Source organism: Epinephelus fuscoguttatus, linkage group LG5 (genome assembly GCF_011397635.1).
Source record: "Epinephelus fuscoguttatus linkage group LG5, E.fuscoguttatus.final_Chr_v1".
In the NCBI taxonomy this organism is placed as follows: domain Eukaryota; kingdom Metazoa; phylum Chordata; class Actinopteri; order Perciformes; family Serranidae; genus Epinephelus; species Epinephelus fuscoguttatus.
The window spans coordinates 8,031,474-8,171,734 of NC_064756.1; the positions used below are offsets into that span (position 1 = coordinate 8,031,474).

General features: G+C 42.2%; 3 protein-coding genes across 3 annotated transcripts; all 3 read left to right on the top strand.

Moving 5' to 3' along the window:
- The first annotated feature begins 25,380 nt into the window (after positions 1–25,380).
- Positions 25,381–27,430, top strand: foxl2a (forkhead box L2a). The gene has a single exon (XM_049575512.1). It carries the CDS (start codon positions 25,657–25,659, stop codon positions 26,575–26,577), a length of 921 nt encoding a protein of 306 aa, XP_049431469.1. The 5' UTR covers positions 25,381–25,656; the 3' UTR covers positions 26,578–27,430.
- Positions 27,431–38,334: 10,904 nt separating this feature from the next.
- Positions 38,335–107,826, top strand: pik3cb (phosphatidylinositol-4,5-bisphosphate 3-kinase, catalytic subunit beta). The gene is made up of 24 exons (XM_049575477.1): positions 38,335–38,595; positions 53,733–53,812; positions 73,369–73,564; positions 75,824–76,052; positions 79,363–79,592; positions 83,419–83,598; positions 86,026–86,193; positions 89,620–89,709; positions 90,012–90,266; positions 90,427–90,523; positions 90,635–90,765; positions 91,927–91,977; positions 92,912–93,100; positions 95,153–95,274; positions 95,741–95,884; positions 96,026–96,125; positions 96,588–96,784; positions 97,996–98,105; positions 98,282–98,360; positions 100,465–100,632; positions 100,768–100,891; positions 100,999–101,144; positions 105,237–105,369; positions 106,019–107,826. The coding sequence occupies exons 3-24, from the start codon at positions 73,406–73,408 to the stop codon at positions 106,154–106,156; spliced, it is 3,240 nt and encodes a 1,079-aa protein (XP_049431434.1). The 5' UTR covers positions 38,335–38,595; positions 53,733–53,812; positions 73,369–73,405; the 3' UTR covers positions 106,157–107,826.
- An 8,451-nt stretch (positions 107,827–116,277) lies between these two features.
- On the top strand, positions 116,278–133,849 carry LOC125888243 (period circadian protein homolog 2-like). The gene is made up of 22 exons (XM_049575476.1): positions 116,278–116,429; positions 120,835–121,405; positions 122,709–122,801; positions 122,943–123,097; positions 123,226–123,347; positions 123,496–123,697; positions 124,737–124,788; positions 125,132–125,274; positions 125,568–125,646; positions 125,774–125,880; positions 126,661–126,814; positions 126,933–127,041; positions 127,128–127,407; positions 127,578–127,731; positions 127,823–127,959; positions 128,102–128,308; positions 128,419–128,664; positions 128,788–129,914; positions 130,020–130,236; positions 130,403–130,634; positions 130,771–130,921; positions 131,023–133,849. Exons 2-22 carry the CDS (start codon positions 120,951–120,953, stop codon positions 131,176–131,178), a joined length of 4,578 nt encoding a protein of 1,525 aa, XP_049431433.1. The 5' UTR covers positions 116,278–116,429; positions 120,835–120,950; the 3' UTR covers positions 131,179–133,849.
- The last annotated feature ends 6,412 nt before the right edge of the window (positions 133,850–140,261 follow it).

Consider the following 140,261-nt stretch of genomic DNA (forward strand, 5'->3'; position numbering starts at 1 on the left):
CCAGGCATATTTTAGGATGACTCAGGGGCAGTTTGACAACCTGCTGTCTATCGTCAGGCCGTATAGCTATGGGTATCCAGCAACTGCTACCACCAGTTTCTCCTTCATTGTTTACCAACTGTAAACTTGTTGTTGTGACCACCACAGAAGGCCTGTCTCTCAAATCATCTGACTCAACAATGGCAAAAAAGGATTATGTAAAAACTGATGATGTGGAGTAGAAGTTTTTCCAACTTGAGGAATTCAGAGTGCAGAAATGCCAGGTGTGTAGTGAGGCAAAAACAGCAAGCAAAAAGCATCCTACCAATTAAAAACAATTACAAAAAGCGTTTGTGATCAGGGCCTTCGATCGGTGATGTGCCATTTGCTTTGTGATCATTTGAATACTTATAATTAATAATTAAACATTTGTTTAGTAATACACACAAAATCCCCACTTTAAAACATCAAATGGTAAAGGCCCTAAAGTTTTCTTGTCCAAGTTTGGTTTTGATAGCTTCACTATATTAATATTGTGTTTACATGGTGCATACTGTTAAACAAGATTGTGTTTAACCAAATCATCACAAACTAAGTGAAATACAGTACAGAAAACATGGGGAAATGCAGAAATACTGGTCAATCTTTGGAAGTAAAATGGGTTGGGAAAACATGTATTTTAGGGCTCAGTTGGGGCCCACATCTTATTATTGCCCCAGGGCCCCCTAGCAGGCTGGATTGGCCCTTTCGGCACTTGAAATAGTACTGAAACTACCCATGCCTTATAGGTATTATTTTGCCAAACCTAAATTTAATTACAGCAGAATGTGTCTGTAGTTTTACTCTGTTCTGAACAACTGACCTCACATTAAATTAGATTGTCTGTTTGCCTGTTTTTTTAAACATGCTCTCATTTTTAGTTGCTGCTTTTCTGCACCTCTATGATGCTCCCCATGTGTTTCTGCCTTGTCTCTGATTGTGTTTTGCTGTGTATTGTTATTTATTTATTGTTATTCAGTATCACTATCAAGCTTAATCCTTCACCGTTGGATGTTTTTTTTCCTCTGCCTTTACTCTTCTGCACTCCCACTCTCGTTAAAGAGGTGAACTCCCCCCCTGCCGTCCTTGTACGTAAGATTTTGCTCTGAAATGACCTGACTGCCGAAATGAAGGACGACTGAAATCGTACGTGTAAATCTGTGTGTGTGTTTTTGTATGAATGAACTCCATCCATCTAAGAGGCGTACTGTTTTCATAACACTCTCTACAACACCGTCCCAGCAGTGTGTCAAAGGCAACCCATTCTCCAAGCATCCTTCATAGCTAGATGTGTTTCTGTTGATGATCTATCAAACTCATCTCTACTCATCCGCACATGAAGGCAGACACAATGCAAATTGATTGGAACTGCAAATTTATCTTCTCTATCCTATTACTTCTGAAATGTCTTTTAAACACTCTATAGTGCTGTCATAATATTGGTGTTACATCTGTCATAACATGCAGCTGCGTATTATGCCTACGGCCTCTCTCTCTTTTTTTTTTAAAGCACAGATTACCGTGGCAATCATTCCTTCAACATTTATGCGTCTGAAAAAACAATATGTCTTGTTGCAAGTCAAGCTTCAAGCATTGCATTCAGAGTGTGTATTTAATAAAATAAAGCACGATAAGTACATTCAGGTGTCAGATAGTCTAAAAGTGTTAAGTAGGGTTAGAGTTATGGAAACAATTGTATTGACTTGTTACATAATGGGAAGATAAGACATTTGTTTTATTCTTTTAAACCATTAATGCAAGACATAAATGGTGTCATTCAAAATGCAAGATAACATTTTGCTTATTGTACAAAAGTCAAACTATTATTCATAAAACTGGATAACTTCCACTTCTTTGAAGTTAGCTCTCTCCTCTTCAACGAGTGACATTTTCGTCATTGTTTTAGTAACTCTTCACATATTCACCTATCTGAAGCCGCAGTGATCTTTAATGTAGGGCGGAAATTTGCAGAGCAGACAGCAGCAGCAGACCAAGGCTTTGCCCTTGAGGAGCATTAGGAGAACAGTCGGTTCCTCTCTGACCTGACAATCTCAGTCACACCGCTGCTACACCAGGACACATCGACATGTGTCCTGGTCCATCGACGATGGCCTTCGCTGAGGAATGTTGTGCCTTAACTCCTGAGCAACGGCATCTTGGGAAAATATTCGTGACTCTAATAATACTTTTTCTGGACATAACAAAAATGGCAGCAAGGGATAAAATCTAGAGTTTGATACACAAGTTGTAAGCAACATGATTGGGAACAGACTAATGTAAATTCATTGTAAATTGTGTTTATGTGAGCCCAACTCAGTTTTCCTTAACAGCTGTGGACACAGATGAGAGTTACGGGACGATGGGAAAAGATAAGCCTGAAAGTAGCAGAAGCATAGTGGCCGTTTCAACATACCAAAGTTCTTAAGCCACTTAGTTTGTAAGGTGTCTCAGTTTTGACTTGTTGTGTTCCTTTTCTGAGACACAAGGCAGGAAAAAGTTGAATGAGATTTACTGAGAATATATAAAAAAAAAAAAAAAGAAAACGTCAGTCCAAGTCCTTCCAAAATTACATCTTGTACGGTCCACGACCGACTCGATATCCTATTTCTATATATTCTCACCATATTACCCTATTATTATACTTAAACGCTGCATAACGCAGTCAAAAACATATTACGATCCAAACCAACACAAACTTCATGTCATCTTTTACGCAAACTGGCTTACGGCACCATATACAGAAACTGTTGTGTAAACTTAAATATCATCAGAACCTCTATGATATGTTATACCAACACAGACATCTTTACCAAATATAATATGTGCTTAAGCAGCTCTTAGAATAAGTAAAGAAGAGTCATTAAAGCTGTTCTGTATCAACATTTTTATATTAACAATGGTGAAAATGACTGTGTGTAATGTAAAGGGGCTTGCTTGTAACCCATTGAGAGTCAGCTCTACAGGGCGTTTCAGCATCTTTTGGCTTATTGTTTTGTTTTTTTACAACCCTCACCCATGACTAAGCTCTTATAAACCAACACAGCTGCCTGTCCAGTGCTAAACAGCAGACAGACAATGTTAGCAACTAGCTAGTGAAAGTAATGGAGCAGCAAAGTACCAGGTATTTTGCCAAGGCCCAGACACACCGAACATCAAAGAACAAGTGGTGACGAAGGTTGACTGAGTCTCGGGCAAGAAGTAGCACTGCACAAAATGCAAAGACTACAGTCAGTGGTCAACTAGCATGTACTTTGTGCACCTGCAAGAGAGGAAATAACTCTTACACCACGAGGCGGCAGTGGTCTGTATTCATCATTACACAAGGGAAACCGGAAGACTGACAGGAAGGATTTAAGACGCTAGTTAGCAAGTTAGCACATTAACAACAGAACCTAATGTTGAAGGAACGAATAATATTTACCATGTTCTCGGGTATATAAACGTAAACAAATTCCGAAACATTTTAAGGGCTCAATGGCTAAAAAAATAATCTTACCTCATATAACGAGCTTGTTTTGATCGCACACCCTTCTTGACTTTAGTTTTGTTTACTTTCCTCACTTCCGTTTCTCTTCTTGTGCACTGAGCTGAACTGCCAATCAGAGGGATATCAGTTATCATTGGTATCCGTAGTCTCCAACACCAATACAATGTGCTGAAATGGCTGCAAAAAAAGCAAACAAGGGTCAACTCTTGCTAATGGTGTCTAACGCATTGCAAAAACTAGGGCAACGGACACCCAACAACAGCTTGACATTGACCAATGGCCCACCGTCAGCTTAGTGTGTCAGGGCATTAAGGAGATGGTAAAAAGAGAAAAAGAAGAGTGAATACTGTATGTATTTGTCAGGTGGCCAGAAATATAAGCTTTAATGAATGCTAACGTGCTCAATATCTACTAGATGTGTAGATGATCACACATTTGTTAAATCACCTTCAGAAGTTAAAATTATGTCTGTGTTGTAGTTTGTTCCACTTTCCTGAAACAACTACTAACTGATAATGGAGCAAGGGTTCTTTGAATTGCTTATAAGTACAGTTTTATTTGTAGTAGCAGGATATGTTTGCCTTTTCAAGAGTCACTACCGTCTCAATTTAAAGCAGGTTGTGTCAGCAACTAATTCCCTGTAACTGGATAGTGCAGCAACACTCGTACATCAAGTGCTACCTACACATGCTAGTTATAAATGACTGTGACATTGTATGTATTTAATGAACCTAAATGGCCCTAAGGCAGCTGCAAAGGCAGACTGATGTCTGAGTGCCACAGAAAGGTTTAGAGTCGACCACATTTTTCCTCTGAAGGTTTTCTAAGTTTGATGAATAGGACTTCAGACAGACGTTCCGTGTCACTGAGGCTTTTGTACACTCAAACAGCAAAGTCCTACTACTCAAACGCCTGGCTTCCTTCCCCAGAAATTCTTTGATAGAGTCACAGTGCTGATGTGAATGTGTGCCTGCCTGTCCATAAGCCCAAAGCACACACTTTCACGTGTATGTGTCCACAAACATCTGAAATTTGCAATTGCATGGATATCTTTACATGACTGTAACCTTTTTCCTCCATTTTTTTTCATGACACCGTGAACTGGAATTGAGAGGGGGGGTGTATCAAGAGGACGCAAAAAAGAGATTGACAAAGAGGCAAAGAAAGGAAGGGTAAAGGAGAGGTTAGCTGGGAGGCAGACATAGGAAGGAGGAAGTTCATCCACCTGTGTCTGATTTACAGCAGTCGGATATAATCTCCCTGACCAGAGAGAGATACAACTCTTTTTTCAGATCGATATGCTCAAACAGGACTACATAGAATGAGGCCTGTTCTTGATATCCGACTACAGATATGAGACAAAGGAGCTAATAGCGTCGCAGTATAAGAAACGTATGGCTGCACCACTTAGAGATCAAAGAGGTGAGAATTCAGATGTTCCAGATTTGTTTTGTTTATTTAAAAGATAAAATATATTGCTGGATAATTTAGGTGAAGAAAAATGGTGAAGTAATCAAAACTGTCAAGATGCCTGAGGTTTAAAATTAAAAATTTAAACTCATTTAAATCCAATGTAAACCTTCAAGAAACTACCTTCAGAAGAGAGGTCAAAGGTCAGGTTCAGATACAGACTAGTGCCCTGGGAGTTAACATGGACTTTTCGGCAAACAACCATTTCTTGTGTGCCAGTACATTTTAAGATAAGTAGGCTGTCCTCATGCACTGTTTGTACATATACGTACAAAAAATAATGCACCATAATTCGAATTTAACCCACGTAATCAGAAACGCTGTGATTACATGACCAATGCAGTGTCATCAGTAAAGAAGGAAGCAGCATCAAGACTGATAGTCTGTGTGGGTCCATGTCATTGGTCCGACAGACCCATTGGTCCGACATCCCATTAGTACGACGGTCCGCGGTGCTGAACGGCTCACGGTGGGCGTATTTCTGCCTTGATGGTACACCGCGACCGGGTCTGGGTCAGCTGGGAAAGGCTTGCGGCGGAGCAGGCTCACGGCTTATGTGTTTGCCACTTTCTTTTTCATTTTAACCCACACCATGATCTTTTCCTGACCCTAACCAAGTGGTATGGGGGCCTAAACCTAACCAGACCTTAACCACAGGGCATCATGATGATTTCGGAACAACGGGACTTCGGAACAATGGGTATAATATGGTCGGAACAATGGGATGTCGGACCAATGGGCAGTTCCCAGTCTTTGTAGGGGTCAGGTTGGGATGGTGGATGGGACCAACATAGGACTTTACCCCAGGAGACCTGTGAACCGTGTAAAACCAAGTAAACTTTGAGATATTTTAAGATACGTCGTCACCATGTTTTTTTCCTAAACCTAACCTACATAACTTCTTATAGCCTCTGTAACATTATGTTTAGTACATCATTTGTGGGGTGCAAATTATTTAGATATCATACAAACTGTCGTATGAGGTTATGTTGCAACTAGATAATGCAGTAGATGCAATGGCAACATGTATCTTTGTCCCTTCTTCAGACACGTTACCTCCTGGAAAACATGAGGTCAGTCACTGGGTGCTACTCTTGGACCAACTTTCAAGGGTGCAGAGACAGGTTGCGCCTGATGTTGCTAAGCGACTATATCAAGCACTATAGCAAAACCTGCTTGCCAGAAATCCTGAGTTCAGAGCAGATCTTCTTCCAGAGCTTGTGTGTACTTATATTTTCTGTCGGACGGACATAAAAAAGCTCTGGCTAACGATCAACTTCTGCTCCATATTTACCTTACCTTAGATCAATATTTACAAAAGAGATTAAAGATATCTGCCAGCTGTGATTGGTTGTTCCTCGTCACATGCAATGTGGTGTGTGTTGCTGTGCTCCAAAAACTTGGTAGCAACGTAATTGGCAAAGTAATTAAGAGATGAGTTTGATGCTGGGCTCGTGGTGTACGGTCATTTTTAAATGTTGGTGCATTAGCCAATAATAAATGGCAACAAACAACTGGTCATGTTATCAAAACTTTCACTTGTCCTTCATGTCTTTTGCAAGATAGATAAATGAATTAATTATGGTTAAGATACATCTCTAGGATGTACTGGGATGCATCATCAGTGATGTTCCTGGGGTCATAAGGGGTTCGGGTCTTTCAACATCAGACACCCTCACCCAGGGGATCCAGCCAGGGTTGATCAAGTCCTGGATTGCATCCCAGCAACAGAAATCCACAGGCTTGCCCTCTTAATCCAAAGTCACCAAATGGCTTTCTCTGCGGTCTCAGTGATGGTTTGAACGCCCCTCCTCATTGCAGCTCCGGCTACTCCTAGCCCTGCCAGCACTTTACAGATTGTTGTAGATGCTTAATTAGCCTCTGCTTTGTTAAATTAGCTAAATTTAACACAGGACACTTTAACCACGAATTGCTTGAAGTTCAAGTGGCAAATTTGCATGCTGCACATAAATCTTGCTATGTTTAGTCCAGAATAAAAGAGTAGTAAACAGACACTGATGTATAACTGTCACCTATTAATACTTTTATGATTAGAGTTTTGTTTTTGACAAACAAAGATCCTTCTCTAGTTGTACTTTTAAAGGCCTCCTAACTCAAGCAGCCACACTCCATCTCCAGCAGCTATCTCTATGCACGGAAGAGCTAATCAGTAATTAGTGATTAGCTATGTCGTGCCACCATCGTAACCCCACCACAGTGACATTTCCTGGCGGCCCGGGCTCTGCTGATGGACACCCTCCGGTTCTTTCACTGTTGCATATCCCTCTCAAAGAATCTAATGAAGCAAATATGGCCACCTATTACGTCGTCCGCACAGCCTCCTCTTCCCTCGCTCTTTTCTCTAATCATGGGCAAAAAAAACAGCCCTCAGCTCTCGGAACAAAGGGCGGTGTTTGTTTTTTTGCGGGCCTTTTACTCCAGGCGTGTTCCTCCGTGTGCGCGTGCTGGCCTTTGATGTATAACACACCAACGTTCGCCTCTGCCACCCTGCCTACTAAACTATCCGGGCCCTCGACAAAAGCGTGCAGAGAGGAGGGAAGAAGGGAGGAATACAAAGGAGAAGAGATGTGTTTTCTTTCCTTCTCAATCACGAATAAACTATTTACAATTGTGCGTTTCAGCCAGGAGGCTTTCATTTAGCTCGACACAGATCTGAGCTAATCAGCTGACGTGACAATGAACTTTTCAACTGAAGCACCAAGAGCAGATCTGATGTGGGCCGTTGCTAAATATAGCTCAAACTAGCTCGACTTGTAATGACGATCATGTTTTTTTTTCTTTCCGCCTAGCCTGGCTGTTGATCACAAGCAAACTGTACTCTCTGAAGCTTTTTTTTTTTAACTTTGCTTGACCCTGATTTTATGATGTCTCTTCTGAATACTCATTTGCTTTTGTTTTATTTGTCTAGACAGACTCTGAGTCACAGAAAAGCAGATAATTTCTGTCCAAAAATACATACTCCGTTAAGGCAAACAATGCTCGGACTCGCTCATGCTGATTGTCCGATAGGAGGGAGTCCCCTCGTAGAGACAAACTGACAGATGATAAAGAGACAGAGGCTGATAAGGTGGTGTGACATGATGAGTCCCCCCAAACACACACACATCTTCATCGTCTGCTGGATGTTACACTTGAGCTAACCTGGAGAATGCCTGCATTTCATGTGTGTGTGTCTGCGCGCTAAGAGGAGAAGGTGTGAAAAGTCTGACTTCTAATTCACCTCCCTCTGCATGGGGGTTAATTCTTCCTTTCCATCCGGCTTACTTAGGGTTTAAGAGGAGGGGGGTCTGAGGTGGCAACAGATGCATAAATGTACCTGAGTGTTATTGGAAGAAGGACCTTTCTCACACTGAAATGTCTCACTGAAGCTCTGGCTGTCACACACCCGCAGCCTCAAATTTGGTAATTGTTTAATCACTCTGAGCATGACCCCTACTTCCTCATCTGAGCACACATTTCTGATATAAAGATTACAATTTCTCCTCTCAGCTTGCTAAGCTCTGTGTTTTTGCAGACTCTTAAACAGGCGGGAGCTGTTTGGAGTTACACATCTTCAAAACAAACAAAACAGACTGTTATCAGGCCGGGATCAGTCAGTTAGACAGTCAGCTAAAGCTCTCTGTGAAGCTATTTATTCTCTGCTGTGGTCCACAAGGGGGCAACGTTTGTAGGCCACATGTGTGACATCATTTTGAGCTGTGCCCTAAATTCATGCTACAGACTAGGTCCAGCAGCTTTAGAGGCTGAAAAGACAAAATGATGGAGACTCATAACAGTCACTATGCTTACCAAAAAAACACTGAGTGTAATGTTGATGTACACTGTAGTCCTACAGCAGCTGCTCACAGCTGAACAAAAATTCTAATAAAGAAAGGAAGGATGTTGGTGGTGACACAGCTCCAGCAAAAAATACTATTAAATCTTCATAAAAACAATAAATAAAATAAAATAAATTTGCTCGACATCCATCAGTGCATATAGGATCATCTTTTGTGATAGTTTTTTCATTAATTGCAAAAACAGTTAACTATCACAGTGTTTACTGCCCTGTGAAAACCACATATACGCAACATGTCAACTCTTCATGAACTATGACTGTGATATTGTATTTTTCACATAATCTCATGGACTTTTACAGTGCCAGACTTTTTCACATTTGGCACTCGATCTGGGCAAGTTCCCTGTAGCTTCCACCATCCCCCCAAAAATAATTATTATATTGAATATTTATGGTATTTATTATAAAAAAAAGTTAATTTGAAATCGAAACAAAGAAAAAAATGTAGCTAACAAACATAATAATATTTATTAAACACAAAACACGGTGTTAGTATTTTTTTATTTTATTTCATTTATTTATTTCATTTTATTTCATTTTTATTTTATTTTATGTTATTTTATTATTTTATTTTATTTTATTTTATTTATTGTATTGTATTTTATTGTATTTTTATTTCTTTTTTTTCTTTTTTTTTTTTTGCTCCCTGGAAGGCCTTTGCGTTTTTATTTTCTCTAAATGTAATGCTTTCCACATACGCTCCACTCTACCACTCCCATCGATGCTATAGCATTGTCTCTAAGGATCCCGATCCAGGATCCAGGTGGGGGTGGCACCCTAAGTGGCCACATATGTCGCCTGTAGGAAGATCCGCCTCTGGATTTTTAAATTGTTTATTTAGCCTGAGAAGTAGAAAAATATCCTTGACTGATAAAGGAACATTTAATCTTCAGTTTTTTGACAATTTCCAAATTTTAGAAAAGCTTATTTTAGGGGACACCGGAAGACCATCGTGTTCCATGACTGCCACAAGATTTGGAAAATAAAATTCCACTTGCAATGGTTACACATCACTTCATTCCTATGACTCCACCAAGCAAAACAGTTACTAACAGCTACTGGCAAGATGCACATTGTACTAAAACACAGAAATGCGGAAATTTTGAATGATGTCTTGTACGTTCCTTCAGTTATGTCCAACATCACAACAAGTGAAGCAAGTTACTCCACAAAATAGATCTCACAAATCACAAATAAAACTGTCAATTTACAGGAGTATTGAAATGTTACACAGCTTTGGTGATAGTTTACCTGACACTGTAAAGACTCTGAGCAAAGTGACCAACGAAGACGAAAAGAAGAAAAAAGGAAAGGGTGAAGAAGACAAATTCTGGAGCTACCTCTTCTTGGTTATTTACAGTATAATGTCTCCATAACCTCCTTAAGATGCTTTATCGTTACACTTGATGAGTTCCCCTCACTCCTCAAACTCCCTCCATCTCCCCTCGCAGGTAGCCAGCCCTGGTAATACCATACACGCCCTGCAAAGGCTCATAATTGCCAAGTGCTATTAGATGGCCAAATGGGATTATTTCTTCAAAAGAAACATTAGCTGCTTTTAGGAAGGAGTGTGAGGGATTGGGGCTCGCTGCTCCCCCTAATCTGGCAGGAGACCCCCACAGTCACACTCCACCTGGCTCCCATTACCCCTCCACAAATCCCTAATCCCTCCGTTTGTTTTCCCGGATGAGACCAAGAAGAATGGAGGAGAGAGAAAGCGGAGGAGGAAAGGGAAGGCAGGAGTTGGGGTCATGGGTGATGGTGATAACAGTGATTTGACAGTTATTTGCCATAGCTGATTAACAGCTGCTTAATCTTTGTGCTAATGAAACATAAATTCTGCCCCCATTTATATTTAGAGGGAAGAAATGTGTGTGTTTCTCTATGTGTGTGTGTGTGTGTGTGTGTGTGTGTGTGTGTGTATGTATGTGTGTGGGGCTGGCCTCAGCGGCCTCCTCTCTTTAATAAAAGTATTGTTTGTGTTTCTCCTGATTGGGAACACATTGGGCCCGGGTCGGGCCCTGCCGGGGCTGGGGTCCGGGGTCTGGGGCAGACCGGGGGTCCTGTTCTCCGGGGGTCTCTCCTCTGGTCCTTCCTCTTCTCTCCTCAGAAGTCCCGTCTGCTCGGGGGGCCACGAGGGGCGGCGGGGTCGCCCCTGAGAAGTGTCCCGCCGCGGGATGACCCCGCGCTGCCTCTATCAGGGGGTAACCTTAGTTCTCTCCTAACGGACCCCCTCCCCTTCCCGCAGGGATGTAATACACACACACACACATGCTAGTCACCAAACAGCCACACAGGGTGATGAAATACACGTGCGCACACAAAATTCACATACCCAGCCATTGTTCTCTTTGTACCAGACTGTGAAGTATACACACACACATTCACACCCCTTTGCTTGCCCGGTCTCTTAGACAACTTGCACACACACACACACACGCATTACCAAAGACACCATCATGCAGGTCGAGCCCAGCTCTGCCTGTGTGGCTTCAGCTTTGTTGTCTTGACGACACCCTGTGTTTGAGATCTCCACATCTGATAGTGTTAACATGATCAAATTCAAGCTGTTAGAGCCATGTAGCTGATGGAGAGACAAAGACAGAAAGTGAGATTGAAAAGAAAAAAGTAGGAATAAGAAATCAGACATGGCCAAAGCAATCAAAACAAAGTGCTGGGATGGCAAACAAGAAAGCATGGGATGAGAAAATGATTAGAAATTGAAGTCAAGAGATGAAGAAAGAAACCATGGCCCACCACACCTCCACGCAGCATGAATAACGAACACATGGACTCTATATTAGCTCATGGAGTTAACAGGCAGCAGCGGCGCTCTGACATGAGCTCATGTGTTTGGACAGATCTGCTGAAGGTTTAAGACCAGTACCGAAGTCTTATCTGATCCAGAGATAAAGTCTCTCACTAAGAATGAGAGGAAAACACACACAGAGGCAGCCAGTGTGAATGAGTGGTCAGAGGAGGGAGAAAAATGGGGCTCATGTACGACAGAGAGGGAGAGAAGGAGGAAGAGAAAGAGCGGGCCTGGCCCTGGATGGAGACTCAAAGAGCATAAGTGTGTCCTGGGAGACCCCCGGCCACAGAGTCTACACTGGGTGTGTATTGGTGATGATGTCAGTGTGAAAGACAAAAGCGCGGACAGATATGGGAACAAAAGTCACCACGGACCTCAGCATGTGTGTGTGTATACTCTATGTGTGTGCATATGTTATTTTAAATCACCAAATTTTATGAATGGATGTGACATCTGTGTTTGTGTGCGTGTGCGTGTGCGTGTGTGTGTGTGTGGTGCTGAATTACACACATGGGTGCATGCACACTGAATATTAAACTGTAAAATCTTATTTCTCTAATGAAAAGCATCGGCCCATGTTATTAGGGTGAAACAACCTCCTTTGTTTGCAATGCATTTTGCCTTTTAGTAGTTGCTCTTTGTTAACTGACATGTACAGTGCTGAACCTAGGACACTTGATGCCCGAGGCAAGCTTCCCCGTTCAGTGCTGACACTCACACGGAAACTTAAAGCTCCTTCAGAACATCCATTTTGATCAACATTTGAGCTCGTTTCACTTTTATTTTTAACTATTTCCAGTGTTTTAGTTGCAAAGTTCCGTTCCAGCTCCAGTCAGCGCTCGTACTCAAACTGAAACTTCAACTCCTTTCACTAGCTGTACAGTCTGTACACTGCCACTTCAGCTTCTTTCGGTATTTTTTCCTTTAGTCTCATGTTCCTCATGCCCTTTCACCCCTCCTGTGGCAGCTTCTAGAAGTTTTTGAAAGTCATTATTTAAAGCAGAGCATGATACTAATATCAAGAATATTAAACTTGATTTAAGAAATGTCTTCGATTGTTTCCCCCAGTTGTTTTACCAAAAAATATTTACACTGTTTTGTCAATTTGTCATTTAAAAAAAACACACTCAGAATAACATTGCATGATGTGTCTATTGCCCTGCAGCTCTTGGTGCTAGCTGCAGTTTCTCCAGGCAGAAAAGGCAAAAAAAGACATCAATAAATACAGTGGCTCAACCATCTCACATCAATTACATTTGACTTTTTGCACATCTGCATTGCTGTGCATGATTGTAGCATTAGATCTGTACACAGCGCACATCAGAACCAGATCTGAATGGCCAGTGCTTGCCAAGGCTTTGGTGCCCAGCATGATGTTGCTTCCTGCAGGAAGAGGGAGAGCAGAGGAAAAGCAAAACAGGACATCTTCAGATCTGTCAGGGGAGCAAGCCGCTCTCCTCTTCTCTGCCCTTGGGGGGAAATCACACCAAAGGAAGCGCTCTCTCTCCCTCCTCTTTTATCCCCCCTTTTCTGCCCTCGTCCTGCTCTGCTCTCCCTGGGACGTGTTCTCCCTTCTAATACTCCTCTTTTCCTCCATGACACTGAATCGAGCAGTGATGGATGTCACCTTGCGTGATCGGAAATTTGGACAGCCACCTGTTTCACACAGCTGTAAATCGCCATTACTGCATATAAAATTATATGTCACAACATAATAAATGGCACTTTTGCTCACTTAAAAAGGCAATATATAGCATTTTAACACCAGTACAATACTGTCAGTCACAGTTGTTTTCTTGGTAAGCAATATGATTATAGGTAGAGTTTTAAATGTTTTAAATAATTTTTTTCTTTTAAAATCTTTAATAAATATTCACAGTAAAAAAGAAAAAAATATCAAATCTTTATTCCTTCCTTTATTCCTATTAAGTAGTACCCTTTCTCACACATTTACAAAGGATTTTATTTCATGTTAAACTTAATTTTTATTTTATTTTTTTTTTCGAATTTTATTATTAATTCTATTTTATTCTATTTTTAGTTATATTTCTTATTGTACTTCTTGTTGTAAAGACTCCATCGGCATGGATATTATATTGACTTAACAACCCACTCTACCTGCAAGCACTATATCTGACTTCAATGGACCAGAAAAAGTTGAATGAACATCGGTGTGTAAAATATGTTGATATTTCTACTGTTTTTTCAAAAAAAAAAAAAGAAAAGTCTTTTTTAACAACATGGTATCTCCCATATGAGTAGAATTAAGGGTTGTGTGGGGGATGCAAGGGGTGTGTCCCTGTCAATATTTAAAACTTGTGCATTTGTCCTCCCCAATAAAAATATGAAAGTAGCAGAGGACTTTTCTTTTGACAAAGTTAAAGACATTTACTTCATAAATTACAACCCTTTATTGGTCCGCTGGCAACTAATATAAAATCTACAGCGAGGACTTTCTGCATCACTTTTGATTCTTAATTAAACTTTGAACCATGTGTCAATAATGTCATTAAATCCTGCTACTTCCATCTGAGAAATAATATCAGAATCAAATCAGCTGTGTCTTTTCCTGACCTAGAAAAGCGTATTCATGCTTTTGTATTCTCGCACCTCAACTACTGTAACGCACTGTTTACATGCCTCAGTAAATCTTCAGTAATTGTATTTTAACTGGGACAAATTGGAGGTCACATATCACCCCAGTTCTCGCCTCCTTCCACTGGTTGCCAGTTAACTTCAGAATTGATTTCAAGATTCTTTTAATAACTTTTAAAGCTCAACATGGTTTAGCGCAGAGTTATATAGCTGACGACCTATGCTCCAAGTCGTGACCTTAGATCCTCAGGTCTACCCTCACTAGTCGTCCCCGAGGCACTGGAAATCTCCACCTGCGGAGATCAGGCTGGCTAGCACATTAGCTGTTTTTAAATCATTGCTTAAAACATATTTTTATATGAAAGCTCTCCCTTTTAACGCCTGATTTGTACTTTTTAATTTGTAACTTTTGCGTTTCATTTCCTTGGTATTGCTTTGTTGTCTTATTTCTGTGCACTCTGTGAAGCACTTTGTACCCTTGTTTAGATAAGTGCTATACAATATATTATTAATATAAACTCATGCAGAACATTTTCAAATTGATGCAGAAAAATTAAACATTAATTATGTGTCTGATGCTCAAAATTTCTGGCAGAGGACCCCCACACCCCCCGTTTTATATTTGTCCCCCCAACAGTGAAACCAAACCCACGCCCTTGGTGCCTCCAGTGGGTATAGATATGTTGGAATGCTAATCTTAGATTGATCAACATTCCTATTAGCCACATCTGTATTTTCCAGCAGTTATTAGGTGTTTATGACTTGTCCAAGTGGAGCCAGAGGAGATTCGGCTGCGTTCCAGTTGGAAACAGTAACCCTAAACTCTCGTCTCATCCTCTGCTCCCGGCTAGCCCACTCTCAAATCATCGTCAAGGTTACCACAGCCACTGTATGTGCTGTTTGTGTGTGTGAGTGTGTGTGCATGTTTTTGTAAATGTGAGTGATTTTGTCTCTCCGTGCATGTGCTCCATTGCCTGGTTTTCCTGTTTGTTATTGCGGTCATGACGGAGGCAGGAGAGCTGGAATTGGGGAGGTTTGTGTGGTGTGCTTTGTGTAGGCGGATCCGACGGAGAGTGACACTCCGTTGGCCGAGCACAACGTGTTTTAGTGGTGCGTGTGGTTTCGAGATCTCATCTTTAAACTATATTCACTGGATCTGTTTGAAGTCAGTGGCGGTGGCCTCGAAACATCATCTCTCAGCGTTTGCAACAAACGTGTTGAAAGAAAATGATGGCCAAATTCAAAATGAAGTGCCATGGAGTGTCTTTAATTGATTCAAAGTAACTTTTTGGTATATTTTCCAATCGTTTAGTTTTTATGTGATAATTTATTACAGTGAAAACCATATTTCTTCCATTAATTTAGCTTTTCCAACACCTCCGTCACCAAGTCATAAAGTCAAAACCATATACTAATATACTCTAAAATACTAAAATAAAAATATGTTTTACACTGTGTCCTTATGTCTGTAATACTGCACTCTGTTTCTATGCAACTACTTTTTTCTTGCTTGAGTTTTACCAACATACACACATGTTCTGTGGCAGCACATGAAGCTGTAATGCATGGCAGCCACCTCTTACATCAGCTTCTGTTGCACCAATCAGCGAGATTGTCATTAGTCAAAGTAGCATAGCATAGACCCCAAGCTATAATGCTTAATGAGTAATGAGGAGATGGAGAGATAAAGGAGTAACACAAGAACAATATAGAATGCTGATGAAAGAGAGAGAGAAAAAAAAGTAGAAAGACCATAACGAACAGCTGGTGTTCAGTGGAGACTGCCTGGCTCTTTCCATGTGGCGATTAGATAAAATCTTTTACCTTATTCACTGAAACCCACATACGCTCTGCTCTATTGTACACGGGTAAGCTGGCATGTTAGGGAAAGGAAGAATAACCTTGCCTGGTTGCCGTAACAACACTATGGTTCAAACAGAGGCTGCAGGGTGTGTGAGAAAGAGAAACAGAAAGAGCAACAAGTGTGCCAAGTGTTTCTTGTATCCTGGCTGAAGGGTTCGAGAATGGGCTTGAATTGGTAAAATAAAAACACGATCAAAGGGGCAGTTCACCCCAAAATCAAAAATACATTTTTTTCCTTTTACCTGTAGTGCTATTTATCAATCTAGAGTGTTGGAGATATCAGCCGTAGAGATGTCTGCCTTCTCTCCAATATACTGGAACTAGATGGCACTTGGCTAATGCACCAAAACATCAAAAAAATCTCAACAGCAATGTCTCTTTCCAGATTCACAACCAGGTTACTCAAGATATTCCACAGACCCTTTCTTTCTGCCAAACTACACCCAACAACCAGGGGTGTAGTGCTACCTGGGCGCACCTGAACAATGCTCCATCACCTTTATTTATGCGAGTAAATAAGAAACAGAGTATCTGTCTTTCACATAATCCGGTTAAAATGCATATACATTTTTTCAAGCACCCCTGCAAGTTAAGAAAGTGTTCACCTAACTGCTAACTCACCTAGCACCACTTAGCTAGGTCACATTATGGCTCAGCCGAGAAGGACGAGCCTCACATCCATGAGTAGATGCACATTGCCTTCTGTGCAGGGATACAGTTGGCGGGTGTAGTTTGGTAGAGAGAAAATAGTTCCTACATGAAACTGCTCACAACAAGGCCTGTGGATTATCTTGAGTAATTGGGTCATGATTTCTGGAATGAGACAAAATGATCCAAAATGTTCCAAGTGCAACTGTCAACTGTAGGAACAGTGGTTATGAGCCACAACTAAATGGTGTATGCATCATAGGTGTGCTCCAGCACATAAACAAATACCACTTACCCCCTTGCTAGTTAAGAAAGTGCTCAACTAACTGCTAGCTCACCTGGCACCAATTAGCTAGCTCATGTTATGGCTCAGCCGAGGACAGATGAGGACGAGCCTCTTGTCCATGAGCAGATGCATGCTTCCTTCTGCGCAGTAATCACAACAAGGTCTGTGGATTATCTTGACCAGGTCATGATTTCTGGAAAGAGACAAGCCCAGTGCCATCTAATTCATCCTGGTCTCACTCCGAAGTCGTCGCAATCCGGCGCTTGGGCAGTGACGTGAGGCAACAGACACTGATGTAAAAAGCTGTCCTTTAACTTTGGCATGATACGCAGCTGGTTGCTGTTATATTTTGATGGCGCTCAACGGCATCAGGGGGAAGCGTAGTGGGACAAGAATGACAGTTAAGGAGTTGAAAGTCCATGGTGGGCGGGTGGGAGCGGTGGTGGATGGGTCCAACAAACACCAACCAACAAACACTGACTTCACCTGGGAGAGCGGTGTTCATATCCTGTAAGATTATAAAGCCAAACCCTAACCCTAAACCTAACGACGTGCGTTCATTGTTGAAGGCAAAAAAAAAGTTAATTTGCATTGTTGTACTGTGTGTTTATTTTGAAAGAGACAGTATGTAAACTGTAAATTTCCTGTGAAAATGGACGTTAATTTTAACCAAAGACAATGCATTTAACAGGAATAACACAGTGTCCTAGAACGTCAACAACGGATGCACCCAGGGTACCTTTGACATCATATCTGTACATGGAAAGTCCAAGACCAAATGTCGATATGTGACGAGGTCGGAATGAGAATGTGTTGTGTAATTCCTTTACGTTCAAGTAAAGACTAACATCTCTGCAACCGATATCTCCAACACTCGACAACTCACACCAAAACAATCTAGACTGATAAAATATGTATTTTTGATTTATGGGTGAACTGTCCCTTTAATGATTATGTTAGTATTCATGATTAAAACGTTTTGAGTGCAACTTTAAAACAAATAGTTAAGATGACATAAAACTACGAATAAGTGGAAGAAGGCATAAAAGTGGCTATTATAATGGACTTGTCATTGGAAAGGGCCACACTGACAGGTAACACATCACCATGTCTGGTATCCTTCCTCACCAGGCTGACACACAGACCACCAAAGCAGAGTGCCACCCCTAGCACAGTACACGCAGTACATCTCTGCTGTTCTGCACCATTAACACACACTGTTCTCACATGCAGCTCAACTGTAAAGGTCGCTCTATTCACCTCTGATTCCACTCAATCTTTCAACTGCAAAATCCCCTGCCTCTATAAAGGAAGTGTGAGAAGAAGACGATGTACGATGCGCACACATCCGCGTTCATACAGCTAGTCATGCACATGCTAGAGAAAATGAGAGTGTGGTTAACAAGCCGGTGTTTGAAGGTTCTCCTCCCACTCCTTGTCAGTCTCACGCTTTGATCTGTCTTCAGGGTGTCAGCTGGCAGCCATGTTTGTTTGCCCAGCGAGGTAGGCTACCTGTGTAATTACCTCTAACGAAGTGACTTGTTTTGATTTGGCCTGAAATCTAATCCCCAGCCGGGATGAAGATGTGGAAATGGGTTTGAGGTTACTTGGGGATTTTGAAGTGTGAGCTGGGCTGTGGCTGTGACTAGTTAAGCTGTTTCAGGGGCCTGTGAGGAAGTTTATATTGTGAGGTAGGAAAATTTCGGCGTTGTGTTAGCTGGGCTTGTTCCTGCTCCTTTCTTCACATCCACCAAGAGCTTTGATAATCACCACCTCACCTTCTTTTTCTCACTTCCCTCCCCTTAACCCGCCGCTCGCATAAATATACAGTATATGCACACACACTTGTTGACTCAAACGCTCTCCCTCAGCTCAAACACACATACTGTACACACATACTTGCGCTCCTGTGAATCATTTAAGCCCTGGCAGCGGTTCAAGAAAACCTCAAAGAGAATGTTGTTGGCAGGAGGCTGCAGCACTTCACCTCTCCGTAAAGGTTAGGGAGAACACAATGTGGCTCTCCTCTGCTCCTCACCTCCCTCCTCACATTGACTTATCCATTGCAATTCCTCTGTGCTCCCTACTCCTACCTGTATCTCATCTAACACAGCCCATGCTCATTTGTTTTGTTAATGCAACTGTAGTCTACATCATCACATCCACATATAATCACATGCTGCTCATGGGCGGATTATGAGCAATGGGCCCCTCGGCACAGATACACAAAAGGTCCCACCACCTTTGCGACAAATGTATTTATAATTTTATGTCACTTTATAATTATTTTTGTGGTTTTGTATCTCTTTGTGTAATTTTTTATGTGGTTATTTTGTCTCTTTGAGATCATTTTGTGTTTTGTTTTTGTCAGAAATTCATCCATGATGCTCCTATGTTTCTGTTTTTCACTTAATGCAAAAGTATTCAAGCAGTTTTGTCCAATTTCAAGCCTTGTATTGTTTTTTTTCCCTACAAGGAATAATAAAAACTTATTTAAAGTAAAATATGCTGCCTAAAGATGTTATTTTGTTGCTGTGTAATTGAAATTCTCAGAGATTCAGACTTTAAAATCAGAGGAATTATCTGTGATGTCATACATGAGAATAATTCAGAAACTGGAGCTATTCCTGTGAAACCAAATTTGGTGTGTCTTTGCTTTTATGATGGACTATATTCCATGTCACAGGAGTGACTGTGGGAGGCCATAGAGCTTCCCATACACTTCCTGCAGCCGATAAGAAACGTAAACACGCTGGGCCACCAAAAAAAAAACATGTCACCCTCAGCACTGGAGCTAATGAAGGGGCGATGGTAGCAGGAGAGAGGTGAGGGGGTGTACTCTCACACAATGATGTGTGTGTTTGAAGGAGAGGGGATGGACTGTACAAAGTAAGGAAGTGTCCCTCACACACCACCCGCCGAGCACCCGCCTTAATAAGACCTTTTTTTTTTCCTTATAGGATCACATGTACACACACACCTCGACCAAGTGTGCATAAGCATTTGTGTTTATGTCCATGTGTGCCGTCCCAGAACTGTAATCCATGCGGGCGGGGATGTAAAGGAGATGGGTTGAATCTGGTGGTCAGTGTTTATTTGCTCTGTCTCTCTTCTTTCTGAGAGGAACAAGAGCCACGTTGGAGACGCCGCATGAGGGCTGAGGGTACATCCTTCTTCTTCCTCTTTCACCTCACCCCTCTATCCCTCCATCCTCCCGTGTCCTATCTCTTCCCTGCGCCTCATAAAGATTCCATTGAGGAGAGGCAATGTCTTGTTGATGTTTAATCACGCAGGCACGCCAGATGCAAATGAACCAGAGACCAACCAGAGAGATCAAACTGGGACAACCAGTGAGAGACGTCTCTTCCCACAGCCTGTCCAGGGCAGATGCACCAATGCTAATGGACTCAAGATGAAACGATTGAGCAATTATTTGAACACTTTCACATGTGATCAATTTGTAATCATCTCTGCCTGTCTTCATGCTACAAGTGTAGCACACATATGAGGGAAATTATATTTCAAGAGCATTACTGAATTCTCCACACAATATTTGCCACCTTAATTTTATAAATGTATTGATATTATATATTGTTTGATGACCATAATCCTTTCATGAAGCTATTGACTGGGGTTCCAATTCATGATCCTAAATAATGTTTTGCAATACCTCCCGCTGAGAGGATAACATTTAGTTGATTAACATTTAATTCTAGAATAAAATAATCAATACCTTTGGTCTCAAAAAACACTATTATTCGGCTATATTAGAGGGTGTGTGTATGTATTGGTAAGTCAGACTTGTCTCTTTTTAAAAAATCTTCTTTGGCTTATTCTATAAATTTACATGGCTGGTTTTACATTACATTATTATTATGAAAGTGGGGAATGTGCACACCTCCCAAACAGTGTTTTTTAATAATAATCATAATTAGTGAATTAGTTGTTGTCTATTAGTATAATGGTAGTGCTAAGGAAAAAAATATATATAAAAAATAATATAAAATAAAATAGCCTAAGACAAAATAAAATATAATAATAACATTGATGATATTATTATTATTAATAATAATAACAATAATAATAATAATAATAATAATAATAATAATAATAATAATAATTTGTGAGTAAAATGCATTTGATCACAGCTGTTTTTGTTGCTATAACAACAAGTTGTTGTTAGAAAAAAGCCATTGTCATGATTGAGATTACACTATTTTATTGTATGGGATGGCATTGCATTATTCATTAATATTATTAATAATAATAATAACAATAATAATAATAATAACAATAGTAATAATAATAATAATAATAATAATAATAATAACAATAATAATGATGATAATAATAATGATAAATTAAAAATATAAATTGCCGCCTTCCCTCCAGTTTTAATCTCTGGCCCTACCTCGTCCTACCGGAGCCTGCCTGCAGCCTCTCCAGCCCGGGTGCTTGTTCTCCGGTCCCGACCTGACCCGTCGGATCCGTCCGCCGCATTCCACCCGCACGCGCTATCATAAACATCCTAGTCCCAGACCTGCGAGGGCAGGAAGTGCGCGAGGACAGGAATTCCACTCTTTCAAATTACATTACGGCCCGTCGCTATGATGGCTCTTCACTTTGTTGTACCACACGCACACCACGCGCTGGGAGGTTCACTGCGGCCTGTACAGCAGAAGCACAGACACGTCTTATATATTAAACTTATATTGTTTCACATGTAGAGGCCTGTGGTAAATAAACTGTCCATACATGCGGAGTGAAGGCAGATATATTTATTCTCAGATGTGTGTGCGCGTGTGTGGCGGCCTGTTGCATCTTTTTATTGGGGCCGTTTATTGGAGACGTGTTGACAGACTTTCACAGAATGTATATTTATCTAAGTGGGAAACACGGACTATTTTCTGTCTGTGATAGTCTCCTCTGTCACTAGAGAGCATGCCGCTGTCTCACTCATCTCATGCAGTATGCAAAATACACTTTAAGCGTGAGCAACAGTGCATTTAAACAGATTACGCAAACCTCTTAAGATTTAACTCAGTCTTTGAAATAAATAAATAAATAACACCCTAATAATAATTCCCCCTTCTAGCATTTTGATCACACAGGCCTATAAAAAATAATCTTTCTAGGAGCCCTAATGGCTCATAAAAACACTTACCCATAGGTTTTCCTTTTCATGTCAGTGGCAAAGGTGTCCATGCAAATTTGATTAGTTAAAATATTTTAGAAATTACCGGAATTTTGAGAAACAGTGTCAAAAATAAACTTAAAGTGCAGAGCAAATTTGCATCAATAAACCCTATCATACAGAGCAAATTATATGTTGCTATCAGTGCGCATACGTTCCTTTGATGTTGATATTTTTCAATTTCATTTACTGATCTATTTGTTTATATGTTTGTTTACAGCCTATTAAAGTCCCCGCCTGTACGAAAGCAGTCCATACTATCAAATTAACATTCCTCAGCGCCTCAGTGAAGCCTTCAACCAGTTCATGTTTCAGGCTCCTTGTTTTGTTTACGGATTGTCGACATGCAAGTTTGCAGCTTTGTTGTGACGTGACGCGCGTGACCGCGGCGGCTCAGACCCGGGGAGGTTACAGGTGATGGAGGAGGGGGAGGAAAGCAAAACATCTCAGGACCAAAAACCTGAAGGGACAAATGTCAGTTGTCGAGTCAGACCTTTTGAGATAAAAACAAAAATAGTTACAGTACGGTGGTGCTCGTTGCTGGCTCAGGTAAAATATTAAGATGTAGGCCAATTTTGTGAAGAGGGGACAAGTGCAATTAAAATAAGTATTTTTAGCCACTACAAAATGCCTGGGAAAATACGCTGACAGACCAAAACTTCACCTACAAGATGGCACTGTATGTTAAATGGAAATTTCTGGCTACATCTTAGCATTTATCATCTTAGCCTGAAGCCAGAGAGCCTTTTATGGACGTGGTGCTTTTAGAGTGACGCACAGGGACCACTATGTTGTCTTTGGAGGAGCTGAGGGAGTCCTCTGCAAAGTAAGAAGTAGCTTAATTTCACTTTCTTGCAATTGGGGGGAATTATTGTTATATTGTATGGCTGGGCAATATAAAGATATTATATCATTACTGAAATATGAGACTATATATCATCTTAGATTTTGGATATAATATGGTGATACGGTGTTTTTTCCCCTCGTTTTAAAGGCCGCATTACAGACCAGTGATGTAAATTTATCAAATTACCAGACTTTGTTTGTTTGTTTTCACGCTTGCCCAATTAGTCATTATATTCATATTGTTTGTGATTATTGATCAAAAACCCCATTGTTAATATAAGAAAAAAGCAACAATAGTCAACCCTACAACTTTTTTTTTGCATCAGAGAAAGTATTTGGTTAGAAATATTGTTATGTTCAATATTGTCTACCAGTTCTAATATAGGCTAAATGAAGTGCTTTTGAGGATATTTAATTATATATACTGTGTATCCAGATATAGCCTAAAATATTTTGATATAATTTTAAGGACATATCACTCAGCCCTGATATATTTATGACAGTTTGTCGATTAAAATGTGAATAAATGCACCTATATTGGAGGCTATATGATGACAATCTGACTTTCTTTCTCTATTCATCTTCCTGTTTTTACATATCTTTAAAAAGATGTTGACGCAAATGCTAAAATAATCTTATAAACAGACTACTTTGAGTCGCTGTGAAAGGTCTTCCCTCACGCGTTTGTTGGGTGATTCCTACTTCTGTGTTTGTTTGAGTGCAGGAGCAGGGAAGAGGAGAAGACCACAGACTTTCTCTGCAACAATAAAAGAAGACTAAACAACTCCCGAGATCATGAGGTAAACCTAAACACATTGCGGGCAGGACTAAGGGGGTCTACTTTGTGGTTTTGCTTTATTTTTGACAAACACGCAAACCATTTCAACAGGCTGGATTTCTGTTGAATTGTGTGTCTCATAAGGGAACAGTAAATTCCGCTTTCTAACTCTAAAATTCATAAAAACAAAAAGGAAAGTTTTTAGTTTAACAAACTGTCTGTTCTTATATAATACAGTCATTTTACGCGCTGGTGTCCTCTGGCATAAACACGCATTAACGCAACATTTATTATTATTGTTAGTAGTTCAAATATTTCTAAATAATGTTATTGATCTGCAGTTTGATAGCTGGGTTTATCTCTCCTTGTGTCATCTGATAGCCGCATTAATTAACATATTGAATGATGTCATGTTTTAACTAAGCCAAATGCTTACAACGCGGAGGCATAACAGTGGTGTTGAGATTAACGGGAAATGCTCTCCGTCTTAAACATGTGAAAAAGACATTGAAACAAGAAATAACACCGCGCTGTAACGCTTCTAACTGTGAGTCTGTGGTAATTGCACGATGAGAGATGGTTGGCTCTCACCGCGGTTCAGCTGCTGCGGCACAGGCTGCAGACTGGGTGCAGGGTGATGACACACATGCCAATGCTGCTCCACCTGCACTGACTCCCAGAGCACGGAAATACACTCCCAGAGAAAGCCGAGGGGACCCTCATGGGTGGCCAAAAGAAATGTATACCTCTCCTTGCACTTCCCTCTCTATGTGAACTAATTAAGCAGCAGCAGTGTCTGTCCAGATTTTCTTAGAGATGTGTTTGGAAATGTGTCTCATATGAGAAGGTGAAAAGCCTCCATTTGGCAGAGTTCAGTTTAATATTGTGTTATAGTTTGACTAAAGTTGTTTGGAACGAATTTTGTTGAAACAAGTCCAGGCAAGAAAATACACGTGGAAAGGTGCTGCATTTTATATTTAATATACGTGGAAAATAATATTGCGCCCCTAAAATGTAGCACTGGAAGTAAATTTAAAGATGTGTATTGATCTATGGATAACTGTCCCAAATATTTTATTTTTGGCGACACTGTGCACGAAAAAACACAAATTAATCCCGCCATCCATTTTGTTTTTCTGTTTTTATCTTTTTTGATTGTTTGTTTTGCCTTCCAAAAAAGCAACACAAAAATGTCTGATACTTTTATGCAACTAAATTTAGAGACACATGCTGAAACTTTACATTTATGTCCATTTTCTAACATTTGATACTTCTCTGTGTATTTATCATTTTTAATGCAAATGTATGTTAAATGTCCATAATTTGCCTTTTTTGCCCCGAGTGCGACAAAAACAAATTTCAACACGTGAAGAGGAGCCGATTATTTTTTCATTCACTGTAACCACCGGAGGCGGAACTCAAAATACGCACAAATCAGGACGCACAACGTCGCTCCATGGAAAGCATTGGAGCAAAAGCAGCCTGTCAGTGGACCTGAGGGGAAAAAAAGGAGGAAAGGGCTGGGCTTACAGAGTCACAAACCACAACTTGGGTTGCGCCTCCATCAGAAACCAGTTTAGAAAAATCTCCGTTGAAGAGAGAGGAAGGTCTGGTGCATGTCACCCACTGAGCCGCAAAATAAAGTTTCCTCTGCGCGCAGTTTGGAGGGCAGATTTCAATGCGCGGTGCAGCCTGAGGTCCTGCAACACATCATTTTTCTCATCGACTGCACCAGCGCTTTTTTAAAAGAGGTTTGCTTTACGACATTTGGACTGGACTTGTTTTGTTTTGGTGTGCGCAATGATGGCCACTTACCAAAACCCGGAGGATGACGCAATGGCCTTAATGATCCACGACACCAACACGACCAAGGAGAAAGAGCGACCCAAAGAGGAGTCGGTCCAGGAGAAAGTCCCGGAGAAGCCGGACCCGTCCCAGAAACCACCGTACTCCTATGTCGCTCTCATCGCCATGGCCATCCGGGAGAGCTCCGAGAAGCGCCTCACTCTGTCCGGTATTTACCAGTATATCATCAGCAAGTTTCCCTTCTATGAGAAAAATAAGAAAGGTTGGCAGAACAGTATCAGACACAACCTGAGTCTCAACGAATGCTTCATTAAGGTTCCGCGGGAGGGCGGCGGGGAGAGGAAGGGGAATTACTGGACACTCGACCCAGCCTGCGAGGACATGTTTGAGAAGGGGAACTACAGGAGGCGCCGCAGGATGAAGCGGCCGTTTAGACCTCCACCGACGCACTTCCAGCCGGGGAAATCCTTGTTCGGAGGAGACGGCTATGGCTACCTGTCCCCACCCAAGTACCTGCAGTCTAGCTTCATGAACAACTCGTGGTCGCTAGGCCAGCCGCCCACTCCGATGTCCTACACGTCCTGTCAGATGGCCAGCGGCAACGTGAGTCCAGTGAACATGAAGGGGCTGTCAGCCCCGTCATCTTATAACCCCTACTCCCGAGTGCAGAGCATGGCGCTCCCCAGCATGGTGAACTCTTACAACGGCATGAGTCACCATCACCACCCAGCGCATCCTCACCATAGCCAGCAGCTGAGCCCGGCCACCGCGGCACCACCGCCGGTCTCCAGCAGCAACGGAGCGGGCCTTCAGTTCGCCTGCTCCCGCCAGCCCGCGGAGCTCTCGATGATGCACTGCTCTTACTGGGAACACGAGACCAAACACTCGGCGTTACACACGAGGATTGATATTTAAAGTTTACCAAAATGGTCTGTGTTAAATGAGGACTCTGAGAGTGAGAGTTAATTCCTGTGATTTCAAAACAGAACCAAGAGTATTTTTTTGAAGAGACTATTCTGACGAGCTGTGTGGGTCCAGCTGACACCCGTAGATGCCGATTGGGGAGGTATGCGCGAGTTGATGTTGAGAAAGTTTTACAAAATGGAATCTGGAGGTAAAGAAGTCATCAGGACACATCAGGTAGCACAACCTCTGGGAGCCATTTCATGCGCCTGTATTACACTTGGACTGATGACCATAACTCGGTATTGTAGTCATAATTGTGCCTATGAAAAGCTTTTCATTTTCACGGGGATAGACACTGCTGACATTGCTTCAGCTGTGTTATTGCTGTGCGTAATGGTTTCTCTCAACTTTACGCACGACTCCTGCTAACTCTTGCCAAATGAAACGTGAACATAAGATGCCCTAATTAAGTCAGTGCTTGAATATGTAATTGAATCAGAGCTCAATTTGGCCCTCTGAGTAACTTGCACTGAGCGAGGCCTGCATGGTGAAACCTCCCCTCCTGTCATAGTTGTGATCTTTGTAGGTGAACGTGTGGGTAGAGATCCATCACACTGCCAACAATACAATTCAGGGTTTTTCATATTTTTATTGATCCCACACATGTATGTATGATTTCATTTCCAATATGACGCCAGCCAGTGCCAGGTTTTGTTAATCTGTCTGATTATTATTATTTTTTTATAAACGTGATTAGCTATATTGTTTCATTCATGTTGGGGCCATGTTTCATTTTAATTAGCACTTTTCCCTCTTTTCTAGGTTTGTGAATTTCTTAATAAACTTGTATTTCTTAAAGTAACACAGTGGTCGTGACGTAATCTGTTTTATGCTTTAGGCTGTGGTAACCACTGTTGGCTCGAATCAAACAGCAACCAAAAGCAACAACTCTTGAGGATAAAGCAACGTAAAATTATTTTATTGTTAACATAGGGTAGTTTTATAGTTTATTTAGGGATTTTAAAGATATAATAATGTTAGGTAAATCACTGTGCAGTGTTGTGAGGTTTGGATCTGCACTTACTGCACTGTACACCGCGTAACATGTTTCATATTCAGGCGTCATGTCTGGCCTTTATATAAATATTGACATATATGTAATTAATTTCTAACCATTTAATATAATTTATGCTAATCTATTAAGGACAATTTTATTCCAGTAGTGACACAAAAATACAGAACTTCTAATGTACAGTACGAATTAAAAAATAATAATAAGAAGAATAAAAATACAAATTATAATAATAATGTACATTAACACTCATAGATTTGATGTCTGGCTATTTTTATGTGTTCTGTGTAAATGTCTTTAGGCTGTTACTGCAAAAGTGCTCTGCAAAAAACATGCATTGCGCATCATTAATATTTCCTCTTAGGTCACTTTACGGTAATTTTATTTTTCATTTAATATTGAATATAATTTGTATTTAATATAATTAACAAATGATCACGTTTCAGAGAAAAAAAAATGGCGATGCATGACGCTAACCGTCCAAATGTAGGCTATATTATTTTATTCGATTTTTATTTATTTTATTTCTTAGACTTTTTTGACGGCTCAAGTCAAAGCACAACAAAAGCACCAAAACACAGATGTGATCAAATGCAAAATGTTCCTCTCCCTATTTTGGATGTGTGATCATGAACAAGAATTTAAGAGGTTGCCATATATATATATTTTTTTTCTTTACTAAATGTGCTCTTACAGTTCCCTAAATAACAACAGCACTAACAAAACAATAATAATATTTAATTCTAATGACAATGATAATAATCTGTGCTTTTATGACAGAGCTGGCAGTATTTCTAGACTACTTTTGTTTTGACGTCGTTTAACTGTGAGGGCTGCCAACAAGAAAAACAACAATATTAATGCAGTTAACTTGTCGACTAAATAAAACAGAATCATGTAGGAAAAAACATCAACAAAGACAGGAAGTGTAATAAAAGAAAAGCGGCCTCAGATGCGCTCATAACCTTTGATAACGTTACAAAACGTGACATCACACATTAAGAGGAATCCACTCATCCCACGCGGATCTATCAAAGAGTCATTTGCTAAAATATTGACGTCCTGCCAGAGACTCATCTCTGGAGGAGCAAAGTATAAATTCAGTCAGACAGCTCCTCCTTCTTTGTTGTGTTTCAGTGTGAGACTGTTGAATTACGTCGACGCGTCCCAGAAGAGGGAGAGACATGTTGACGAGTGATCTCAGCCCCGTCCCTCCTTTAATCACTATCATATCATCACAGCTATGCGATATTAGTGCCATATGGCTCTGACTTTTACACTTTACGCGCTGCATCGACAGGTTTACTGTTGTGACAGCTCACCACAGCTATCGTGCGCACTCACTTATTGTTTTAAAAGCTGACCAATTACAGAGTATGGCTTTGTAACATCTAATAGCTCACAGTATATTAGATTGTGGGATCCCCCCTTTCAGAGGTCAGACGCATTTGGCGCCGGAGGTAAAGCTGAAGTCCAGTAAAGTCCAGGGTCTCCCAACATGACTGAGGAGCGCCAGGAGGTGCAGCCACACTCACCTTGATCCACCCTGTGGGCTGTCAAACACGGGCCCATCATCCAAAAGCAACCCAAAAAAAAGGGTACACACCCCTGCATACCAACAACCTGATTAAAGGACATATTTGTAGCAGTGGTAGAGTACTGAGGACATAGGGTTATTTTTAGAATCCCATTAACCCTTGTAGCTACTGCTGCCATTAGCATAAGGACATGATTGTTGGTTAATTAATTAGGGTGCGGCTGTGTTCCAAATAGTGAATGGGTTTATTGGACAAAAAGGTTTTTCAAATTGTGATATTTGCATACATATAAACCTGCAGATTATTGGGACTTTTTAAAAGTGTATTATCTTTTAAACGCATTGACTTACATGCAAATAAATGGGGCAACATTGGTGCAACCGGCGCAACAATATTTGGGATTTTATTATAAGGGAACACATAAAAACGCGCATATATTTATCAAAATTACAAATTAACGCAGCACTAATTAACAAAGCGTTTTTAATACCCTTTTTTTAATATGCTAGCTATTTTTTTCTGTGTGTGTGTGTGTGTGTGTGTGTGTGTGTGTGTGTGTGTGTGTGTAACTTGCCTCCAAACTTGTTGACCCAGTTTAATGTAGCCAAATTAATTCATTTCTTTAAGTAGTTTAATATATTTTAAAAAGGCGAAAAGGTCACAAAGTTCAAATGGCTGTTTCAGCAAAAAATAAAACACTCGTGATGCACTTTTAAATGACTCATTACAGTTTTTTCTTTCAAAAATAAAATAAAATAAAATAATAAAATTAACTGTTGCTGAAATCCAAATATATTTGTGTAACTTTATATCAACTGATCAATTTTATTAACTTTATATTAACTGGTCATATCATCAGACTCCATTACCTGTTCGCAAATTCTGCATGAAACCATAATCACACCTAAATAGTTCCATTATGAGCTGAACAGTCGACATATGTATAAACTAGGCGCCTTCCTCTGTGTCTCCAGCAGCCTTTCGTCGGTATGAACGAGCACAAACAAGTTCTGCGCGCCTGATAAGTCTGAGTGAATCTGCAGTAATAGAAAACATGAAATGAAAAATGCCATCAGCTGCGGGACTGATCAACAGTCTCGGTCCCAGCCGGAGCAACACTGACACTTGTCCATCCTCCCGAGTGCACAGGGAGCTGAGCTGTAGTGTACATTCTCTGCTTCCTCACATTAATGTTTTGTAAACAATAAGGAGATAAGGGCGCGTTTGAAAGGCAAGTGTATCCTAAACACTCCTCCAAAAATAATAAATACGAGTGTTTTACGCGAATTTATGTTTCGACGAGTGTAACTAACCTTTACATAAACTATGACCCGGGGATGGAGACCGTGGTTTTAATGCTAGGCGGTAAAACATCAGCTAACACAACAATTTGATTTTTTATTTTTGTCTTTTTATTTTGTTTTATTTTATTTTAACAAAAAGAAAAGGCTCGTCTTATTTGTAATTTTATAAATACATGCTTTTTATAATTAGCATATGCCCACCGGATATCACAGATGTGCCTATACATAATTCGTGATGGCAGATTTTTGCACTTTATTTGTTATAACTTTCCTTTTAGTTTGTCGGGAAAATGGAGGCTGTGAGTACAGCCCCATAACAACACATGCGTTCACACGCACACACACACACACACACACGCGCGCACGCATGGATACACACACATATACTTTTCTTCTGTTAAACTTTTAGACCTCTCTCTTCTGCAAAAGTAAAAATAAAAGTAAAACTGAACGTATATCTGTGTGGACTCGGCAGGTGTGCACTTGCGCAGAGAGGTTGGCAGTTCAGCCGCTCGGCTTGGAACAATGGGCCTGCATACAGGATGTCTCAGGGGCTGACAGAGATAAGGCCAGCCGAGGTTCATGGCTCCAACAGGCCTGCTTTAAAATCTTTTACACTCATGATAAAGTCAGCAGATGCACGCTGAGTCAGCCTGGATGTTGTTTCATTTATGAAATGTTGTGTACCTCGGGGGATTTGAATATTTAGGCCACTACTGACAAAATTAAACAGCTGATTAAATTATTAAATTAGTTTCTACATGTAAAATATCTGAATTGTGCCACTGGAAACACACTGTAAAAATGAGCTGTTGGCATATATATCTGCGTGATGCAGCTGGAAACATTTAGAGTTATTATGGTTATTGTGAGCTACAAAAATATAAACATATGTGGAAATTATGAGCTAATTTCTCATGTATTAATATAGGAATATATTAATAACCTAATATCTAATTGTGGTATTAAAGATCATGCAACATAACAGCAACAGCTGCAGCTCCTGCCACACTTACTAACATGCAATATGTGTGTGAGTGTTGGAGAAAGCTGTGCAGGTGATGGACAAATGTTTCTGCTAATTCTCGGTTATTTCTGCACGAGGTGAAAAGGTTTAGCTCAACGTGCGCTTTTGCTTTTATTCGTCTTTTCCGCTGAGCGCGCGCTGAATAACCGTGATTGTATCCTTTGTTGTGCTCTCAGAGATGACAGATTATAATCAACAAGACGAATGAGGTCAACTCATTGTAGGAGGAACACATTTGACCCTCGCTTCGTCTTCGTCTCACACACACACACACACACACACGCGCGCGCATAGAGACACAGGAGCGTACCTGGACTCGTTCCGGGTATGACAGCTTGCATGCTCCACGGGGCACCGGCGATGCGACCCGGCCGGTCAAGTCACACGCAGGTTGCATTTTTCCCAATGCCTGCACACAATTGAATTCCTGGCATTCTCGCTAATGTTTGAGATTGAGGAGCACCAGTTTCCACCTAGCAGCGGCGCACATCACCCCAGCCCCATTGAAAAGGAGAGTGGGGGTCACCACTGTTTGGTATACATCTGCTCCAAACAGGAAAATATGCAAAGATTTGATTCGCAGAAAATCCGGCAATTGTTCAGATCAGCACGCGCTTTTTTTCTCCTTTCTCTCCTGCTGAAGCAGAAATACTACAAGTTTCATTCTGTGCTGCAGATCTGATATATTCCTACAACATGACTCAATATAGAGTTGTTTATTTTCACAGCGCGTCCTCTGGTGCATCTCCAACACAATCAAACCTGTCACAGTGATCTACGTGATGTTTTCAGTGGCTGCTGATGTCTATCTTAATGACAGTCCTCGCGAGACAATAGACAACATGCAATAATTCTTTAATTTGCCAAAATAATTACAATAGCGTGTGTTGATACGCGGCCACAGTTTATAAATAGGAACCGTGCGTTTGTTCACTGGAGCGCTGGTCAACAGAGGTTCATCGAATGTCTAGAAATACCGAGTCTATAAATACACACCAGTGTCATCTATTCAAGGAAAAGATGGTCTGTCATCTATTCACAGAGAAAAATCATCACGCACTGTCCTCTGTTTACCCTCCAAGCCTGCGCCGGGCCGCTCAAATGTCACATAGGCGCTAAACAGTGCGTCCAAATGAGGAGGACTCTGACTCTGACCTTCAGAGGAGAGGCTGATGAAGAGGCTTTGTGGATACAGTCACACTGCAAGTAATTATTGATGTGTCTTCTTGCACTCTCTGGATCAGGAGAATAAACTTCACCCAGAAAGTCTCACTAACAAAACAGGTTTTCATAATAGCATATCACCTCCGAGCTATATGTGCCAACAGACCTGTTTGAACAGACATTTGGCTGCTGTTAATTTCTGCCGTGGATGTGGCGGAACCGGCCGGCTTCTTCTGTAAAGGGGGGAAATGCGATAAAATGTTTCCGCTCTCTTGATTATGAGCTGCAAATTGCTTTGTCGGGATTGAAATGGCAGGTCTTTTTCCCATCGCGCACTGATGGAGTCTATTTTTAAAAGCCCCTTTCCTCTCTCGCCCCCCTAAAAACTTCCGCAGGGGCTGGCAACAAGAAGCTATTAGGATAACTCCTCTCCTGTTAACATTCCAATTAATCAAAGATGAAACCAAATTCCCACAGGGATCATTAAGGGTCGGCACCTGTTCTCCTGGTACTGTAGGCTATATAATAAACCAGTGCAGCTCCTTGGTCAGACTTTTGGCTGACCTCTGGGGACAGCGCGAGACATATAATCACTGCAGGCCAGTTGTGCATCTGCCTACTATCAGCAATAGAAATATGAGCTCATGCGGATATGCCAGACACTGAGATTATTTCACAACCAAAACAATTTCAAAATGCCCTCTTATTTACGGTATCAAGATTTCCTTATACTCCACAAGCGCATGAGAGGTAGCACACACACTGATTACGCATTTAATATCTCTTCATAATATGTGTAATGCATTGTTATTTTATAGGCTTATAAATCATAAGGGTTGTGAAATAAGTCGCTCTCTCTATTGGCTGTAACATACACATCCAAAACAGGAAGTTGGCCCAAGGCCCTGACCCTCGCCCCGCCTTCATGTCCACGCCAAACCCAGTCCCAGGTCACATCTCAGACACTGCAATCCAATTTCAGCCATATTGCTTTCAAGCAATTACATACCTCTTGGCAAGGCCTCACAATTAAACAAATGATGATATTTTGATATCCATAATTATATGCATTCACATGAGGTGCCCTTTCAAGTTCAATGTGCTTTTTATTACACGCTTATCATCTGTGAAGAGATTATGCACAGTGTGGGTTTGGACCGAGTTAGGGTACATTTAATCGAATAAGAGGAGCAGTAATGGAAGCATGCTGGACTCAGGGCGACGCTGCATAGGCTGCTCCCTTTGAGCCCGGCTTATGTGAAGCAAATTTCACACAATGAGAACGTTATGAGGGGGAACTCTGAGGGAGAGCCTTTAACCCCGGCCCACCAGTGGGTCAAGCACATGGCATATGACATAGTCCAACTTTATTGTCACTGATGAGGTGCAGCACACATACCTGTGGCGTGAGGAGATTATCTAAATGTATTCAACTCTGATAAAACTACTTGACAGCATGGGTCTGGTTATGACATGATCTCATGATCCTGTAACGTCTCGGGACCAGCTGCGTACATGGCACTGTACCCAGGCAAGTATCCACGTGCAGTCAAGAGACCAAATACCATCATTCAGCGTTCATTGGAAGCAGTCACACTGGGAACATAATTTCTAACAGAAGTCACCCAAATGTGCTCACTGTGAAGGAGAAGGCATTGAAACTGACTCACCCTGTATAACAGTGTGGTGTGTAGGTCTCTGCTGCCCCCTCGTGGCGTAACTCTCCCTCTTGTTCACTGATGAGACCGAATTATGTAATCCTAAAAGAGAGACACGTTCAATTCGTAGGGGTCATCGTAGACTAAGAACTATGTTGAAAATGCCATGTTCAGCTTGTCTGTTAAAAGACTATGAAGTCAACTGCTATCTTGAGTAGAATTTGTTCACTGGGCGATGATTCCTGTATTCCACCTTTTTTACTATAAAGCTTTATATATTTTATTTTATTTTATTTTATCTTATTTCAATTTATTTTATTTTGTATTTTATTTTATTTTATTTTATTTCAATTTATTTTATTTTATATTATTTTATTTTTAACTTATTCAATTTTATTTTATTTTGTATTATTTTATTTTATTTTATTTTATTTCATGGGGACAGTGCACAGCTACTTAGCTGCACCAGTTTTCTATAAGCTAATTTTCATGTAGTCCTGGACAGGAAACAGAAAATAACTTCTCTGCCAAAAGACAATATTATTGAGAAAAAATATACAATTACAAAATATAACATATTCATGACACAACAGCTTCAGCAATAACAACAGCAAGACAACACAACATCAACAATACAACTACAACATTAAGATAAAACAAGATTTCATAATGTTAGATCGAGTGTTAGAGTTCATGTGTGATGCGTACATGACTGGGTTGATTTTAGCCATGATTGCATCTTAAATTTAAAACCAGCAAAGCTGTTGCACCATCTTATCTCACTTGCGTTCCAATAGTTTGTAGCTCTAACAGAGAAGACTGATCCACAAGACTCATTAGATCTGTGCTGCACTGCACAGTCGCCTCTGTTGGTCGTCCTAGGTGTCCTCCCATTGTGTGAGCACAGTTGTGTGAACTCTTTTTACCCTCATTATGCACTGTAATACTGCTTGGGCTGCAACATGCCCCCTTTATCTCTGTAAGATTTTCCTAATTTAAAAGGCATTTTTGAGAATGACTAACTTTGCTTAAAAAAACGCAAATCATCTGATTCTCTCTTTAGAGAATATCAACTTTTATCAATTTTTAATGTGAACATAAACCAGACTTGTGTATTCATGTATAAATATGTACATCTCAGTCATGACTTGACGAGCGTCTTCCTCAGACATTTGACTTTTCTTAATCAATGTTCATTGAAATACTGAGGAGCATCTCTTTGGAACAACATTCTCCCATCTCTACAATCATCATCTGCATTATCATGATTCAAAAACCATCTGAAAAGGAATTATTTTTGTTAATTGTACATCTTTAACAATTTTGTACTACTTCTTCGTCTGGAACTCTTATCCAGTTATGCAATCTCCATTTCTATCTTTTTTCTTGTATGACTGTTGTTATTTAATAGGGGAGGTATCTTTAAAAGCCATTTTTGGCTTCTAACCTCTCCTGCACAATGTTTTAACTTTTAATTTGCTTTTCTTGTATTTTCTATGCATGCAGGTGCAAATAAACTAAACTAAACTAAACTAAAACACAGTCTGCAACAGTTTGGACTCTAATGTGGCCATTTTACAACTTGACTACTGTGCTGGAATAAATGTACTTTAAATATTATTTAAAATCAATCACATGATATTATGTATAACAAGATAAATACCCCTCAAAACATGCCACAGATACATACAACTGCCTTGAAATAACCTTTGTAATAAACTGTCAGTGTGTGGAACAGTGTGATTGGGAGCAGTCTCTGAGTAGGCCTATATCCTGTAGGAGCAGATGTGTCCACCATTTTAGTTGACCAACATAAGACCCTGGATGTTAACATGGTTTTGGCTACACATGGTTCATACTTGTCAAACCTTTCCCAACCAAAAGTAGAATTCCTACAAGATTCAGCCCTGTATTATAAAGTATGACAGCATTACTGTGTATTTGTAGGCTAGATGAACAATAAACCATTTGAACACCAGAGGGCAGCAGAGCTCATCCTTTACTGCCAACATGCTCTGAACAAGCTTGTACACATGACACAAGACATAAAAGTTATAAATATCAAACTGGAGCGTTACCTGATGATGGAGTGTCGTGGATTAACTCGGTGGTTAAGGGATAAATACAATATTCATACATGTAAAACAGATGTAGCCTAGCGTGTATTTTCGGCTCATGTGGGCTACACGCCGACAGTGAATTGCACATTTCGCTCGCCTGAAAGATTCATTTTGGGTTTCCTGGAGGTTTAAAAATATTGTGTTTCCGGGTGAAATCACTGCCCAGAAGTTTTGTACCGGCGGTATGTGGTTGCTGGAAGAAAGCCGGCTGCCCTCCATGCCTCAACCTGAGAACTGCACCACACAGAGTCAAACCAGAGGACAGGAAGTGTGGCCTTCACAATAAAAGACTCATAGGGTCACTATGGAGCAGCAGGCATGGTTTGAGCTATCTTGAGCTATTTATTACTGTCAGCAGAGACCTGAAATAAGAATGATATAGTTATCATAGTTATAAAAAGCTGTACTTTAATACATCTGTCAAATATGTGCTTCATAAGGCCGAGCCAACAGTTCCACAGGGTTGCAGTGGCCGACTAAGGATGGTTGATACCAAACTTGTAGACAGTTGTTTTTGTCATAGACCTACAGAAGATGTAGGGTTAGATTCAGCAAAATAAACCTGTGTATGGCAAGATGCTGGAGTTGTATGCTGAATTGTGCAGTGTTATGTTGGCTTCATGAGCAGTGGAATGCAAAACATCATCACTGAGAGATACAGTCGAGCAAAACAAGATAAGAACAAGCATAGTTTTTGGCTTAATACTGTGGTGGTAAGCTGTATCATGATGAATTGTACAATGTTTTTAAAGTGTAGCCAAGCCAGAACAGGATGTTTTTTGCTTGTGTACAATGACAAGAGGTCAGGGGCCAGTCACAGCAGCCCTGAGCATGTACACAGGGGCATATTTAAGATTTGATGACACTGGGGACTTAGCCCAGACCTCTGTGGGGCTTGTTTTTTTTTTTAGGATTTTGGCTTTTTACCTTTATTAGAAAGGACAGTCTAAGTGTAAAAGGAGAAGAGAGGGAGGATGACGCACAGCAAAGAGCCACAGGCTGCAGCAGGGACATTGCCTTTAAATATGGGACGCCTGCTCTACCCACTAAGTCACAGAGCGCCCACACTAGCTCTAATCTGATGCTTTTTATGCACCCCAGCACCTTATGCACACTAAGAGTGCAGAAATGATTCCAAGTGTGAATCAATTTATTTTTATTGTTAATTAGAAAATGGTTCAGGGCCTACCTGGCATCCTATCAGGGGCCAGATTCAGCCTGTGGGCTGTAAGTTGACTATCACTAGTGTGTTCGTGGCTAAAATATCACCACTAGGATTTTGAAATAAGATAAGATAAGATAAACTTATTTGCCATTTGTACATGGGAATTCTTGTGCAAAAACACTCAGTCAAATCAGAAACAGTCAGGTAATAATTAGTAAAAGATAAAGTGCACACAACAAGGTTTTAAAAGTATAAAAAGTATAATAGATACAAGAATACAAGGACACAAACTCCACCTGCAGAGCATTCAGAAAGGTATTTCACATTATGGGTGTTGCACATTTGCACATTTCATTGCACATGAACTATGGTAGGTAGGTAAGGATTTCATTTTATCTCTTTTTTTTGCATGATTTTAATGTTGCATATTTTAGATTAAAGTAAATAAAACCAAAGCTGGACAATTGAGTGTCAGTAGAGCAACTCCAAACAGTGTAATCTGATTACACTTCATTGCAAATCGTTTATAGCAGCCTGCAGACTTCTTTGTCCAAAGTTTTTAGAATAAAACAAATTCATTTTAAGGGTGGATTTCCCCTTTAATCAAAACTCAGCAGGTTGAGTCTCACTTTCAGATGTCTGTCCCTAGTGAGGCTTTATTTTGAACTCCGTGAGCGGAGGTGCTGTCTCTGTGCAGCTCCTCAGCCTTGACGGTGCCGGCGGAGGAGGCAGAGCTGGCGGAGGAAAAAGCAGTGGTGGTGACAAACCTCCTGAAACAAACAGGAAGCGAGACCGCGCTCCTGTGTCCACCTGCGAGCTCTGAGCTCTGCGTCCACACACAGCCGGGGCCGTGGCTCGTGTATCACACACACTTGAAGCTACTCTGATCTGAAGATCTACCAGATATATTAACTTTCAGCTGTTGGGTCGGCTGGCACATTTTTATTTTCAACGACCTCACACCTAAAAGTGACTAAAGGTAAGTCTCCACTTGTCTTCACTTTTTATGGGTTAGATTTCAGCTCAGTGCTTTCCACTTGCCGAGTGAGGACGTCACGCCAAACTCCATTTATCAATCTGCCAATTTAATGTCGCATTGCTTATTCTAACCATTAAAATAATCACTTTGCCTCTAAGGACATAACTTAATAACTTCTGCCTATCTGTGGCATCCACATTTAGAAACCAGAAAACTAGTTTATAAGACATTATTTGGATAAATTAATCTAGTGGGATTGTTGTATCGGTCAAAGCAACGCACACTAAAATGAGCTGTGATGGGCGGCGGTGAGAAACACAGCTTATTGTTGCAGTTTTCTGAATATGAAGAGTTGATCCAGGGTGGAAGTGTGCGCCGAATAAAGCAGGAATACATGTGGATTTGTTGAGGATTGAAAATTGTTCAGAAAGTTGTTGACTTAAGCATCCAACCGAGATAACAACAAACTTCATACATTTTGAAACAGAGTTTGGTGAGTGCAGCTCCAAACGAGAACAGTGTAGCGTTCCTGAGTGATTATACCTCTGCTTGAATTGGGACTAGGTTGTTGCCTTTTTGGATATGAGAGTGTGTGTTAGACGTTCCCATTTGGACAATGACAGAAGCACTTTTAGATCATAGGTCCTCCAAACCTGGACTTTGGTGCAGTTTTTATGAGTCACCACTTGTGAAAAAGGAGTTCAAGTGAAAGACTTCTACCTGTAGTTTGGTAGTCTGCATGAGATCAACCTTTATTATATTTCTTATTCTGGTATAGGTCCTCTTAATCCTCTTCCCCTAATAAATAAACCCAAAGTAGTCTAAGGGATCACTTGGCCACACCACGTACTCTAAACTGTGTCACTGATGACAGCTGTGCATGTTAGATTATTGAGAAACAGACCGACAACAGAGCTAAATAAAGAGGATATGAAACTCCGGAGAGTGATTCATTCAGTCAGCTTTTCTGCCATGTCTATATCAGCCTTTTGGTTTTATTTCATTCAAAGGCAGAAGTCAGGCTAAATATCTTAGGTAGCTGTTTCGTTAAATGCTTCTCCTGATGTCGTGGAAGTCGAGCTGATTCGTAAGAACAGTTATGGGTAAATCTGACGTAGTTCGAGCACAGAATTTGTCCCAACCAGTCATCTTTAAATGTTTTTTGGGACCTTATAATGGGCAGTAATATTCCTGACAGATTTATAGGAAGCCTTGTTTACGTAGTTGACTAATAATGGGTGACTTGACAGTTCAGCTGCTTCTTTAGAATTGTCGTAACCTGGATTCAGGTTTTGGCATGTCAAGCACCACAGCCATCATTTTCTCAGCAAACGTACTGGACCGGTGCCAACTGTATTGCACGTTTGATCCCTGTATGTGAGAAAATTGTGACTGTGACTGGTTCGGCGTGTGCTCGCTTGTTTGTGTTCGGGCAAGCGAAAGTCCTTACACATTCTCAGGCTGAGTTTTCCTGAAAGGGCTCAGGCGAAGTCAACAGAGAAGGATTTATGAGTCAGTTTGGATTGAGCTCAGGCTGTGTCAGAGGAGGTAGTCACTAGGTCTGTGCTGAGAATGTCAGGGATAATATAAGAGATGCAGGTTTGTGTGTATACATGTACAACCTCATGTGCATGTACAGTATGTCTTCAGGACCTAGCCTAAGGGATGAGCATAGTGGTGATGATGCGAGAGATTTTCCAAACAGCAGATACAGAGATTGGAGGCAATGTTGCAAATTTATGAGCATTGTGTTTATAGCATTTAACTCTCGAAATTACCCGAAAACAGGAGCTCCATCTGGTTATATCATCTTAATTTAATTTCCAGAAGATGTACTTAAGTATTCGTCGAACTTTATCTCTATATCCTAGCCTAGCTCCAAGTGACAGGCGCAGCTGTGCATTCTCTGCCATGCGAGACTCAATCTGACATTTCACGTTTGATTATTCACAAACCCAAAACACACACACAAACACACATGACCTTAAAGATGATTTGACTGTTCAGCTGCTGTCATCTCCAGAGGTATTTGTCACAGTGATGCAGGTGTTTAAAGGCGTCCTGACAGCAGTTCACCCACGTTTCCACCTGTGCTCTCCCACACAGATGATCATTAAAACCCAGATGGATGCTTTCAGAGAGAGAATCAGAGAGCCACGTAACATGTTACAAAAGCAGAGAAGAGTTTCCTAACAGAGTTACCCAACTGTTGCTGGTATTTTTGCCCTGGCACACCGCTCGACCACTTTGTGACATATTGTTTCCCAGCTGACGCGTTCAAATGTGTTATTTCGATCAGGCAGTGGTCGTGGCTGCCCTGTGCTGGGCGGGGTGTGCTGTCAGGCCCCCTCTGAGGTAAAGTTAGAGAACACTGATAAGACCAGCTGACGTCACTCCACAGACATCAGCCAACAATGCAGCTATTTACTCCAAGCCAGATTTAGTCCCAAAGCAGGCCTCCCGAGAAACCGGGTACAAATGAAAGCAGAATTCTAAATAAGTCTCCCACACACAAAAAAAGAGAAGTTTTGCAACTGTGATGACGTCCATGTCCTGTATCAGCGGCTGTACAGAGTTGAACAGAGCTGTAAAGTGAGGTCATCTTCTATATGAGGCTTCTGATTTTGTTTTGTAGTTTAGGAGCTACTTGGATGATACAGGGTGTTTGGAAGAGAGAGGTGAACTGTGTCTGGTCTCTGGGACTGACAGCATGGTGACACAGCTGAGAGCAAGGAGGCCTGTTGCCAATACAGCCACACTTCCTGTGGTGTGTTTGGTGTCAGTAATCAGAGCAATAATACATGATATTGGTGCATGTATCCCTGACTGTGCTCCAAGACTCTTGGCATATTGCAGCATGGTTAAACAAAATGTACAGTGTAGTATTTGGACAGCGATATATTTTTCATAGTTTTGGCTCTGCTCCAACATATCGGATTTCAAATGAAACAACGACTGTGAGGAGAAAACGCTGACTTTCAACTTTAAGGGAGTTCAAGTTCATACTGGGTGAAGCTTGCGGGAAAGCTTAAAGTCAACACTTTGATTTTTTAGTCATCTCAAGTCAATATGGCGGAGTACACTTACGTAATGCCTACAGACTGTGCTGCATAGACAAGTAAAGATACTGAAATAATAATAGTAAGGCTAAGTGTTCAGGATTTAAATCCAAGTACAGGATAAGAAAGGAAATGAGATAAGGTGGTTGTCTGAAGGCTTAATGTTGAGGTTAATTAGCAGCAGTGTCAGGCAGATGTGTCTGTGTGTATCGAGCCAGTCGTCCTTCACCATCTGATTTTTGCCCAAGTATACTCCGTACCTTTTTGAGTTTCCGTCTCCTTGATTTCCTGCTATGTTCGAATTTTACCGCAGCTCTGAAAAGCAGCATTATTGGACTGCATAGAGGCTGTGCAGTGGATTAGCCTTGGAGAAAGGCTTGGGAAACACCTGCATATTTTTAAGAGACCCACTATTGCAGCATGAATTTCATATTCTATTCTCAGTGTCTTTGGAGTGAAATACCTGCGTGTGTGTGTGTTGCAACTGTCACTCATTATTTTCACTGTCCCCATTATCATCTCCCTTTTCTCCCGTCCCTGCACCTCTCTCCCACCTCATTCTCTCACACTCATTCACACTTCCTGCTGTTACACTTTGAAAGTAATCACCCCTCATTACAGTGAAAGGCTTGCGTAACATCCTCTCGAAGAGTAGTATGAAAGGGAGTTAGTTGACGTGTGTGTGTATGTGTGTGTGTGTGTGTGTGTGTGTGTGTGTGCGCGTGCGCGCGCAAGCTGGCTTTCACAATTTGTCTGCTAGCTTGCATGACAACAATTGTCTTTTCTGAGCCCCACTATCTCATCTACCGCCAGCGCTGACTGAGGACAGGGGACATTCAGTATTCACTTAAACTATGTGTGAACTGTACCTTACTGCTATACATAGAATGGAAATTGCCATAGCAAGAACTGTGAGTGACTGTGTGAGGTGAGAGCAGCCTGCTGGAATTCTTCACTTTGCTGCACAGCAGGCTGAGACCTGCCAAGGAATGCGGGGAAGACAGCAGGAGAGGGATAGAGAGAGACATGATAAACAGAGAGAGAGAGAGATACCAGAGAAGGTACAGTGAAATAAAACAGAGTGAGAGATCTTAAATGAGGTGTTTGAAGTGAGTCCACAAGGTAACATAAGAAATTAACGGCTCCTTTTATTTCAGTCTAGGTGATTCATTTGCTCACAGAGCAGAAACATGTTGAATTTGACTATAAAAGCAGCTATGAGCATGTTTATACCTGGTAATAAAGTGCATTTCGGTGATCCAAACACAAGTGGACAGCCGAGACACTTGGCTGTGTACACCTGTGTCTATAATGCATCTCCAGCTGACTGCTTATGTGCGGATTTCGTTACTGCCTGCGTCATCACTTCCACTGGAAATTCAAAGGGCCCTGCGCATGTTTATTGCATCCATACTTTCATTACCTGCTTGCTAGTGATGATGGCAGTTGTGCCAGTACAGCTGGAGATATCACTGTCAGCATAATCTAACATGTCTCCTCCCACAGGGCAAAGTGATGGACCGTCGCTTAACCCTTAGTCCAACTCGTTGAAAAATGGGCAAGTTATAGAGCGCACACTGTCACCAAAACTGGTGACTGGTCGTCCACCAGTCAGAAGATCAGCTGTTCAATCCCTGGCTCCTCCAGTCCACATGTCGAAGTATCCTTGGGCAAGATACTGAACCCCAATGGCTCCAGATGGCTGCTCCATTGGTGTTTGAGTGCATGTAAATGGTTACTGAGTAGCAGGTGGTGCTGTGTATAGTAGCCTTGGCCCCCAGTGTGTGACTGTGTGTGAATGGGTGAATGTGACGTAGTGTAAAAGTGCGTTGAGTGGTCACAAGACTAGAAAAACGCTGCACAAGTGCAGTCCATTTACCATTTGATGATGTAGTCCTTTCTGGGGATGCATCGGGACACACTACAAAAGATATGTGGTCAAACGCGTCCCAGACCACCTCTGAAAGTGGTTTGAGTCGCAATGCGTCTTGGTGGTCGTTCACACATGTACATGTAGGTATAAACTGGCTCTCTGATACATCTAATGCAGATGTGGTCAGAGACATATTCAGCCACATTAACTCTACAGTCTAAATGCACCACAGCATCCTTCCGTTCACCAAAGGCAAGTTAATGTTGCGGTACAAGCAAACGCACTCTCGCTTTCTGCTCACCAATTGTGAACGTAATTCGAAGAAAACACTCTCCAGTTACCAAGTGGGAACAACATCTAGCATCTACAGTCACTAATGCATGCAGGAAGTGCGGACTCCCTCAACATGTGAGACACAGACTCATGTTTCTTTATGGCATGTTGTTGTTGTTGTGGTGTCTTTCACTTGCATTGAGCAGCTCTTCTGTCAGAAACTCAAACCCAGAAGACAAACTATAAATAGGACTGCGGAGGAAACAATAGTGTACATTCGGTGTCTTCCTGCATTAAAAAGGTTGCTGTCCAGCTGTCAGCTCCCAGTTGTGGCCCGTAACCATAGAAATGGAATCCTATTTCTATCTCCAACATGTCCATTTCTTGACTCAGTGTGTAATTGAGAAAGTCAGGGGAAATGAGTTAGAAAGTCATTCTGCCAGTGAGTCAATCAGCGAAGATGATATTTAGATTTACAGTTGATCAAATATCAGAGAAGCGTGTTCTGCAAGGTGCATGTTCAGTTAAGACAACAGAGACTTATTCTGTGCCTAAAACAATGTTTGCACTTTCCTAATGCTCTCTTTGTGAGGGGACAATGCTGACCACTAGACCACCGTGCCACCTGGCTAGACACTGCCTGTATTCGCACATCTGAGAGACATATCTGTGTCATGTGTAGCACCACCATGTCAACAGCCTTTACATTTTTTATTGGTTAATAGAATTAAAACATTGTGAATCCCAACTCTTATAATGAGGCTTCATATTATACACAGAATCCACAGGCTGTTTGTCATCATGGTTTATATTTTTAGCACAGCTAATGAGAGGAGCATCAATATTGTGTGTCTGTTATCACATTTCAAGTTGCTATTGATAGCCGAGATGCTGATTTCTGATATTGATTTGTCATTTGAGACCACACACTGTCTGGGAATTTGGACATGATAGTGAAGCTAAAATGTTGTGTCTGTCCTGTCCTGAAATTTGATTACATTTCATATAGAGGGGAAGTATTTAAATGTGATTCAGCTAAATTTTCTGTCGACATCTGTTAGTGCCACATGTCAAAGTGTCTTGAATGTGCAAACATTTAGGGTGTAGTAAAGTTATAAAGGCTTAGTGTCTTGTCTTGTTGCAGTGACGCAAAGGCGGTTAACTTTCACTGAAAAGCATCAGCCTGCATGACAATTCTGTTAAAACCCACTGAAACTTTTGTTGAAACTGCAGTGGAGACAAATGTGCAGCAAAGGCCAACACATGTTTTTGTCAACATTTATATCCTTGTTTCGTAATGCATAACAATAATTGTGAAATCATTTTGTAACAGGTGTAACTTACTTAACCTACTTAAGGCCAGAGCCATTTGAAAATAATGTCACAACTAAAGGTTTGCGGTCTGATGCGTAGGGTTTTTCCTTTAACCACTGCACCTTCATTCAGATATTATTTCTGTCCCTTGTGGCAGGAGCTATGACTAAATGGAAAGTGCTGATTTAAACACACAACAGATGTTCCAAGTAAAGTGTTACTAGTAATAGTAAAAGTTTGCTTAAAGTGATTCTGTATCCGAGCCGAGATGCACTTTAAAAAGAAAGAGCATGATGAGAAGAAGCCTTCTGGCTAATGAATGAACACAAAGAAAAAAGTTTTAGTGATGCATTTATCATTTAGATTATTCTCAACATGTCAAACACTTGATAACAAAAGAACCAGGTATCTGTGGTACGACACCTGCGGTCGCAGCGGTTGTCCGTTGTCTCCTCGCAGATACAGTAGCAGTAGTGACCACAGCAGCCCGAGATGCACAGATAACGTCGGATTCTGCTGTCACCCCGAGGGGCCCCTGCCTCCACTCTGTAACCTGATAGGGCAAAAACCTCAGCTTCACATCTCTATGGCAACACTTCCTCCCAGCACAAGTCCCTGTCTGCAACAGCTGATGACGCACGCACACTCTGTCCCACACACATTCTGTTGAGAGCACGCGCCGAGCCTTGTGATATCTTAATATGCATAAAGCCCTATGGTTAAATGTGCATGTTGCATCCATACGGAGCTGCGCTCGCAGGCTGCCATCTTGCCAACATTCCTCCACCCACGTATCCACACATTGCTGGAAGCTGGGTACATTTTATTTATATGGACATGTTGCTGTTTAAAGTGCGCAAGATGGCTGGGATGGGATGCAGTACAGTGAGCGTTTGGAAGAAGAATAGCACGTAATTAAACTTTGCATGTCACACAAAGTATGGAAACAAATGAGGACAAAATAGATTTAGAGAAAGTTGCAGTCTTATTTGGCTTCAGCTGCGCAAAATTGCAAAAGTTTGTCCTCATAATGTTATTGCCTCATTAAGTCCCCACGTCTGGACAGTGTTAAGAGTTTATCTCTCTCACTTCTGTTTTCCCTTCCTCCTATAAAACTATATGTCATGACCGATCATTGTGTGTCAGTGTTGTAATTACGGCTTTGTCTTGAGTTGTGCCGGCGTGTCTTCTGAGTGATCAGCAGTGTTGTCCTCCAAGCTGAGGCAGACCTTTGCTCAGTCAGGCAGCCGGGAGGTAACTGATTTACAGCGTCCGAGAGGAACTTTTGAGAATGCACACAGAGACACACTCACACTCCACCCACGTAAGGGCAGCCTCACAATAGCACCTAAAAATAGAGATTGAAGCCGGTGCTAAATAAAGGGAGACAAGGGGAAGAAGTGGGTAAAGGCCAGGGGCAGACACAGACACCTCACAGACATGAATTGATTGAAAGTCTTCATGTGAAACGCTCGGAGCTTCCCTTTGATGAGAGTGAAACCCGCCTGTGTGTGTGTGTGTGTGTGTGTGTGTGTGTGTGTGTGTGTGTGTGTGTGTGTGTGTGCGCTTCTCATGTTTCTCTGCGACGCAGGGTTATAAACATCCCACTGAGCTAATGAGTGGGTGTGTATTGTTTTTGGAAATGGACGGACAGTGCTCTTTTGTTTACGGTGAGGCAGTGATGACGCATGGTCAAATGTAATGGCCCTTCAGACCACACTTGGTTCGGGGAGTGCGTGCATGAAATGTGTGTACTGGTGCATTCCTCTCGCATTCCTTCTGCATGTTTTGAGCTCATTACCTAAATTGTCTTCATTTGAGAATTTCCAGAGAATTAAAACTTGCTTGGGATCCATCACAGTGAACGTACATGTCTCATTTGTTGTTTACAGTTTGTTGACATCTTGCTACATCGTCAATTTATTTTATTTCATCACACAGGTTCTCCTTTTATTGTATCCACATTAATTTATTCTTACACATACTGTTCATGCATTCATATTTAAGGCATCTGTAACATGATGCACACATTTGTACATATTCCTTATTCTTATTTTTATATTTATATATATTATAGTGATATATTGTGGCATAATACACATCTTATTTTCCATTTTCTCAGAGTTCTCTATGCTCATATATAAGAGCAACTGTAACTAGGGCTGACCCGAATGCTTCAAGGCTTCCAAGCTTCAATCGTTGCCATGGTAAGCGATGTCCAAATCAGTGTTCAAATGCTGGGTTTCTTTTTTTTTTTTTTTCTCTGGAGGAAATTGAAAGGAGGTGGGGAGTGCCAGACACGAATGAGGCCACTGTCCTCAGCATGGTCACAGACCCTCGCTTCAAACAATTAAATTAGCTTCCTGTCAAGGAAAAGGAGCAGGTGAGACAATATGGGGCCCGGCCCACAGCGGTCTGAGTTAATAAGATCAATGATCAATGGATCAATGAAGTTTCCTGATTCTGATCTGTATCTCACACTGTATTTGGATATGTTTAAGCCCCTGCGGTTAAAGCATTGTTGAATACAGTAAGAGGAAAAGTGTGCGGTCTCAGGACAGGGAGTGCCCTTCAGATTTGGTTAATTATGCAACCCTTCAGGGCAAGACAAACCACCTGTTTACAACAAGAACTCTCTCCTGCCCTTCATGGCCTGAAGGTTGGAAGAAAATTACGGATGTTTATGAGACTGGTGAGGAGCGAAAGCAGGCTCCCCCCAGTGACTGACCAACATGACCAGGGCAATGAGAACTGGAGGGCATATTGGCAGACGAGGTGAGAGCGAGTGAGGGACTTTTTAGGATTGTGCATTCCTCACATTCCTGTACCAGAGGATGGGCGGAGGGGAGGAAGGGCGTGTGAGTGTGTGGTCAGAGAAAGTTATATCAAAGTGAGATTCTCATTGTGGTTTTTTGTACAATGATAAGAGGGACAGCATTTCCGGGAGGGGAGACTCTGAGAAAACTTTTCTGTGTGCGTGTGTCAGTGTTTAGTCATTTAGTCCTCCAGGACAGAACAGAATGTGCGTAATAGCCTGATTCCTTTTTTGCGTAAGAAACCACACTAGATCCACATATAACGTCACCATCCACTACTCTGTGCATTGTCCTGGAAACTGTTTTCTCAGTACTGTTAGCCCTCAGAAATAACTTTAGTGTCGTGAATGGCTGTAGTTGCTCACAAACTTGGTGCAGTGGTCATCACCTGCTGCCTGGTCGTTACTCTGAAAATGGAGCTAACGTTACCAAATGGGATTTCACCACTTACACCAAAAATCCAACAACTTTTATTGCACATAATCATTTCTTGCAAATATAGAACAGACCAGAAATGTCCAATAATCTATTCATTGCAACACCTGTGCCAATAACACACTGTATAAATGAAGTGCTTTGCACAATTGGAGCAGCTGTGGCTCAGAGGAGGAAGATTGGTGGTTCGATTCTGGCTCCTCCAGTCTGTATGTCCAAGTATCCTTGGGCAAGATACTGAACCCCAAATTGCTTCCAATAGCTGTTCCATTGATGTATGAGTGCATGTGAATGGTTACTGGGTAGCAGGTGGCAGCATGTACGGTAGCCTTGGCCACCAGTGTGTGAATGTGTGTGTGAATGGGTGAATGTTATACGTAGTGTAAAAGTGCTTTGAGTGGTCGGAAGACTACAGTGCTATACAAGTGCAGTCCATTCCCCATTTACCATCATAAGATGCCCTTAAAGACAATAGAGACTCCTGGAGTGCTAATATTTTTGTAGTGTAAAGCTGCTTTCACACTGTTGCGCAATAACTGCCCCGACAGCTGCCTACCTGCAAGAGGGCTCCCCCAAAAGGTGGAGTGCTTTTAAAAGCAGCTGCAGCAGCTGTGATGCCAGGCATATGCTCCGGTGAACACTGGCAGAAATGAAAGCTAGCTTGCAACTGCGTACTGGAGCAAGACAATTGAAATCACTGATATCGCTGAAGATTTCTTCATATTTGGACAGTTTACCAGTCGTCTGAAGCTTTGTGTAAATGTTATCCCAGGCCCAGTTTTTCTTCTGGTTGCCCTTAGAAGTTCTGACACCAAAATTATCAGCTCCTCTATCTTGTCTTTCTCATTCAGCGATATTTGTTCGTCTAAAGCCACGTGGCAACCGTCAGAAGTTCAACACGGTGAAATCAGCGCAGCAGAGCAAAATCTCTGCGCATGCACACAGGCGGCAAGCGCTTCACACCACAAACACCTCGTCGAGACCGCTTCCCTTTTTGCTGCCTTCTCCTCATTGAAATGACTGGAGGCAGCAAGTTACTGTGTGATGGTGTGAAAGCCCTCAAGGCTTACTTCTGTTTTAAGGCAGCTTAATTAGTTCTTTATTAAAGTAAACTGGCACTACCTTTAAATAGACTAAAACACAACCCTTTCATGAATTTAAGTAGATCAAAAGCCATGAAAAAAATATCTGTTGGGTTTGCCATGAAACAGTTAAACCATTGTAACTTCTTTAAGTTTCTTTCTTATTAGAAATTTTTATGTTCTTAATATTGTTTTAATTATTGTTATCATGATGTTATTTATGTTACAGATGGGGAATTAAGGCTTTAGAGCAGAATGCAGCAGTTGGACATCTGGATTTTCTCGTTGCTGTCCAAAAAAAGACAGTAATAATGGTGAACAATAACCCCAAAGTTCAGGCTTCAAATAAACCCATTTAGAGATCTGTGGACGACGTCACAGTCCATTTTTGCAATCTATAATTAAAACACAGATTTCTTTTTAGCATCAGCCCAAAAACCCATTGACGTTTCCAGAGATCTGTTGCTGAGCTAACTTTGGGGTCGGCCCTCCAGCAAAAACGTCATCACTGAGCCACTCTGTAGTGAATCCTCTGTTTGTCCCACTCCCTCAAATTTTCCTAAAATCACTGTAGCACACACACTAACACACACACTTACTGTGGATCATGTGATGCTTTGAGCTGAAACCAGTCGAGCTGTTAAACATTGACTGTCTCTGGCCTGAGATTTTATCATTGTGTTAAATGGCGCACTTCCTGGAACTGGTCATCCAACATGCGGTTGGTCTGTAGTTGTGTGCAGAGACCACACAAAATCATTTTTCAGTGCCCTTTTTCCAGTGTCTCACCTCTTTCTATGAATTCATCCCCACCCCCATTGTAAGGGTATGAATATCACTGTGCTTTCCATAAAACGTCTGTGACTCAAACACTCACCACAGTTGTTTTTGTAAACCTCAGTGTGTCACACCCCGGTAAACAAGATAGAGCATCTTAACCGCTGGGGGAAAACAGGAAGTTTACTGGCCTCAGTCAGAGTGTGTGCATTGCGTGTCATCAATGTGCATGGCGTCACTGTGTTTTTGCCCCACAGTATATTTGTTTACCGTATCGCTCACTTCACATCTTGGTTTCCATAGCTGCAGCTCTTTGAACTGTGGGCAGATGGTTGTGATGGAGAGGCCTATGGACTGTCCCAGGGGGCTTGTCTGCACATGCAGAGGTCAATATGTATGCAGCTTCTTATATGTGGAATCTTCTGCAGTAGGATTTAAAGTTGCTCTCATTGATTCCACTCAGCCGTTTCAAAGCACTGTTGCAGGATTTTTGTACACAGTCTTCGATATGTCAATGTCACGGTGTGTCTGAGCCGGTCTTTGTAATCATGTATGTTTTTTTATAGTTAATTTCTAGTATACATTAACATACTTTTTGTCTTTTCTTTGGAGTAATCTTATTTTGTGTTTTATAATCCTTGTTTTAGAGCTTAGAGAATGTTGCTGCCTGTCTCGGTCAGAACACTCTTGAAAAATAGATTTTTAATCTTAAGTTTTTTTCTGGTTAAATAAAGATTAAATAAATAAAATAAAATAAAAATTCAGCTATAAAAATGTCTATAATATTTCTGGTATTATGGACGCAACCATTCATTTCTTTATCAGTCAATCAGATGATTATTTTTGTGATGAATTGATAAATTATTTCCTGTATAAAATGTCATAAAGTGGTGAAAAACTAACACGATGGCATTTTAAAATTCTTCGTTTTATTTCACCACCAATCCAAAGCTGCTCAATTTTCTATAATATATGAACAAAATAGGAGTAAATCCTCACATTTGAGACATTATATCAGTTTTGTTTGATCAAAATTGATGGCAGCTAATTGTCTTTTGATCGAGTAAAGGTTTCATCAGCTAATAATTTCAGATGCACCTGTTATTACTACACGGAGTAAGGTAACAGGTAAATGTTTAAACATGTTGTTTGAGTTTACATGAGTTTAACCTTGAATATTAATGTCATTTATACAAGTAATATCAAGTAAAATATTAAAACAAAGGAAGTGTGCACATTGGCAATAATGATTATTCTGATATATTATGTTCTGGTTAAACAAAAAGTTAATACATGAACAATAAATTCAGATGGGTACTCCAATAGTTTGACTCCCAGATTTCTTCTGTTCAACATCAGTTGCAGAGAATTCTTTTCTCCACCTGAGCTTGTATCTGTAGGACTTTTATAAAAGGATTCAACACCTTCAACACCTGGTATAGGTGTGACTGATGTTTTCTTTTCACCGTGATGCCTTTTGCTTCCACTCTGTGAAAAACAGTGTGTCTTTACTTGGCATTCAACCACGACAGGCTCCAGTGAATGTGTCAATATCGGTGGTTGTTCCACACCATCATTTTAGTTTGTTTGCTTGTTCGAGCTGAAAAACATGACTAAAATGGAAAAGGTGAATCACACACTATTGTTCAAATTATGTGGCTCTGATACATGTGCTTGTTGTTTCTGAGCAGACTGTTCTTAGTTTTCAGTCTTTCCAGAGTATAAAAAAAATGCCTGCCAGATGAGTATTCCTGCAGAAGCAAGCTTTGTATGCTTTCTCAGTGATATCTAAAATTATCTCGGCAGTGACCTTGAGTGGAAGGGAAATGATTAGGTATCAGAAAAAAATAGGCAGAGGGAATAGATTGTAAGAAAAGAGCGACGGGGTCAGAGGGGCCACTCTGCACTGTACTTTCTGTTGTCTTATCTTGAATGACGGAGCAGCTGGAGCCTCTCAGTGTGTGGGAGCTTCCATCAGGTGATGCAGACTTGTGTGTCCAGTGCATATCTCTCACATTTAGAGAACAGCCTAACTTATTCTGCATCTATTCTCTGTGTTACATCATTTACTTCCATTTCCCATTCATTTATTGTCTGAAATATGCTCTTTAACTGTCTCAGCTTCTTCTTACATACATTATGAACACACATGCTCAGAGGGTAGGTTCAGTATTTTTCAACCTGGACCTCATTTTCTCATGTTTTTGTGTCTTAGTGACTAATGGGACAAGAATTTTCTAAATTGGTCCAGTATTGAGCAAGAGTGCTGCAGCCGGCAGCAGCAACACAGGCTGCAGTGTAACAATTTGGGGCATGTTTTTCAATTTACATGCAATTAAAGTGCTTGTTTTTGCCACTGACAGGCTCATAAAGTGTCAGACAACATTATGGAAAGGATTCCTACAAAGATAGACCTTTTTATTAAAGAGTAAGATCCTTTTTGTTCAGCTAGAATCAGTCCTGATGTCGCTACTGCCAAACCCACCAGACTCCATTCAAATAAACGATAATTTTATCCGGTATCAAGCCATTATATATTTGCACATCTAACTGGGTGGGCAGAAAGACAGAAAAGTAACAACCTGAGCCTGTCAGTGGCAAAAACAAACACTTTTAGGGGACGTAAATTCATGCCACAAACATACCCTGAATGGTTACATTGCAGCCTGTTTCTCTGCTGCTGTCTGCAGCAACAGAGGCTGCAGTGTAACCATTTGGGGCATGTTCATCAATTTAAGTGTAATTTAAGTGCTTGTTTTTGCCACTGACAGGCTCAGATTATATTTTAAATGTCTAAGAACATTATGCAAATGATTCTTACAAAGATAGAAAGAGTAAGATCCTTTTTGTTAAGCCAGAAACAGCCCTGAAGTCGCTGTTGCCAAACCCACCAGACTCCATTCAAATAAATGATAATTTTAGCCAGTATCAAGCCAGTATATTTGCACTAACTGCTCTAACTAGGTGATTATGGGTTAATTTCCACCAAAACCAGAGTTGGTGATTGTTGGAAGTGTGCAAAGACAAACCAAGACAGTTTCTGTGAGTTGTAGGGTGTTTATCGACTTTGAATGAAGTGTGTTTTACAATGCTTAAATTACTGTTTTTGTACATGGAGTCTGGTGTGTTTGGCAATGGTGACTTCAGGCTAAACAAAAATGATCTTACTCTTTAATAAAAAGATCTATCTCTGTAGGGATCCTTTCATTAAGTTGTCAGGCAGTTAGAATAACAACCTGAGCCTGTCAGTGGCAAAAACAAACACTTTTAGGGGACGTAAATTCATACATTGCAGCCTGTTTTTCTGCTGCCATCTGCAGCATTCTCAATCGGCTCTGTTTCAATTTCAGAAATTGTTGCACCTATTAGTCACTTAGACACAAAAACATGGGAGTATGGACTCCAGGTTAGAAAAAAATACCGAACTTACCTTGTAAAATACCAGCTCCCAGACATTTTGTGGGGTTCCCCCTCCCTTAACAGTGTATTTTGTCCTCTCATCCATCAGATGCAGTGTCCCAGTCGCTATCCAGACACCCCCAGCGAGGAGCAGAGGCACAGGAAATAAGAGACTTTAGGCAACAGCAGGTAAAACCTGTGTGTGTGTGTGTGTGAGCATGCTGTATCTTGTAATTATCTTGACCTACTTTACCTGTGCTGCTGTTGTTGTGTGCGTGTGTGTGTGCGTTTGTGTTTCTGTGTATAAGTGGGAGAGGAGGAATGGAGCGCTGACTTAGCTGGAATCTGGGAGAGTAGGCCTCGTCCTGACAGGCGGGGAATGCGTGGAAGTCAGCCAGCATGCTTTATTTTCGTGTCAGACCACTTCAGTACACTGTCACTGCATCGATTTGATGTGTTAGATCCTCCTAACTGGCTAAATCACTGTGGAACTCGTCTGGACAGTATAACATAATGGGTTGTGTTGTTTATGTCGTGTCATTTTAGCGAGGCGTTGTATGAATATTATCAGCGTCATTTTGCCTCCTTATGTGTTTTGTAGCTCTCCTGGCTCTGGTCAGCATGTGTAGAGCCTTAAGTGCTCCATATGATTTGAGTTATTGCTGCACCTGGCAGTCGTTTCCTTATTGCACCTTGTGCCATCTCTAGACAGACTGTGAGGTGTTTATGAAACAGTATGTCCTGATTGCAGGAAGGAATGTGCAGTACTACTGTTTGTGTACATATATACAGGTATAAATACATGCTCTTCTCCAGTACTGTAGTCGCCCAGTGAGCTGATAAACAGGCCTCTTTTTTTTTAGAGCAGATGAAGTGATTGGATGAATCTCAGTGTAAAATTAACCATTAAAGTACTTAACTGTGGTGCTCTCAGTACTACTGACCCAATTTTTTGCAAGTGGAGTGTGTGAGTCTGCTGCTTTTTGAAGTGTAGAACAGTTTGTTCACTACAGTCGTCTTTTTTTTTTTCCTGTCGTCACTCACCACATGCTCACCTGCCTCTTAGCCTCCTGGGGCAAACTAGAGCTCAAACAATCAGTCAATGATTTCATTAGTTGATGGTTTTTTTTTTTGTTTGTTTGTTTGTTTTACAGACTTATTTGATCGTAAACTGAATAGCTTTTGCGGCTGGGACTATTGGTTGGATTAAACAAGCAACTTGTGTTTAGTTATGTGATGGCAGTTTTTTTATCTTTGTAAAGGCCTCTTCACACCTGAGAGTATGAACTAAGGTCCAAACCAAGTTTTGGATTTTTGTTACATCGTTTACATTTGTGCCGGTTACTTTTGGTTTCATGTTGCAATTATGAGAGCGCGCTAAAAATTATACATGACATCCCTTTGTCCCGGCCTCATCACCTGCAGGAGCTGCATCTCCCTATACTCGACATTGATTGGTTTGTAGACAGGCTCTCCTGTTCCCTCGTATCCCTTCTTTCACTGAAAACAATTGACATTACAACATTCCTCTCCTTAAATGCCACTGAGGCTCATTTTATGTTGCGTTATCCTTGAAACCATCACTGTCCATTTACGACCACTTGACAACATATCTGCAAATTTCTCCTCGCCCTGATCGCAGTCACCTGTCTGAGGCGCTACACTATTCTTAATCAGTTGACAATAGCCTGACAGAACTTCCTGTAATTGGTCAGGAAGTCTGAGACATCTGAAAAAAAAAAAAAAAAAAAAAAAAAATTCACACCAGAAACGACAGCAGAGGAGATGTTACTAGATAACACAACTGGGCTGAACAGCCACCAAAAAGGTTTATAGGCTGAGATCAATGCAAAACAAAAAAGTCAATTTATTAAGAACATCCGTGCACAAAAAGAAGGGTGCTCAAAATGCAAAAAATAATAAAAAGTGTTGATATTGACTTTTTTGCATTGCTCTCAGCCTTGTGAACCTTTTTGTGGCTGTCCGGCTATGTTGTATTAGTGTGCGGGTGTCTCCTTTACTGTCCTTTCTTGGTTGTCTATTGTGCCGACACACCCAAGATAAACTTTTTTGTCGCCCTAAGTAGCCGCAGTTTCACAGCAGTCCCGAGACTTCATACCAGAAACAGCATGCTTTGGTTTGATCCGGGCCGAGACCACCATTGGACCATGTTTCGGTTGCTTGGTTCTGACTGTAATGCATTGAAGATTTCACACCTCTAAATTTGGTTCAGATCAAACTGAAAAGTCCAAAAGTCCTGACCAAGGGCCCTCACACTTTCTTTTTAATAATCAACAGATTTACCGAAAGTAAAAATAATCTTTGCTGAATGAAGGCCAGCTTACGGAAGTACAGACGCAAAGAGAACAGACTCTGATTTGCAGATATTTTTACTTCCTGCTGTTCTTCACCACGATGGCATGTGTCCCAGCTGCAGGAACTCTCAGAGTAAACACCATCCTAACTTCCTCCTCCTTCTCTCCACTGTAATGTTTTATAAATGCAGCAGTGCAGGTGCAGCTTTGACATCTGTCAACATAAAAAAAAAAACAAAACACATTTCCTGCTGTCAGTCAGTGCCGGTGGCCAGTAACCACCAATAATCAGTACAGAGGTCTCCCACTTGCGCTCTCTGTTTGTCTTCCCCTTCCTCCACTCCTACTCAAATGTGGAAAAATGGCTTGATCCAATTACTCACCCAATGTTCTGTCTCCGGTGATCTTCCCACCGCCACCGCCGTATTATCACCACAGAGGAGAAGGAGTCTTAATGGCGCTGCACCATCATCACATAGCTTCTGATAAGGCAATTGAGGAATCTCTGCACTGACCTCTTGAGTGTTCATTCTTGCTTTCAGCATTAACATTTAGCAGTGTGTTGAAACACTCAGACTCACACAATCCTAGGAAGCCCTGCCCTTGGACTCATTCTTAGGAGTGTGTTTGGGTGGTATTATCCAGAGGTATTATAGACCTTTGGTATAATTAGACTGGCATATGTTTTCAGCCAAACAATAGTACATGCACTGCTACTGTTAACTAATAATAGATGGAGAGTAACGAAAAGCAGTTTACTAACATGCTACATTGTATTACTACATTTCATTTTCTCTTGGCTGAACCAAGAGATGTATTTGTGTATTCGTCATTGATTCTTGTGGATGACATTTGCTTGTGAGTGTGATATTAACAGTTAAATGGAAAGGGACGCTGTGGCAGGGCAGTGTGTGTGTGTGTGTGTGTGTGTGTGTGTGTGTGTGTGTGTGTGTGTAGAGTCGAGCAGCCCAGACAGATGGATGGATGTATAAACTGGAGAGGCGGACATCAGCGTGTCATTTACCGCAGCTAAGTGTTCCCAGCAACCCCGTCACCTCTATAGCGAGATGACAGCCGGAGCCAAGAAATGTCTCCCATTTCCAGGCTTGTGTGTGTGTGTCATTCAGTGCCAATGTGTGGCCCTTTGTTTATGAGGGAGATAAATGGCGGTTTGGCAAGATGCTGGGAGACCAATACTGAAAAATCAGCAGTGTGTGTGGGAGCCATCCCCGCTACATCCAAGACAGCTCTGTTATTTTTGTCCGTTTCTTTCACGATGTAGTCGGCAGCTGCGGCCCTGTGAAGGCTGTGTGGCTGTGTGTGACAAGATGGGATTTTCTTCAAATCAATTCCTGCTTTTGACAAATCCCTTTGAAGTGAGTTGTGCTTCTGGCAATGGCCTTAAACAACCTCTCAATCAGCTCTGTTGTTCTTTTGCTGAACTTGTTGTAAACACTGTCCTATTAGTCTCTTCTGTTGTGGATGGAAATGATGACACCGCCTCTATGCAGAATAGTGGCAAAGCTAAAGTTGGTCGTCTCAGTTTTGTTGGGGGAGATGGAGGGTGGAGGAGCAGACTGAGATCCTGACAACTCTTGGATAAGGAATGGGCACAAGCACTCAGGCATCAGTGTTCATTAAATGTATATAATAAGAACTTCTTTCAGGGGCTTGTGGGTGTATAATGATCAGCCACAACATTAAATCCACCCACAAGTGAAGTCAGTAGCATTGATCATCTCATTGCGATTCAGTGTTTGTCCGGGAAACCTTGGGTCCTGGCATTTATGCGGATGCAACTTGACACGCACCACCCACTCAAAAACTGTTACTGTTACAGCACTCCCCAATGGCAGTGCCCCTCCTCCAGCAGGACAACGCGCCATGCCACACTGAAAAAACTACTCAGGAATGGCCTGAGAACATGACAAAGAGCTCAGGGTGTTGACCTGCCCTCCAAATTCCTTAGATCCCACTCTGATTGAGCGTCTGTGGCACATGCCAGTACCCTAGAGCCAAGTCAGTTTGGTTCTGACCTGTGAAGGCATGGACACAGGCTTATGGGTGTGGTCTGTTTTGTCTGGCATTGGTGGCAGATCCTTTGAGTCATGTGGAATGTGAGGTGGGATCCCAGCATGTCCCATGGGTGCTTGATCGACTAGGGAGCTGGGGAATTTGGAGGCCAGGCCAATGCCTTGCGGGCTTTGTCACGTTCCTCAAGCCTTCCTGAGCAGTACTTCTAGTACGGCCACTGACATCAGGGAGTGTGGTTGCCATGACGGGGGATGTACTTGGTCTGCAGCAGTGTTTGGGTGGGTGGTGAGTGTCAAATGGCGCCCATGTGTATGTCAGGGCCAAAGGTTTCCCTGCAGAACGTTGCACTGTAACAAGACGGTCAATGTTGTTCACTTCACCTGTTGGTGGTTTTGATGTTGTGGCTGATCAGTAAATATAAAAAGACAGACATTTCTTGATCTTCTGCTAACAGGCAGAATGTTCAGAAGTATTTATACAAAATAAAATGAATGTGCAGTGCAAGCTATGTAGCGTTAAACTTGCAACTCATAGCTAATCTGTCTGTGCAGCGCAAAAAGTTCAGCTAACCCGTACCCGCAGTTTTGCTTGGGTGTTTTTGTGAGTGCTCAATAATGATTTAATGCAAGTACAGATATATGGAAGTGACTTAAAATGCCCATACTGGTGAAGACATGAAGACATCAATGTAGTCATCAGATGTTGACTGTTGTCAATGGAAAAACGTTGACCTCAAGAAAAAGTAAAACATGTCCACATCATGCTCACTCTCTAATGATAGCTCGTCATTGTTTCCTCTTTGTCAGAGTTTCCAAGGAAGGCCTCTTCTGTTCTTTTCAAAAAAAAAGGAGCTGTTGTGTAAAATGGAACAAAGCCTAATCCTTTTGTCACCCTCATAGAGCAGCTGTTTGTACACGACCCTGTACTCAACATCAAAACAAGACAAATGAACCATACCAGCCACCCCCGCTCAGCATGTACATCATCTGCAATCATCAGATGTCAAGGCAAAGGAGGGTGGAGCTCTGCCCCCAGTGCTCCAGTTATTCAAATAGTCCTTTTAGAGAAAAGACACGGAAGTAGCCCATAATACAGTATTTAAAAAAGATCTTGTGTTTTGATGACTTCATGTATATTTATAGAAGAAGAAGCAGATTTATTTTTGTAAAAAAGTTTCCAAGAAATTCCCATGTCTGCTTTTGATTCATCGCCAAGAGCATACAAGGCAAAGAAGAGGACTGTGTGTGTGCGTGTGTGCATGCGTGCATGTGTGTGTGTGGATATTCCAGTGCATTGATTTTCCCTTTTGCAGTTTCACAGAATTAGGAAAACTTGCAAGGAAAACTTTGCATATGTGTGTTTTTTCCTGGAAGTCTTCCTTGTGCCTGTAGTGTGAGTGTGTGTGTGTGTGTGTGTGTGTGTGTGTGTGTCGGTATGCCTGTACATTGAGTGTCTTCATTTCCTGTTTCACAGAATCAGATTAGCAAGGAAGAATTTGCATGCGTGGTTTTTTAACCGTGTACCTGTAGTGTGTTGTGTGTATCTGAGCCTGCTTTGAATCATGACATGTGGCCGTGATAAGAGTTTGCATAGCTCTTAGCTTCTCAGTAAAGGTATGGTAGACGTCAGCTATGTTTGAATGATTGCTGCATTCCCGTCAGGACGGCTGGTGTATATTTACTATGTGGGTTTTGATCAGTAGCGCTTTGACTAAAAGAGCAGAGTATTTACATGTGCTCAGGCACTGACCCCTGTGGCCGTGGGTGTGTATGTGTGTGTGCGGAAGCTACTGAAGGTGTGAGTAAGCCGCCTGGAGCTATAGATCTCACTCTGCAAAATACAGTAAATCATGTGACGGTGGTTGTTTATTGTAGGGTGTGTGTGTTGGGGGGGGCACTGTGTGATCGGCGCCATGTGACCCTGTTGCCCCCCCTCCAGCCTCAGTGTTTTTACTGGAGCTCAGTGTGTGTATCAGTCTGTGAGGCCAAGCTGGTAGGGCTTTGTGTGCATGTGTGTGTGTCTGTGAGAGAGAGAGAGAGAAATGTTGTAAGGGGGGGGGTCGGTTGTGAGGGTTGATGGGTGCAAGGGCAACACAAGGGCAGTGTTTGTGCAGGGCACGGGACTGTCCTCGCTGGCACGCACGTACACATACGAACACACACTTGCCAAAAACAGAGGCTTATTGTGGACATCCAGCCCAGTTTGGTCCGCGCACTACAGTCACACATTGTATCACACCCTCCTTCTTTCTCTTATCTTTCTCTCTCGTCATCTATCACAAATGTCTCTGTCTGTTTTCTTCCTGTCTGTATTCAACTTTTATTCTTTATTTCCCTTCAGTTTGTGACATTATCATGACCTCACATTCATACTTCACCTGGCTTATCAGTCTCTCATTTGCATCCTGACTTTCTTTTTAGCTTCCATCCACCCTTTCTCCATGACAGACTCCTTCTCCAGCCATCCTCTCATCCCCTTTCTCGTCGAGGAAGGTGTTAGAAGTCTTGCAGATGACTCATGGAGAGATGCACGCTGGCACTGCTTATATTTCTCTCTGTGTGTAGCCTGTGTGTGTCTCCTCACTTGTCTTGTGTCTGTGAAGTGAATCGGGCTCTGTGAAACATCACACTTGCACACGTGCTCCCCCCCAACACTCCCTCTCAGCCGCCCATCCTCGCAGAGATGGAAGCTAATAACATAAACTCGTAATCCATCTTTATTATGCAGACTATCTGCAAAGCAATTAACATCAACATCATATCAAATTAGTCTTTAATTATCAGCGATGTGATTATGACTTCTCGATGCTAATAATCACACTTGCTCCTTGTATTTTGCAATATTTTAATGTCTTGTAATTTTCTCCAGGTGTGAGCTTGTTGATATCCTTTACAAGACATGAGGCATGTTACCATGGCCACTAATGCAACAGTTATTATCTCATCCAGACATTCACTCCTGTTTTGCTCCCTCTATTCCTCCCCTCTCCTCACCTTACTTTGAATTGCTCAGTTAAAAACACACACTTGATACAGCACTGTCCCATAATGTTGTCTTGTAACACTGAGGCATAATTTCACTGCTGTCTGGCAGTTCAGCAGCTGCCAGTTTATAACCTATTGTGACTTGACTGATGCATTATGTATGAAATGTGCTATAAACCTGCCTTGCTTTGCCCTAAATGCACAGTATGCACATAAACAAGAGTACCCTAATTTGACCTGTAATTCTGATCAGCACATCTTGAGGCCTGGAGCACCATGCAGATAAACCAGCAGGGCTAAGTGACCATTTCAGCCAAGAGCATATCCACATGATGATGGTGTACCGTTACCAAGGTAGAGTTCCTGCCATGTTTCTAGTTGGGAATGCTGCAAATCAATGAGCATGATGGCTTCATGGCAAGATTAGATTGAAAGGGCTTTTGCACGGATGTATGAAGAGAACTGGATACAGTGTGGAAGCGGGGAAAGTTGCTCCGAGGCACATGAAGCCGAAGAAGTTCGACTGCCACATATAAAATCACCTGAATGATCGGCACTGTTTTCACACTGTCTACACACCAAATAGCTCCCGTTTAGGATTTTTACGCAGAGTTTCTTTGATGTAGCACCCGCTCCATTGGACGTTTGTGCCTTTTTAATGTTTTCCATAGAGCAAGTGCACCTGAGACTTTCGCCGGCCAAGCAGGCTACATCTGGTTTAGCACTCTGCTAACCTAAATGGGGATGAAACAATTAATCGTGTGGCACCTTTAGACTTTCCAAATGTTATCGGAATGAATGGATCAAATCCCCCTAGTGAAACAAGTCATTTAGCGGGGTGAGTGTTGCTCAAAAATTGCATCCACTGATTTAGAGATGTCTCTGTTGCCATGTAACTCTATGGAAAAAGTCTTATTGGGCAGCAGGGCATCACATGACAAATGTAATTTCACTGTTTGGCCGCTGCAAATATTGACATAAGCCTGGCACACTTCTCAGAGGGCTGTATTTTGCATTAATACGATGATTTACCTAACTTTAATTTGCATCATTGTTGTGACATGCAAATATGCATTCACTTGCCAGTTTATTAGGTACATTTAGCTTACCCTCAATGATTGAAATGGAGTGGACAAAACAGAAACCTCTGTCAGTTTAATGCAATATGATTCAACTAGGGCTGAGACGATTCCTCAAGTGACTCGAATAATTCGATTACTAAAAAGCCACGAGGCCTCTACACTGTATCCACTCACTCATTCACACACTCACTGACACATGCACCCACACAATCACTCTCAGACACTCACACAGTTGAAAATGGAGCCTAAATGCACAAATCGAGTACAGCAGGTATATTAATTTGGACTGCAGTCAGTGGGGTCAGCAGGTGTAAGGCACCCCTTGACCACAGTGAATTAGTCTAAAACTAGCCAGTCAAAGGAACTTAAAGTATGATATTTATGAAGGCCAAGTAATAAATATCAATTAATGATACTCTTAAGTCGCAGAGTTATACTTTGGACAGCTTTGTGCAGAGGGTTCCACCATGTTCAACTGAGCAAGAACAAATTTGTTGCTATTATTACTGCCCTTAAATAAAGCTAAAGTAATTTAATGGAACACGCAGTATTTCTAATCCGATTAATCGCCAGAATGATCGATAGAATACTCGATTACTAAAGGAATCGATAGCTGCAGTCCTAGATTCAACAGCACCACAAACTACACCTCCAAAATGACGATACAGTTGAATCATCACCTCTGTAAAACTGTTTCAACAAAAACTGAACAGTTCCAGGACTGTTGTGTTACACTACATTAGTTTGAGCTAGGTTACTTTATAATACTCTTTGGTATGACTCTACTGTTACCTCACAAGCTTGCACTCATGCATAACACTCTTCAGTGTGTTCCAGGCAGGTTCAAACCCATGCTGCCTTTCAGTGGAACCTGTGAGATCATGTTTTGGACATGGGAAGATTAGTACATAATGAGCTTGGTGTTTAAGTAGTTTAAATCGTCACTGGGCAAGTGATTTTGAAAATGCATGTCGCTTTTCTTCGCCTTTTGAAAGTGGTGAATGATTGTGTTTTCTGCATTTCAGTGTACTGTTGAAGGCGTGCTGTGTTTACACGACAGTCAGTGATGTCGCTGCAGGTGTTTTCCATCAGTAGTGAAAGGCGCAACTTCTGCTGCGTGGCAGGTAGCCACAGAGATTAGCTTCGGGGCGATAGGGCAAATACATTTAGGGAAGTTGTAGGAAAGTTACACACTTTCACTTCCATCAATACAATCTGATTGTTTGATGTGACATGTTGAGACACAAGGGCAATGACGCAGTTGTATAAACGAACAAAATCAAACATCCACAGAATAATATGACTTTGTCTTTAGTCTCTATCAGTAAATTCATCAAATGTGTGCTCACAGCTGCAGTGATGACACAGACCTACATACAGTGCATCTTTATTGCCGCTAGTGAGTATTGTTGGAGGAGTTATGCATTGTTTTAACAGCAATCTGGGGGGTACATAAAAATCACCATTCCCATTGCACTTCCTGTCCCAACTGCCCCTCAGTCTGTCTCTCTCCATCCCTCCTTCACTCAGCTGACGGCCGCATCAACTGAGTGACCTCGTCCTCCAGATGCAGATGCAGAAATAGATGGCGAGGAGTGCGCATTAGACCCCCCCCCCTAATGTCATTGAAACCTGATATAGTCACAATGCAGGCTTGCATTGTCACAATCTATCTGGCAGAGTGACTCATTGTGATGTCACGGATAGAGTGAGTTTGATTTGACGGTGCACAGTTGTCACAAGAGATTGATGATGATTTGGGATCTTCTTTTCTCGGCTGTGATGTAAAAAGAGGCTGTGGGTCGGATATGATTAACATCACTGTGACTCTGATTGCAGGTGAGTTCTAAGCATCTAAATTGTAATGCAGTGGGAAGTTTGGACTTGCTCAGCACAAATTGTCTCAGTGAAAACGTCAGAATGTCATACAGTAATAAAGGTTCCCCTGCACCATGAGTAATGGATTACTGAATAACTTCCGCTCTGCCATCTACCTAATGATGACATGGTTGAGCAGGCCATCTGTACAGAGTCATCCGTCAGCCTGAAATGGAGATAACTGGCATACCGGGAGAGCATTTCTGAAGGAAAAGAAAGAGGGTGGAAGGAGTATCTATTCACTTTGTTCTCCAGAAAGCTTTTGTATTACTGGACAGATGTTAGCTGCAGGTTAATAATAGTAGTAGCATACACACTGACTGTGCTTCATAAGTGTGCGTGTGTGTGTGAGACTCCAAACTCACCAGAACTCCAGTTCTTTCTGTTGTTTTCCTCTAGTCTCTCCATTTTACTGTTGCCCATCTCTGTATTTGCATGAAGTGGAGTCATAAGGCCACAGTATGAGCGCCAGCGTTTTGCACAAGTTGAAACATGCATCTTCATTTGTGCCGCCCGGGGCAAAGTTGTGTCCACTCACATTTTCACATGCATTTTATGTGCAGTCCTACCACCCTTGAAAATTAACTTTAAGTATGAACATATTTTTCAATGTGTGATGGAGGCGTAAATCCTTATTCTGCCATAATGAACAAGATTGGTTGAATTTCGACTCTATCTCCAAAGACACACTGATAATGTGTGTGCTACTGATTGTGTTTAATACTGAGGTCATTCAGAGCAAACAAACAGATCCTGTTATTGTTTTTCCTATCAATAATACAGATTGTTATGCAGTATGGAATCTATGCGTGATACAGTTGTCTCTCTGTTAAGCGTAAAGCTAGGCTGCTGCGTATCTGCTCAAAGACTGTGGGTCAAATTCTTACATTCAGTTTTCAAGCCACGTACTAAAAGCATGTTGTTTCTGGCAGGTAATACTACATCCTGGCTTTTGCTATCACACAGAAGATTTAGAGTCCCACAGGCTGGATTGAACAGACTGAAGAACTTATTTGTTCCTTAGTCTGTCAAGTTATGAATCAGAAGATGTTTCTCAAAGTCAAGGATTCGTCCTTGGTAGGACGAGTCCTTCCAAGGAAGGATCCCATGGAGGCAAAGCAAGAGTCCTTCCTAGCATTCAGTGAAGGCACATTGGAGTGTCCCCAGGTGTGCATCATTAACCCTCAGGGGACTTAGAGGGTTTCAGGGTACTGTGATAAATTTGTCACTCTCTAATTTTGTTGTATAATTTGAGCAAATGTAAGCACTATTTTCAGAGTCTAGGGAGAATATGTTTCTGGATTATACTTGGAAAAACAAACAGGTAGGCTACATGAAACTTTTGTGGCACTTCACGCTCTATCACTGCTGTAAATGATTAATTTAAAAACTTCTATGGTTTATCAAATTCTTTAAAAGGCTCACTTTGGAAAGGACACGTTGGAAAGCGTAAATTATGAGGTATGATAAAAACTCCTGGAGATATTGATCCAAATAAATTACATATTTATCTAAATCCTGCCGAGCTCCGCTGACGCAGGTTTCATTGAAGAGGCCCTGCCATTCAAGCCTCCTTGAAATTGTCCCAAATCAAATACTTCCGTTAGTACACTTCCTTGTAGTATACTATGTGCACTATGTACTTATTGGCGTATTGCGCAAATTTCGACAGGGTAGTGTTGTCTCAAACCAAACACGGCCGTTGTGCACTCACCGGAAATGACGACCGCAAATTAGCTGGTTAGCAAACTAGCATTAACATTCGCGTTACCGTTCGCGGTACCAAATCATTACAGACTGCTAAATTAACCCAATAAACATACTGCTGGCTTATACCCAACAACAGCATAGTGGTGCTTAGCGCAAAAAACACATGTATTTGCACGATGCAGCAACAGTCGCACAGTCCTCGGCCACCATTTCCTGTTTGAAAGCGGTCCCTCCCCTTCCGCTACATAGTCAAGATGGTGCTCATTGAGGGCGAGAAGTGTCCAGTGCATTTTTCCATACTTCTCAGTTTGAACGCACTTATGCACTCAAATACTAAGTGTACAGAAGTACGCGATTTGAGACACAGCACTAGCATATAGCTTCTAAGTAGCTTCAGTGTACTGGGTTAAACACTGAATGTAACAGGAATGATTAATTAGTTGCACTGCATCCAATTTTTGTAATATCTGATGTGATTAGTGGCGTTTCTTGTACGCTGTTGTTGTTTTATTCAAATGTTGTTTTGTATGTATGTATGTATGTATATATTTGAAACAGTTTATGTCCTGGGATGCAAGACACATTTCAGATTATTTTTCTGACAATAAAATCAAATCAAATAAACATACTTTTTGTGCATACAAGCCATACAAAGATATTTTATCTTTTTGGACTCAGCTGATTAGATTATATTGGCTTGGATAGATCACAGTAAACAGCATTAAAAATATCTCTTTTGGAGTAAGAATAACAGCTCAGCATGTGATTCAACGCTCATCAGCTTTTTATGAATGGCTCGGAGGGACTTTTGCTCCTGTTGTTGTTTGTCACTCATTTCCTGTCTACTGTCATTGCTTCCTGTCTGAGAAATGGGCATGTGCCACTGTGTCACTGGAAGCGGTTAGTAGGATGGAGCACTGTTAGCTGTCCGGATGTGGTTGCGTTCACACACACACAAACTGTACAAACACTGCAACACCCACACACACACACACACACACACACACACACACACACACACACGCGCGCCTTCACTCACACATACTCCCACCCAATCACTTCGTTCACACTTCCTCTCAGAGACAGTATGCACGGAGATAATTTGTTCTTCAGTGGCTGTGAGAATATTTTTACAGCGGATTTGGTTTCAAGACAACTTCCTCATTAAAAGTTCCGAGCACGACGCGCCTTTGTTTCCTGTTGGAAACAGCGCTAAGATGATGATTCGATTAGTAGCATCAGCTGAAACTGATCTCTGTGGAGGAACTGAAGCACTGAAGCAAGAAATAGTTGTAGGACGCAGCAAAGATGTGAAAATCAGTCATGCGAGAGGCTCAGAATTTCTCACAGTGGATTCACCTTGTATGCACTTGTAAACACCCTGCAGTCACTTTGTACAAATACATATTCACACACACAAACATGTCTAGTCACTGATGTGTCAGAGTTAAAATGACCGTCATACCTGAATGTGTGTTTACAGTCTTCAACCACCATCTACGTCCACTCCTAAATACAGTAAGTGTACAGTTACACACATGCTCCAGCCACAGTACACAGACACACACCCCAGCTGACTGCTTATCCACACACCACCCAGACAAACACACACTGTTGAGCTTAACAGCTTTCCTGTTAACCTACACACAGATGCCAACACTCACTAATATTCAGCCAGATTTTAACACACTGAGTATATTGTGCACAAGGCTACAAGCACTGTTCATTCATCTCCGCCGTGCTGACACATCACACTGTCCCAAGTAGAGGAGTTACCTGAGGTAGCCTCTGTGCTGTGGTTTTTACTAAACACTGATGAAAAGGAAAATATTGCTTTAATGAATGGAGCATGTGCGGTTACTGGGATAAATGTCAGTGTCTGGCCTTGATTCTTGTGAGTAAAGCATGTACTCCAAAGACTGTGAGGGTGCAGCACGGTAGCATCCAGCTTTGTTGTGTTTCAGCTGTGAACAGTTTGTTTCAGTCTGTTTCATTGCGGTCAGTGGCTGAAAGTGAAACAGGATACATGTATAGATTGATACAATGCAATATCATGTGATAATAGAAGTTAGACTGCAACTGTTTCTTTCATTTGACAATGGTTTAAAGCGATGTAGTTTCAGTTTTGGCGTCCTGGAGTGTTGAGGGAGTGAGTCCTAACACAAGGAAATGAGTTCGCATTTTAGCACCTATGGTTCCCATGTGTCAAAGTCAACAGGTTTTTGAATGGGTTTTTGGTTAGGTACCTGAAATAAGCTCTGTGGTTAACACAAGCGTCAGATATTTTCACGTGTGGTTCTACAAAATACATCAGCATAACCCCACTTTTGAACTTTGAAGGCTTTATGTTTCTTTAAAAACTTTGTTGCTAACAAGTGGCTAAATGAGAGTGCAGAACGTCATCACGCTGAACACTGCTTTACAGCCTTGTAATGGCAACAGTGAAGTAACCTGAACTAGGGCCATTAATCGGCCGATTATAGCCATTAGAGAATAATCAGCAATTGGCCAAAAGTTGGCTGATTGACACCGATGTTAACACTCATATTTTCATCACTATTAAAATGCAGGGAATATGGTGTTAAACCTACCTCTGTTAAAGTGGCAATAATAAGAACAACTCTGGTACTGTGAACATACATGTGAATGTCTTAATTCATATAGACTTTACATGATTATTTTATTTCCCAGAGGTTTACTGCCTTTTTGCACATCATATTTTTGATTTATTTTGTGTTCAAATTGTTCATATGGTGCTTATTCCACACAATTTCTGATAATAAAAGTATTTGAAAATAGTAAAATGTTCTTCCTTCAATTTTTATCTTTGTAACGAGTGTTTGAACTATATTTAAGCCATCAAAAGCAGGTATTTCGGGGGGGTTTAAATTGAAAAACATAAAAATTTAATCGGCTGATATATCGGTTATCAGATTTTTTTATTCCATAATATCGGAATCAGCATCGGCCCCAAAAAGTCCGTATTGGTCGGGCCCTAACCTTAACGTGGTGTAGTGTGTTTATAGCCTAATGTTAGCTTTTTACTTCTGGTGATTGCATTTATGCTTCAAAAAGTATGAAAAAAATTGCGTCGTGGCTTAGTGGATAGCAGGCGCCCCATGTACAAGGCTGTTGAGTCCAGCCTGTGGCCCTTTGCTGCATGTCATACCCTCTCTCTCTCCCTCCCCCTTTCACCCTTGGCTGTCCTGTCCAATAAAGGCAAAATGCCCAAAAAATTCCTTTACCAAAAAAAAAAAAAGAAAGAAATCCCTTTGGCTTTATTTTGAGGGACCACAGTGATGCTAACTTCCACAGTGCCCTGTTCAATGATCAATTAATCAGTATGAGTAATTTTTTAAGAAAAAAGTGTCCAATTTTTCTGATTCCAGATTCTTAAATGTGAATATTTTCTGGTTTGTTAACTCCTCTATAATGGTAAAACTGAATATATTTTAGGGTTGTGGACAAAACAAGACATTTAAGGATGTTATCTTGGGCTTTGGGAAACAATGATTGACATTTTGCACCATTTTCTGACATTTTATAGACCAAACAGCCAATCGATTAATCAAGAAAATAATCCACAGATTGATCAACAGTGAAAATAATCGTTGCTTGCAGCCGTGAGAAAAGTAACAAATCCTCAATGTAAAATGTAACCAGAGAATCTTTGGCACATGTTTTTCGTTAAATGACAATTAATCGAATTGAATAATTTCAACACAAATACACTGAAGAGTTTGGTTCTGAGAATCCAAAAAACAAATTTGTTTTTATACAGAAAGTTGAGCTGGACGGAGCCGTAGGAGCCTTCTCTCTTTTTAAAGAAACTTAAGCACACACCATCCCACCTACACCTGCACACATACTGACACACTCTCACTGTGCTCGCCCAGAGGTGGAAACGCTGACTCAGACAGTCTGAGTATTGCCTGTGTGTACGTCTCCATACTCATTTACAGGAGGACATTGTTTGTAGTGGGGAGGTGAAGAGGTTTTAGATCCTCTTTGTGAACTTTATTTTTAGCACAGTGTGGAAGAAGATGTGTCACAGGACCCTTAATCACCAGACATGACCTTTCATACACACACACACACACACACACACAGTATTTATGTTAGCCCTTCTTTTTTCAATCAGTCGCGCACAGAGACGCGTGGACACACACTCCATTGTGGAGAGCCTCACAGGCCTCTTACTGTCAGACAGAGGGAGCTTTAGAAAGAGATTGCTGAGTAACACCAGTGTTTAAATAACCATAAATGCATCTGGGCATGGAAGCCTTCACAACATGTCACTGTCGCTGGCTCAGAGGAACTACTTCCCTGACAAGCAGCGATTTGCCTCCTCTGTTTTATTGGAGCTTTGATTTTGTAGCTGTCTTGGCTGCAGTGTGTTTATATTGGACGTTATGTTGTTTTGTTCTTGTCTATTTTTGGAAGTAAATACCATTTTAACCAAACCAAACCAGTTTGCCTCTCAGGTATTCTTCATTCTAATCTGTCAGCTCTCCTTTGATTCACCGACACACCCCTTTCAAGTGCATTTACAGATAGTTAATCAGACACAGAGATTCAAAGATGTGAACTGATGCCAGCTTTCATCCCAGGCAGCTGTATTTGAGTTTATGAAAGGAAAGAGGCGAGGGCGCATTTGGAACAAGAAATGAACCTCCTCCATGACGAAAATTTAGACTCAAAATTGCAATTAAAGCATTGAATTACAGTTGTTTCTCTACTTGTTACATAAACACAAGATCTGCCTTCGTTTGCACAGAAAACAGGCAAAGCACATTTATGCGGGGTCATATTTCTGCAAATTCAAACACAAATAGTCATCAAAGTGCTCCCGGGAGCTATGGACTGGAGGCTCCATACTGGTACGATGTTTACTCGTGCTAATGCTGGCTAACTGGACGGATCCCTTCAGGCTCTTGTGTTTGTTGTCACATGAAACACTCTCTTTCTCCCTGATCTTGCAAACCCACTTGTTCTCTTCTGATCCACCCGCTGAAACCTGACCTTGCAGCAGACCTCTGGCTGTCTGCCACCACATCCTCAATAACCCTGCTCACCTGTGTATACTATACCCTGTGTGTGTGTGTGTGTGTGTGTGTGTGTGCGCGAAAGAGAGAGGTAGAGACAGAGGCCGAGTGTGTCGGCATCGCAGCAGGATGAAACACTGCTCAAGCTGTCTGGTGTGAAAACGTCAGCCATATTTAATGAGACAAGTGTTTATGTGCAGATGGACTTGATCATCCATCACAGAGTGCCAGTGTTGTCAATGCGTCAGACAGACACGCTGCGTGTCATGTTACTTTTCATGTGTGTAACCGTGCACCTTTGTGACATTTCAAGCCCGCCATCGTCTGTCCTCTGACTGGTTCCTTGTGTTGTTTTTATGTATTGTGTCTCTGTGTCCTGAAGTTCAGCATTGTCTGTCTGTATGTAGAAGTTTTTTATTCATTCCTGTGTAGTGTAATATGTTGTGTAACTGATTAGGCCTGCGTCAGAACTGCAAAGTCCCTTTAACAGATGTTCAAACTGTTTGAACAGCGCACAGAAACACACACACAGAAACACACACGCACAAGATTGTTTCCATTTGCATGGCTGATAATGTTAAGTGTCTGGGATCGTGGCTCCAAATGCACAGCAGATATTGCAGCGTCCTCGGGCACGTGGCATAACAGCGGCTCATCTGCTGGTTGCTCGGGCACTTAACTTAGAGGGGAAAGACCATTAGAGGCAATCAGGGCTGTCAGTTTTAATGGGCGGATCGAGACGAAATGGAGATGGACCCACGGCCTAGTGGAAGAGTTAATGTACTAGGCCACTTGAGGACTAGGGAATGAGAAAAAAAAGGCAGGTGGAAGTGGTGTGACGGTACAGCTGTGGTTGAGGCACGAGCCCAAATGGAAACCAGGCTGTGGGCTGTTTTATACCAGCAGCTGGGAAGCCACTTACTGCAGCTCAGTGGAGCTCCCTGCACTTAACATGCATGTGTTTATGTGTCCCAGTGTGTGCGCTTGTTATTTGTCCTTGAAATGCATATTAACGCTGATACATTGCATGCACTGAATTTTGAGTCTTCTGCATGTCTCTTTTGGCAGACAGAAATAGCCTTTCTCAGCGAGTGCTGTTGAGCACATACAGAGGAACTGTAGCGGGCCAACCCCCTCCTGCCTTACTTGATAATTACCTTAGCAGCAGCCGCTCTATGTTTTGTGTGTGTGTGTGTGTGTTAGGGACAGTGTACATGGTGCGTATGTATTTATGTGCACTTTTATGCATGCATTATCCATCTATAAGTGTGAGTGTTTTCTTTGTGTGTGAGTGTTCTCTGCCAGGGGGACCAGATTGTCCGATGAGGGGAGAGCAGGCTGACCTTTTGTTCTGTTTGCTTAGTGGGCATTCCTCTGAGCACTGGCCCTCGCCCAAGTTAAAGCCACTGGCCTCCTACCAGACTCAGCACAGGGCTGCCCCCACAGGGACACTGTGACACTGAATCATTTGCGCCTGTCAACTTGCTGTTAATGAAAAAGTTAATAGATACGAGCCCGGATGTGGGTGGAAAAAAAAAAAAGAAAAAGATCAGCACAGTGGTGGTTTGATCACTGGACTGTGACTGACAGCAGCGGCCAAGCATCACAAGATGAACAGTGTTTTTGAGCTTGAAAAGCCTTTAAAAATGTTTGCTACTTGCTTCAAACTATTTGTATTTTTTGAATTGATGTGATCTGGATTTGACATCTTGTAAGCTCCGTGACTTAAACTCACAGCTATCTTAAGTGTTTAAACCACACTCCTATCAGTCCAAACAACTGAGTTTGCTTTGAGGAACAGCCTAATGGCTTTCAGGAATACCACCCTGAGCTGTTTCCAGGGAAGTGTTATCATAACGTGTTTGTCTCTAGGCTGTTTATTGTGAATTATGATATCATTTTCTAACTGATGCTTTCTGTTTGTTCTGAAATTGATATGTTGTCAGTTGTGTAACCCCACCTAACAGTCTCCGCTGGCACAAAGTTTTTAAAGGCTGGTTTGTCCTTATCCCAGAACTCTTTAATCATAAGAATCACGAATAAATCTCAGTAGATGGGAAATAAATATTTTTTCAAAACTAACTTCACTCACAAAATGACTATTTGTATACAAATTTCCCTCCACTTGTTACCTTGAATTTGTGACGAAGACTTTGTTTTTCTCACATCCCTCCACAGTGAACGAACAATCCAAAAAATGCAAACAATCTTCATGATGTGAAGTAAGCGGAAACAGCGTTAAACAACAGCAAAACTATATCAGAACATCCTTTTACAAACTCCAGCCGTAAAATCTCAAAAGTCTCATTTGTCCAGTCATGTGCTCAGTGTGCTCAGGAATGCTGCTCGTAGGCAGAAGTGTTTTATAGTGTGACATTTTAGGAAAATTTGGGAGGTGCTGAGCACACGACTGGAGAAATGAGATTCAAATTATACTGCACGAGTTGTGTGAAAGCTGGTAAATGGATGTTTTGATGTAGTTTTGCTGTTAAACGCGGCCCCCAATGACTTGAATTCATGAAGAATGTTCGCCTTTTTTTGGATTCTCCGTTCACTATAGAGGCATTGAGAGTAACAAAGCTGTCTTGACAAATTTAAGGTAACATGCAGTGAGTGATTTCGCGGTTGAAGTTTTCCTCTAAAACTGTAAATCTGAGTCTAAAATGTGTGGTTTGTTTCTCTCCTCTCTCCCTCCAGGTCCTTATGGTTGAGGTGGCGTGTGGTGCCCCTTGCCATGCCTCCTGCCATGACAGACCTCCTGGACATATGGGCGGCCCACTCGCCCCTGGCCGGCCACGCTCTGGACCAGATCACTGTGGACTTTCTGCTGCCCACTGGTATCTACATCCAGATGGACGTTCCACGCGAGGCCACCATTCAGCACATCAAACTGGTGAGCGGTACTACTAGGCTGGGTGACATCAGCCATATGTTGCTACAGATAATTAATAGACTCTAATGAAATCAACATTCGACACACTTCATAGAGATTAAAATTAAAATTGTGTATCCTGGCGTTATGTTATTGTCCTCACATGCCTCTTGGCCTATTGTTTAATTGACTAATAAAGGACAAACACAATCTGCAGCCCACACAGATATTTACAAGTACACACACACACATAGTCACACAGCTGGTCACTTAGACATTATCTAATACCTGTTTTGACAGAGGCGGCTGTTGCGGCTGGCTGGGTGTTTTTCGTTTGCAAGTAGCGATTACTCTCAGCATGCAAATAGCTCCTGACACAGTTTGTTTAGTGGAGCAGAGGTCAGAAGTCACAGACTCGATGGGTCTTTGAGAAGTTGTGAAGGAAATGACTTACCGTGTTTGTAAAGTATGTAAAAGTTTGTGTTTGTGTGTGAAGGTGTCTGAAATGATCATCTTACTGTGTATGTGTCGGGGTAATGGCCCCCGCTGTGATGTGGCGTGACTTAGGTATTGATTTCAACTACACAAAGTGGCCAGAAAAATGGAAACACCTGTGTGATGCAAGGCAGTGAAATACTATAGCCCTGCAGTAACTACTTAACATGAGACTGAACGTTTTGGTGGTGTTTTTCTTTTAATGCAGTGTATTGAAAGTTGTTTTTATTACAATTTACATTATGATATAATGTATTTCATCACAACAGCCTCAAAAACTTTGAGTTGAATCAGTTAAAATGATTAAAAATGATGTTAGTCAGTCTACAGTGTTATCTTGGCCGGCGTTTAGCATTCCTTTATGTTTCGATTGATGTAAGAAAACATGAGCTGCATTGATACACGGCCGCAAACATGTTTTCTCCAGACAGGCACTGTTAAATAAAGCCTGCGGAGGTTGTTCTGAATAGCAAAGAAACAAGTCAGTCAGTGTGTGTGTGTGTGTGTGTGTGTACATAACGTCTGCCTGACATTTTCTAGAAATCACTTCTGGCTTCATCAGCCCCGTAACGTGACCATAGATACAGACTGATTTCACTTTGTCTGACATTCCAAGAAACCGTACGATGAGGGAGATTTCTGGCCACGTCCAGGCCTTTAAGTTAGTCGGACTAAATGTATGTATGCATAAAGGCATAAAAGACATCTGTTGGCGCTCATGTGAGGGATTTTCACTCCCTGAGGGAAGCATGTACAGAATCAGTGAAAGCTCTGACAAATTATCTAACAGTGACGCAGGGAAGGAGGAGAGGACAGGAAGAGGAGAGTCCTTTGAGGCTGTTCTCATGAATGAAAGAAGGGGACAGATGTGAGGAGGCCAGGAGGCGTATGCAGGCAGACAGCTTAATACCAAACTCCTTATCAGTTATCGAGAAGCCAAGAGGCTTATGAAGGACTGTGTTTCATTCATAGTGATAAAGACAAGATCAGATTTCCTAGAAAATAGACTATTAAAAAACGTTTTGTGGAGCTGGCAGTTATCATCGGAAAATCTCCATTCTCCGTTTATAACAACCTAAGACTGCTGTTTGAAAAACTGTCACTAATGTCGTGGCGATTATTATCTAAATCAGGTTAATTAATTTGTAAGAACACCTAATAATCAAATTCCATATGCATTTTGCATGTGGTTTGATGAGAGTTGTGTTCAACGTGACATAAAATCACGAGTGTTCCTGGAGAAGAAAATATTTGTTGGGAGGGCAAATGTGTCCTGTTCCAGTGTGCTACAGCAGAGCTCCATAACCTCAGACAAACACTCTGAACCTGACACTCAACCCTGTGATCATGCTGTGGCTGCACAGGGACGTGAATCATGCCAGGATTGGCTAGTGGCACCTATTATTCACATCCTGATTGGCTGTGTCATGTTGCCGTGAGTCATGTTTGTTCCTGATCATGAAACATACACTCATGTCAATATATTACATCATTATGCTGTGTTGTTCTTATTAGCTTTGAGGCATTGGTTAAAAATTAATTAGTTTTACTGCTCAGCGTGTTCATGGTTTAACTATTTCATGGGCGAAGAAGATGCTATACGCTTTGCTAAATCATCATCTCATATATGCATGGCCATCAAGCCAAAACCAAGAGTTCTGTGTATTCCAGTTAATCTAAGTAGGCTTTTTTTCATTTAGATTAATGGAGACAGTAAAAAAACTCCCTGTGGCTTTTTAGTGCAGACGCACTTAAGTGAAACCCCAATTTTCTTCTACCTCCCAGCTCTTATGGAAGCAGGCTCAGTCGTTCCCACTGTTTCCCTCCCTGGGCGAGATGGAGAGCCACATGTTCGAGTGTGTCAACCAGGCAGCGGTGCACGAAGAACTGGAAGATGAAACCCGCAGGCTGTGCGACGTTCGCCCTTTCCTGCCAGTCCTCAAGCTGGTGACGCGCAACTGCGGCCGAGCAGAGCGCCTGCTGGACTCTAAAATCGGCGTGCTCATTGGCAAGGGTAAGACGGTGACACTTGTGAGACTTAACCTCGATTTAAAGTGGCAGATTATCATACAAGCTCTCACACACATCACTCCCTCCTTCCCTCACTGATTGATTCATGCACTGTCCCTGTTTGACATTCACAATAAAGAAAGGCACTTAAGAGTTGGTAAGTGGGACAGTAAATCTTTCCCCACACACACACACACACCAGGCCATAAGCACCCCCCTCTCAGCTACTCAGCACATTCACCGCAGACATCAGACCTGAGGCCCATCTGCAGCTGGCTCCTATCAGTGGCCCCTGGTGTCTGATGGAGAAGTGTGAGGATTGACTGGACGTGTTCCTGACATGTCTTCCATCACCTGTCTCTTTGTGTTATCTCTGGTGAAGATTAGGGCTTTTAGGGGAGGAGAGGGGATCGATGAGTACTGTAGAGAGGCCCGGTACTTTAAGGTGACTGAACATTTTTTGAAACTAACAACAAATATTTATACACACATAGAGTCAGAGATTTTTCTGCAAATTTCCAGAAAATTTCCAAAGGACGTTAAGCTTGGAGATTTTAGGAATTCTTCACAATGTCAGTATAAAATTCATACCTTTTTTTAGTGAACGTATTTTTGGGAACAATACACACAAAGCAATACTCGGTCTTCTGTCATGTTTTGGTGAAAATTGAACCGTAGCAATGCACTCAGCAGAACACTCTCTCAGCACATGAACAGATAATTTCCCAGCATCCCATCCAATAGTAATTTAGTATAAATAAACCCCTCAGCATGCACAGTGCATTCTGACATCACGTGTTTGCTTTGGTGCATTGGTAAACAACAAACACAGTAAGAGAAGTTTTTGTTAATCTATTTCCATTTATTCTTTATTGTAAAATGTCAATTTTAAAAGAGTTCTTCCCTTTAAACCAAGGGTGTCAAACTCATTTTACTTTATGGGCCACATACAGCCCAGTTTGATCTTAGATGGGCCGGATCCACCTAAGATCTAAGATCATGGACACAGTACTATAAGTTCTCATATTTCTTGTTCTCGTAACACATAGTTGCCTAAACCTGGCACCTCTTAGGGCGCATTCACACCAGGATAGTCCGGGGGACTCGGTTCAGTTGGGTGGGGAATGCCAAAAAATGTCACACCTTCATTTGCTTCAGTTCACTATCACAGGGCACTTTTTAAAGCGGACCAAACCGCCTGGACAGCGTCACACAGTTACAACAGCTGCTCATTTGGGGGTGGTGTTGCCTGATACGACCACTGACCAGCAAGAAAAAAAAGCATGAGGAAGAAGAAAACCCGGCTCATTGATTGGCCACAAGCAACTGCAATATATAGTCCTCTGACCATATATCAATAAGCACCTGCACCTCCTCACTACATTTTTCTACCCAGAATGTACTGCGCTCTATGTCACTTCCTCTCTTTGGTTCACTACCTCTCTTTGGTCCGCTGGATAGTCTGTTTGCATTTCCAACTGTAAGCGAACCGCGCCAGGTTTCACTTACAAGTGAACCAAGACCCCCAGTTTTGAAGTGGACCAGGGTTCCCTTGTTTGGTCTGCACCAGAGTTCGAATGAGCGTTCACACCACACCAAAAGAACTGAACTATCCGTGGAAGCGGACCAGGGTTTGTTTAAAGCGGACCAAGTAGCGCCAGTGTGAATGCATCCTCAGTCTGGTCATCTAGTGGGCTGGATTGGACCCTTTGGCGGGCCCACTCTGGTCCATGGGCCATATGTTTGAAACCCCTGCTTTAAACCATAGTTTGCACACAGCTCACACCATCAACAAATTTTCAAAGTGCCTTTCCCCATGAAATAACTTGCAAGCCTGCCAACTCAACACATTGCACATTTTGCATCGTATGTGTTTGATAAATTAATGTATTACTTAAATTAATGGATTATGTCCACGTAGGACATAGGAAGTAAATCCTGAACAAGTACTCCCTTTATTTCTATTTTATTCCCATAGTTTTTGTCAATTCTTCCTTGAATCTCACTAGAATTTTGCAACCTAATTCATGCATAAGAGGAAAAAAGACATTCTTGACACAAAAGATGTTAAGTTAGCCTTGTATATCAATATCATTTATCCCAGCAGTACAGAAGCTATTATTGTGGCAACAATAAGTTGATCGATAGAAATATTTGTTGGTTCCATCTTTTGTGACCGTTTGTCTCTTTTTTTGTCTCTAGACTGTTGGTCAAATTAAAAAAAAGCAGTGCAATATATCTCCTCAGGCTGTGGGAAATTATAACGAGCATTTTTCACTTGTCTGACATTTTAAAGACAAAGTGATTCATTGATTAATTAAGAAAATAATTGCAGGTTAATCAGTCATGAAAATGATTGTTTGTTTGCAGCCCTACTTGCTTTTTTAATGTAGTCCCACAGTGACACACAGACACACACACAAACACACACATTCAGCCCTCTTCTGACTGAGATATCCAGGATTATGGAAGTCCTTAGCTCACAACAGACCTCCTCGGAGGAAGAAAGGCATAAGCGGGAGAGAAGGGGTTCTGAGTCTAATTGAAGGAGACTTAGACGATATTGATATTCTCCCCTCCTGGCTCCACTTTGGTCTGACATGATCTTTTAAAGGCTTTTGTCAGAGTAAAGTGGTGTTTTCAAAAGGAACCCCACAGGCACGTCTGGATAGTCCCCCACACACACACACTCGCACACACACACCTAAAGTCATGCAGAGCACAGTAACAAACTATTACACACTCACATGCCCAACCATGTTTTTTTCCTTTCCTCTCCAGAAACACAGTCACACGAAGCAGCTTGCACACTCACACAAAGCAGCTAATGTGGTCCAGAGCCCTTCTTTGAATGCTGAGGGTCATATGAATGTTAAATGGCTTGAAATGTCAACATGTTGTTTTCATTACCAAGGGAGTATTGTGCAGGAGTCTTTTATAAAATAAGGAGACAAAAGCTCTACAGGGAGCCGAGAGATGAATATGATCAGACAAACAGTAGTTTATGCCTCGGGGGATTTTTTAACGTGTGAATATTCGGAGTCTCTGCTTTAATCCCACGAGAGAGTGCTGCTTGTAATTCCTTTTACACATTCAGCACCACAAGGTGCACACGTCTGGCATCAAGTGTTGCACAGGTGTTTGTGCATTTTTAATGTCCACTAAAGCCATTCAGTCATGTTACCCTGCAATATACAGCTTCCTACTTGACAGCTCTTTGAACTTCACAGGCTTCATGTTCATGTAATGTAATCTGTCCACTGGTGTTAACTCCTAACATATCCTACTTTATATCCTTTCCGCACCACCACCAGGTCTCCATGAACTCGATGCCATAAATGACCAGGAGGTGAAGGACTTTCGCGGCAAGATGTTTCGTCTCAGTGAAGAGAGGATGCAGCGAGTCCAGATGATGACGTGCACAGAGTGGCTGCAGGCCTGCTTCTCCCCACAGCTGGAGCCCGCTGCAGGGACGGCCATCACCGATGGGGTCAACGACCGGCCAGCCGATCTGAAAGTCATCATCCACTTTGACCAGTCCCAGGTGAGAGTCTGTAGTCCAGCGCTGGACATGCTGAAAATGTTTAGCAGTGTATTTGTGAGTTTTTTTAAGGGCATAGATTAAGAGTCTTCTTCAAAAACAAATAGACTTTTTGGTAATGTAAGGTGCAAACTACGCACAAAAAAACAGTCCTTGTCTGTAAACACGGTCACCAGCATTACATCCCAGTGTATTGTGTCCACATAGTTTTTTTATTACATTTTGTACCATAATTAATTCACCAGCTGGTAAAGGTTACAAAGTTACCATTGATGACTATTCAAACACAAACTCCATATTTGTTTTCAGTGAAACCAGTAGCGAGTACGTTAAGCCATTTCTTCCCCTTAAATTGTATCATTAATTTCTCCTTGATTCCATTCAAAGTGAAGTTTGCACAAATATCCTACATTAGAAAATCCCCCAAAACAAATTTTCATGAAACATTTTATTGAAGCTCAAGCTCCTTTTACACTGCCAGATTTTAAGTGAATGTTGGGCCGTTTTGCCGGCAAGCTGTGAGCGTTTAGACACACAGAGCCGGATTGACGAGTTGATCTGAGGTGCCCAATTTTCCGCCTCGTAGGGTAGACATATTGGCGGAATCTTTTTGGTTTAAAAAGAACGAGGTGCCCTTCCGCCAAGGGAGGGGCTGTTGAAGACTTGTGGGAGGAGCTGTTGATGACGCCACATGTGCGACCCACTGGCGGTGGATAAACAGGAAACAGCTGATAGCAGGAATGAGCAGCTAGTAGCAAGAGGGAAACGCAAACCTGAAAGACACTGTAAAGATGAGCAACTGGGGAGACAAGGAATTGCGCACCCTCCTTGTCCTCGCAAACGAAGAGGCCATTAACCGTCAGATGACGGGGACGGTGAAGAACGGGCCAACTTATGAGAGAATCGCTGAAGGACTGACCAGCCGCGGCTTCCCTCCTACGTGACTGTTTACGTCACACGCTGAGCTACACGTTTTGTTACTTGCTCACGCCCCCCATTGCCCCGAAAAAGGCGCATTCTGTATAAACAAAAGTAGGTAGGCGACATTTTGCTGCACTCCCTGATTTTGTTTTTATACTGCCAGTGCTGAAAGAAGAGTGATTGGGCTTTCCTGCAATTTTGCACAATTCCTGTTTAAAAAGGGCTTCAGTCTTCACTGATGATAAAAATCTAGCCGCAAACTTGCCTCTCTTTTTAGTTGTAACAGCCTTTCAGGTTATCAGATCTACTGAACACATACACCCAATCTTGGAAAGACATTCAATGCAACTGACCCCAGAATGGGTACCATGTAGTGCACTGGCATCGCCATCTAAAAATGTATTGGTCTATTATGTTGGTACTACAGAGTATCAATTGACGTTAACACCATCAGCGCCAAATTCTAGCACCTAAAAGTGTATGTGGGTCTGGACACCGGGTTTAGACAAGAGGCGGGAGTGCCGCGAAGCACCCCAGAGCCTGGAGGTCAGCAACGATGCTCCGCAGAGTCACTGGGTTCATCTTCAGACTATAGGAAGAGCCCTGAAGCTGGGAAGCAGCCACTGAGCTCTGTGGTTGCTCTACTGACTTCTCAGCAAGCTAAAATTATTACTGCAGCGCCAGTGTGCCGCGATAGGTTCGGTGTCTGGTCTTTTTTTTTTTCTTTTCTACATTATTTTAGTAGCAGCTCAGTATATCACTGCTAGATAAGCACACACACACACACACACACACACACAGGCAGACAGAGACAGAAGATTAGCTTTTTGTGCTTATAAAAGAGCAGAGGAGCAGACTTGCTTTTTAGTCGACTGCATCACCCCCGCAGCTTGTTCAAAAATTACATTTTTGTTGTTACGGAGAAGGTTAAGTACAGGATAAAAGCACTGTTGGCAACTGGTGATGATTTACAGGTCCTGATATCAATATCAGTTCAACTGTGAATAGTACCCAACCCTAATCCTGCCTGTTTCAGACATGCAGGACGATTGCTTGACCTAGAAACTTGCCGAAGGCTCTTCCTGTCCTTTTAGGAGGAGACACAGGAGTGTTTCTCTCTTTTCAATTCTTGATTTTTACATGGATTGCAGCGATGATAGGAAGATCATTGAGTCCGAAACATTTTAATTTAATGGTACATGAATATAAGATATAAATATAGACCTTAGACCTTCTCTAAAGGCTCAGGGTTATTTAAGGTTATATCTGCTTGCCCAACAGAACATTGTACAAACACAATACACTCTTTAAAATGAATTAATTAGACATAATGGGTCCCTTTTATGTTTAATGATGTTAAGTTTTATCGTACGGTAAGTGGCACTCAGGAGGGATACTTCTTGGTAGAAAGCTGGCAGTTACTGAGAATGATGGCTAATTTGTGTTTGTCTTTATTCATTTTAGTCATCATTTTTCCTAATGGAACTAGAGGAGACCAAAAACAAAAATCCACTGATGAGCCCATTAGCCGAACCCATAACATGCTGCCTGTACAACAACTCAGCATACATAATGAACTCAGAATAACAGTGTGACTTGCTGCACCACTACAGCACACAAAACCACCTTGTTTGAGTAGCAGAAGTAGCCATGTGACTCCACCAGCACAGGCACATGCACTGGAGCTCAGCCCCTTTCCCTGCTTGCAGTTGGCAGCTCCACAACAGTCGTGTGACTGGAGCCCAACTAGCAAGTCATGTGACAACACTAAGTGGGTCAAAACCATCAGCGAAATTATGCCATCCTCCCGGACACACGCACACATTAGCATGGCAGCTCAGGGGACCCGAGCGCTGATTAAAATGAACCTCACTTCTTTCTCTGCGTCTCTGAACTCTCTGTCTCCTGCCATCCGTCTTTGTCTTTCCCTTCGCTTCTGTTGTAGAAATAATGTTATCTAATTATGAAACAGATGGTCGTGTCCCTTCAGTCTTGTGTACATCAGCTTTGATCAACATCACATACACAAAGATGGGCCATCTGTGCCACTGCGCTCAGGTGGACACTGGCAGGAAGTCTTATTTGGGCAGTCAGACACAATAAGCCACATTACAGACAGGAAGTGCGCTGGTGTGGTTTATTGTTCTAAGGTGAATATGAGCAAGGTTCAGTGTGAGCCCTGCTTTTAGTGATGTAATTAAGATAATGTAATTCAATATTTAACTCCAGTCTACTTCTCTTAATCCCTCACTGCGTTAGCATCCAAATCTTATCAAACTTCAGCCTCTAAATAATGTCCAAAAAGTCACTAAGCCATTTTTTGTTGTTAATTATTAAAAGGTGACATTTTTATTGAACCTCCAGGAAATTATAATTCCATCATCAGGTATCAGGTCAGCACTGAGCTATAAATAGGATGAGCAGGGAGCCTCTGTGTGGCATATTAGAGCGGCTGTGGCAATGTGTGGAGGGCTCACATCACATGCATGTTCATGAATTTAGCTGCATCGTGAGTTCATTCAGCCACGAACGCACACACATGTCCAAGGGAACACTTGTGTATGAACTCAGTGACCGTCTCTTTGCACAGAGTGTGAGTGATCTGTCTGTACGGGACTGTATGTTCAACCCTGTCTGCTCATATCCACCGATCTACCTCCTTTCTTTTTCCGTACTTATCTTATCATATCTATAAACAGCTGTGCATGGCTGTACGTAAAAAGCAATGGAGATCATGTTTTACTATCTTACACGATCCAAGGCCTCCAGCAGGTCTTTTTTTGACATCCTGCAGACCAGATTTGACCAAAAGCACACACAAATGTTATTTCACAAGGGTTACAGTTTGAGCCTGGAGCACTAGCAGTCATTCTCTTTGTCTCTGTTCACTCCCTCCCTCGTCTTGCAGGACTCAGCCAGTCTGAAGGTGCCATCATCCTGCACCCCCTCTGAGCTGATGGAGCTGGCTTTAAAGAAGTGGCTGACCACCCACGGGCCTGAGGAGGAGGCATGGCGGGGTCAGTACATCCTGAGGGTCAGTCACTGTCTGGAGTTTCTCTGCGGAGACCAGCCCCTGATTCAGTACAAGGTGAGTGGCTACACAGTCAGTTGTCTGTCCGTGACACAAATCCTGATTTGTACGTGTCACTTGTTATGTCAATATCATGTCAAGAAACAGCAGACATGGTCCTCATAAAAAGCAATGAGGTTTTTTTTTTATTGTTTTATTCTAAATATCCACAGCCTGGTTATCACAGCTGCTGTAGTTCTGAGGAAGTCATGTATTGTTATATTAGTGTGACGATTGCAGCACAACGCCTGTTTTATGACTCCAGGAAGAGGCGCCGTCAGCTCTGACAGGAAGAACAAAAGTTTAGATATAAATTGAAATGAATAGGCTGATGGCTCAATAATATTTTTGGAGCACTGCAGATGATGGACTGTGTTTTAACAGTTGTGTAACTTGTTATCAACTGTTTAGAAAAGACTCAGGCAACCAAACTTTACGTCTGCATCAGGCACTTAAAGAATTCCTCAGCCCACTCATGCCAAATGCTGGCACGTAACTTTTTCATTAACTCGCTGTACATGGAGCAACAAAACTTCGTAAAGTCATTCACTTTTGTATGCAGCATATTAAACATATAAGTTATCTGTCCAGTTTCAGTTGTGATAGAAAGAGCTGTTATTTACTGTTGAGAGCAGGATATCGCACAAAGAAGGCACCGAGCACAAAAAGCAGCAAGATTACAATTTTCTGCAGGAAGCACTGGTGATGAATTGGTCAGAGGAGGTAAAGCATACATTAGCATGCTGGAAAGAGAGTGTTGTAAACAGAGATATGTAAATCAAGTTGCATAGACAGGTTAACATTAGCATACAAACAAAAGGAAGACATTTAATGGCAACAGCCATAGGGACAAATGCTGAGATTCTGATTAGGAGAGAATAAATGATTGGCAGCAGAATGATATATTTGAGAGTTGGTGCATTTCTTACAGGAATACTTCACCCCCTGCTATATGTATATCAATTACTCACCCGTGTTACCATGAATTTGTGAAGAAAAGTTTGTTTTTTGAACAAAGAATCCAAAAATGGAGAAAATTCACATCACTGATACAATTTTCGGTTTTGGTGCTGTGGGAAACACTATTTGACTTCGACACAACACCTGTACGTGCGCAATGCCCCTATTTTTGCCCCCTTTATGCACTTAGATCACATAATGAGTATGTGTCATTAAACTAGGACCTTGCAGGCTATGAAAAATGGGAAAATGCAAGTGAAAGGAGAAAAAGATTAAAAGAATAACAACTACTACTCATGGCGATTAAAGCCAGTGCCCGGAAATATTTACAAAGCAAACTGAACCATATGTCATGTTTTCGCTTTGGTGTGTATTTCCATCACAAGTTTAGTCTTAAATCTCATTTAAAGTGGTATAAAAAAGGTCTTAAAAAGTCTTAACTTGTTTATAGTCTCAAGTCTCATTTGTCAATTTGTATGCTCAGTACTTTCCAAACAGACAGCCCTTTTCTGAATGGGAACTGAACAGAAAGTGAAAGGTATCTATGCTCTCTTCCAAGCCAGACTCCACTGACAAAAACAGTAATTTTACTCCATTGAGCACAGGAGCTGCTGGTCTACCACTGCCTTGATCAGAAGTTAGTTTGTGTTGTCATGTGACTTCGGTGAATCCAAGCTAATGCTTTAAAGCACCAAAGTCACACAATAAGACAAATAAACTAACTGATCGAGGCAGCAGTAGACCAGCAAGCTCTAGTGTTTGAAGCAGTAAAATTACTGTTTTTGTCAATGGAGTCTGGCGTTAAAGAGAGCATAGATTAAGTATTACCTTATCTTCACTTCCCTGTCGGACAGGGCCGTCTGTTTGGGAAGTACCTAGCATACCTCTGTGAAGTCCAGGACGCCTTTATTATCAGACAAGTTGTCATGAAAACACCTTGACAGTGTATTAGTCTGTTGATTTAATAGGCTAAATAGGGTTATGAGTCAAGCTAGACAAATGTTGTGCAGGACAATTGTAGCATTGAGGCTGTGTTTTGCAGCCAAAGTAAATGTGTGTGTATCTGACATTCAGCTAGCTTAATTTGGTTACATGTCTTTTTTGTTTGTGTGTTTTTACTATAAGATTTGAATCAATGACAAGACCAAAGTGTTTGAAAAGGGATGGGTTCTTGTCTGTGTGCACCCTTGCATGTTAATTTGAAGTCTGCTGACAAGCTGTGCATAAATTACACTTGTTATGGCTTGTTAACTTCTCTGCCCTAGAAGTACTTCAGCTGATTCTTTCTGTGAAACAACCTTTATTTCTAATACAGCAATGCCTCTGCACACTTGACTGTGAATGTTTGTGCCTCACACTGTAGTAAACAACATGAAAGTTCAACTTAAACACACAGCACAACCTTAAAACAGATCTAGGTTTTTTTTGTTTTAGCTTAAATTTGCACATACTTAAAAAATATGTCCTGTTCGGTCTTGTTTGCAGTACATCCGCACGTGCATGCAATCCAAGGAGCCTCCGCACCTCACCCTGGTCCACACCAGCACCGTCAAGAGCTTGTTTGACAAGGAGATCTCGACCATCGGAGCTGTGGTTTCCCGCAAGTCCTCCAACCCACCTTTACCACTACCTCCCAAGAGAAGGGTTCCCACGGTGAGTCCGGTTATGTGTGAATGACTGTACTTCTCACTTCTGTGGTGTAGTGATCTTTTTATGTCTATTCAACATCTGCGGATGATTTCAGAGAAACAGAAGTCTTTATGGAGTAAAGTGAAGTAAGACGAATGATGTCATTTCTGCTTGATTTTTTTTAAGGTGCTGTATGTAAGTTGAATTTGATTGGTGATTTTCTTACTTCATTAGGACTAAAACTGAGGCTGTGATGCACACATGCAAATATTGTCATGCACTCTAGATAACAATCACTTAATATCCGCCAGCACTTACTGAGTAATGTCCTTGTTTCACCAAAATAGTAAAAGCCCCACAGATGATTGATTCACCTGCGCTGAGCGAGGCAGGTGTGGAGGTTTACCAAGTAAACATGTACTTGGCAGCTGTCGCCTGTCTTTTTATGATGCAGTGTTCCTGAGTGCGTCGGAGCAAGCCTGCACTCACTGCCCTGCCAGCGTTCGCCACGTTGTCAGAAAACATCACTGGCTTGTGGCTGCTGCTGCCAGGTGCACAGTGACATCACTCCTCGATGTGTGCATCCACATTTTAAATGTCAGGTTGAATTTAATTGGCCTTCGTTAGCTAGTCTCCTGGGGGTTTTAATTGACTGATGCCACGCTGACTGCTAAGGCCTGCTGGTTTGTGTGGTTTGGAGAGTCTGAAAATCACAGATGTGAATCATTATGAAACTTAATATATCACATATAATCATAACTTTAGTAAAACAGTTGTTTCCTAACTTACTGCTCACACCCGATGATTAAACACTGTTGTTAGTTTACAGTAAAAACAGCTGCCAGTTTCACTTCACTTCCACATTTTTCTTGTGAGTACATTTATACTGACTGGACAGTATGACTCTAGGAATTACAAAGTGTCACAATCATTGTGTATCATGGTCTATGATAATTGTAGGACTGCTGAGAAAAAAAAGATAAATATATATAGTTTAATACAGTCATGGTCATACTTGCGTTTGGCCATGTCATTGAGCTAGTTTGCTGTCTCTGTCAAGTAGCTGTCTGTAATTTACACACATTTACAACAGGAAATGACACTTCAAAATAAAAGCTCTGTGCCGGAAATTCACTCTACTTCATAATAAAGTGTGTTTTTTACAAACTTGACACATTCGCAAATCACTTGTGGTCTATACAAAAGTGACTTGTGACCCACCAGTTTGGAGCCACTGCCCCTCAGAGCTCTGGATAAATGAAAATTGCACAGATGAGGAGTTAGTTAGTCTTTAAAACATCCAAAAATCACAGAAGAATCCAACTTCATGACCTTAATTGTCTTGTTTTGTCGGACAAAACTCAGAGATATTCAATACTACCCCAGACAACTAACATTTTTTAAAAATTTAATTTATTTATTATTTTTCACCTTTATGTGACAGTCAGGCTACAGGGTGCCCCCATTTTCTGATGTGCTTGATCTAACCATTAATCATCATCAGAATTGTTGCCAAATATTTTCTTTCAAAGGACTAACTCGGCTTTCGCTTTCTGTAACCTTAGATTCTATAAAATGATGCACGCAGCTACCATGACGTCACCCATTGCTTTGTGGATATCTGTTCTGAAGCCTTGGGTTTTGCATTTTGGATGTCGCCATCTTGGATTTTTGGAGCCAGAAGTGACCATATTTGGACGCAAAGGGTGGAGCTAATCCTGATGCTAGCTGCTAGCTTGGTTAGCAGTGTGTATTTACAGCCTATGGTAACCTGTGATAATGCTAATGCTAATTTTTCTAGCAAAAAACAGGCTTAAAACCACCTTTTAGCCGTTAATCGACAGGACAGACAAGTGTGAAAGGGGGGAGAGAGAGGGAGTGACATGCAGGAAATGGCCACAGGCTGGAGTTGAACCCCGGCCCCTGCGGCAACAGCCTTGTACATGGGGTGCCTGCTCTATCCACTAAGCCACCGATGCCCCAAAACAACACGTACTTACTGGAAAACTTACATCAGACTCCTTAGAGAGTCTTTTTGTTACAATTTACTGTGATGACCTGAACCATGCACTAAAATAGCGACAGCTACAGCGACGCCTACACCCTGTGAATCTGAGTTTACGTCATGGTGTTGTGTGTTACCTAACCAACTTTGTCACCACCTTTCAGCCCCAGTGGTTGCGGCCTTTTGTGTAACCCCTCTTGCTCAGTTTTGTTCTCATCAACACAGAAATGTTTGAAATACACATTTTTCTTTCCACATCACACTAAAAATCTATTATTGAAACCTCTATCACCTCCTGACTCAGACTGCTATAACACCACCCTGCCTTCTCTGGTGATTATCTTCTGTTTACAGCTCACGTGCCAAAGTATCAACTGGAATTAAAAAGCAAGATCGTGCTTAACCACTTCTGCTATCCCTGTAGATGTAGACTTCCTAGTGATCTTAGAATAGATTAGAAATTTTACAGATAACTTTTTAAAGCCATCTGGGCCTTGCTCTCCAGCTTTCCCTTCTGTTTCTGAGCTTCTCGGATGGTTTTGTTCCAAGATCTATGTTTAGACACAAAGATGAAAGAGCCTCTGCTGTTTGGATTCCTGCTACACAGAATGGATTGTTTAAGGAGACCAGAGCCACAGATGCTGTTCTTGATTTAAAATTGCTCATTTTAAAGTATCTTGTCTTGTGATTTGTCAATTATTTGGCAGTTTTGGCTGTCTGGACTTAACTGTGTATGTCTAATGATGTATTTATCTGTTATTTAGTTAAGCACTTTGCTTTAAGTGCTGTACAAATAAAGCGTGAAGCAGTGCAATGCAATGGAGGCAGATTGGAGGACAGAGCGGACAGAGATTCTGGTCAGACTGTAATAAACCTACCATGTAAATGCGGCTCTCTGTGACAGGAAGTGAGATTTATTTTCAGGAAAGGAACTTGTTATTGGATGCTGCTGTACTGTAAGAAACTTGACTGCCTTTTGGTCTAAAAAAGCAAGAGAAGAGAACAGAAGGACGGGGTGTTTGTGTGAGGAGACAGTACGTGGAGTTCTGCCTGTAATAGTAGGGGCAAACACAAATGTAGTCTCTTATCTGATGAGAGGAAAATTACACACACCGTCACGCTCACACAAACATTGAAACACATCAACACACGTATCCACACACAACGGCAGAGGCAGCAAACAGTAGGAAGTGTGCTAGTTAGTCATGTTCATAGACTCTAGGTGTCATGTGATGCTGTTTTTCCTGCTGACTGCTGACCCTCGCAAATCCACTTGGCTTGACATCAGAATGACCTGCCTGACCTCCCACATTGTTTTTAATGTGCGTGTGCAGGGAATCGATGGGTGTGAAGAAGCGCTGTGTAGGAGTACATATTTTTGCAGTACATTATGCTAATACTGCACACTCATAGCAAGTCTTTCTCTTCTCACCTTCCCTCTGCAGCAAGTACAGACGTGTGTGTGGGACGTGTCTATCCCGTTTAAGATAGTCCTGGTGAATGGCAGCAAGGTGAACGCGGAGGAGACTGCCAAGGTAAACTCTTGTCATTTGTATTCCTGTTAATATGTCACTGCACACACAAAGCCTGCCAGGACAGATGTGCAATGTCAGTTTCACAGTTTCACATTGACAGAAGTTACACACACCTGAAACTAATGTCACCTGGGTCATGAGAGGGTTTTATCGCATGTTGTGACTCTTTTCATGAGGCTGAGACCCAAAGCGGGTTGGATTGGACAAAAGGTTAAAGCAGGCTAGCTTGTAAATGAATATTAAGTTTAATGCAAGATGTAAAATGATGCTATACACTCACTGCTCCCCTCCCGCCCACCCAGGTCCAGGTGAGGGCCGGACTCTTCCACGGCACGGAGCTCCTGTGCAAGCCGGCGGTGAGCAGCGAAAGTTGCGGACGCTCAGACCACACATGGAAGGACAGCACGCTGGAGTTTGACATCTCCGTCTGCGACCTGCCACGCATGACCCGCCTCTGCTTTGCCATATACGCCGTCATGGATAAGGTCAAGAAGCAAAAGTCCACCAAAAACGCTCACATAAACAAGTACCAGACCATCCGCAAAGCAGGGAAAGTGGTAAGAAACAGGCTCGTACGTACGCTGTCAGCAGTTTGCAGTGGATCAGATAAAGGCCTAAAAAGTAATAAAAGCTTCCTCAGTGTCCACACATGGCACCATCTTCATTACATCATTGACTAGTGATCAATTTCACGTTTTTTCTCTCTGTGTGGTCCAGCACTACCCTATAGCTTGGGTCAACACCATGGTGTTTGACTACAAAGGCCAGCTGAAGACCGGAGACATCATCCTGCACTGCTGGTCTTCCTTTCCTGGTAATCCATTATATCTACTACTATAATTGAACCTGGGTTACATGAACAGTTGCCATCATTCAGTAAATGTGTGTCATTTCATAGAAGTCTCTGTGTGTGTCTCTTATCCAGATGAACTTGAAGAGATGCTGAACCCCATAGGAACCATTCAGACCAACCCCTACACTGAGAACGCTACAGCGCTGCACATCCACTTCCCAGACTACTCGTCACACCCGATCATCTTCCCTCCCTTTGACAAGGTCAGACAGCTGTCAGTTGTACCACAGAAACGTACATTTTTGCCAGCGTTTGGATCACAGACTGTAGACAATAATGGTCATAGCCACTTTGACGTCAACCATTGGTGCGTGGACTCGCGTTTAGCATTTTGCCCTCACCATCTTGGATTTTCGGAGCGAGAAGTGACCATACTTGGACAAGATGGTGGCGCTAACCCTAACGCTATGTTCTAGCTCAGTTAGCATGGTGCATTTACAAGTCTATGGTTAGCTGACATATGCTAATGCTAATTTTTGCGAGTTAAAAACAGGCATAAACCATTAAAAGTGAATTTTACTTACCCCAAAAAACGGAACATTGGGCAACTTAAAGGGTCTTTTAGTACAATCAAATGCTGAACAAGACTTTTGTAGTTAACCAAAATGTTACAGTCAACTTTCATGAACTGAAAACAACACTAGAATCCTACTTGTACTCTATGAATCTGAGGTCACGCCATGGTTACATTACCCAACAAATGTTGTCACCGTGGTTGCAACTTATCAACGGACAGCACTTACTTGTCACCCAAAGTAGCTATGGGTGCTAGCTTTAATTATAAGCCTTAATCACATTTAATAAGGGAGCTATATAAAAATTCACCCCCGCGTAAAGTTGTCATATATGTTGAAATTAGCCAGAGAGTCCAAAGTGTTTTTTGTACCAGGCTGTAAACATGTTTATTTCTGCTGTAAAGTTGGGTATTTTAACATGGGGGTCTAAAGGGATTGACTGGCTTCTGGAGCCAGCCTCAAGTGGCCATTTGAGGAACTGCAGTTTGGCACCTCTGCTTCATTTTTCAGCCCCGGAGGTTGCGGCTTGATTTGGATGTACTGACAAGCTTAAATATGATTCATTTCTGCTGTCATACACTCAAACATGTCAAGGCTGCTATGACTGTGCCACACTCAGACTATGTCTGGACTCACACAATCGAAAGAGACCTCTGTGGCCTCTTTTTAAAGAATAGACTGCAGCTGAATTTGTCACGGCAGCGCCTTAGTGCTCTTCATAATCGTACGTAGTGATTATGATGAAGTGGTGGCTGTTAGCATGAGAGGATCAGGACGTGCTCGGCCTGCCTGATGCGCTCTATCAGTGTGTGCGTTCACTCATACGGTGCTCACTTACGTTTTTTGCAGATACTGGAAAAAGCTGCAGAGATCGCCAGAGCAAGTGACTGTGCACCCATGGTGAGTTCATGTACAGTGGGATGTAATTACGTGGACGTGCCTATTTGTGTGCATTCAGAATAAATACAATGGCCGACCAGGTGAAAAGAAAGTGACATATTTGTGTTATGTTGGCCTGCAACAAATGCTGCATCATTTGTGTCTCTCCCCCTCTCACACACACACACACACTCTCTCTCAACAGACACACACAGTCGGTATAGTATAATCTCACACTGCTAGTTTCCTTGGAAACCCATTGTTATCACTTTGGCAGGGTGTAGCTGCAAAAATATTTCAATCCCCTTCAAAACTCAAGTCTCTAATCAGATTACTTGTGCGTTTTCCTGTCTTACCGCCCCTCAACTAAAAACCCACTCCTGGGCGTGTTACAGCCGGTTACGTAACCCTGTGTTATGTAGAGGGCAAGCCTGAACGCACCCCTTTAGTGTAAGGTGTGTGTGACACTATGGATCAGCACCGACCACAGCCTCGTGTTAATTTTTTTTTTTTTTTTTTACTGTGTGTCAGTTTGTTCATCAGTTTATAAATACACACGGCCCCTCTGACATTATTCTTCTGTTATCAAACTTAAGCCTGCCATCTCTTTTATTTAAGCATATCATTACTCAGTTTGAGTTGGCTGTTGCATTGTGTCAACTTTTAAATCAGACAGCATAAAGCTTTCTTTAATCAGAGACAATGTTAGTCCTTGGTTTCATGGTATAGATGAGCTGTATTCAAGACAGCTGATGTACAAACTGCAGGATGCTTTGATACATGTCTGCCATCTTGTGGCTCTTTACAGTCACTGCTGCTTATTTCCATTTGCGTCCTGGCTCCTCTTCCAATTTTCCTTCATCATCCTCTCACACTTTCTCTTCTTCATCTCATTCATCCTCTCCCTCTCTAACTCCCCCACCGACCATTCTTACCTCCTCATTATCTCTCTCAGGGTCGTGGGGGTAAAAAGTTCCACATAGAGCTGAAGGAGATCATGGAGCGTGACCCGCTGTCTCAGCTGTGTGAAAACGAGAAGGATTTGATCTGGACACTACGCTACGACTGCAGAGAGAACTTCCCTCAGTCGCTGCCCAAGCTGCTACTCTCCGTCAAGTGGAGCAAACATGAGGACATGGCCCAGGTGAGCCAGCGTGTCCACTGTCCACGCATTTAATGGGACGAAGTCAATACTTTTCAATGTAAAATGTGTCAATGAAAGTAGTCAGAGAAAGCAGTTTCATGGTTTTTAACATTTTTACAAGCCAAAAACACACCCTTGGCTCACAACTGTGTACTTTGAATCTGAGTGACATTATCTGTATGAGGACAGAGCTCGTGAGTTTATAGTTTAGTCACTTCACTCCATGCAAATTTGAGCTTTTATGTCAAAAATGATTGTAATGGATTAGTTTTAGAAGACAAACGTTCTATTTTGATACTGTTCTGTAGTCTAGCCTGGACATAAAAGTCCGCGTACTATTAACCTAACATGTACTGGTCTTAGCTCTAAATATTGTTTTTGGTTTGGACTGCATTTTTTGCAAAAAATGGTGCCATTATTTTATTCAGTGTTACCAGTGATGGTTATACTGTGCATCCGTCTTTGAGAACGGAATAGTTCCATTGCATTTAAACATCTGAAACTGACAAAAAACTTCCCTCACTATCAAATTTTACTTAATCAGCCTTTGAATAAATAATATTTCAAATATTGTTCAGAACCAAAATCAACTTTCTTCACATGAATTTGCACACCTTTTTTATGACTTAAGTTTACAGAAGTTTTAATTTTTCAACGACACCAAACCACCTCAACAGGTAAAAAAAAAACAATTAAAAAACACTAGGCAGAAAAGAAATAATAAATAAAATAAGTTAGGATTGACTTATAGAAATAATAGAAGCAAATAAACTTCTTTTTTTTTTTTAAGATATTTTTTGGGGCATTTTGCCTTTAATTGATATGACAGTCAAGCATGAAAGTAGGAGAGAGAGAGAGAGAGGGAGTGACATGCAGCAAAGGGCCACAGACTGGAGTCGAACCTGGGCTGCGGCATCAGCCTTGTACATGGTGCGACTGCTCTTCCCACCAAGCCACCGACGCCCCAGAAGCAAATAAACCTTAATGATGAAAAAACAATAAACTGAGGTAAATCAAAATAACAGTATTAACATGACATCTAAGTAAACTTTTCGGAGTCCAACCATACATTTTAAATGTCCACTCGCAGTCAAAATAGTGTCCATGTTATAGTGTCCCTATAAATATTTCCTCTGGCTGCGCCATCACCACATCCACCCTCCTGCGCTCACTACAATCCAAACAAGAGCTGTGCACACTACCAACATGTTTCTCTATGTTTACAACTACACATAACATATCAATATATGCACACCATGTATGTTATGAGCCCGGTACTTAGCAAACTCAAAATCACTCCCCCCTATACTCTGGAACCTTAGAAGATTCCCCATTTATTGTTATATTTTTCTACTCATTTATTAGACTATAGGATATTCTCTCAGAAGCTCCACCTTGCCCATTTCTGAGATCCATTCTTAAAATAATAGGCCTTCTACAGCTTTCCACTTTCTCATTATCATCTGTTTACCAATCATAATACTTGTCTGAATCCAGTTTGCTGGGGGTTTTATAATGTGGTCAACGGGTGTAGGATTTCCAAGTATGTATACACCAGGACAAAACTCATAATCCACCCCTGTGACTCTAGTCCATGTGCACACCATTTTAAAGCTATATACAGCTAATGTAGACTCAGTAATAAACCACCTGATCTCTGTAAACACTGTGTGGTTACATCACACTTGTGTGTTACGTTTGGAGAGACACTGCTGCTGCCTGCAGACGGTGCTGTGTTTAAAAAGCAGAGTGTGGTCAATCACAGCTCGCATGACACAGACACCTGTGACAGTGTGTTTACTTGGGAGCAGCTGCCTCAGTGCGCCATAAGAGGCCATTTAAACATTGTCTAAAATCGTTGATTTCACTCCTGAACAACAGAGAAGAAACTGTGATCACAGTTATTATACTACTAATTTATTGTGCAGCCATGTGGCTTATCAAACTTTTACAATGAATGTTCTATTCAATGAGCTCCACAAGGACGGTTTATGTATGTATGACTGATTAAACGTCTGTGTATTAGTTTCTGATCATTTATGTGTGTCTCAGCTCCAGGCACTGCTTCAAATTTGGCCCAAACTGAGTCCCAGAGATGCTCTGGAGCTTCTGGACTTCAACTACCCTGACCAGTATGTCAGAGAATATGCTGTGGGCTGTCTGCGTGATATGAGGTAAACATATATCCACCCACATGTACATTTTAATATAATAAACTGGCCTTCTCTGTTTTTCTTTGCCCTCATATTCAAGCTCTTACATTCATATATCATTCAGTGTATAGCTCCAAATATCAAAGGCCAACCATGTATCTGGTGCATGGTTGTGACAAGGATCAAAACAAACACAATACCGACACTTACAGACTAACTTTCTTATTTAATGTGGGCAAAATAAACAGAAACCAAAGAGTGAAGCTGGTGATGGCTTTATAGGTGAAACACATCCATTTTTGTTTGTTTTGCCCACATTAAAAAAGAAAAGTTATCTGTGAGAGCCGCTGTTCTGTTCACTTTGTTATATTTCCTTGCCATTTTATATTATTATAAATTACTATATGCATGAATTACTGTCAGCTGATAATGCTCTCAGTAAACCTCCTCTGACACTTCTCTCTCTGTCTCTCTGTCCTCTCACCAGTGATGAGGAGCTGTCTCAGTACTTGCTTCAGTTGGTGCAGGTGTTGCGTTATGAACCCTACTACGACTGCGCCCTCACCCACTTCCTGCTGGAGCGTGCCCAGGGGAACCGCAAGATAGGACACTTCCTCTTCTGGCACCTACGGTGTGTACAGACATGTGTGCACATGTTGTGTTGGACATGAGAAAGAAAGGGAAAGAGACTGTGTTTGTTCAAGAAGGGCTACAGTTGCGTCACGAGAGGTTTCTCTTCTTCTGACTGTGGCTGCTCTGCTGCCCTCTACAGGTCAGAGATCCACATGCCGGCTGTCTCAGTCCAGTTCGCCCTCATCCTGGAGGCCTACTGTAGAGGCAGCATCCCTCATATTGAGGTGCTAAAGAAACAGGTAGGTCCCACACACACACACACAATATAGTTATTTTATTTCTTGTTTCTGCACACACACACTTTCAGTTTGTTTTGCCTCTAGAGGTCATGTCCCATCCTCAGCTCCATAGCGATGCTTCACACTTGACTCTACAATGCCTTAGTCAAGCACTAGAATAGCTATGGTCCATTGTCAACCTCAGCAGGACTACATTCATGGTATTTTTAGCCCGTTTCAGTGACAGCAGCGTTACCCTTTTGCCCTTTAGCCTTTGTCCTCTACACTGTTGATTCTGACAGTCACTCCGGTGGACACTTCCTCCTACTTCCTCATCAGCACCATCATTTATCTAGCCACCTTCCTGTTCGGAAGAGCATGCACAATGCTGACATAGTCTGCTAAAGGAGAATGAGCTCAGTTTTCTCTGACGTGGGTTCTTACATTCACTGCTGTTATGTGAAATGTTCAATCTTTTCCCAGGTGGAGGCCCTGAGTAAGCTAAAGTCAGTGAACGAGCTAATCAAGCTGGGAACCATCAAGAACGCTCGGAGTAAGACCAAGGAGGCGATGCTGACCAAGGAGGCCATGATGACCTGCCTGAGGCAGAGCGGCTACTCAGAGACTTTGTCAGACCTGCACTCCCCTCTGAACCCCAGTGTCCTGCTGTCGGGCATCAAGTAAGACAATACTGTTCTGATCAGACGTCTGAGGCCACATCCACACTGAAATGTTTACATTTGAATGCAGTGATTTAAAACAAAAATAATCTCTGTACAAACTGGCATTTAGAGATAATCTGTGTCCATACTAACTCGTCTGAAAACGCATATCAGATGACCATTCATGTACACTGGGCATGTGCATGCTGGTGTAAACAGGAAGTAGATTGTCTGCTCTGCATTTGTTGCTTGAATACAAAAAATACTACAGAGATGATGAAAAGTGAGGCCAGAGATTTCTTTGCTTCGGCCGACGATGAGGTGGAACTGTTAATGAAAGCAACACATGACTATAAGGTGGTCAAGGTGTTGAAAAAATGAATAAGGAGTTGTTGTAAAGCAAAAATGCAGACAATTTAAAGCAATACAGGGTGCGGCATCACTGGAGGAAGCCATGACGATAGGGAAGGAGAAGTACCCATGCAAGAAGGTTGAAATCTTAAAAGGTAACGTTATGTAGACCTAGCGATAATAATTTGTCTTGACACGCTGTGACTGACAAGACCCAGACGGGAAGCAAATGAGGATTTATTGTTTTCAAAAGTCTTTGTTTTTGCCCATCCAGACTAAAATGCAACCCCAGAGTTTTCACTCTGTCATCGACCACATCTTCTTCCACTATTTATTTTTAAAGCCTTACATGGCCTGCCACCCTTTCCAACATTAGATCTCTCAGATCCTCAGACCAGTTGCTCCTGGCAGTCCCACGTTCAAGACTAAGGGGGACAGACGTTCGCAGTAGACCCACATGTTTTCTAAGGCCTGTGATTTCTCTCTTATATTTTATTTTCCAGTCTTACTATTTTGTGCTTCATGTTCTTTTTTACTCATTTATTTTGTGCATGTTTTGGGGGTTGTTATGTCATTTCTCTTATATTTTGCTGTAAACATGTTATTTTATTTTACTGCACAGCACTTTGGTCAACTCTGGTTGTTTTTAAACGTGCTTTATAAATAAATGTGATTTCGTTTGATTCAAAAGTCTCTATTTAAGCAGTTCCAAAACACCAGAGTAGTGTGAATGCTAGGTGTAAACGCAGCAATAGTTATGCATTATAAAACAAAAACATACCAGTGTGGATGTAGCCTAAGTTTTAGATCAGATTGAACTTTTTCTCCTTTATTTTCACAATGCATCATTCCCTGTCTCTCTCTCATTGTCTCGTCAGTGTGGAGAAGTGTCGGTACATGGACTCTAAGATGAAGCCACTCTGGATTGTTTACAACAACAAACTGCTGGGGGGAGACACCCGGGGGATCATCTTCAAGAATGGAGACGGTAGGAGGAATCAAAGACAAGGGGAGGGAGGTTCAGGGAGGAGGGTATGAAAGGGAAAGGAGGACGGAGGAGGAGGGGGGAGAGATACGGCAAAGTCATGCTGATGAGGGATAGAAATCACTTTGCATTTTTCAAGTAAACTCAAGAAGCACAACATTTTCTTTTCCTTTTTCTAGACCTAAGGCAGGACATGTTGACCCTGCAGATTCTGAGGTTAATGGATCTGCTATGGAAGGAGGCTAGTCTGGACCTCAGGTGAGTTTTTTGTGCTTGAGCATGTGTGTGTGTGTCTGTGTCTGTGTGTCAAACAGTCAGACATTGTCGAGCTTGTTTGTTCCTGCTCTCTGTAGGGAAGGGGAAGCTCTGGTGGGGTGCAGCCAAGGAGGGGAGATACTATTTTACCCCATGCTAGTTCGACCTCAAACCCTGTCTCACACACACACACACACACACACACACACACACACACACACACACACATACACACATACAACAATATCTGCATTACATCCTAATCAAATCCACACTTTCGCACGTTTACAAACCCTTTTTCTCCCTTCGTCATACGCTGACACATCTGGAGCTGAGCGGTGGAGGGGGTTGTTTTGACAGTTGAGCTCGGGGACGGTGCTTCAGATTACAGGGACGCGGGGTCAGAGTCCGAACACAGTGATGGGACATTGTGAATGAAGGGAGGGACAGCGTAATGAAACCGCTATGATGTGGTGGACGTGAGGTTGTTCTGTGATTTCTTGCTGATGTATTTAGCCGCATATATCCTTACTTACCGGCTGCCTCTAGTTGTTTTCCTTTATTCAAACTCAACACCCATCAAGCTGAGTAACGTGTGGCATTTGGTCTCCATTAAACTTCCGTCAAACTGCAAATTAAATACAAAAATCAAGTGTGCTTTGAGCCTCAGGTTCATGGCTGTCTGATATGTAAGACTGCGGGACCACTGAGTTAGTAAATTTAACAAAAAAGGAATTATTCTGAGGAGGATTTGTCTAGGTTACATATCTCTGCATCCTGCTAAATGAAGACCTACTGCCATCCAGTGGCAAGAAAGAAAAAGTTAAAGTGAATGAAGAAGAAAATGTATCATCATCCAGCCGATCTGCGTGCCATCACGTAATCGCCGTATGTTCCTCACCATATGTTCCCATCTGCTCTGTCTCAGCTCAGTGTTAACAGTACGATAGTGTACACTGTCTGACAGAGTGAACTGCACCCAGGGGAGTGCTACATGAATGAACTTCCAAACAAACCACAGCCTAATATCTTAATCTCATAAATACACAAGACTGGGAACTGGATCTACAGTAACACACACAAAGTTACTGAGAGCTGCCTGGTGAAATGACCCAAATTAGAGTTTTGTTTTTCATGTGGCATGGATTTATGGATCTCGCTCGGGTCATGTTTTTTTTTTGTGAGTTTTCATTCATATGTTGAAATGAGTATGACAAAAATCTAGGGCTGCCCTGAATACCGATCTTGGGGCAACAAAGCTTCATTGAAAAATATTATTAGCGAGCGTCAAGGGGGGATGAGAGGACATTTTTTTTGAAACATCAGTTTTCATTCATCTAAAATAACGTGACAATTGTCACTTCGTTAGCATGCATGTCCCAGTAACATCCGTATGTGCTAGAAAAAGGAATATTTTGGTCGAACTGTCTGAGTCCCAAAACTAGGCCAATCAATGTCCTCGTCTGAGAATAACTAAGAATTTATGAGAACAACAAATAATTAATGGGCTATTTGGGATTTTTGGGGGGTAATGGTATAGAAAGACAGCATTTAAATAAGTATTTGGACATTGATTACCATGGCAACAATCAAAGTTTCAAAGCATTCAGCGCTAAAAAAATCAGATACTGCTGTTTCAAATGCATCTGATGTGTATGCAGAGTGTGTCAAGTGTAAACTAAATGGAAAATGGGGTGTTTGTAAAAAACTAGTTGCTTACGCGCCATATTTTCCTGTGGGATATGTAAAAAGTCGAAATTGTGGCAATAATTTGCACAGCAGAGCATTTTGTTGGTGTCTTAAAATGTTTCCTGGAGTAGGCTATCTGAAATCCCAACGTGTTGTACAGGAGAGTGCACTGCAGTTCCTCAAAGACATCTTCGACAACGTCTGCATTGACCACAAGCCCCTCAGGTTTTGTGCAGAGTGGTTACAGTCGTTGCTACAAAGTCTGGAGATTGCTGACATTACAGACTTCTCAGCTTGTGTGTCCCTGTTTGGATTTTCTTTTAGATCCATCGCCAAAATCCTCCTGGATGGATTTGATCCACAGTGTTCCAGCTGATATCATTAATCTCTTGCTTTTCTTTCTTTCCATATCATGCAGAATCGTACCATACGGTTGCCTAGCTACAGGGGACCGGTCAGGGTTGATCGAGGTGGTCTCATCAGCAGACACGATTGCCAACATCCAGCTGACCAGCAGCAATGTAGCAGCAGCTGCCGCCTTCAACAAGGATGCTTTGCTCAACTGGCTCAAAGAGAGGAACACTGGGTAAGATGCAGATTAAATGGACCTTTCAGTAGCTGATGTGTTCCAGGTGCCAGTGACCACTGAGGCTTGCTTTGAAGAGAATCCAGAGGAGAAAATGCACTTACGTGTATGTTGTGTGTGTTTTTTTATTGACAGCGATGCTCTTGATCGGGCCATCGAGGAGTTCACTCTGTCATGTGCAGGCTACTGTGTAGCCACCTACGTCCTGGGCATTGGAGACCGCCACAGTGACAACATCATGGTCCGCAGCACCGGACAGGTTGGACTGATAATTTGTTTTATCCGCATATATGAGTCCAGTCTCTGTTAGTTTGTTTTCTGACCTTGCTCCATGGTGCTCACCAATTGGCCGTCTTTGTCTGTCAGCTCTTCCACATAGACTTCGGTCACATCCTGGGCAACTTCAAGTCCAAGTTTGGCATCAAGAGGGAGCGCGTACCATTTATCCTCACACACGACTTCATCCACGTCATACAGCAGGGCAAGACGGGATACACAGAGAAGTTCGGCAGGTTTGTCCCTTTTATTTTATGTTTTCATCTTCAGCCTCTGTAAAGCCTAATGAAGCGTCTGCCTTTTATCATTATCAAACTGATGGATTGTCAACTGTTGGGTGTCTTTCTTTGGAAACATAAAAGAGGCAGCCAACATTATTTAATGACCCAAAACAACATCTGTCAGCTGAAGAAAAATGGGCCTGTTGCAAACATAACAACAAACCATCATAAAAATTTTGCATGATGAGCTGTCAGTCAGAAACTTGTCTAGTATTGAAATGAGCGTTGTGTATGTGTGTGTCATCCTGAATCCATTAGACAAAAACAAGGTGAGCTTTATTGTCACAGGACTTGAATGTTTTTCTTTGCATCTACAGTACACTAAAGAGGTTATGTACACATAGCAGCCTGGAAGAATCAAGATGTCTTAGTGTTTTATGTTAAAAAGACTCAAATAAAAGCGTATGTGCTGTTTTTTAAAAGACAGGAGCTGACAGCTTGTCATAGAAAAGCTAAATTTAGCTCATGACAGAAAATACAAAGTAACTGTTTTTCTATTTTTTGGTTTCTTTGTCTGCATAAAAATATAAAATGGTAGTAAACTGTCAGAGGATAGAAAAGGCAATCAGGGGCACAAGGTGTTTGTAGGGACCTAGAGGGCATCTGAGGGCCTACACCCTCTCCCTACCCACTTTCACTCCATTTCCAACTTCACGCGGGGGGTCCACCACATTGAGTGCCATCCCAAACCAACTGGTGAGGAGTGGAAGCGAGCCTGCACCAATGCCAACTTATTTACCATGTGCAACGCTGTACTGTCTGTGAAGATTCTCAGTCATCCAAGTCATGGTAACCGTACGTGCTAATATCGTAGGCAACTGGAATTGCTTGCGTTTCTTGATGACGTTTCGCCTCTCATCCAAGAAGCTTCTTCAGTTCTAAATGACTGGTGCGAAGTTGCAGGCTATAAACCCTGTGTGGGTGGGAACCCTTGCAGAGTCGTAGGGGTCACGTGAGCTCTAAGTTTCAGAGTCGTTAAGGTCGCAATGTGAGTCGTTAGGGTCAGGTGGGACCAGGGGTGAATGGGTGTGAAGTCGTCTGGGGAGGGATCCCAAGACTGCGTTGTAGGTGGGGGATAAGTGAGTCATTTAGAACTGAAGAAGCTTCTTGGATGAGAGGCGAAACGTCTTCAAGAAACGCAAGCAAGTCCAGTTGCCTACGATATTAGCACTTACGAACGCCGTATTGTGCTCATCATGGAAGATGCTTTGTACAAGTAAAGTTACTACCCTTACAAACATAAACTGCTCAAACTAAGATAGACATTTAAAGGCCTTTGTCAGACAGACATTAACATCTTCAAGGTTAGCTTGTATAAAGGATAGATTCTCTAATCTCTAGAAAACAGTGCGTTTATTTGATTTTAGTGCTGAATATTTACAAAAAACAAGCATTTATAAACATCCAAGTGACAAGCCAAAAAGTTATTTATTTTTTTTAATGATAACAATATAATATACAAAAATTAAGGTAAACATTAGCAGCACATACAGATTAAATCAAGTGCTAGAAATGCATGTGAAGAACATAAAATTGGATCAAGCTTTATTTTTCTACATGGTTACGAAAAGTTCCTCCGTCTGATGCAGAGAGTGAAGTTTGTCCCAAAGCCTGCCACTGTGTTTATCCCCTACACCTTGGTGACAGGTGTTTCAGTCAGCTGTGAAAGTGACTACAAACAGAGTTGCACTCCTCAATAGAGTGGGAGTGAGTAGGGTGAGTTTTGGAAAGGCCCACAAATCACCTGTTGCGTAAGTTAGCCGGTGCAGTACCGTCTCCCACCAGCAGTTGGCAGCAGAAGCTCAGGCACTGATGAACTCCTCAACAACAAGTGTCACTAAGAAAAAATCCACCTGTGTAATGAGATGAAACTGAGCTGTAGTTCATTTGAGGGGTGGGATGTGTGACTGTCACACACATGGCTCAGTTGTTACAGCATTTTAAAGTTTGGTTTTAACATGATCGGCAGTGTCAAAGCTTCAGGATCTGATTTCTTTAAGATATTTAGTGCTTCAAACACACTGTGGGAAGAAACTTCAGCTTTTATGTGACATTTAAAGAACACAAATCTAAACCATTAAATCCATTGCCACCAGCCTAATCTATGATCACACAGATCATCTGAGACATTCAGGTGCTGAGCGTGTATCTGTGCTGTCAGCCTAGATAGCTGCTCTACTTTAATTTTTTTTTTTTTAAAGATATTTTTTGGGGCATTTTCGCCTTTAATGGATAGGACAGACAAGTGTGAAAGGGGGAGAGTGAGAGACATGCAGCAAAGGGCCACAGGCTGGAGTCGAACCCGGGCCGTTGCGGCAACAGCCTTGTATATGGGGCGCCTGCTCTACCACTAAGCCACCGACACCCCAATAGCTGCTCTACTTTAGACAGCAAAACCTGTCCTGTTGTCGTCATATCTCTCCGTCTCAGACTGAAAATAAACAAACTCCAGCAACAAGTTTCTGTGTTGTGAGCCACGCGAAGCTGCACTGCTGAAGCGTACATTGTTTACCAAGTAGGTATCAGAGGTGGAACAAGCAGGAAATACACTTCTGTTACAGTAATCCGTGTTCTTATGACCTACATTCATTACCACAGGGGAGTAAACATGTGGAGACAGGTCCTGTGTTACATCAGTTTAAGTTATTACAGTTTAGAAATAGTCCACAGTCATGCCACATTGAGTTTAAGATAGCAGGGTTGGTAGTGCTGTAACCATGACACTGCTAATGGTCTGAAGGGGTTGCCTGAGTCATTACATTTTTAATTGCACTGACTGGCTTTATACATAATACTCAGCATGCCCACGTGACATTTAAATCTAGTTATCCAACAACTAAGCCTCACAGCTGGTTGTTGACAGCGAGGAGCAGCTGAAAGGTGCTCTACCTTAAATGATCTTTCCTAAAAACCACAATATGCATTGCTGCATCAGCAAATGCGTGGGTTCAAGATATGGCACATTGTGTGCCAGATCAGAGGGAGAATACGTTCGCAAATGTTTTTGTGAAAGCGGAAATACCCTGGTGGAAACATACACCCCATATGATGACCTACAGTGCGGTGTTTTCAGAACCCGACCAGAGTGGAAGTGTTGGCGTGCCTCCTTTATATCTGGGCATTGAAGTAAACATCTACATTTGATTTTCACCCCTCAGACTACTCATATCCTGAACTATAGGTTTAAATTGATTTTTCAAAACTACAAAAACGTAACCGTATGAAACTGTGATTGCATTAAGCTGAGCTGTTTTTGGAAGAACTGTGAAACAAGGATACACATTGTGATCATTTAGGTTTTGGCAGCTTTTTGCACACACAGAAAACAGCAGTGGCAGTCATTAGATGTGGGTTATAATCAGAGGTGGGTAGTAACTAGTTACATTTACTCAGTTACATTTACTGGAGTAACTTTTTGGATAAATTGTACTTTTCAGAGTAGTTTTAATGCAAAATACTTTTTACTTTTACTTGAGTTATGTTGTTTTAAAGCAACAGTACTCTTACTTAAGTACAATATTTGGCTACTCTACCCACCTCTGAGTACATAATTACATATATATATATATTTATATATAAGAATATATTTGTGTTATTTGGTAAAGATTTAATTTATTTTGTTTTAGTTAAAGGGGTATCATTTAAAATACATGAATTTGCAGATTATTATTTTGATTGATTACGTTCATGTTCTTATTTTACAAATAAATCAGACGTTACTCAACAGTTACTCAGTACTTGAGTAGTTTTTTTCACCAAATACTCTTTTACTCTTACTCAAGTAATTATTTGGATGACTACTTTTTACTTTTACTTGAGTAATATTGTTCTAAAGTATCAGTACTCTTACTTGAGTACAATATTTGGCTACTTCACCCACCTCTGGTTATAATAATTGTATGCGTAATCCTCACAGAGACAGTTAAATGGACCCTCGCAAGAACATCATGATCATCATTGACACTGGACTCAGTGTCAGTGTCACAGTCGTTGACACCGCACCGTATGTGTCAGAAGTAATGAAGCGTGTCTGTCTTGGTCTTGCAGTTTCCGTCAGTACTGCGAGGAAGCCTATCTAATCTTGAGGAAGAACGGGAACCTCTTCATCACACTGTTTGCCCTCATGCTGACCGCTGGACTGCCTGAGCTCACCTCCGTCAAAGACATCCAGTACTTAAAGGTACACACACACATACATACATACACAAACAGCACATTTTATATATGTAAAATATGCATGTCAAACAAAATCTACACCTTGTGAACTGTGATGAATTCTCAGCAACAACAGATTTCTAAACCACCAGCCAGCCACCCTTTTTCACAGGACATCTTTGGTTTGTGTATTTGTGCATCTCTTCAGCTTCAGGCTTTTTGACAACTCATCTCAGCAGAGAAACAATGCGGGGGAGAAGAAACACAAAATGTGGTTATTAATAGCACTTAAACAGGATATTAAAGCCCACGTGAAATTAAAAACCAGGTAGACTTATGAATAAAACTGCATGTCTCAAAGCCAGCTAATGGAGTAGTGGGAGGATTTATCAGTGGAAATGAAGGAGCCTCTCAGCCTCAGAGTTTTGTTGTCACGTGTCCTTGCTTTATTTGCTAATAAAACCCATGGATTTGAGTGTTTAAAGGTGTTTATGTGGTTATTTTGGGTCAGTGTTGGAGTGGGGCCTTGAGCTAATGATGAAGGAGAAATCTGGACCCCATGGCTGGACTAGTCGGGAACCACTGATGTAGATGATGTACTTGTTGGATTTTGGTGTCAGAGTATCCATCCTCCTGCCCACACAACTAACCCTCCTCCTTTCCTCCCTCCTCAGGACTCTCTGGCTCTGGGTAAGACAGACGACGAGGCGCTGAAGCAGTTCCGCCAGAAGTTCGACGAGGCCCTGAGAGAGAGCTGGACAACCAAAGTCAACTGGATGGCCCACAATGTGGCCAAAGACAACCGCTCGTAGAGCAGCAGAGATCCCTCAAAGGCCGGGGGGTCAGGGGCCAAGAGGACACAGTGAAGGAGTGTGTGAATGTGCAGGAGGGGAAGGGTGTGCCATGGAAACGGGGTGACAGCCACCCTGATTTAAAGAAGGGAATATAGCAGAATATCCCAAACGTGAGCAGATTCATCCACACATACTGGACACACAGAGGAAACCTACTCTCCGAAACAGTTCGGCTACCCTGCACCCTTACATACTCTGTATCCCTCCTCGCCTCGCATCACTCTGGCACGGTGCCTCCTGAAAATCCAAATGACATTTCTGTGGAGTCATGGTGGGGAAAGTCGTTGCAAGTTTTGCACAGGCACAGCAACAGCTGATGGAGCACACAGCCAAAGGAAGGGAACTGAAGCACCCACTCTGCCCACACTAAAAATGAACTGTCCCTGTGGAGTGGGCTGACGACAAGAAAAAAGAATTCTGGAGCGGATGAATTTTCTCAGACAGACTTGAAACATGGTGTGTATGGACTCTGATGGGGGCGCAGGGTTTGACCACGCCCCAGAACTGCTTTAAGTACAGCGGAGATAACAGATGGGTGTGGAAAGGGCGGAATCGAGAAAGACGTCTGACCCCCATGTCTTAAAACAATGTGCACAGCGCCCACAGGAAGTGCATCTTAACACTCTCGCTCCCGCTGCCTCAAAGTGTGCCTCAAAACTGCGGGAAGATTGTATTTTTTATGAGTTTTCTTTTGCCATTTAAGAGTTTATCATGAGACATCTATGTGCCAGACTACTTTACTAGTCCACAGAGAAAACTTGTGTTCGGGAAATAATAATAAAAATAGAAGGGGTGATTAGAAAAGGATGCCCTGAGCCTGTTGGTCCACTGTTTGAATCTCAGCAAATTCGGACCTTTGAACACTGGAATGTTGTCAAAGAGACGTATATGAGAACTTTCAGATAGTCTTTTAATGAACTAAACACTTTATTTTTTAATTTCTTTTATTTTGAAATGACAATGTGCATTGTTTTTTCTGAATAATTTCAAATCAAGAGCATTATTGGACAAAGTGTTATCACCTGTGAGTCATCACTAGCCAACTTGTCTTAAAGTCTAAAAGGATGCAAGCTCTTTAAAGCGCCATCCTGCTCATGCTAGCAACCATGACGAATAAAAACTCACTGAGGAATAACTGATGCTTTTAACACGTTAGGACCAAAAGAAAAAGTTCAGTAATGTCATTGTTCATATTGTTTTTAATTATCTGTGTCTGAATTGAATGTGAAAATATGTGCCGCTCTCTTTTTAAGTGTATTTGTTTTTATACGAGCAGGTGTGGGCGGAGTTCGGGCCGGTGCAGGCGGGGTCTATCAGTAGGGACATTACACTGCGATGCAAAGCTACTTCCTCGTTTCGACATACGGTGCTCCTCAGCATCTGCATCTGTGTTTGATTTTTCGTGCAATATCCGAGTATATGAACCATATCTTATTATGTAAAACCTTGGGCCCAGGCCTAAGCCTATAATGGTTTTTTCTCTGTTGGTTTATGTGTGATGCAGCTGTATTTCGCACCACTAGCCTTCATAAGTCTGAGACACTGGATATTGTCAAATGTACAGGCTTTTATTGTTTTGCTGGTTTTTGTTTTCATAGGAGTTTTATTAAAGTTATTTTCCAACGCGCTGCATTTTCCGCCTGTCGTCCATTTCCTTGTTCTAGAGGTGGGTTGTGAGACTGCACCCACTCAGGGCAGCACCATGGATTTTTTCTCTCTGTGTGATGAATGCTTATTGATTCCAGACCAGAAATATATTCAGACCTACAGTATTTTTGCCTGCTCGCAAGAGAAAATGAGAAAAATAGCATCATTGCAAAATAGAAGGAAGTCCTACAAACACACCCTCTCACCTTTAAACATAGGTATAAATTAGCTTACAGCTATAAACTCCAAACTCTCTGCATGGCTAAGATGATGGCATACACAAATGATAAAATCTAGGCCCCAGAAAAGCTGTGATTTTAGTCATATACAAGGTAAATCTTGAGATACAACAACGAGCATCAATAAATGATGCTTTATCTGCACACACTGGCCTTCTCTATAATGCCTCCCCAGTTATTTCAAGACACACCGCGACAGTTGACCTCACGGGGTGCACAATGCTAAACAAGGGAGAACGCGGAGGGCTTTATTTTAAGATTTGAGCAAGGACATAGAATGTTGTTTCTCACCCTGACACACTTTTAAAAGGAGACGAAAACAGATGCTCATGAGCAGCTACAAAAAAAGCTCCAGTCAGTAACCACCATTCCTTTCTGAGCGACCAGACCCAGTGCAAGGAGCGATTTTAAGGCATGTTTTTGGCTTCTCCCTCCACAGAAGACAATAACGAAAAACATTTCACATAGTCTCGACTGCTGAAGTGAAATTAACTGACTTACTATATGGAAAGTCACCCCAGTTGCCAGAAAAAGATGATGGCAGTATGCATAGCGGCAAACCACAAATATGTTACATTTGCATGTTTCATATGTACTAGTCCATACCCATTGGTAGCTTTGTCACCTTCTACCTATGTCAATCCTCAATGCCTATGTGCAGTTTCACATAGATTGACCACGAATTAGAAAAAAAAAAAAAACAACATTGGCCCATAGGGGGAGCCACAGCGATCAGTTGCATGTTAGCCATTTTTTAAGCATGTTTCTGTTGTTATAGCGCCACCCAGTTGCCAATTAGAGTTAAATTTCTCCAGTCACCTTGAGGTGTCCTGTTCTACATATCTACCAAGTTTAGTAAAAATCCATATGGCGGTTAGGCCTAGATAAGAAATGAGCTCTCTAGCGCCCCCATTTTGTTTGATGGGGTCAATAATGGAGGGGTTATGTGTGGTCATATGCCTACAAAGTTGCGTGGTGATGGGTGAAACCCTTGAGATGTTATACACCTTTATGTGATGAGCCACGCCCTCCGCAATATTCATTGCCTTATAGAAGCTCAGTTTTAGTAAGTTTTCCAACTTTTGCCAAGAGGGAACTTTAGATATTGCTCCCTAGATTATGTTCACCCAGTTTCATGCAGATCGCTCAAACAAGTGTTTTTCCAAAAATTCAAAATGGTGGGAAATCTATATAAGCGGAAGTTATGGGTTCCTGAGGCAAATGTGTTCCTCATGAGGAGAGGCATCTCTGTGCAAAGTTTCATGTCTCTACGACATACGGGGCATGAGATATGCCCATTCAAAGTTTGACATTTCAATTGGTTGCTATAGCGCACCCCTTTGGCCAATTGATGTAATATTGCTTCATTGGCATCCTCCCATGACCCTCTACCACTGTGCCAAATTTCACATGGATTGACCAAGTCAGTGAGGAGAAAAACGTGGAACAGACACACAGACAGACAGAGTTTATATAGTAAGATAAGATATACTAAGATCTTAAAGTTTCTAAAGTGAACTAGTTGAGATGGTGGGTGGCATGACACCCAGGTAAGGCACTACACTTCAGACCACTGTTTAAGACCAACAAACAGCAAAATCAGTTGTGATTTAGTGAGTCATTGTTGTTTCTAGCAGATTTTTAGGCATGAAAAGCCATTGTTCTTCACTGAGACATCACTGCTTTTACTGCCGGGATTAAGCCCTCCAAACCAGATATTTTAAGCCAAAACATGATCTTTTCCTTACCATAAGCGAGTGTTTTTCTGTGCCTAAACTTAACTACATGTTAACCAAATCGTTGTTGGAACATAAAGTTTCAAATTATTTAATATCATGTATATGTATGTACCCGTAGTTTGCAAAAACATACAATGCCAACATTTTTTCTGGCAGTTGGGTTAGAAAAATTGTTTTCATTTGACTGCCTTTCCTGCAACTTAATGCATAGAGACTTAATTGAATGTAAGGGCCTGATACAATTGCTGGCCACCCCTGGCAGAAGTAAATGGAGGTCAACATTACAGTCCTTAAGAGGCTGTGGCACACACTCTTTTTATGTTGGAGGAAGGTAGTGGGACGCTTTGAAACTAGACAACCTAAGGAATCTATTGGTACCAACCATGTTGACATAGCTTGTTGGAAAGGGAGCTAAATAATGCTGCGAAGTTAGGCTAAATGTTTGCAAGGAAACAACTGGCATGACCATTTTCAAAGGGGTCCCTTGAACTCTTACCTCAAGATGTCTGCCTGAAAATGGGTTTTATGGGTATGAGTCTCCCCTAAACTTGAGACAGCTTGTTGTGAGTAAATGTTTTGTTCCTTGCAATCAAGGTACTCTAGGACAAGGACATCCAGCCTATTTGAAGGGCTTTGAATCACCCAACATGTATATACAGATACAGAATACAGCAAAACAGGATTGTTGTGGAACTTAAAATATGAACTCTACCACTATAAGTCTGTGCATATCAGATAATTAGTTATATTTACTGCAAAATAAGAAACCAAAATATTTCAATATGTGATCCTTAACTCCCATGCTGACATAGTTTTCAGCTGTTGCATTCAAGTGTCCCAGTAAGTCATGACAGCAAGCCAGCATGCACAACAGCAGGACCCTGAAACTGAAGCAGCAAAATAGAATTCAGCCATCATTATTTTTGTTTTACTGACACACGTGATTTATACATGTGACATGTTTTGCTCAGTGCCCTGATATAAAAATACACCCATTATAATATTGTACAAAGTTACTTCTCCTTGCCTACACAAAGAGTGTGCTGATTTTAGAGGAGATCTCTACGCTAGAATTGAAGGACATTAAGGGGGATCTCTGTAGATGCCACCCTCTTCATCATGAAGTCCCTTTGTGTGAGGACTCTTTATCACCTTAAGTGTTCAGAAGTGTTGTTTTGTTGTTGTCTGTATGACTCAGCATTTCTTTTCACTCCAGAGACGCTGAAGTCTCTACCATCAGCGGCCATCATTTATTGGTACCATCAGTTGAAGCTACAATCGTTGCCCAGTGTGAATCACCTACTGTATGTGTTGTTGTTGTTGTTGTTGTTCGCTGCAGTTACGTAACTCAGTAACCTAGTAGAAGGAGTGGTCGTGGGGAGTGCAGACACAGTGGCAGATATCCTGTATGGTGGATGTCAGCAAGTGGGGTAAAATAAAAAAATAAAAAAAGAAACCCCGAAACAGGTGCCTGATGTTTCCTGTCTAACATGAAGGACGTGGTTAACTAGCCGTGTGCTGTGTAAGTCTGCCACTGACGCATCCTTGACACTATTTTCCACTCCCTTAATCTTTGCTTACACATATTTAATGCTGGCCTACTTTCAGAGTCCTCATGCATCACATGTCCGTTTTTAGATGGGTTTTTTTTCTTACATGAACAGGACCACAATGCAGTTCAGCCCATGAACGTAACTGACCTTGAAATACTTTCATTTCTATCTACATTTTTCAGTCACCTGTGTTTCTTGGCCATATGTTCACACATCTATGGAGTCAATTTTGATTCAATATTCAGAGGCTGAATGGATTGAAATATGGATTAGAAGGAGGCATGGACAGAGGCGTGGCACTAAATTTTAGGCCCTATGCACAAGCAGTCTCTGTGGGCCTCTCGCCCTTCCTCTCTTGATCCATGTCTCTCTTAGGTCGCTTTTGAATTATTCTTTTTTTGGACAGTCAGTTTGATTTCAGTCCTTTCTTTTTCCTTCTTGTTTTGGAACCCTGATTTAATTTTCTCAGGAAAGACATGACAGTTAAGGCAAGTTCACATTACACGACCAGCCGACCAGTCTTGAGCCGCAGAGACTATCATGATCTTTTGAGTGTTTATACCTGGCGACGTGTGTTTCTGTCATCGGGAGTCTCACCAACTGTGTTACGACCTGTGTGTGCACACCATAAGATTTCTCCACCAAGACCTCGCCGACAGAGTCCCAGATAACGCAGTGACGTCACCAAACTACGTTTTGTCATGCGTGAACAAAACAGGATATTATGAAATTCCCTGGCCCTAAACTTTACTTGTCAACATAGACCAAGCTGGTCCAAACACAATGCGCTCCCCGTGATCCTGTGGACTTTGTTGTTGCGTGCTGACGTGGGATGTATGCCGCCTCTCACTGGCTGATGCTCTTTGTCAGTCGTGTCACACTTCTCCAGTTTTCTAGCATGCCAGATATCCAGTCCCAGTCGCAGATGAGGAGGCGACTTGCTCGTAGGCTTGTTCACACATGGGAACTCGTCGTGACAGACTATCTGCAGGCTCACCTCCGACCCAAGGTGGCTCTCAAGATCCTCTGTGACGTCAAAATTGGGATGAAAATCGTGTGTTGTGAACTAGCCTTTAGTGTTGGTGCTCCGGCAGCATGAGCAGTTACTCACTCGGCTCTGGCTGTGATTACAGATTAATCCAAGTGTAGAGGTGGACTATAACATTTGGCACCTTTAAGGGATGACAGGGGCCTCAGAGAGCTTCCACTATTTTTTGAATAAAAACTTAAATCTTTCAACTGATTTATTCGGCCAGTTTTACTTTAATTAAGGCAGTGATTACTTAGAAATAAAAAATTTGAAACAAAACCAAACTTTTTTTCTATGAAAATATTTGTTGCAACCTTAAAGATATATATCCATATATTTCATGTGGGGTCCAAGCAGTGATACTCTGCTGGAGCCCTGTTGTTCTTTTTCTTTCTTTCTTTCTTTCTTTCTTTCTTTCTTTCTTTCTTTCGTTTGTTTATTCCTTTTTATTTTTCTTCTTTTAGAGTGTTGGTGCAGCAAAAACCGTAACACAAAAACTCACCAACATTAGCAGTTCCACCCACTACTCAGACGCTCACTGACAACAAGGTGGCACTGTAAAAATCAATTTTGCATTTCTGCAGTTATCTCGTAAAGGGGTTGTCTTGGAGTCAGGGGCATAAGTATAGACAGGGCATGCAGTGTGGTAGCACTGGGGCCCATAAGGTGGGGGGCCCATAGAGTGAGCGGGCCCTCCAACAATGGGCGGAGAGTGGGCCCTTATGAGTGATTGCGGGTTACTCACAAAGGAGTAACCCGCACACCAAAGAAATGGGCTGGAAAAAGCCACATAAAGAGTCCACAGGCTGAGATCAATATAAAGAAGTCCAAAACTTTAGTTAATACATAAGTGCAAAACCGGGGCGGCACGGTGGTGGGGTGGTTAGCACTCTCGCCTCACAGCAAGAGGGTTGCCAGTTCGATCCCAGGCGTGGGAGCCCTTCTGTGCGAAGTTTGCATGTTCTCCCCATGTCAGCGTGGGTTCTCTCCGGGCACTCCGGCTTCCTCCCACAGTCCAAAGACATGCAGATTGGGGACTAGGTTAATTGATAACTCTAAATTGTCCGTAGGTGTGAATGTGAGTGTGAGTGATTGTCTGTCTCTATGTGTCAGCCCTGCAATAGTCTGGCAACCTGTCCAGGGTGTACCCTGCCTCTCGCCCGATGTCAGCTGGGATAGGCTCCAGCCCCCCCGCGACCCTCAAGAGGATGAAGCGGTTAGAAGATGAATGAATGAATAAGTGCAAAACCAATAAAGTGCTCAACAATAAAAGTGCAAAAGAGGCAGCAAGCAAACGTTTCATTCCTAGACTATCATCAGTACCTGTGGCTTTTTCCAGCCCATTTCTTTGGTGTGCGGGTTACTCCTTTGTGGTTCCCCTCCCCTGTTTTCTCACTACCGACACACCCAAATGAAAGCTTTTTGATGCCTCAAGTAGGCGCAGGGTCACAACATCTTTAACTCTTTACCTTAGATATATGCCTATGTTCAAAGAAGAACTCTCACTAAATCCAAAAAGCTGCCATTTGCTATATATACATACCATATATACCATACAGCCACCTACCTACCTACAAGCCACTGACTCGGAGTCAAAATTCTTTCACCATTTTAACCTCTCAGTTCATCTGCATCATTGCTCCAATGCTCCTTCTTGTCTTCTGCTCCAAAAATGTCCAATTAAGCAACTTTTTCTCCACTTCCTGTGCAAAGATCATCCCTGTTTGTATGAACCCGGCTGAACGAAGCCCAAGCATCACATACAAGCTTTGCATCCTACAGTGTATAATCCAGTGACTTCAGTGTGTGCTCGGCACCATAGAGCAGGACAGTCAATCATCAGGAAACAAGTCAGCTTAGCGCATGCCCGGTAACAAATGTGGTGATATATACACTATAAATGTAGAGGATTTATGGTTAGATAATCATGGTAATCACAGCCGCCAGTCAAAGCTCCTGAGCATTACAGATGAAGCCACCCACACCATGACTCACTGGTGTTTAAGGAATTCCACCCACCTGTAGCATCTGCGAGTCTGCTCTCACATCCATCAAATTAGTGTGTGTGTGTGTGTGTGTGTGTGTGTGTTAGAGAGGATGGTGATGGGAGTGATCCATAGATCAGTCTCATTTTACTCTCAAAGTCAGATCCACACACAACTCTTAGCACTTTAATATCCCCTCGTACACTGGTATATTTCACTGAATGCAACAGGTCCCTCTTCCTCTGGGGCTGTCACAAGGCCTCCTGGGAAATGTTGGAAAACACGCCCAGCAAGACAAAACCAACTACAGAGCCTCATGCAGCATTAGCCTCTCAGTATGATATCATGCAAGACATTTTTAGAGGGGGTGGATGTGAGAGACCTGGCTCTCAAAAGGCAGACAGCGGGGTGTGTTGTTGACTAGTATGCCACCTCAGCGGGTGGGTGTGTGGCTGCCACTTGAAACTGGCACTTCGCGGCACTCAAGAGCGCCCAAGTCCAGATTTCTGCGCTGAGCTACTCTATGGAGGCTCTTGGCTTGAGAGGGGGAAATATGGTGTTGTGGCTGCCATGCCAGCATGTGAACACAACAATGTCTGCTCGCTCCAGCCCCATGACGGAGCTGCCATGTGCAGGCTTTACACAAAGCAGGATCCCATTCATCATAGCAGGCTGTTGGACAACAGACAGAGATAAGGAGAGGATGTAAACACTCTTCCTTTTCAAATAATATACCTGATGATGCAAGCAGCAGAGAGGGAGGGAGGGGTTGTTTTGACAGGAAGCTGTGGCCTCCTTTATGTTACTTTAAAGCAGTCATGCCTGTATTTTATAAACGTCCAAAACACACAATGATAAAGCAGTTAAAATCAAGTAGGATTTCAGAAGTGATTGAGTTTGCAGCCCTGATCTCCTCAGGCAGGTCACTCCAAAGTGGAGGGGCTCTGGCTGCAAAGGCTGTATCACCTGTGCATTCATCTTCACCTCGGAGCAACAAGAAAAGATGCATCTGAGGATGTCAGGGTGTCTAGAAGCAACACAGGGCAATAAGAAATATGTTATATAACTTGGAGCAAGGTCTCTCAGGGCTTTGTAAGTCATCAATAACATCTTGAAATCAATTCTAAAAGCAACAGGTAACCAGGGTGGGGAAGCCAAGACTGGTGTGATGTGGTCATGTTTTCTAGATTCTGGCAGCAGAGCTCTTTGGATGAGCTGGAGGCGCGAGACAGACATTTCATACGTGCTTTATGGAGAAAAGGCAGCATCAGTGAAGTGCAGTTACAGCTGTGACGCAGGCTACTGTGGAAAACATGGACTTTGCGCCTTTAGCTTGGAGATGCACTCCCAGAGTTGCATCAACATGTGTATTTAAAGTGTGTTTTTAAGGTTGTAATTTGTAATTCAGCTGCTGTGGGTGCAGTAGGTTGCGATATGGGACACTGCACCAGTGCGCATGGGGTTGAAATGTTTTATTTCCTGCAATGTGGCGTTACGCACACTAAAACCGAGGCGAATTAAACGTGTTATTGTCTAATATTTAATATATTTTATTATTTCCTGGTTGTGTCCGCTGCAGACTTTCACACTTATGTAACTTCAACACTCGATACGTTGTTTTACAGCCGGCGTAGTCGTAACTACTCCAGCCTCACACTGCACGATACACACAACATGGGATTCCACGTGCAGTGGATGGCTTGTTTATATAAAACGACGGACAGCGCGCTGCACCAATGACTGAGCGCGACTGCAATGCCGTCATCTTCGCCATAGAAACCCTTAGTTTTGCACCAATGGAAACACACCAAAGGCGGAGCCTGAATTGAGGTCGAGCGCTGAGCTCTGTCATTGGTCAGCGGCTACGTGCCGTAGAAAGCCGGGGAGGAACCGCCGACTACTGTGTCAACTCGTCTGAAGTCAGCCTCTCATTGAGGAATACTGGAGCTTTAACCTGAGTGTTTTATCCACTGCTTGGTTTTATTTTTACCCGACAACCAGGACAACAAGAAAGGGGATTTTTATCTCGACAACACAGGTTGGTGTGCTTCTTTTTCGCCTCTAAATTGCAGCAAAAATTGAAAAACGAGCACAAAAAAATAAGTTGCATAACGTAATTCGATCTGCGCATGCGCGAATTTGTGGATTGCTCTACTTTTTGTACTTTTATAACCCAAAAATGCCGGTGGGAGATGTTTTCTACACTCGTGGAGACGGGAAATGTCTGCTTTAGTGAAGTGGGTCCTCAGTGGTGAAATTAGTGATGTTTGGTGGCCGGTTTTGAGCGCTGTGGTTACTTTTACATAACTGTGTCAGTGTACCGTGCAGTGGATTGCAGGTCAACGTGTGTGTGGATTTTGAATAGCAGGTCAATGGAGTTAGATGGGGGAAGGGATGTTTGCTCCCATTACAAATATGTTTTTATCGTGTTATCTTTAATTTAACATTGATGTCGCGTTGCGTTGTCTTTACATGAAGCATGATAGGCACTGTAAAATTACCAGTGGGTCATAAAATGTGTTTATATCAATGTTTTCCATGTTTCTGTGTCAGTTGGTAGGACTCAGAGAAAGCTTTGGCAGCTTGGCATTGTCTTATTTTAACATGTATCACCTGAGAAAACTGCTCTATTCCAATATATTAAATATAATTATGTCAAATATCATTTGGTGGACTTATATAAATGGATTATAATTTCCAAGCAAGTAGGTTTATTTTCAGTTTACTGCTTTCCTGTGGAGGCCCACTGTACTCACACACACATACACAGGAAACAGTTGGCCCCTGCCTTTCCACCTGTGGATTTTATGTTGACATTACAATGCTGTTAAATTAATATGATCTGGATATTGATGCTGGACCTTTATGAGATAACCTCAGCTGGACTTTGAGCTGATGTTGACTTCTGATTACGGCAAATATGTCACCTTCATATGACCACACAGAAAGCTGCTGGGAGGTTTCCTGCAATGGAAAATAGTACTTAACTCTCAGTGACATTCTTTCAGCTTGGAGGAAGGTACTTTGCATCACACCACTGTTACAAAACATTCCCATACCAGTAGATGCTGCGATCATCGTTATAACTATTATTAATTTTGTGGTTTTAGTGATGTTATTATGACGTGTAAGGTAAAAGATTCATGTAATAATAGAAAGATGTGTTGTAGACTGGCAGATATGTGATGTAACTCTGCTATGATGCCATTTAAATGAAATGCAGGAGCAGACTGTACATTATTAAAGATTAAAAACACTCAAAAATCACATTAGAATATGTGCAGACACTTTGCAGTCTTCCTGTCCACTTTAAATAACACTGGATTAATGTTTATGCCCTGAGATTACACTGTTTGTGTAAATGATAAACAGGAGTAATTCCCCACCTTCACATTTTTTAATCTTTCTCACATTCTATCATTAACTATACATACGTAACACCTGTCTCAAATTCCATTCTCAAATGCACTTCAGAAGCAGGGTAGCCGGCTACAAGTGAAAGCATGTAGTTTTATGAAACAGGGCTACCACTGCTCGGTGCTGCGCTGAAGCCACATCCATGTGACTGGAGCAGCATTGTATAATGCCTGAGATCTGTGCTAGTGGAGAGGGCGCGCTCACTGAAACTGGTTTCTGAGCTGTAAGCTGAGGGAGCTCAGTTTCATTATATCACTCAACAGCTATGTTTTGAGGGATACATATTTGTGTGGGCATATCTGGGAGAGTTTTGAGGATTTGGGGAGAGCACTTGGATAATCTCGCCTGCTGTCCTGTGAGGTCAAGTGGGAAAGGTGTCCCTGGGTAAGCTTGTATATGATTGCATGTTCTTTTAAAGTTTAAACAGTTAGATATAGACAGGAAATTGACTGGGGTTATGGTTTGTTTTTATGACTGCTACGGTCAAGCCAATATAATGGTTGTCAAGTGTTGAATGTTTTCATTATAACGCAGTTTTTTTAAAGGGAAAAATAATTGCAAACTTCATAATATTGCAGATCTTGATATCTTCTGTGTTTGGCAACAGTTTTATCGTGTTAACATAGTTTTCCCGTGTTTTGTAGCATCTATTTTCGGCTCCTCAAGGACATAATACTCTGCTGCATACAGTTAACACTGTTTCCAGTAATCTGACTGAGTAATATGAAATGACATGCTGAGTTATACAATGTTTACAATCTTCTTTTATGATTTTTTGTGCAGTGTTATAAGCTTTAACAAGTGCACTACAATGAGCCTGTGTTACTGTTTTCATCTTTCCAACCTGACCCCTGACTTCCCCCTTATTGGCTGACATCACCTGTTGTCACTCCAAGCTCTGCTGATTGGTCATTTGCAGCAGCCAATAGAAAGTTCTCTCAGTCTGTTAAACCCTCTGTTAAAAGAGTGGGTCATGTCCTAAGGTGGCAGTGGGTGTGTGGGCGGCTGGAAACAAAGTCTACCAGGTTTTTTTTGTAGATCTTTAAAACAGGAAAAATCCTCCCTAAAACTTGGAAAGTTATGTAAATGAGCTTATGTAAAGGAGAGAAGAATAGACAAGCTGAATTTGCAGTCTTATATAAATAGCTGCACTCTGATCTTGGAAAGCAGGAAAATAGAGAAATATTTTGGATTTGGCTTCAGTACCTGTTGCCAGTGTGGCGTAAGCGGACGTTAATAGCTCCAATACTGCTGGTCTGTTGGAGAGGGTGTAGGAGGAGGAGGAGGAGGAGGCTTCAGAGCGCTTTTATATTTATATGAATCAAGTTTATTTTAGAGATTGAATACGATTTTTATTCCTCCAAATGTTTATGAATAGTCTTTTTAATTGTTGTTTTCCAAATGCAAGTGAAACTCAAACTGTGTTTACAATGTGGACGCTCTGGACTGTTATCGAGCTGGCAGTTGTCTGAGGTGACTTATGTAATTACTGAATATGATATTAATGATAGAAGGATAATGTTGCGAGAGGCACGTTGCGCATCTTTGTATGTTTCTGCATGGGCTAAAACTAATAGGTTGTTTTCTGACCGTCCCATTCCCGTATCTCAGGAGAGCGTAGAGGGAATTTCATTACATTTGGAACAAACGTTCACTTGAACTACAGGTTGAATTGATTAGAATCTGGTGATCAGGTTAGCCGTACCATATATGAAGGTAATGCCATGGCTGCAGAGGCTGTGGGTTCGATGCCAGCCTGCAGCCCTTTGCTGCATGTCATCCCCTAACTCTGTCTCTCCACCCTTTGCACCCCCATTCTATCCCAAAAACAAAAACAAATTAACCTTGAAGAAGAAAGAATTTGGTGGTCAAAGGTCACTGCTACCTCCCAAAACATGTTTTTGGCCCTAATTTAAGAAGTCATACCCTAGTCACGACAATATGTCACATTTTAAATGTATAATAATAGAATTAAATGATGAAGCGATGACATTTTGTATTCAAAAAGTCAAAGGTCAGCATCACTGTGACATCATAGCATTCTGCAACAACACTTTTCTGGCCATTACTCAAAGCCATAACAGAAGGGAAGACATTTGGCCAGACACTGGACTGGTGACATTAATCTTCTGCATCCACCTTAAAAACTTTTATTCACTGAAATCGTCTATGTCATTATAGTGATAGCGGTCATATATGCCACAACATATATTATGTGAGTTTGGACAGACAGAGATGCACACTACAACTCGATGATTGAGACAGTAATTCTAGTTTATATTGTTGGTTGATTCAGGGGCACTGCACCGTGTTACATAAGACTACGTCTGTTTGATTTAGACTGAAGTGAATGTTGACAATGCATCAACACATCGGTTTATCATCTGCTTGTGTGGGAGCCGTGTCCTTAGCATCAATGATGATGATACTGTTGTGAGGGAGAGTCATTTTCTAACCAGAGCTTGGTTGTCAGATTTTCCTCCTGACTGTTAATTAGTTCATTTGGGAAGGGCCAGGCCGGCGGCTGCAGAGAAGACAGGTTGATTAGTGCAATTTATTTGAAAGTATGTTGTCTCTCTTACGTCTAAAATTGTCCTGATACTTTGTGCAAGGCGAAGGTCTTTGTGTTGGTTCAGAGCTGTGTTTTCATCTCCGCAGACTCACCTTTCATATGAAAAAGCTCTTTTGAAAAATTGCGCCGGATTAAACTGGTCTGGATCTTGAAAGGGCAAACAACGGCCTATTTACTGAGCAGACCTTTAGAGGGATGGGTGGCTGCAGCCTCTGTGTGAAATTGTGTGTGTGTTCGTGTCTGTCCCGCTGTGCCCCTTCTTTATCATTGACTTTTAAAAATGCTGCGATCCAAGGCTACACTGTGTGATCAGATCAAAGCAGCGGCTAATCCCCATTGATTGCTGTTTATTTTAGGACTGTATGTTACTATTGATCTACCAACTATAGAAGTGCACTGTATTGTAAGGGGTATGTGTGAGTTAATCCACCTGTGTTTTATTTTCCTCCTGTAGGCTGCATCGCCACATCTGAGGCATCAACTCCATTTACACGCAAGTGCCACGGGCTTCATGGCAGTGCGATGTGGAAGGTAACTTAGTCTCGCATCTTTTGCCTCTTGGTTCACCTCATGTCTGAGGACAGTGATCCAAAGCACTGCCTGTACTCAACCCTGGAGGGGCGTGAGAGGAACCGGGAAAGGATCGGCTTCCAGTTGGAAGAAGAGGAAGGCTCTCCCTGCGGCGCCATCAGCCAACTTCACCGCATGGCCAACAGCTACAGCGAGGGATGCGGCGGGCAGGACGGGGTTGAACTAGAAGCGGAGTTGGGATTGGCCTCCGAGGGCAGCGACAGCAGCCACGAGCACCCAGCCTCGCCGCGCTCCCCTCATGATGACAGAAAGCGGCCACGCCCGCCCTTACACGAGGACGTAGAGATGGGTGGCAGCGGCTCGAGTGGGAGTGGGACTGAGTCCCATGGTAACGAGTCGCATGGCAATGAGTCCCATGGCAATGAGTCTGTGGGCAGCTCAAATGGCAATGGCAAGGATTCTGCTCTATTGGAGTCTTCAGGGAGCAACAAGAGGTGAGGGCACACCAAATGCACTGAATCATGGTAAATGAGGTTTTTTCCCACCACCATGGGGGAGCGGACCATCTAGGTCACGGAAGTAAGGTTCATTAAATGTAATAGACGGGCCATTTTCTCCTCTGTGAGTCATTGTCGGTCTGAGTCATTGTTGTAGTCTAGCAGCGACTGTCTGAGACTGAGGAAAGCAGCAGGTAGGCTATTTTATTTCTGGTTATGACACAGATAATGACTATATTTACATGCACATTGATATTTACTATAAGTCAGAAAATGACAAGAGTTCTATACAGGTTAGGGAAACAGCATATTTTCGGAACTTAGCTTTGTCCGATTAAGACGTGGGATTTCTGGTATCACGCAGCGCATTTGTAATATGTGTCTCAGTTGGGATTTATACCACGATTTGCAACACAAACAATAGTAGTGATAACTTTGTGCCTTTTTGTTATTAGCATTCGAGCGGCACATCACAGAAAAAAAAATCTCTGGGCTACAAAAGGCACCACAGAGTAGTTGTAGTTAGCTGACAGCCACCCAGCTGTGCAGGCGTCACCAGAAACGGATTTGGCGGCAGATGACGCCCGAGAGGGATTGACGTGCTGTCAGCTGATGATTGTACTCTGCTTCCCTCCGCTTTGTGCCCTCATCTCCTACAGCGGCTCACTTAAATTTGAAGATATTGACGTGTCCTCCTTTGCTGCCGCATTGCATAAATCAAATTGTCAGGTTTCTTTTTTTTATCACTCTATCAGAATCACACTGCAGTCTTAAGGCCTGTAGATGAGCGGTAATTTTTAAACAGCAATTTAAAGACAAGATTTGTTCGTACAGACCTGTTCCATGTGAAAAGGAGACATTGTTATGTAACCCGTTTAAAAACATTTAGGGAGAATATGACTTGGTATTTCTCACAATCTTTTCTTCACATTTCCAAATTGGCATTTCACAATTTTCTTTATATTCTTTTTGTGTATTTTTAAGTATTAATTAAGGCTTAATTATCTGAGATAATAGAGAAACCACCTGGTTCTTTACTTGAGCCACTACATTTCAAACCCAGGGAGGGGAATGTTTGACACGTCTGCTAGTTCCTTGATAAGCTACTGTCCATATTCGTAAAGACCACTTTATACAGATGGTATACTTGTGGTGTTCTGGGTACATTCTTCAACTCTAAGTCCTTGACTCACTTCACATGTTTAGTCTTACCTTTTGTTTTGGCGCTCTCACTGTTCTTTCATTATATTGCTGTTTGTGGTCCTTCTTCAACAACACGACATGTCGTTTATGGTTACAGCTCAAACTCTCACAGCCCCTCGCCGCCAAGCAGCTCCAACGCCTTCAGTCTGGTGAGCTCAGAGCAGGACAACCCCTCCACCAGCGGCTGCAGGTTAGCAAGGACATGTCTTACTTGTTACCCCTCATGATTCAGTTTGAATCACATGCTGGTAGCACCTTCTCATGGTGTAAAAGCACCGATGAGGCCTTGTAATTCTGACACGCGTGTATCTGTCTCATGCCTACCCTGCAGCAGTGAACAGTCAGCCAAAGCGAAGACACAAAAGGAGCTCTTCAAGACCCTCAAGGAGCTGAAGATGCACTTGCCGTCAGAAAAGAGGAGCAAGGGCAAATCCAGCACAGTCAACACGCTTAAATATGCGCTGCGATGTGTCAAACAGGTGAAAGGTAAGACTCCATGCAAGTGTTCATGCATGTTCTCACATCAGTAATGTCAACTGTCCATTGATGCATAAAGTGATGTTTCTTTGGTAATTACCCATTTAAATTAAAATGCTCTTCTCTTTGTTCTGCAGCCAATGAGGAATACTACCAGATGCTAATGGTTAATGACAGTCAGCCTCCAGGGTTCGATGTATCGTCCTACACCATCGAAGAAATCAACAGCATCACCTCTGAGTACACCGTCAAAAACACTGTAAGCACCTCTGACCTTCACTTCTAAGTCTGTAATGCAAGAGGAGACATCTTCAGTGCTTAGAACATCTTGAAATAGAAACACACCTAACTAACACCTAACAACCTAAACCTTTGTTTTGTTTTTTCGTATTTTTTTTTACCCGCAGGATATTTTTGCTGTAGCCGTCTCACTCATCACGGGGAAAATTGTTTACATCTCGGACCAGGCGGCGTCCATCTTGAACTGCAAGCGAGAAGTGTTTAACAATGCCAAGTTTGTGGAGTTCCTGACACCTCAGGACGTCAGCGTGTTCTACAGCTTCACCACCCCCTACCGCCTGCCCTCATGGAGCATGTGCACCGGAGCAGGTACAAGCTACCTCTAACAGGAAGAAGTTTTTGGGTTCAGCTGTTTTTATGTGGTCTACAGGGCTGTATTCAACTCAGAGTTATGTCAGTCAAATTAGACATGATGTGAAACAGCTGCTTGGTCTCCAACTGGTGATTTGAATCTCCAACTTTCATGGGGCAGCCCTAATCTACAATACAGATTTAGAAATTTCACCCTACTGAAATCAACTAATATTTATTTATAAGTGGGCCGACACGGGGTTCGACATTGTGGTCATGGATGCTAGAGTCTCATCACCCACAAAGGTCACGTGGGAAACCCACACTCACATCACTTGGACACACACCAGCATCTATTTCCTGAGCATGACCCACCCCCGCACACATGCTCGTACACACATAGCACATATTTCATTAACATGCTCAATCACACATTGGTGAATGCACGCCTACTCACACACACCTGCCGCATATTTTCTGAGGACATAATAGCACGTTGCTGCAGTCAGAAGCTCTTGAGTTAGCAATTAACATGGTGCACCTGTGGAAATCTGATGCAAAGCACTGCAGAAACTCCTACGATTTGAGAGTTGACATTTTCTTGTTGTTGACTCTTTGTCTTAGGGAGGTTAATAGGAGTAGATAGATTTCTAAAAATCTGCTAAAAACAAATTTGAGAGATGTCGATCTGCATCAAAATATGCAATCCTTAAATCAGTTTTCTAGCTGTAGTTGGTTTCGTAGTTACTGTAACTGTTACAATTCAGTGATGTCGAAGTCGTGATGTTTGGCAGAAGCTGCTTGAAAATGTCTGAAAACCTTTTCCAAGTGCTCTGACTACAATGAGTCTTCAATTTTCAGTTGCATAACTGTAGAAAACTTTTACAGTGCCTCTTTTGCTTTTTTACACAATCTATGGAAGTGAAACAAACTTCTCTGGTTCTGTCAACAGTGTGTTGAATATACACAGATGACTAACAGATGGCCTGTTTGGAGGTACTCAATCCAATGCATCCGGTGTTGTACTCATCCCACCTTCTCCCTGTCTTTCATTCAGACTCCTCTCCCACGGAGTGCATGCAGGAGAAGTCCTTCTTTTGCCGCATCAGGTGAGTGACAGCAACCGGCGCTGTCTCTGATTCGATAGTTTCCTGCTCAAACGAGCTCTGAGTCAGCACAGGGATGATAGAGAGGAGTGAGGAAGTCAGCAGCTGTGAGCTTTGAATCTGTTTCTCCATCTAGTGGCCAGATGGGGTGTTGCAGCTGCAGTGATCATGTTGTCATATGATAAGATTAGTGGGCAGGCTTGATGTATATTAGAAACTATTCAGGAAGTCCATGCAGGCTGATTATTTTTCTTAGATATCCAGGCAAAATGTGAATTTCATTTTGAAATTTAATACACCAATTATATGAAACAGTATTATAATGGTGTGTGTATGTGTGTTGTAGTGGTGGTAAGGAGCGTGAAGGGGATCTGCAGTACTATCCTTTCCGCATGACTCCATACCTGATGAAAGTCCAGGATGCTGAGCTGGCTGAGGAGCAGTTCTGCTGCCTCCTGCTGGCGGAGAGGGTGCACTCTGGATACGAAGGTGATGCCTGCGAGCACACACACACACACACACACACACACACACACACACATGCTGTTTCACACACATTTCTGGTGTTAATTTTACTATGACGATTACTTAAATATATCAGTTATACCACAGTTCCCTTGTGTTACCAACTAGAGTTAATCGTAGTTGTGTGACTATGTATTTTTTCCCCTTTCTTGGCTATACATTGATGTCACAAACATTAGCTCCTGCACATGTTCAATAAGCACCATTTGCCGATTTGTTGTGTAAGTCAATTAATTGTTTTCCTTCTGTTTCCACAGCACCCAGAATCCCTCCTGACAAGAGAATCTTCACCACCACACACACACCTAACTGTGTGTTCCAGGATGTGGATGAGAGGTGAGTTGACGGAGCCCCACAGAAAACACACACTTATACAACACATTACAAGATGTCACATTGTGTATTCGAGCTGCTGCCCTCTGTTGAACAAACTTGTTGTAACACGCTGTTGTTTCTCCATCAGGGCTGTACCTCTGTTGGGTTACCTCCCTCAGGACCTGATCGGGACCCCCGTGCTTCTCAATCTGCACCCAAGTGACCGGCCCTTGATGCTGGCTGTGCATCGCAAAAGTAAGAACCCCTTTCATTCATGTGATTTCATTAAAGAATGGGCACAGCATCAGTGCAGAGATGAATTTGGCATCCACAGTTCCAGATTGTAGTTGCCACATTCATGATTTCCCAGTTAAAGATACTTTGACAAGTAGCAGTGATGTTGCGAGGTACGTCTTCGACACATTGAAATTCAAAAGGGTAACATTATTGACCAAATTTCAGAAAGGTTACCCTAATCACCCCACAGTGGACTTTAGTCTGACTGGTTTTATATGAAATAATCTGCAGACTGGATCTACAGCCCAGCTGCTGGAAACAGCTGCTCAACTGGCAGATGTCCTGGGGACAAACAGCACTGTCACTCCGACTTTATATGTCCATTTATTGCCACTGCTGAAATACATTTCTACTTAATACTTACACAGTTTATCACTTTTGTGCTGATTTTGTTGGACACATGTTCACATGGAGTCCAACATGCTAGTTTAGCATTAACATGAGCCTCAGATAGCTAAATCTTGCCACATATCTACAGTTTATAACAGTTAACATGAGTTTAACACTACAATGTGCCAAAAAACAATGAATTTTATTGGGGACCCATTGAAATAGCCCCTCTGGGTCCGAGATGACTCATCTCATCAAAACCAATCAACATCGCTGAAACAGAAAAGAGCCTGTGTTGATCTCCCGCTCAATGTACACTCAAAGAAAAATATTTTAATTATCTAACTTGTGCTTTAAACCTTTTGTGTTGCTCAGCTCTCACTCACACACTCTACCTTGTGTTGACAGTTCTGCAGTATGCCGGTCAGCCATTCGACCACTCCTCGATCCGTTTCTGTGCAAGAAACGGTGAGTACATCACCCTTGACACCAGCTGGTCCAGCTTCGTCAACCCCTGGAGTCGCAAGGTCTCCTTTGTCATAGGCAGGCACAAAGTCCGCATGTGAGTATATTTATGTTGAAGCTATGTTTTAGCTGAGGTTTTTTGTCATCAGTGGTGGTGTGTTGGGATATATTTCACTTTGAACCTTCTGACTGACTGTGGTCTGTGGGTTTTTCAGGGGTCCTGTGAATGAAGATGTCTTTGCAGCACCAGCTTTCCACGGAGGGAAGATGATGGACTCAGACATCCAGGAAATTAGTGAACAGATCCATAGGCTGCTACTCCAAGTATGTACCCACACAAACACTTAAATGAAATACACATTTCCCTGCATGCGTTTGTCCATTTCTGTAACAACCTTTCTTGTCTGCAGCCGGTCCACAACATGGGCTCCAGTGGCTATGGTAGCCACGGCAGCAATGGTTCCCACGAGCAGCTGGTGAGCATCAGCTCGTCAAGTGAGAGCAACGGGAACATCTTGGGGGCGAACACAGTGGAGGAGACAAGCAAGACCAAGCCTCCTAGGACGTTCCAGGAGATTTGTAAAGGGGTTCATATGATGAAGAACCAAGACTCCCAGGTCTGCCTGCGCTCCCCTCCCCCTTCACCATCACCGTCACCATCCAAGCCCGAGCATAAAAAGACCATTGACAGTGAGTCCAGTTCAGTATCACCAAATGGGTACCATTCTGTGGTTGCTTTGACTCCAAGTTCTTAACAAGGAGTGCATTTGTGCTTGTTCCCCTAAAACATTTCAAATCAAACAGAAACAGAGCAAATATATTTTATATTTTCTGACGTTTTCTTTTCCCTTCCTCTCCAGCCGCAGTTCAGAAGAGTCCAGCGTCACGTCTGAAAGACTCGATTCCCTCTCTGCACGTCAGAGACAGCGCTGCAGCCAGCATGGAGGACTTCCCCTGCAAAGATCAGACTGTCTGCTCCTACCAGCAGATCAGCTGCCTCGACAGTGTCATCAGGTACGGCTTGGAGTTTTATTCATGAATGATGATAGTTTGAAGACTTGTTTAAAGCGTGCACTCTCTGATTAACTGCATATCTGTTCCTCAGGTACCTGGAGAGTTGTAACATCCCAATCACGGTGAAGAGGAAGTACCAGTTCTCAACCAATACCACCTCCTCCAACTCTGATGACGACAAGAAGAGCTCAGAGGACGGCATGCAAGTGCCTCAGGATACCAACCCAGGTATGTGCACACCATACATCTGATCACACATGTCACACAGGATATCACATTCAATTTTGCAAAGAAAAACCCTGTTGATAGGAATTGGACTGTAATTTTCTGTGGCTTGGAGCTAACAGAGGATTACTCTCTCCCCATCCAGATCCTTTGATGCTAGACACCCAGCCAGGCCTGTCAAACATGAAAGCACCCAAGAAGCCTTCATCTGGGGCAGCTGCTGTGGTGGGAGGCCCCCTGGCACCCCTCACCCTGCCCAGCAAGGCTGAGAGCGTGGTTTCAATTCCCTCGCAGTGCAGCTACAGCAGCACCATCGTCCACGTGGGAGACAAGAAGCCTCAGCCAGAGTCTGGTGAGTGTCAGGTTCTTTACATAACTGATGTTGGACATTTTTTATCAAAGTGCGAGATTTAAAAAAAAGTTCTGTTAGACTGATGTTCATGTCTCTGATTCCTTCTACAGAGATTATCGAAGACGTGGCAGAGAGCCCTGCTCCCCCGGCTCTGCCTGTCAGCGTGGTGTCTCCGCCCAGCCAGGAGAAGGAGGCCTACAAGCGGCTGGGACTGACCAAACAGGTGCTCGCTGCACACACCCAGAAAGAAGAGCAGGCCTTCCTCAACCGCTGCAGAGAGCTCCGCAATACCAGGACCTTCCAGAAGGACTATTCCACGTATCTGCACAAGCAGAGGGGTCCAGTCAATGCTGAAGGTACACTGAACATTTAATAGTGACCACATGAAATTAAAATGCTTTAAAAGATTATGACTGTTAATCCTTTTCTATTATATCTGAAAAACAACCCTCTGACTTCTTCTCCATGTGTCACCTTAGAAACATCTGCACTACGAGGTGCAGCCAAACAGGGCACCACCAGGCCCGAGACCACTGCCAAGAAGGGCAACCGTAACAGGAAGTCCAAGAAGCCGCGGATGAAGCATCCTGATTCATCAGACAGCGCAGTATCAAACCGAAAACCCCGTCCACCTCTCCAGGGTCTCAACCAAACCTCATGGTCCCCGTCAGAAGCATCCCAATCCGCTTTTAACGTCTCCTATCCAGCCATGGTGCCTGCCTACCCGCTCTACCCTCCTGCACCTGCAGCCCCAGCACAGGCCCCCCGCCCTGACCCCTCCCTTTCCACAGGCTTTGGAGAGGGGCAGAGCACCCAAGCTCCACCCTCTGCTGCTCCATTTGCTGCACCCATTGTTACACCTGTGGTGGCCCTGGTGCTACCCAACTACCTCTTCCCCCAAATAGGACAGTTAGGTCAGATGGGGCAGCTGGGGGCTGCTCCTAGACCAACGTTTTTCCCTGAGCAGACGCAGGCACAGCCTGCGTATGCTACTCAGCAGCCCTTTCAGCCACCACAGCCACCCTTTGCCATGCAAACACAACCCCCCTTCACCAGCCAACAGCCGTTCCCTGTGCAGACTGCCTTTACCCCCCAGCAGCAATTCCAACCCGCTCAGACCCCCTTCACTACCCAGCAACCTTTCCAGGCCTCTCAAACCCCCTTCACTACCCAGCAGCCCTTCCAGGCTCCTCAGACTGCCTACAATACCCAGCAGGCCTTCGCTGCCCAGCCTTCTTTCCCAGTGCAGACACAGTTTGTGGCTCAGCCCCCTTATCCATCTCAGCCTTTCCCCTATAGCCTAGCCTCCGAGCCCCCCAAAGCTATGGCTGTGGAGCCCCGAGAAGGGGGGGCTTCACGCTCCTCCACCCCAGCCTCTGGAGCGAGGGAGCCTGCGACGTCTCCACCACTGTTTGAGTCACGGTGCAGCTCGCCTCTGCAGCTCAATCTGCTGAGCATGGAGGAGGGACAGCGCTCGGTGGAACGGCAGGACAGTGCAGCGCCCCTTCTTGGGTGCCTGGGCATCAGTTCAGTAGCAGCATCAGGAGCAGCCGGGTCAGCAGGGGAGAAGAGCGGAGGCACAGCCAAGACTGAAGGCCACCAACAGGTGAGTCACAGTATATTCAATGATAGAAAGAAAACAAATTTTGGATACACACACTGACACATAAAGCCTGTCGCAGTGCTGATGGATTGCTGCCTTGTGTTTCAGGTGGAGTCTCCAGGAGATGGGGCTCAGAGTGACGGAAACTCCTCATCCTGCGACTTGCTGGACATCCTGCTACAGGAGCAGGAGGACTCCCACTCTGGGACCGGATCAGCCACCTCTGGCTCCATGGGCTCAGGGTCAGGCTCCGGATCAGGCTCAGGATTGGGCTCAGGCTGCAACGGCTGTGGTACATCTAGTGGAGCGTCTGGCAGCAGAACAGGTCAGTAGAGAAACACCCAAGCCTGATAACGTAAACTTTTATCTATGCTACTTCGTACTAACACTTGTTTCTGGTAAGTTGGTATAAACAAACATAACATTTCCTATGAATAGTATGTGTTTGAGTCTATTTTTGACTTTTTCCTTGTCTCTAAAACTGTGTACAGGGAGCAGCCACACCAGCAAATACTTTGGCAGTGTTGACTCTCTGGAACACGACCCTAAGTCTAAAACCAAGAAGAGAGGCGAAGGAGGCTCTGAGAGCAGCCAGTCGCAGACCAAGGTCTCCTCCCAGGGCGAGGGAGACCATTTAATCAAATTCGTTCTCCAGGAGCCTCTCTGGCTGCTGATGGCCAATGCTGACGACAAAGTCATGATGACGTATCAAATGCCGTCCAGGTGAGTCACTGACTGGGATTCAGTATTATTTTAGGGGTAAAAAGAAAAGGCCTATAATGCAACAAAAGACAGAAGTGAAGAAAGCCAAATGTGAAATTCAGATGTATTCAGTTTATTGTTTTTTGGTGATCCACAGGGACATTCAGAGGGTTCTACGAGAAGACAAGGAGAGGCTGCGGCAGATGCATAAGAGCCAGCCTCACTTCTCCAAAGACCAGCGACGAGAGCTAGTGGAGGAACACCCCTGGATGAGGCGGGGAGGTTTACCTGCTGCCATCAATGTGAAGGTCAGGACCACACACACATTGTGTATCTCACATATACATATATAGTTGTGAAAAAAATTGTCACATTTAAATGTATTTAATATCGGCCCGTGTGTGTTCAGGAGTGTGTCTACTGCGAGGACGCGGCAGCAGCCCCCATCGAGGAAGACCTGCCGCACATGGACATGAATGAGCTGGGCGAGGAACTGGGCCAAGAGGGCCAGAATGCCCAAAGCCAATCAGAGGAGTCTCAGCCTCAACCAGATGCTGGCTCGTGAAGACACACTCAGCCAGCAGGGGGACTCACTCGACCAGTCAGGGACTTTCATGATGCACACACACACAGACTTTGTGGATGTGAGACCAACAGCTGTGTGCCTGGCCATCCTCACAAACACACACAAACACACAGCATGACCTCAAGCATAAAACTGTTGTTGCCATCGTGGTGAATATGAGGATGCGTGCGGCTCCTGTGATCATGTGTGTGAGTTGTGCTGAGGACTGCTGCTGAAACGCAGTTCTTCATGCCCCCATACAGGGGGCAGTGTACTATATGAGGGTCAGGCATACAAAGGCCCTCATCAAGTACTTTTGCCAGCTTACTTTCTCTCACACACACATTTTCTCTCATTGAAAGGACCTGGGCCCAGTTTGTGTGGTCTGTGACCTTTGGTCTCCCACATAAATGTATTTTTTATTTGACTGTTTCCCCATCCTCTTTGTTGGGGGCAGCGCTTAACAGCAACGTGAGCAATTATTATTCTAAGAAAAAAAAAAGACAAGGATAATAGTTAATGGACCTTTTTAAACTTCATATATATGAATTTTAAAGAATTTTATTTTATTATTTCATAATGTTTGTGTTTTCTTGTTTTCAAGCCCCTCAACCCCCCTTTTGTTTTCCCATTTTGAACTATGAAGAATAGTTGTGGTGTTGGATGATGTCGGCTGGGTCAAAGGGCAGGCACCGCCACTTTTGTATCATGGAAGAGTTTTTATCTCTACTCTCTGAACCTGCAACATCCAGGTGCAGAGCAGTGGTTGCACCCGACTGGGCAGCCAACAGAATGACATGGAGGTTGATTATAATCATCCTCAACAGAGACAGTCTAATACAAAGCGAGAGCTATTCATTTAACTAAGTATCTTATTTATTTTCTACCAGATAATGTATCGAGAATAGATTGTTTTGAGCTAAAGCCAAATCCATTCTTACAGTTCTTATATGTATTAATACTACACATGCATCAAAAGCAAAGTCAAAGTTACATTACTCTGACAACTATAAACTGGAGTTAGCATGTCTATTTCACAGAATAAGCTCTAAGTGTTTTAGGCCTCTGTAGACCTTAAAAAAACACAGGTGCTAGGAACAAGTGGGCGTCATCGGAGATTAAAAAGCCGCTGAATTATATTTTGTTTGAAACGATCAACAGCAAGAAGTTGACTCGTGAAAAGAAGAGGTCGAAACACAGCACAGAAACCTGAGGCTGCAAATCAAATGTTTTTATGTCATTTAAACTTACAAGGTCCTTCGGATTGGCATTCCCCTTTCAACATCTGTTTCTATCTTTATATGACGTATTTTGTCTTTAACGACACAGGAGTATTCATGTACATTGCAGAATATTGCAAATATTGTTGAGTAATATTCTTTTTTGTCAATATGGTGCAGCTCTACTACAAAATGTCATTTTTAGAACAAATCCATGAGACATCTGGGATTTCTACATTATGGAAAAATGACAATGTGTCATCTGCTCATTTTCTCACTGAGCTGGTTTTCCATGCTGAGAAACTTTGTATACACTATTGGCACCAAAATTCTCTAAATCTTAAGTCTCTGCAGGTGTGTGTGCTGCAGTACAGATTCTTAAAGCTGTTGTTCAGTGGGATGTTTGAGACTGTGTTCTCAACAGAGGTCGAAACTGAGCATTAGCACTTAGATATGAGAGTACAGCGGGGAAAGAAACAGCATTACAATTGTAGCAAACAAGGGGACCGTGTTGCCTGAGTAACCTTCCATACAAACCCGGGTTACACAGGGAATGGTGGCCATCTGTAACCATGCGGCCCCTCCTTATCTTACATGAAGTATTAAGGAAACTGTGACCTGCAGTGGCTCCATGTAGTCGAGGTAAACTGTAGGAATACTGGGAACAACTCTGGTGCTACGGCAGAGAAACTGAGGCAAGGCTTGTGAATGTAACACAGACTGGACCAAGAGCATCTCACTGGTTTGTTTTCATGATTTTATTTTATTTTTCATTCTTTTGTTCAATTTTTTTTTATTGCTATTTTTCTATTTGTTTTCTCTTGTGTGTTTGTTTGCGAAGGCAAGAGCTTTTTGAGTGTCATTGGGGACGGACCCTTACCTCTAATAAAACCCAGGTCATGTTACTGTAAGCAGAACATAGCATGTGTATGCATGTGGGCAAAGCGCAATGGACAGAGTGGTCAGATACTTCAGTGATTCCAGCTTGTGGACGCCTGTCTGCTTTCTGTTCCGATGGTAGGATGCACAGAGAGGACAGGCGCTTTTCACCACCTTTAGCAACCGCAGTCTGTCTCTGTCTTTTGTCTTTTTTCTGTGCGAAATATCTTGACGGGGGGCCTCCAACGCTCACTTGTGTATAAAAAAAATGGATGCAGAGAGTATGTAAGTTAATATTTAAGCCTTACCTTTTTCATAAGGCCTTACGTAGAGGAAGTCCATTTTAAAGTAAATACACAACAGTGGGCTGTTGGAAGCACCCTGATCTGTAAATGCATACACACGGTACTGGCACATGATGTTGTGTATGGTCATGTAAACTTGTTTCATTGCCACTATATGAGTATGTGGTATATTAAACTAGCACAGTACTGTGCATTTTGTAGGTGAGAAGATGTGTTGTTTGAAACATGTTTGAGAAACAATGTTGTAATAAAACTACAGAAATATAACTCTTGACTCAGATGTTTTTCTGCTCACTGCTCAACATTTCAACTTCACACATTGTTGGCTAGTAGAGGAAAGAAACTGAAAACACTGATGAGGAAATAAATGATAAACCTGAAAACAATTTCATACATAAAGTGAAACCATTATTTTGTAAGATTATATTAGAGGTTGCTAATTATATTCAGCATTCACACTATTGTGATCCAATTTATTCATTCTTCCATTTCCTTTCAGCATTTTTCTGTACACTTTTTTAAATGACTACTACCTCTGCATACTTTTAGCTACAGAAACAATTCAAAGCCTTCATAGCCTTGTGTTGCTGTAGAGGAAGGTTTGAAATACTGAAAGAAGATGAACTTAATGAACCATGAAATATATTAGGCAGAACCTTGAGTATGAAATGGAATCATGGATATTTTTGTATGACACCGAAATGATGACAACATACTTTACAATTCAAACCTGTACCGTAACTGTTGCCGTTATCTATTTCTATTTATCATTGTATATCGTTTGATTGTTATTCTCATGTATCACTAGGTGACACACCTATTCACATAATTTCTCACTAAAAAAAAGAAAGAAATTTTCAATTAATTTTAACTTCCACCTTTTACAATATTTCAGTTTAGCTTCCATCTTTTCAGCAGTGTATTTCAGCTCTTAACTCCTTAGGCAATGCAATGCATCTTCCAGCTATGCCAATTTTTCATTTTAGCCTCCAGGTCTTTTCTACAGTGCAGTCGGTGCATTAGAGCTTTCAGATTTTTCAGGCAATTCCTTTCATGTTCCTGCGTTTTCAGCAATGCTTTGTGATTCATTTCAGCTTTTAGCATTCACAGGAATTTCCTATGGGAAATCTATTTTCTAGTTTCATAGTAGATTTATCTGTTAATTACTTTCTTGATTGTTTGGTTAAAGATGTTAGAAAATGTTGATCAGGTTCAATCATAGGTCCCATTCTCTTCTCCATATACATGCTCTCTCGGTCAAATCATTCAAAAACACGACATCTCCTTCCACTGTTATGCTGACGACACCCAGCTTTATCTTCCTCTCAAACCTAACGACCAGTCCAAACTCACCAACATCCACAACTGCATTAATGAAATAAAGTCCTGGATGGCAGCAAACTTCCTTCAACTCAATGACAGTAAATCAGAAATCATTCTTTTCGGCTCCTCTGACAACATCAACCTGATATCCAACAATCTTGGCAACCTATCCACTTTCATCAAACCTCACGTCAAAAACCTTGGTTTCATTTTTGATTCACCACTCAAGTTTGATAAACAGGTCAATTCAGTAGTTAAAGCCGTTTTTTTCCAACTCTGCACCATTTCAAAACTCAAGCCATTCCTCACATTCAAGGACCTAGAAAAAGTCATCCACGCCTTCATTTCCACCCGCCTGGATTACTGCAATTCACTGTACACCGGAATCAATCAATCAATCATCTCTCTCCCGCTTACAGATGGTACAAAACGCTGCAGCCAGACTTCTGACAGGAACCCGTAAAAGAGACCACATCACCCCCATCCTGGCCTCTCTCCACTGGCTACCTGTTTCTGTCTGTATATAAATCCCTGAATGGTCTGGCCCCCACCTAGCTCACAGAACTTTTAACCCCCTATACTACCTCCAGATCCCTCAGGTCAGCTGACCTGGGGCTCCTAGCGGTACGACGCTCCAATTTTAAACACAGGGGTGACCGTGCCTTTGCGGTCGCAGCCCCCAGACTCTGGAACAGAATCCCCCCTTCTATCAGATTTGCCCCTTCCATTGACTCATTTAAATCTAGGCTCAAACCATATCTCTTCTCAAAAGCATTTGTATCCCCCTGACATGATATTTTAATCTCCCACTCTGTGCTTATTTGTGCCTTGATTTATGTATGTATGTATGTATGTTGCTGCTATGGCTCTGGTTTTTGTGTTATTGTGTTTCTTCTGTATTTTTTCATTTTTATTTTTTATATGTTCAGCACTTTGGTCAACGTGAGTTGTTTTTTAAATGTGCTTTATAAATAAAGTTGACTTGACTTGACTTGACTTGACTTGATCAGAATATCCTTGAACAAAAGGTGACGTCTTCAGATGTCCAGTACACAAAGATATTTAATTACCATTAAGTAAGACCAAGAAAAACAGCAAGTTCTCATATCTGACAACAGGGAACCATCAAAAATGTCATGCTTTTTGATTGCTTGAAACCAATTATCAGTGTTATTATTAGTTGCTGAATATGAAAAATTATGTTTATTTTTTCTTTCAGTTGAGAAATTGATTAATCATTTTATCTCTGTGAATAAACAGATGGCGGCTGGACAATTGAGGGGACCATTCAGATGAAGCTGCCTATCAAGCAGTTGGGTCAGCCACGGTAGTTTAACCAGAGCAGATACAATGTCGATATAATGAGTGATTAAGCAGCTTAAAAATGGTGAAAACATGATTTAACATAATTACCAGGCTTCTATAGGAATGGTCCCCCTAGATAAAGGATCAGTAAATGCACATGAACTCATTATACTTTACAGTGCAGTAGAATTATCTGTTTTTAGCACAACACTCCCAATTGCATTTCTGCAAGTCTGACACTAAGAGTTGCAGACTTGACAGAGCTCCTCCAGAGTCACAGAAGACTTTATACAACTGTTTTCACATGTCTGGTTGTACAGCAGGGTATTAAACTGTTATGTGTAAAGTTGTGTTAGTTTGCCTTCAGATCATATGCATTTTCTTGCCAAGATAATAAATCTATAATTCTATATTTATATAATTTCAAACCTTGTTTTCATGTGACAAGATCGGAGTGTGTTGTGTCCTGCATGCTGCTGCTGCCTGATGTGAAGTGACTGCTCTCTCCCAGTCAAAGACAGTTGAGAAGAAGCCGAGGATGACAGGGTTCCCAGGGGACGTGTTTCAGCGCCATATGCTCGCCTCCACCGTTGAGTCACTCTCACGCCAACTGTTGCATCGCACCGACCTTTAACCTCAGAATTCATATGCATGCTCACAAACACACAGCTGATGCATTTGGACACAAAAGTCCTCCCTCCTGTCTGTCTGTCTGTTGTCTTTTCCCTCCTTTTTCCCCGCTTAAACTAAATCTGCTAACGTGGTCATTGTGTTGTGTCGTTTTCAGTTGGCAGATTGTGGTGACACGATAGAGGAAAGTATTCCCACAGTCATTAACTCTAGTAACTCTAGTGTGTACACATGTCCAACCAAAAACGCAATGTATGCTATGAACATAACAGCCTTATTTCCCATACTACTGTATATTTCTAGCAGGAAAGTTGTTTTAGCTGCATTTGTTAGGCTTTACTCAGTGTTTCAGTCCAGAGATGTGTTGGCCTGACCACACAGAATGGGGTGTGCCTGTAATCTAATTTAGCTGAGGGTCCTTAAAATCAACATCCACACCCATACACCCACCTGCTTCATTTCATATACCCAAACATACACACTATAGGGTTACAAACCACACAGCAGTCTGCAATCACAATAGTATGGTGTGTTTGGGTACTGAGCATGTTTCTGTAGATTGTACACTATTATTTAATTTAATTTGTTTGACACAGGGTTTGGCTGAAATCTACAGGAGACCAAAAATAGAATGAGACAAGTGAAAGGCAGCTGTTTGATGGATGTAAACTAGGAACTGCTGAGGAAATTTGGCAACGGTTGACAAGGAAAATTGTTGAGAACGTATTCATCATGGCTCACTAATGACTAACATGTTACATCTTGGCTTTTGTACAGATTACGCAACTGAGATATAATAGGTTAATGAGACAGTTCTCCCTCATATCGAAAATACATTTTTCCTCCTACCTGCAGTGCTATTTATAAATCAAGATTGCTTTGGAGTGAGTTGCCAAGTGTTGGAGATACTGGCCATACAGATGTCTGCCTTCTCTCCAGTATAATGGAACCAGATGGCACTTGGCTTGTTGTGCTCACAAAGCCAAAGAAATACAAGGAAAAAGCTTCCCTTTGCACGGTGATACTGTTGTGGGTGTGATTTGGTAGATCAAAAATAGTTCCTACATGAAACTGCTCACAACAATCAACTATCTCAAATAACCTAGTCAAGATTTCTGGTAGCTTTGGAACCAACAGTAACCCTTCAGACATGGTACCTAGACCATTGCGTTTCCACCTCAAACTGTGCTCTTACATGTGAGCAGGGTTGTTGTCACTCACTGCTCCGTCCAGCACTTACTGTATTTCCTCATCAGCAGTGAAACAGATTGAAGTCTGCACCTCGTTTATTGTCCACAGAACGAGGCTGCATGCTGACATTTGCAGATCAAAAAGAACAGAGTGGACTGATATGGATACTTAAAAGTTGTGGGAGGGTTTTACACTTGAAATTCTACTTATTACTGGAGAGGCAATAAAAACTAAAGTAATGGTCAAAGTGAAATATAAGGTGTGCTGATGGATTCATGTCGTCAACTCATACACTGAGTAACATTACAAGTTAAAGTTCCACCTTAAAGTTGCCGGCAGTCAGCCCAGTGAGTTATCTTTTTCTCAGACTCCAGCTGCTGTGAGAGGCAGCAAAACATCCTTTTGTTAAGTAATGAAACTCTCCACAGTATGAACAGTGGTTACATGAGCCTCAAAACCAGACACAACTCAGCCCTGAGCAGAGTGACCGTCCTCTATTGACCAATCAGACTGCAGTGTTCACAGCTCCACCTTTTAGTACCAGATCTGTGTGCTAGGTACCCCAACAGAGGGGGGACCAAACATGGGGACAGTACAGAATGGTTCTATTGGTACCATCCACAACTTTTTACAGTGGAAAAAAGAGAACGAACTGAAGTGAACTGTACTGCATGCTTGTTGGAGGCAATGCTTTTGAGTACCACAAGCTGAGAAGCACACATCCCTATGGCCCATATTTCCAACACTCTGCAACTCACACCAAAACAACCTACTGCTGGGATGAAGAACAGTATGTATTTTTGATAGTGGTGGTGAACTGACCCTTTAAGGCTAATTAGTGAGCTTTGGAGAGGTTGGGTGTGTAGGTGCATTTTGTCACCTTTGGACAGAACCAGGCCAGCTGTTTCCCCTGCTTCCAGTATTTATGCTAAGCTAAGCTAACCAGCTGTGATATATAACTAACAGATATGAGAGTGCATCATCTAACGCTCAACAAGAAATCAAATCTTTTCTCGAAAGTGTCAGTATTTCATTAATATTTTACAAATAAAAATGCACTTAAAAAATAATAGGCCTATTAAAGGATTTAACCCAACAGCATATAAGTAGCTCAAGCTCCACCTCAGCAACAATATGCTGTAAATAATAGAGCACATTTAGAGAGTTTATTAATTCAATTTTCATTTAGGAATTCTAGATTAATCATAGGCCAAAAACAGAACAAGTTTTGGATTGCCAAGTTCTAATGTGTAGTCTATATCCTCCCTTGTAAGACACCTTAGGTTTAACTTTAGACAGGTAGGCCTATCTTGCAATTTTCTGATCATATTTAGTCTACTTTTACTTTGGAATTGACATGCAGAACATGTGGGAGTTAACTCAAGTACTTTTATTTCAGTAAATGATATGAATATTTCTTTCAGTCACTGGTCTCAAATCCAACAGGCCTGCATCCCTAATAACCCCGTGTGTGTGTGTGTGTGTGTGTGTGTGTGTGTGTGTGTGTGTGTGTGTGTGTGTGTGTGTGTGTGTGCTGGCTGCTGGTGCCTTTGAAGAATCTGAGCCTGCTTGTATCCTTTGTAGTGTCCCTTCAGCTGTGCGGGCGCTTTGACGCTCCTCTGTCAAATGGTCGCAGCTTTGATCCCCGTGTCTCCTCCGCTCCCATTTCAATGTGTTTCCTCCGACGTTCACACCCAGGTCCAGTTCGTGAACACCCTCCTCCACCTCCTGTTAATTATTCCTCCAAGACCCCAGGATCATCTGACAACAGACAATGAACACAGACGTGTGGTTTTGCGCCAAATATTAGATGTACCCAACTGGTGTGGTATATGAAATGGAAAACTACAAAAACACATATTTTCGGGTGCTTCCACTTTTTCATTTGAAATCAGGAGCTAAGTGCGCATGCTCCACCGCCGGTGCGTCTCTGTAGGTTTGGCGGCTGGTCCAGACAGACTGAGTCCAGACAGGATCTAACAGTCCTTTGTTAATATGCTCATTGTATCTGAGGTGAGATTGAAGACACTTGAGAGAGGTGCGACTCTTTCATGTGCGCACATGCGCGTCCTCGTCGTGAGAAGAGCTCGGATCCAGGAAGGGAAGGTGTTAATGGGAAGAGGAGAGCATGTACATGAGAATCTGAATTTGTAGAGTGATTAATTTATCTTGTGAAATTTGACTTTTAGCCCGCAGGGCATTTTGTGAGGAGTGGCTGTGGTTTAATGGG

Coding starts and splice junctions, on each gene's coding strand:
- LOC125888243 (XM_049575476.1), top strand. CDS start 120,951: ATGTCTGAGGACAGTGATCCAAAGCACTGCCTGTACTCAACCCTGGAG. Junction 123,698..124,736: donor GAGCATGTGCACCGGAGCAG/GTACAAGCTACC, acceptor TCTTTCATTCAG/ACTCCTCTCCCACGGAGTGC. Junction 130,922..131,022: donor CTGCTGCCATCAATGTGAAG/GTCAGGACCACA, acceptor GTGTGTGTTCAG/GAGTGTGTCTACTGCGAGGA.
- pik3cb (XM_049575477.1), top strand. CDS start 73,406: ATGCCTCCTGCCATGACAGACCTCCTGGACATATGGGCGGCCCACTCG. Junction 73,565..75,823: donor CCATTCAGCACATCAAACTG/GTGAGCGGTACT, acceptor TCTACCTCCCAG/CTCTTATGGAAGCAGGCTCA. Junction 96,126..96,587: donor TTGAGGTGCTAAAGAAACAG/GTAGGTCCCACA, acceptor ATCTTTTCCCAG/GTGGAGGCCCTGAGTAAGCT.
- foxl2a (XM_049575512.1), top strand. CDS start 25,657: ATGATGGCCACTTACCAAAACCCGGAGGATGACGCAATGGCCTTAATG.